Here is a 143589-nt window from a genome sequence, read left to right as displayed (position 1 = left end):
TGGTCTGAGCAGGGCCCAGCCTCCTTGCCTTAATTGCCCTGTTATTCTTGCCTTGGAGTTTCTGTCAATAGAGAATGAATCTCTGAATGCTTTACCTGGGGGTGGGAGGATGGGGGGTGGTGGTGGGAGAATATACCTCCTGCCTTAAGCCCAGATTGGCTCACAGTGAGCCCAAAGTGGCTCAGTTCTTGCAAGGCAGTGAGCCTGGATAGAATAGAGAGAAAATTTCAGCCTGCACAAACTGGAGCAAATCACCCCCAAGTGATGCAGAATATGGATTGTAGCTCAGGACGTTTCTTGGCTCCAAAAAGCCTCATGCTGGGGTGGCTGGGGCCTGTCAGGAAGAGTCCCTTTATTTTCCCCAGAGCAAAATGAGCTCCTGCAGCTGCTGCTGCTGCTAAGTCGCTTCAGTCATGTCTGACTCCGTGCGACCCCATAGACAGCAGCCCACCAGGCTCCCCGATCCCTGGGATTCTCCAGACAAGAACACTGGAGTGGGTTGCCATTTCCTTCTCCAATGCATGAAAGTGAAAAGTGAAAGTGAAGTTGCTCACTTGTGTCTGACTCTTAGCGACCCCATGGACTGCGGCCCACCAGGCTCCTCCGTCCATGGGATTTTCCAGGCAAGAGTGCTGGAGTGGGGTGCCATTGCCTTCTCCAACCTATATTCCGCTAAAGACAGAAGAAAGATTTTGGAAGTGGGGGAGTGAGTTATGGCAAGTTATTAGGAAAAGTGCATTAAAAGGTAAGATTGTTATTGTAGGTTTTAGTCTGTGCCTTCTGCAGAGATAATAATTTCTTATGATTTAGGGTGATTCTTCTCTTCCTTGTATGTATAGTGATATATCTGTACAAATGGGGATTTCCCTTCTAAATGTAACTTCCCCTTACACAGAGAAAATTCTGCTTAGTTTTCAGAGCTTTTCTAGTGCCTGCTGTTTCAAGCAGCTCAAGATAATCCTTATGACAGTGAGGCATATTTTGGGGTGATATATTCTGCTTCCCTTCTCAACCAGTAACAAAGAGACACTTAGGTGAGAGAGCTAATTCTTAGGTAGGTTGATAAGGAAACCAGGGCCCTCAAGGAGGAGGAAGGGACTTTTTCTTCTACATTCCTACATCTTAGTCACATAAGATGTTTTTTCTTAAGCTCTGAGTTGTTATGGCAACAACCTATTTTTGCCTTAAACTAACTTCCTTTAAGCCCAGAGCTAATGATTACACAACAAAACAACCCATCTTGCTCAAAGTATGTTTTTCCTTAAGCTCTGTACTAATGATTATGTAACAACAATGTATCTTGCTTGAGGACGTGTTTCTCCTTCCTCACAGAAATCTTCTGACTAATCCTATTATCTTAAGATGTATGTTGTGGGAGTGGGTCTGTTAAGACCTTTACAAACTTGAGACATTCTTTTGATCTATTGCTAGTAACCAATTGAAAAAGTATATAGATCCCTTGCTGAGTTTGCCCCCTTCTGATGTCTATGTCAGAAGCTTTCTCTGTCCCCTTTTCACCTTATAAATCTTTTGCTGCATGAAGCTCTGAGTGAGTGAAGCTGCATCTTTGGTCCTGAAGCTAAATTCTCTCCTTTTGAGATCATAAATCCAACCTTGTTCACCATAAGCTATCACTAGGCTTTTCTAAAATAATGCAAATACTTAAGCTATAGCCAATCAAATAATTTCCTTGCTTTGCTTCCATCTTTTATCTAAAGTAGTCTTTCTCCAAGTTCCTATTTGTGGACCACTCAATCACTTCTGTGGAGCCCTATACCAAAGTCATAGGTATGGAGCCCTGAACCAAGGTCACAGGACAAAAATCCCTGGAAGTGACCAAGCCCCATAGGAACTGTTGCCATGAGCCTTCGGGTCTAAGCCAGTCAGTTTCCTGACTCCATATTAGGTAAAATACCCACCCTATTCCCATCCTGTAGCATCCTCTGTGCATGCGTGCTCAGTCACTTCAGTTGTGTCTGACTCTTTGCAACCCTATGGACTGTAGCCTGAAAGGCTCCTCTGTTCATAGAATTCTCCAGAATGGAGACTACTGGAGTTGGTTGCTGTTCCCTCCTCCAGGGGCTCTTCCTGACCCAGAGGTCAAACCTAGGTCTGCATTGCAGGCAGATTCTTTTTACTACTGAGCCACTGGGGAAGCCCATATCACCCTAACCAGTTACCTAATGCCACCATTCCAGTAGGAATTTTCTCTGTCTTGAGGCTATAAAAATTGGCTACTAGCCTGTGAAAAGTTCAGATTTCCCTTGCAGCTCTAACAGTGTCTCCCACTGTAATAAACGTTATTCTCCTCTCATTCTGCCTTATGTTTGGAAATTCTTTTCCAACCCATGCACAGACCACGCTATTTTGGTGGCCTATACAGGGATTTGGGGTCTCTTCCATCACCTGTTCTTTCTCAGAGGAGCCCTCTGTGAGCAAGCAAGAGCCTGTGGCAGCAACTGAGGACCTCTGGCCAGGGTTACCATCTGGTGTATTCCAAAAGCCCTACAGCTGACTGTGCCCCAGTAGCTACCACCCAAATAGGTGAGGGTCTCACTTTTTGACTTCTTTCCAAATGATGACTAGGCCAATCAATATTGTGCAGGCATGGGTCAGACACTTAAGAGACCTTAGGGTGCCTGCCACTTGAAAGTTCCCTTGAAGGATAAGGGAGTTATGGGATGGACCAGACCACAGGGCATCCACCCTCAACAAGACAACTTGCATGCTCCATGTCAGGCACATATTACTTTGAGCAAAACAGAGCCCATCATCCCCTGGCCACTGCTTCCCCAACAGGATTGTAAGGTGGAATCCTCAGCCTGTCTTCCCTATCACTTTTACTTCTTTTCCTTTCCATCTGGGTTGATTTAAGGAGCCTAAGTGTTGCCTGTGAGCCATCCCAAGAGTGCCTTCCACATTTCAGGAAAGTGCCAAATGGTGAGTTACCCAGTTGCTTCCAGGAATCTCTGTCTTTCCCTGCCTGGGTCACATGGTTCTTTAGCTTGTAGGTTCTCAAGATGCAACTCTTAGGATGATTGGCCGTTTTGTGCCGTTAGTCGCATGGAGAGATCACTGGGACAAAGGTATGCCTTTCTGTAAGCTGGTGACTAAGTACTTGCAGTCTATGGCATGTAGGCTAAGAATGGTATATCCTAGGAGCCTCTCTCAGACACACCCCTTGGCTACATTCTGAGGAACTGAAAAAATTTGATCTTGAAAATCTCAGAAAGGACTGGCCCCAATATAAATTGGAGGACCAAAAAAAAAAAAAAAAAAAAAAAAAATGCCCTCCGAATGGCACACCAGATTGTAGCACAATCCTTCAACTTAATCTCTTTTGCCACAAGCAGGAAAGGACTCAGAGGTTCCTGATGTTCAGTCCTTCACAGCCCTTAGTCAGAATTCAGATTTGAGGGACTCATGCCACATGTATCTTTCTGTTGTTGCCTTTTCCCCCATCCCTCTCTGTCTCCTTCTCCATCAGATTGCCTAGATGACCTCTATTTGACCTTTCCTATCCATGTGCACATGTGCTAAGTCACTTCAGTCGTGTCCGACTCTTTGCAACCCTATGGACTGTAGCCTGCCAGGCTTCTCTGTCTATGGGATTCCCCAGGCAAGAATCCTGGAGTGGGTTGCCGTGCCCTCCTCCATTCGTATCCACATTTGATCTCTGTTGTCAGAGACAAGGGAAGGGTTCTGAAGTTCCCTTTGGTCTAGGACTTTCTCCTATAATCAAATGCCTGAGGGATCAAAAAACTCTCCTAACATTCTAAAGAAGCCCCTTCTAACTACTCCTATCTCTCAGGGTGGGAAGGGACCAAACTTCCCCCAACCCCTCCAGATTCTTCTGATCAAACGGAAGACCTCACCTCCCCAGAGGGTCAATCTCTGCTGGGACAACATCTTATCAGTCAGTCTGCCTGTGTTATCAGAGCCAATTTGAGTACTATCTAAATTTTAGCTCTGAGTCCATAACCACAGAAAGAAAAAGACAATATGGCTATGATATTAGACACTGGAGAAAACTGGTTAAAATGAAACCTTTTTGAAATTACAAAACTGTTCTTGCATATGCAACTAGAAAAAGTTAGCTTGTTAAACAAAAATATGCCTAGGAGAAAGCTTGAAGTTAACTTATCATGTCCTTTGCCTGAGACTTCAGCATTGAGAAAATTAGAACCTCAAGCCAAAAAAGTGGGAGAAGGTAAAGAGACAGTACATCTCAAGTGGAAAATTATGAGATCTCTCTCTGTATTTATTGTATGTCTCTGTGTGTGTCTTTGTCTTTGGGCAATATTGCTGAAGTTAATTTGTAAATGAGCTCTAATTTAACTGGCCTAAATAAAAGTAAGTGCTTACAAATAAAACAATTCTAAATACAAGAGAAATTAAGCTAAATGAATTCCAGGTTTGTGCAAACTGGGAGAAATTCAGTATTAAATTAATATCTGCTATTAATGCTTGTTTGTTAACCTAATCATTCATAATGATCTGGTATGTCCTGGTAAAATATCAGTCCTAATTCTAGTTATTATTTAAGTGTTGCATGTCACAGCACTAACCAAGTTACTTTTTTAACAACAAATTTTTTTATGGGGACCATTTTAAAGTCTTTATTGAATCTGTTACAATATTTCTTCTGTTTTATATTTCAGTTTTTTGGCCAGGAGGCATATGGAATCTTAGCTCCCTGAGCAGAGATCAAACCTGCACCCTCTACATTGGAAGGTGAAGTCTTAATCCCTTTACCACCAAGGAAGTCCCCAAGTTACTTTTTTTCAGTTGTATTGTAGTCAGATTTTAAATGTGTCTTCTTGTCATCATAGAAAACTATGGTTTCACTCTGATGCCTTTGCAAAAAAAAAAAAAAAAAAAAAATATATATATATATATATATATATATGTATAAAACCTCTTCAAGATTTATGGAAAAGACTTCCTAAGGTTACATTAATAGTAAGCTGGTTCAGTTCAGTTCAGTTGCTCAGTCGTGTCCGACTCTTCGCGACCCCATGAATTGCAGCACGCCAGGCCTCCCTGTCCATCACCAACTCCCAGAGTTCACTCAAACTCATGTCCATCAAGTCGGTGATGCCATCCAGCCATCTCATCCTCTGTCGTCCCCTTCTCCTCCTGCCCCCAATCCCTCCCAGCATCAGAGTCTTTTCCAATGAGTCAACTCTTCGCATGAGGTGGCCAAAGTATTGGAGTTTCAGCTTTAGTATCAGTCCTTCCAAAGAACACCCAGGGCTGATCTCCTGTAGAATGGACTGATTGGATCTCCTTGCAGTCCAAGGGACTCTCAAGAGTCTTCTCCAACACCACAGTTCAAAAGCATCAATTCTTTGGTGCTCAGCTTTCTTCACCATCCAACTCTCACATCCATACATGACCACTGGAAAAACCATAGCCTTGACTAGACGGACCTTTGTTGGCAAAGTAATGTCTCTGCTTTTGAATATGCTATCTAGGTTGGTCATAGTTTTCCTTCCAAGGAGTAAGCGTCTTTTAATTTCATGGCTGCAATCACCATCTGCAGTGATTTTCGAGCCCCCCAAAATAAAGTCTGACACTGTTTCCACTGTTTCCCCATCTATTTGTCATGAAGTGATGGGACCAGATGCCATGATCTTCGTTTTCTGAATGTTGAGCTTTAAGCCAACTTGTTCACTCTCCTCTTTCACTTTCATCAAGAGGCTTTTTAGTTCCTGTTCACTTTCTGCCATAAAGGTGGTGTCATCTGCATATCTAAGGTTATTGATATTTCTCCCAGCAATCTTGATTCCAGCTTGTGCTTCTTCCAGTCCAGTGTTTCTCATGATGTACTCTGCATATAAGTTAAATAAGCAGGGTGACAATATACAGCCTTGAGTCTGGTATCAGACTGGAATTTGGTTTTCTGTCTCTGTTAAGAGAACAAAGTTTACTTGGAATGTGGCTTTTGATAACAGACTATGTGAATTTTTTTGCCTTTAAATAATTTATATTTGTTTCTAAAACATTTTGTTACTTTGGTAAAGTAAATAAATATTATTTCACAATTATCTATGAAGATTATGGTACATGTAGATAAAACTCATTCTGCTTCTACAAAAAATTAACCCCTCACTGTCAGACTTTTGCTATCCTGATGTCCTTAAAACTTGACAAAAGTCTACTCCTAAATCAGGGAATTTAAAATGGGTAAATAATAGCTGTAAATCAAACGATCAGAGCTTTGGAAATCCAACAAGACCACTTGGCTTTTCCCAGCTCCCTGAAAAACTTCATTTTTATTTGTTGGGTTAAACCCTTTTCTGGCTGTAGTGTTAATGCCCTCACAATGAAAAAGAAATTATGTTTCACTGAATATTAAATTCTAGTTTTGTTAATTAAAGTCTGTGTTTACTATGACTCATTTCTGAGATAATTGTTATGTTATATTGCTAAAAGGTTTATTTAAACTATTAAAAAAGACACTCTAAATTTGTTTCTAAAGCATATCTCAATAATCAGTCTTTGGATGAAGACCAGATGCTCCATGATCTACAACCAGGAAATTAACACCAGGCTACAGTCATTTAACAAGCTGTCAGATGACCTGGGGATGTAATGGACTATGCTTAATGGAAGTTCTTGACTTAAATTCTTACTTTTGACATTACTAATAACAGCTAGCTATATTATTTTCTATTTCGCCTGTTTCAGAAGATTGTTTTTTACATTACCAAATGCATGACTGAGTGATAAAATGCTGATATATACTTTCATATGAGATCAGACTTGGGAAGAAGCAACAAGAGGGAATATTTTCCTGAACCAAGAGGCTAGTAACACAAGTGTGGTCCAGAGACTTTTGCTACTTGCAAGGCCTGGTCCAATAACAGCACATTGAGAGGCCTATCAACAAAAGCTTCAACAGAACTGGGAATGAGCTTTCCTAGCACCATGGGACACAATGGCCATGAAATGCCCCCAAACTAGGGCCAAATTTGGGACCCAAAGGGGTTCTGCCAACTGGAAATTGCACTTGCCATCTGCCTCTACAAAGATTAATTCATGACCCCTGCAAGCTGCTGACCTTCAGGGTCAGCTGAAAGGAGTTCAGGGTGGTGATCAGAGGCATGGGGAAAAACTGGAAGAACAGGCCTTCAGACAATCAGACGTTTTCAGGTAAAGAATTTTATGAGCCCAAATTCTTGCATCTTCTCATACTTAGATAGAAACACTAACCTCACAGACTGAGTTCTGGTCCTGGTTCTCCAGGCCAGCCCCTCTTCTATACCCTGGTGGCTTTTCTACTTCTATTAATCTTTGGCCCATGTATCTTTAACCTTCTTATTAAGTTTCTTTCTTCTAGAATACAACAAATAAATCACCAAGTGGTAGATAAGACAGGAATATCACTCTGCCAACACCCAGACAATGCTGGAACAAGCTGCCTTATCATTTCTTGGACTCTCATCTCCCTCCATAATTGCACCCTGACAGAAAGTGGGCATTGGGACCCAGGACCCTATGACACCACTGCCCAGTTTGAAGAAGTCAGAGGGGTCATCACCTCTCTGCCCAATAAGTCTGGGTCCCCAGACTGAGTCCCCATGGTCTATCCCATAGGTAGACAGTTACAGTCAAGAGCAGGCAGTTAAGGGGCCAAAGATTTGGCCCACAAGTAGAAAGAGGGGGTAATGTGGAACCCTATACCAAAGTCATAGGTGTGGAGCCCTGTACCAAGGTCACAGGATAAAAATCTCTGGGACTGACCAAGCCCCATAGCAACTATTGCCATTAGCCTCCGAATCTAAACCAGCCAGTTCCCTGACCCCATATTAGGTAAAATATCCACTCTATTACCCACCCTACAGCATCCTAACCAATCATCTATGGCCACCATTCCAGTAGGGATTTTCTCTATTTTGAGGCTATAAAAATTGGTGACTACCCTGTGAAAGGGTTCAGCTCTCCCTTGAGCTGTCCTGCTGTTTTAACAGTGGCTCTCACTCAAGCTTTATTCTCGTCTCATTCTGCCTATGTCTGGAAATTCTTTTCCAACCTGTGTATGGACCATGACCACTTCCAGTTTGGTGCTGTCCAGTTGGAACGAATAGGCACAAAAGGGCAGACTCAGAGAGAGAGAGCGTCATGGACCTGTGGTAGTTTGAATCACTTATATTGGGTGAATCTTCTGAGTTTCCTTTGACCAATCATCTTGCTTTGCCTGAGTCCCTATTTGGTTTATCTCAGGGTTCTCCTGTGTGTGTAGACATATCTCTTAGCCAAGATGAATTCTATTGAAGAGACCTATGGGTAGGTTGACATCACCTACTATGGGGTGGTGCCCCCTCCGTTTCTGACCTTCAAGGAGGCTATCTGCACGTGTGTAGTCCAGACCGTCTCCTTGACTTTGAGAATGAGGAAAATGTGGTCTCTGTCTTTTCATCTGAGCAGGGCTCAGCTTCCATTATAATCCTCCTGCTATTATCTTCATCTTAGAGTATCCATAGGTACTGAGAAGACTCCAGTTTCTCAGCCCCGGGCCCACTATCTCCTGTCTCACTCCTGGGTAAATAAGCTTTTCCATGTTCCTTGCGTTTTATTTGTAGGGAAAAGGCTTCAGCCACCTAGAACTTCTCTGGTTCTAAAGGGCAGATGCGAGCAGTTTCTAATTAGGGAAGAAGTGAGGGAATGCAGAAGCAAAGGAAAAGCTGTCAAGAAACAATAATATGGTGATATAACACAGAGTCTAGTTCCTCCTCAAGGGATATGCATAGCAATATGACACATATCTTTAAGTTCTGCAAAAACCAATGCTGAAAAATTGGCCTCTGTGCACCAGTGCTGAATCAAATCTCAAAGAGAATTTTGGGTGAAGTAGAAAAGATTAACTATCACTTTACTGGGCAAAGGGGAACACAGCAGGCTTGTGCCCTGAAAAACTGTGTTCCAATCCAGGAAGATTTGTTCAGGAGTTTTACAGGAATGGTTCAAAGGCAGGGTTGTTGATAAAATTAGGGTGTGCAGGGCCTTCAGTCCTTTAGTCTGGCCTGAAGTAGCTCTGGTTCTCAAGGATATCAAACCCTAACCTCTCTGGAATGAGTTTTGCTTCATTAGCAGTTCATATTCTGCATGTTAGAGGTTTTAGTTTTGTAGAAGAGCTTAGAAAGTTATGTATATCTCTTGAAGCAGAACCAGGACCCTGCTCCAAGGCCATACTCTTGTTTCTTGGCTGCTCCTCTCTTGACTTGTCTCTGTATCCCCTCACTTCCCTGATTATCAACTGTTTGAATCTGCCTTTTGGGACACAGGGAAGGTGCTGAATGCGGAGTCTACTCCCTGCAAACAAGGGGCAGAGGGCCCTGAAAAGCTTCTGTGCCCATGAGCCCCGCAGGGTCCTGCTTGGTTTCAAAACTAAGCCCCACTTCACCCCACGCCCTGCTCTAGGTGGAGGATGGTGACTTCATGCTGAGCACCGGATTCCTGGAAGACTGTCCTATTACCTCACCATCCACCAATCAGAAGAAAGTCATACACCATGCAGCTCTCACCCCAAATTTTCCTTATAAGAACTTTTTCTCCCAAACTGAAATCAGACATCCCAGTAGGTCCTATTCTTTGGGTAAGATATGCTAGCTAAAGCTGAGTTGGAGAATTGTGATTGGTGGGTGTTAGGTTGCCTGCACGTTGCTTTCTGTTAGTGCAGGCTGACTTAGATTTACATGTGAAGTCTTGTGGGCTGGGCCTACAGTCCGGAGGGCAGTCTCCTCATGAAGGATCCTGATATGTAGATTAATTTGATTGATTCCACTCCCCTTTGATCATACTTCCAGTTGTATTGAGAGTATTGATCAAAGTTAAAGTATTGGCACAACTCTGAGCTACCACAGAATCATATTGGCTCTCTGATTGGAATCTATAGGTTAGAATATTGAGGTCTCAGTCCCATAACTGGCAATTTTCTTCATCCTATCTTTGGCATTCTAGGTGAAGGTAGATCATTTGTCTGGTCTCCTGCAGCTGCACCCGTGCCTTTAAGAGAAAATGCACGTGCACCAGGGAGACTATCAAAAAGATTATAAGCAGAATGATTCCCAATGTTTGCAGAGCGCTCAAACACCACAGTCCCCTGGCCCCAAACAACTTAGATCAAATAGATCAAAGAAAGGCTACATCAAAGGAGACACTTTACTAAGCAAAGTGACTTTTTCAGTTATCTCAGGTAACTGAGTTTCAACTTCCCCAGAAGTGTTAATCCAAGTACAGCAAGTGGTGTTGGCAATGGCACAGACACTTCTTGCTCCTCTAAAAGATATCAAGGGCTATTCTATTTCAAGAACAACATTGGCCAGAGAATCCAGGGATTTTGGTGGGGCAGCTATTGTTTTAACAGTAGATTTCTATGATATCTTCAAGAGTTAAGGGTAGGTTCCTAATCACAGCCTCATTTACACTGACTCCTAGCCTAGGAAATAGGGATCTGCCAAAGGAAGAAATTTTTTTTAAATTAATTAATTTATTTTAATTGGAGGCTAATTATTTTGTAACATTGTAGTGGTTTTTGCCATACATTGACATGAATTAGCCATGGGTGCACATGTGTTCCCCATCCTGAACCGCCCTCCCACCTCCCTCTCCATCCCATCGCTCAGGGTCATCCCAGTGCACCAGCCCCGAGCACCCTGTCTCATGCATCGAACCTGGACTGGTGATCTATTTCACATATGGTAATACACATGTTTCAATGCTATTCTCTCAAATCATCCCACTCTTGCCTTCTCCCACAGAGTCCAAAAGTCTGTTCTTTACATCTGTGTCTCTTTTGCTATCTCTCATATAGGGTCATCGTTACCATCTTTCTAATTTCCATATATATGCATTAATATACTGTATTGGTGTTTTTCTTTCTGACTTACTTCACTCTGTATAATAGGCTCCAGTTTCATCCACCTCATTAGAACTGATTCAAATGCATTCTTTTTAATAGCTGAGTAATATTCCATTGTGTATATGTACCACAGCGTTCTTATCCATTCATCTACTGATGGACATCTAGGTTGCTTCCATGTCCTGGCTATTGTAAACAGTGCTGTGATGAGCATTGGGGTACATGTATCTCTTTCAATTCTGGTTTCCTCAGTGTGTATGCCCAGCAATGGGATTGCTGGGTCATATGGCAGTTCTGTTTCCAGTTTTTTAAGGAATCCAAAGGAAGAAATATTTGAATTGTGGATGCCTCCTGGTAATTCCCATTTGATCTGTAATGTAAATAGATAGGTGCAACCCAGTGTGAAGCCTTGGTTTGATTGTGGACAGTCAGAGACATAGTTAACTCAGACCACAGCTTCCCACCATTTCCCAATTATCTAAACATTGAGTTTCCCATGTGTGAAGGGCACTATCATCCATGCTGCTGCTGCTGCTGCTAAGTCGCTTCAGTTGTGTCTGACTCTGTGCGACCCCATAGACAGCAGCCCACCAGGCTCCCCCGTCCCTGGGATTCTCCGGGCAAGAACACTGGAGTGGGTTGCCATTTCCTTCTCCAATGCACAAAAGTGAAAAGTGGAAGTGAAGTCGTTCAGTCGTGTCCAACTCTTAGCGACCCCATGGACTGCAGCCTACCAGGCTCCTCCATCCATGGGATTCTCCAGGCAAGAGTACTGGAGTGGGGTGCCATTGCCTTCTCCGACTATCATCCATAGACAAAGATAAACCTGGGAACAGCACAGGTGTCCTACCAAAGGAAATATTCCCATGGTGGAGAATGCTGGAATAGGAGTGCAGACAGGTCAGATGATTTATGACTAAAGAGTTAAGGGTCTGTACATTGCACAGAGTATTGTTCTGATTTCTCTTTGTAGAGTTGTCAACTGGAAGCAGAGAAATTGACTTGCAGAGTCAGGGTTAAGAGTCGGGGCTTCATTTGGTCCAAAGAAACTGAGGCATTGGAAATCAGGGAGAAGTTTGTAACAGGCAGAACTACAGGATTACTGGTATCATAGTAATTGTTGCTTTGGTGGCAAATTTAATAATCAGGTAAGTCTCCTCTTTTGCAAGAGCCCCAGAAATACAGATGATAGCTTTATCTTTACAAGTGACAAGAAGGAAAGAAGAATGGTGAAGCAGGTTCAAAGGGGAGAAGGTGTTTCATGATGAGAGTCAAAGGGACTAGGATTCTTGCCCGTTACAGTGTCTTGGGTGCAAGCAGGCTACTTCATGATGTCAATAGCTTCTCATTCTAGTAAGCTTGATTGTAAGTTCTCCACCATTTGTACAGAACCAGATGCCAGGTGGACCCTTTTTCAGTTGTGAAATGTATATGCAAGGTTTTGATGTCAAAAGCTCAGCTTCTCTGTACACCTGTGCTGAATCAAATCTTGGAGACAGAGTTGTGGATGAAGCAGAAAAGACTAGCTTTTTTGCTTTGCCAGGAGAAGGGGGCCACAGCAGGCTAATGCTTTCAAAACCATGTGTCTCAACCTGGGGAAGATAGAAGTTTTATAGTAATTGTTCAAAGAGAGTGTGATTAGCTCGTGCACATTCTTCTGATGTGTTGATGGTGATGTAAGTAGGAGTTAATATCAACCTTCATGGTCTGGGGTCTACATGCTTGTGGGCAGCATGCCATCTTTAATCACTAACTTCTCCCACCTGGAGGGGGTTTCGGTATCTGCAAAATAGCTCAAAGATATTGTTGTGTGTATCCATTGATGGGAAATAGGACCTTGCCCCAGGGCCACTCTTGACCGTTTTTCCCTGGTTTCGCATCCCCTCTTTTCCCTAATTAACAATGGCTTGTATATGCCCATTGGAACTCGGGGAAGGTCCTGGAGTCTGAATGAAGGCTGTTTACTGTAACCAAAGAAACGGGGCCACAAAGGCCTCATGCCCAGGAGCCCCACAGGGCCCTGCACGGAATCAGTTTGCCACCGGTGATTTGGCAGCAGTGTGCTGCTGCTGCTGAGTCACTTCAGTCATGTCTGACTCTGTGCGACCCCATAGATGGCAGCCCACTAGGCTCCTCCATCCCTGCGATTCTCCAGGCAAGAACACTGGAGTGGGTTGCCATTGCCGTCTCCAATGCATGCATGCATGCTAAGTCGCTTCAGTAGTGTCTGACTCTATGTGACCCTATGGACAGCAGCCCACCAGGCTCCTCTGTCCACAAGATTCTCCAGGCAAGAATACCGGAGTGGGTTACCATTTCCTTCTCCAGGCAGCAGTGTGAGTGGTCAACAATTTTTCATAGGGCCTTTCCATGAATCTCATTTTGCAAAAGCATCAAAGTAAAATAATAACTGTCTGTCAATGACAGAAGACTTTAATGCCCATGGATACAAATCTGATGTGAGTTCATCTCATAAGGAAATATAGTTAATTCTATGCTGCAGCTGCTAAGTCACGTCAGTTGTGTCCAACTCTGTGCGGCCCCATAGTCGGCAGCCCACCAGGCTCCTGTCCCTGGGGTTCTCCAGGCAAGAATACTGGAGTAGGTTGCCATTGCCTTCTCCGGTTAATTCTATGACATAAAGTAATTTAGGATGATTGGACAATAAAAGTATTGAAAAATTTCTAGCACCATAAAACAATTTCTGGAATACCTATATTAGTAACATATACTTATACCCATTTACCTTAAAAAGGTTTACCAACACTTTTTATTTGACAGTGTTTTGCATATCATTTAATGTAACAAATAAACATAGTTTAACATCTCTCGTTTATAAGCTGAGAGACAAATTGCTTGAGCATTCCAGGGGATTTTTGGATTTGTTACTTTGAGGTTAATAAGAATCTATTTAGAACTTGGGAACTTGAAGATGGCAAAAAGGCTTGAACATTTGACTACATAGGGTCACAGATCATTATGAAATAATGCTTATCTGTTTAAGTAGAGTGACGCTAAAAGATTTTAAAGGCCAATGAGGAAGGTTATAGTTGTGAACAAATCTTTGCTTTTTAATATTGAGAAGACTGAGTTTTCTTAAGTAAGTAAAGATCTGATAAAGACAATATGAAACCCAGGAAATTGTTTTGGTAAGACTCAAAAGCTTTGCTTTCCAAGTAGATTACCCAAAGGGCTAAAAAAGAGAAGACTTTCCCAATTTCTTATCAATAGTGCAATAAAAGTTTGTTTTTTTTTTTTAACAGAAAACCAAATTCTAATTTTGTACCAGTATACTTGTGATATTAACATTAAAAAAACCTTAAGTAAATCCATCCCAATCTTAGCCACATTTTCCAACTTGACCACACTTAAAACTGCTTTCCCACAAGAATCCTTTCCCACAAACATTCTACAACGTTTTTTACATCCATTCAAGTTTTTTCCTATGTTTTTTTTTTGTCATTTTATTTATTTATTTAAATTTTATTTTATTTTTAAACTTTACAAAATTGCATTAGTTTTGCCAAATATCAAAATGATTCCGCCACAGGTATACATGTGTTCCCCATCCTGAACCCTCCTCCCTCCTCCCTCGCCATACCATTTTAGATTAAGACAAAATCATTTTAGATAAGGACAAAATTACTCTCTATTTCCCTTAAGAAAAACAGAGCTCCACATCTTGCATAGAGATATTTCCTGTATTAATTCTGTTAGTTTTAATTTCATGTATTAATTATAATTCTTACCCTTAGAATCCCTTAGTTCCTAGTGAAAACGGAAAAGTAAGTAATTGTGGACTGTCTGTTGCAGTAGCATTTTGTGAATTGGCAAATATACAAAACATCTCATACTTTTTAGAAGCATATTCTTCCTCATAGGAAAAGTTTTCAGTGTGCCAAAAACCATGCTTACTAAGTGACCCAAATATCTTTAGTTTCTCTGTAAAAGGAAGCCCAAAGCAGATAAGCCTATGTTCAGTAATTAATGTTTCAGAATTTTATCTTATTTGGAATGATCTTCAATGAATAGATATTCAATGACTATCCATTATTTAAGATAGTTTAGTATAACATTAAGCTTTTAAGTTACCAGAAATATTTTAGAAACTATTTTTAAGTAGATGTATCATGAAGTATAATTACTGCTGAAAACTTCATTTATAATCTTGTATCTTAGTTACATCTATTTATTTGCTCTTAACCATTTTGTTTAAATTGCTAACCATGATCTTAAGTTATCTTTCTTGCTGACAAATTCTGTAACAGATATAACACGAGCTAATTTGACTTTTAGTAAGCCTAGGTAGAATAAAAGTATTACTGAACTAAATGTGGGTCTGCTGGCTCAGGGACAGTAATGCCAATCTACTGACCCAGGTTGTGGTAAAGTGCAGTGTTTATTGCAGGGTGGCAGGCGAGCTCAGGACAGCTAGTGAACTTGCTAGTGAACAGAAAGCCCACACTTCTCAGTGGGTTTCTGCAAAACATTTTTAAAGGCAAGATGAGGGAGTAGAGTCCCAGGGTATGTGATCAGCTTGTGCATAATTTTCTGATTGGTGATGGTGAGGTAACAGGGCACTGCTGTAGGAGTTAACATCGACATTAGTCAGATACCAACTGGTCTGGAAGCTACTACTCATGATCAAGTAGTTAATTTCTTCCATTTGGTGGTGGTTTTAGCATCTATAAAACAATCCAGGAAATGTGCATCAGATAATATTATCTAGGTACTTCAGGAAGAAGATAAAAGCAGAGGATATGGGGGAGGGATCTGCACCAAGGTCCCATAGCATCTTGCTCAGTTACAAAAGTATTATATTTAATGCTGCTATTTCTAAAAGCATGCCTGTTTTAATCAAACTGTTTCAGGAAGGGGCTTCCCACATAGCTCAGTCCGTAAAGAATCTGCCTGCAATGCAGGCCACCCTGGTTCAATTCCCAGGTCGGGAAAATCCCCTGGAGAAGGAAATGGCAACTCACTCCAGTTTTCTTGCCTAGAGAATCCCATGGCCAGGGGAGCCTGGCAGGCTACAGTCCATGGGGTCTCAAGAGTTGGACACATGACTCTTAGTTTCAGGAAGGGGGACCCCTTCAAGGACAGAGAGTGGGCTCTTATCTAACACTCAGAAATGAGTTGTCTGAGGAGACACATGTGCTGACAAAGCACGAGACTTTATTAAAAAGGGGTGCCTGGGCAGAGAGCAGCAGCGTAAAGGAATCCAGGAGAACTGCTCTGCCCTGTGGCTCATAGGCTTGGGTTTTATGGTGATGCCATTAGTTTCCAGGTTGTCTCTGGCCAATCTTTCTGACTGAGGGTCCTTCCTGGTGGTGCGTGCATTACTCAGCCAAGATGAATTCCAGTAAGGAGATTCTGGGAGGTTGGTAGTGAGGCAGGAGATTGATGAGCTCCAGGCTGAACAGCTGGAGTTTGTCCCCTGTAGACAGGTACTCCAAGATGAAGATAATATTAATAGCAGAAAGGGAGAGGGGAGCTGAGTCCTGTCCAAATAAGAGACCCCATATTTCTTTCTTTTTAAAAACTATATTTATTTTGGCTGTGCCAGGCCTTAGTTGCAGCACGTGGGATCTTTAGTTGTGGCATAAGAATCTTACTTGCAGCAGGTAGGATCTAGTTCCCTGACCAGAGATCGAACCCAGGCCTCTGGCGTTCACTGGGAGTGAAAGAGTTTTAGCCACTGGATCACCAGGGAAACCCCAAGCCCACATATTTCTCATACTTGAGGTCAAGAGATCTTCCTGACGACATGTATGCAGAAAGGTTCCTCTGGCCAAAAGAAGGGGAAGTCACACATGGGGGAGGACCCTGAGATAAACCAAGTACACACTCAGAACTAGGCTAAGCAAGATGATTAACCAGAGGCAATACAGAAGAAATGCCTCGTAGAAGTAATTCAACTACCACAAGGGTGCTTGCCTGTGTGAGTCAATTCACATGTACCCTTTTCCCTCCTAATAAACACTTCACTTGTTTCATTACTTTCTCTTTGTGGGAATTCATTTCTACAAAGCCAATGGGCCAGAGCCTTGTCACAGGTGACATTGGCTACTGGCCCTCGTGGTCTAATGGCTAGGACTCAGCACTCTCACTGCCGGTCCTGACTTCAATCTCTGGCCAGGGAACCAAAATCCTGCTTCAAGCCACTGCAGGTCGAGATCACCTGAGATCAGTAGGGCATATGGACTGGAGTCTCCTCTCTCTTTTTGACCTTTCCTGAATTCTTCTGGCTGTTGGTAGCTTGTTAGTTCTGTATTCCTTACCAGGACCTCTGGTTGTAAGGTAACTCATTCAAGTGATTACTCTCGTGCCTGGCTAGGGTAGGCGGTTTCAATCAGTGGTTCCCCTAACAACACTGACAAGCTTAAAGTAGCTTTTATTCAGCAAACTTTATCCTAGATTATGTGAAATTGAAAAACATATTACATATTTCTGAGAGTACACTTGATGTATATAAATGCTTAATTTTCTTTAAGCCAATTAGAGCTCCTCACCAATTAATTTTGGCAATATCATCCAACGGTGTTAAAAAATTACACACTTATAAAACATACTCATAGACATACACAGACATATGTAGAGACCCAGAGATCTTATGCTTCTGTTTAAAGATTTTAGTCACAAGACTATTATGATAATGATAGCCCAAGTCCATGAGTCTGACGCAGTGAGGCCAAACTGAGATGTCAGAGTTTGGAGCCAAGAAAGGTTGACTGCAGGGCCAGGCAAGGAGGTGGGTGGTATGAGCTCTAAAACACCCCCTGCCCTCTGAAGTGTTTCAGCCAAACATTTTTAAAAGTCAGGTGAGGGAGGAGGGTTCCAAGCATCTGTGATCATCTTAGGCACAGTAGGTGCCACACAGCCACACAGGTGGCTGATAGGTAACAGGGCAGGGTCATAGAAGTTATTAATAACATCATATTGGGGGAATGTGTAACTTCCCTCGTTCCGTCTCGCCACAGCAAAAATTTGAAGTGAAGGACCAACCAGTGTTACAGCTCCATGTTACAGCTCAGTTTTATTTGGCAAGCAAAGGAAAATACATCCTTGAGGTGTGAGGGCGGGCCGACCCAAAAGATGCAAAGAGAAGAGAAACCCCCCGCTGAAATTTGGCTCCTCTTTTTGTATGATTTTTCTCCTCCCCCTGAGCCTGCCCTATGTAAACTGGACTAGCAAGGAGGGCTGTTTGTTTCACCTGAGGTTCTCACTCCGGTCCTCGGACCTTCCTTTGTTCTATTTTTATGGGTTTTTCTCTTTGTCTTTTAGCCACCACCATTTTGGACCCCTTTTTCCTATTCTAACTACCTAACATTCCCCCCTCAAGAGGTGGGTGGCCCAATTCTTTGGGAATAGGGCCTCGAGGTCTTTCTGGCTACTTCCTGCCGAGCTGGGACACCAAGGGGCATTGGGCCTCCCCCTCTTGCTTATCACAATCCTCAGAGTCCGTATAGCGGTGTCCATCTAAGGGTGAGTGAGATTTCCCATGGTCGGGTGTGGTTTTATACATCCTTGTTGAACGGACACCACATGTTGTAGCTTGTTGACCTGAGCACAGATAAAATGGGTTAGACAATTGATAATACATGGAGCAATCATAAGCAGCATCAAATGGTGATAACAGGGATTAGTAGGGATACTAGCCAACTCCAAATCCTCCCTCACCAGGAGAAGGATCCCCAAGGAGAGATTGTAGCCACCCCGAGAACTCTCCATTTCGTTCTTTGAGGTCCTGTAGGATCTGGAATGTTTTTTCTCGAAGACTGTTAGACTTTCTTTAATTTAGCTGGAGGTATTTACTAAAAAGCCTCTTGATGAAAGTGAAAGTGGAGAGTGAAAAAGTTGGCTAAAAGCTCAACATTCAGAAAATGAAGATCATGGCATCTGGTCCCATCACTTCATGGGAAATAGATGGGGAAACAGTGGAAACAGTGTCAGACTTTATTTTTCTGGGCTCCAAAGTCACTGCAGATGGTGACTGCAGCCACGAAATTAAAAGACGCTTACTCTTTGGAAGGAAAGTTATGACCAACCTAGATAGCATATTCAAAAGCAGAGACATTACTTTGCCAACAAAGGTTCGTCTAGTCAAGGCTATGGTTTTTCCAGTGGTCATGTATGGATGTGAGAATTAGACTGTGAAGAAGGCTGAGCGCCGAAGAATCGATGCTTTTGAACTGTGGTGTTGGAGAAGACTCTTGAGAGAGTCCCTTGGACTGCAAGGAGATCCAACCAGTCCATTCTGAAGGAGATCAGCCCTGGGATTTCTTTGGAAGGAATGATGCTAAAGCTGAAACTCCAGTACTCTGGCCACCTCATGAAAAGAGTTGACTCATTGGAAAAGACTCTGATGCTGGGAGGGATTGGGGGAAGGAGGGAAAGGGGACGACAGAGGATGAGATGGCTGGATGGCATCACCGACTCGATGGACGTGAGTTTGAGTGAACTCTGGGAGTTGGTGATGGACTGGGAGGACTGGCATGCTGCGATTCATGGGGTCACAAAGAGTCGGACACGACTGAGCGACTGGTCTGATCTGACTTACCCAGAAACAACATGTCTCATTCAAGATGGCTTAAGTCCCTCCTTGTTCAGGGGTCAAGAGATCTATCTCCTGTCTGTTTTGGAGTACAACCCCTGCCAAGCTTTGTTGGCTCTTTAGAGTGTCCTGAGAAACTTATCCCCAGAAACTTAATTTTGGGGGTGTTCATTACAATGGCACTCATTTGTGGTTCTGAACAATTTTCTGAGACCTCCCAGGGGCTCGAGGGGTATTGATTGTCCTCTTCTGTTTTCTTCCATGGCTTGACTCGTGAGTAGTGAATCCAGGAATCATGTACCTTGACTGCTGTGGGGGTAGAAAGTATTACAGGATAGGGGCCCTTCCATGTGGGCTAGAGTTGAGCCTTTGGGGACCCATCTTTCCAGACTTTAATTAGGACTTGAGTCCTTGGAGCATATAGTGGTGGCTCTTTAGAATCTTTTGGGTCCTGGTTGACACCCCACAAGCATATGTCTTGTTGGAATTGCCTAATGGCCGTGGTATAAGACTGGAGGGTTTGAGCCTCTGGATCTAGGAAGAGGTCATTGACATAAACAAAAGTTCTCCCACATAGCATCCCATAAGGACTAAGACCAAGCTGTTCCTTAGGGCCAATATGAGTGGAGAGCTATTGGTAAAGCCTCCTTCCATCCCAGAGAGGTCTACTGGGTTATTTTTTTTATCACTGATTTTGAGAACTGGTTGGCTTTTTCTACTTTTATTGAAGACTGAGGCCTCCAGGCACAATGGAGATAATAAGTAATGCCCAAAGCTTTAGAGACCCCTTGGGTGAACTTAGAAGTAAATGATATCCCATTGTCACTTTGTAATGATCTGGGCAGACCAAATCTCAGAATGATTGCATGGAGCAGTTTTTTTTTTTTTTACCACCTCCTCAGTCTTCTCAGTTCTGGTGGGAAAGCCTTCAATCCATCCTGTGAAGCTATCTATCATGACTAATAGATATTTATACCCTTGAGAAGCTGGCATCTGGGTGAAGTCCATCTGCTAGTCCTCTCCTGGGTAGGCCCCACATCATTGGACAGGCTGGGCCAGCTGGGATATTCAGGCTCCTGGGGGGATGTTTAATTGGCAAGTGGGACAAGAGGAGACCACTTGCCTTATAGTCATTTGGAGACCTGTTCCTCTGAAGGAACTTTCTAGTCATCTTTGGAGGGCCTTCTCCCCTAAATGAGTGGTGGCATGTAAGGAGTTAACCAACTTCCATTGGAGGTTCCCAGGCAGAAAAAGGAGTCCCTCCTTTTGGAACCACTCCATATGATCTTCCTGAAACGCCTCACTTTTAGCTTTAAGAGTCTCACCTTCAGCATACGAAAGAGTTTCTGGCAAATTAGTCTGTGGGCCTAAGGTGGCAACCCCTATTAGGTCATGGTTCTGTAATGCTGCTCTCTTAGCTGCCTGATCTGCTGCTCGGTTCCCTCGTGCCACTTCCGTGCTCCCTTTTTGGTGTCCTTTACAGTGGGAGACTGAAACCTCATCTGGCAGATGGACTGCCTCCAAGAGCCTAAGGATTTGATCACCATATTTGACTGGAGACCCTCGGGTGGTCAAGTGGCCTCTTTTCTTTCCAAACAGCAGCATGTGCATGTAGCACCAGAAAGGCATACTTGGAGTCAGTGTAAATGGCTACTCCCTTTTCTTTTTCCAGCTCTAACGCTCGAGTCAGGGCCATGAGCTCAGCTAATTGAGCTGAAGTGCCTAGTAGCAAAGGTTTAGCCTTTATGGTCTCAAAATTGGAGACTACTGCATATCTGGCTCTTTTTCCATCCAAGACAAAGCTGCTTCCATCAGTGTACCAGATTCCCTCAGGATTGGTCAGAGGATCTCTGACAATCCCTCTCAGGGTTTTGTCCAGTGGTCCAAGGTTTCTAGACAGAGTGAAAGGGGAGAGAGCCCTCAGGTGTAGGCAGGAGGGTGGCTGGGTTAAGAACCTCACAAGGGGATATAGTCAGGCCTGTATTTTCCATCGGCACTGCTTGATATCTGAGGATTTTTTGATCAGACATCCATAAATGGCCTCTCCCATTTAGGAGCTGGTTTACTTGGCAGCTGGTAAAAATAATTAGTTTGCCCCCAAAAGAGAGTTTTAAAGAATCTCCTATCAGGACTGCAATAGCAGCAAGATTTCAAAGGCAGGGAGGCCAGCCTCGGGCAGTTGGGTCGAGCCTCTTGGATAAGTAAGCTACAGGCTGGGGCTCAGATCCCAACCTTTGAGTTAACACTCCCAAGGCTATTTCCTCTCTTTCATGGACATAAAGTTGGAATGCTTTTTCTGAGTCTGGCAACCTCAAGGCAGGTGCTTGAGTTAAGGCTTGTTTTAGTGTAGGCTCTGCGTTCTTTTGAGGCATCCCACATCATCCCATCCCTTCAAGCTTTCATATAAGGGCTGGGCAATGAGACCATAGTGGGGTATAGATTCTACAATACCCAGTTAGCCCCAGGAAAGCTTGCAATTGTATTTGAGTCATGGGGGAGGGCAACTGGAGAATTCCTTGTACCAGATCAGAGGACAGCCTCCTAGACCCATGTGTAATCTGGACTCCCAGGTAAGTGACCTTTGTCTTGACCATCTGGGCCTTAGCACAGGAGATTTTATATCCCCTCTCTGCCAAAAAGTTTAGAACCTGAATTGCATGTTGTTGGGCATTTTTCTCATCTGGAGAGCAGATTAGTAGGTCATCTATGTATTGTAATATTTTCCCATTAGGTACCAGGTCCAGATCTAGGAGACCTTGGCTAAAGCCTGCTCAAACAGGTGGGGGCTATCTCTGAACCCCTGAGGTAATACTGTCCAAGTCATCTGTTGGTGTTTTTCTCCTGGAGCCTCCCACTTGAAGGCAAAAAGATATTGGGGTTCTTTAACCAGTGGTATGCAAAAGAATGCATCTTTGAGATCCAAGACTGTAAATCACTTGGCACTGGGTAGGATTTCTCCCAAGATTGCATAGGGATTGGGTACTGTGGGATGGAGGGGGACCACAGCTTCATTTATGATCTGGAGATCTTGAACCATTCACCAGGTCCCATCCTTTTTCTTTACAAGGAGGATTGGAGTGTTACATGGTGAATTGGTGAGGACCAACAGCCCACGGGCAAGGAATTTATTTATTAGAGGCTGTAGTCCTTCCTGAGCTTCTCTTCTGAGGGGGTATTGTTTCCGGTTTGGAAACCGAGTAGGATCTCAGAGGACAATGACAACTGGTGCAGCTTGGTGGGGTCATCCTGGAGTCTTCTGGTCCCACACCTGGGGGTTAATTTTGTCCTCCCATAGTTTTTGGCCCTTCCCTATTGGACAGGGTATAATGGGTTCCTCAGTAGTAACCAGAAGCGCTGGGCTCTAGGGACTGAAAAGCTTCCTATCACAAGGGTGGTCCCCTTCACTGAGTATATCTCTTTTACTCAGGGACCACCAGAAACTGGTGGGAAAATATTTGTCCATCCCAGCAACAAAGAGGTGCTCGGGTGGGTATTTTTGTAATTTTTTTTCCTGTAGCACCTAAAAGTAAAATCTTTTTCCTGTAGCACCTCCCAGGTTTGGGAGGAGAAGGCTCTGGAGTAGGAAGTCAGGACAGAGTAGGTAGCCCCTGTGTCAACCAAGGAATCCTTGGACCTACCTGCCACATCCAGTTGCACCCTTGGCTCCAGCAACAGGTGGGCTGGCTGGAGCGGGCCGCTTCAGTCCTGTTGAGCCATGGTGAGGGAAGGCTTGGTGCTTGACCTTGAGGCTCTTGGGTCCCCAAGGCAGAGTGCTGCCCAATGTCCCAATTGATGGCATTTGTAGCAAGCCGTTTTAGGAGACTTGTCATGGTTTTGATGCTCTTTGGCCCAATGTCCTGCTTGTCTACAGATTAGGCATTTGCCTCATGCCTTGTCCTTCAAGGACTTGGGGTTTGCCATAGGGCTTCCCTGGAGGGCGGCCAGCATTTGGGCATGGAGTGTCTCTTTCCTTTTATCCCTTTCATGGGCCTTGGCCTCCTTCTCCTGTTCTCTGTTATAAAAGGTATTGGTGGCTGTCTGGACCATCTCATCTAAAGAGGCAGCAGGGTCCTGCTGCTGTAGCTGTTGTAATTTTATCCTGATGTCTGATGCATAGTGGGACAAGAATTTGTCCTTTAAAATCACCTGTTCCTTATAAGAGTCTAAGTCCAGATTGGTAAACTTTTGGAGAGCCTCTTTTAGCCTTTCCAGAAAGGCAGTGGGGTTCTTGTTGGACTGCTGAGTTATTGCTGAGACCCAGGCATAGTTGATTACTTTTTGCTGGGCTGCTCTTAGTCCTGCTTTTACACAGATCAGAAAATGATCTCTTTCCCCATGTGCTCAGGGTCATTATAATTCCAATTAGGATCTAAGGAGGGGACCGCCGTTTCCCCTATTGGGTATTTATCGCTTGACATGTGAAACCCTGTAGCATACCTTCAGGTTTCCTTTATGACCCTAGCATACTCAGGGTCAGATGAAGTTTGACTAAATATGACCATGATGTCCTTCCATGTCAAGTCAAAGGCCAAGGTAATGTGTTGGAATGTGTCTATATATTTGCCTGGGTCATCTGGATAGCTTCCCAGGTCTTGTTTGATCTGTCTTGGAGAAGGGCTTATGGACCTGGGTTGGTCCAAATTCTCCAGTTTCAACTAAGGGACATACTTGAGTTGGCTTTTGTGGAGGGGGTGCTCCTGGATATGGGGGCATGTTTGGATACAAGGAAAGAGCACTAGGCAACTCGGGAGCCATGGGAGGTGAGGCTTCATGGGAGGCTTCCTTCTCTTGGTTGTCTATGCCTAACACCATTTGCCTAGGAGGCTCACTTTTAGGGTGTACAACAATCCCATACTTAAGACAGAGTTCCTTCATATCTCTTAGGTGGAAGAAAATTTGGACATAGGGGATCTCTGTCCATTTCCCTTGTCTTTTGCAGAATAAGTCTAGCTGCCAGATGGTATTGTAATTTAAACTCCCATCCTCAGGCCAGTGTTCCTTGTCCCCCAGAGGATAATGTGCCATGCAGTGGCACAAAAGAATTTTAAGTGACTTCCTCTTAGGGTTTGAGGACTGAACAGCTTCCAGCTCTCAAGGATGCATCTCAAGGGCATCTGTCAGGAAGTGGATTGGTTATTTCCCCTCTGAAAGATAGTGATGACAGGGAGGAAAAGGAAAAACAAAAATAAAACAAACAAACAAAAATAGGCCTCCTTCTATTTCCACGGGTGGACTTTCTTAGGGATGAGTCTTTTTGAAGCTTATCCTACCCAGTACTGTTGTAACCCGGGAGTCAGGCATCCCCGAGGCAGGGTGCAGATCCCCAGGCAGGCTGAGGCGTAACAGCCTCTTGGAGATCAAATGCCCAGGCAGGTCGAGGCAGGTCAGCCTCCCGAGAATTGGGTCCCTGGGCAGGTCTAGGCAACCCCAGTTGTCACACTGGAGACCTTGGGGGTGCCCAACTCCAGTCCGGGGGTCCCAGGAGGTCAACCTGCCTCAACCTGCCTAGGAATCTGGTCCTTGAAAGGTTAGGGTTTCAACCTCAGCCTGCTCGGGGGTCCACCTGTCCAGGGGTCCCAGGAGGTCAGCATGCCTAGACCTGCCCCGGGACCCAATTCTCGGGAGGCTGACCTGCCTCGACCTGCCTGGCGATTTGATCTCCAGGAGGCTGTCACACCTCAGCCTGCCTGGGGCTCTGCACCCTGACCCGGGGATGCCTGACTCTCAGGTTGCAACAGTACTGGGTAGGATAAGCTTCAAAAAGCCTCACCCTTAAGAAAGTCCACCCATGGAAATAGGAGGCCTATTAGTTTTTTGTTTTGTTTTGTTTTTTCTTTTTTCTAAGGGGTTGTAATCTTAACTCATTGCTGGTTTGTCCACCACAGATGGGAATAGATATTATGATGTAAAGCAGTCCAATTCTGTGCCCTGAGACTGGGAACCTGGAGAAATAGTCATAAGCCTTATCCTCTTATTACTCTGAGGGAATGTAAGTCACTGATTTCTTCCCTTAGTCCTCCACAAGAGCAGTTTAGGGTGTTTCCAATGGTAAACATCTCATTGTCATAGACTCACTTTAGGTAATAACAGAAGTAATGACAAAGGAACAGGTTATCTGGTCCTGTTAGGGGTGTTAGGAGTATTTTAATAATAATAAATGGGGTAGAGTAATGTTGCCTACAAAGAGGCAGGGTCCTGGTTGTAGGAGTTAGTAAGTGGCTTAAGAACAAATTGATGAAAGTGAAAGAGGAGAGTGAAAAAGTTGGCTTAAAGCTCAACATTCAGAAAACGAAGATCATGGCATCTGGTCCCATCACTTCATGGCAAATAGGTGGAGAAACAGTGGAAACAGAGGCAGACTTTATTTTTGGAGGGCTCCAAAATCACTGCAGATGGTGATTGCAGCCATGAAATTAAGAGACACTTACTCCTTGGAAGAAAAGTTATGACCAACCTAGACAGCACCAAGAAAGGTCCATCTTGTCAAGGCTATGATTTTTCCAGTAGTCATGGATGGATGTGAGCATTGGACTATAAAGAAAGCTGAGCGCCAAAGAATTTATGCTTTTGAAATGTGGTGTTGGAGAAGACTCTTGAGAGTCCCTTGGATTGCAAGGAGATCCAACCAGTCCATCCTAAAGGAAATCAGTCCTGGGTGTTCATTGGAAGGACTGATGCTGAAGCTGAAACTCAGTACTTTGGCCACCTGATGAGAAGAGCTGACTCATTGGAAAAGACCCTGATGCTGGGAAAGATTGAAGGCAGGAGGAAAAGGGGACGACAGAGGATGAGATGGTTGGATGACATCACCGACTCAATGGGCATGAGTTTGAGTAAACTCTGGGAGTTGGTGATGGTCAGGGAGGCCTGGTGTGTTGCAGTCCATGGGATTGCAAAGAGTTGGACACGACTGAATGACTGAACTGAACTGAACTAAGAGCAAATTGATTAAGAGGCAACAGACTGGATGTTCCATAAAAGTGGAGTGGAGATTTGATCCAGGGGTATATTTGTAACTTTAGGAGAAGGGTGGTAAGTGTTTGGGCCCAAATATTATCCCTGGATGCCCAATTGCCCTTGAAGGGATGCCACCAACAGATAAACCTCTAGTAGGCATTGAGTGCCTGTCACCCACCCTAGTGGGTTCACTGAGAGATGCTCTTGTTGCACATGTTGCAGGAAACATGGAAGATGAAGGCCTGAATATCTAGAGGGATTGGATATTATACAGCATTTCTCTCCCATAGGCCAGCTATTTTCTGGTTGTCCGACCAGAAGATTGTAGAGGCAACACTGTGGGCCCAGACAGGGCTCAAGAAAAGAGCATGAAACAGGAGGGAAGGGGGCAGGGCACAACTTTTGAAAAAATGACATAACCCAAGGGCCTAGTGTAAACCGATTAAAATCAAATGGGTCCAAGATGACAAGTTAAATTCAACTAAACCTTGATCCTCAATCTGCAAGCTAAATGACACACCCAGAGGTGCCAGGACAGTTCCAAGACACTGTCAAAAGACCGAGGAGTAGGTGGTTCCCCAGTTGTTGGAATGACCCTCCCACTCATTAGCATATGAAATCACCCAGCCCTCGAAAACTAACCACACCATATTCCATGGCTGCTTCCCTCTGTGATGGCCCACGCTCTTGGAGAGTGCTTCTCTCTGAATCCAAACAGATCTACCTATCTTACCTATCCCTGTGTCTCTCACTGAATTTTTTGCAATAAGACATCAAGAGCCTGAGCTTCATTAGGTCCTGAAGCCAGGCACCGTGGGTTTTGGCCAGGGTCAAATCCCGGGAGAGATGAGCTGAAGGACAGGAGGAAAAAGCAGTGGGAAAAACGTGCCGAGTAATCCCCTTCATAACCTGCTGGGAAATCTGCTAAATACCTGCCCTGTGCTCACAGTTTTCATTGGCCTAATCCTTGGCACAAAGATTAAGGACAGAAGAACCCCCACCAGCTTGGGCAACAGCTACTAAGTAGCCCCTGCCAGAGTCCCTCAATTGCACCCGCTGCCGCTCGCCTATTCGCGGAGTGTTCAAGGAAACAAGAACAAGAGATTGTAAAGGAATTAAAATTTTGTTAGCCATATGTTCTTCCATCCATAGGAGTGAGGGCATCCTACCTTAACCGGAGGTCTTCTGGACTCTGAGACCGAGCCCCATGAGCTTTCTGCTGTTTGTTTGTTTTTGCTGTCCCAGTTTTCAGCATGCTGGGCTTCTTGTCACTTCCTCTGCACTGGGTTTTCTTCTTGTTCAGCTTCCACTTGTGGGAGCTTCACCAAGTTGGGCTTCTGCTGAGCTTGGCTTCCACCTTGCAGGGGCTGAGCTGAGGTTGTTCCAGCCAGGTTAAATCTGAGTCATGGCACCATATATGTTGGGGGAGTGTGTAACTTCCCTGGTTCTGTCCCACCACAGCAAAATTTTTTTTTAATTTTTAATTGAAGGATAATTACTTTACAGAATTTTGTGGTTTTCTGTCATATATCAACAAGAAAGCCATAGGCATACCCATGTTCCCTCCCTCCCAAACCTCCCTCCCATCTCCCTTCCCACCCCACCCTTCAGCCTGTTGCAGAGCCCCTGTTTAAGTTCCCTGAGTCATACAGCAAATTCCCATTGACTATCTGTTTTACACATTGTATTGTAAATTTCTATGTTACTCTTTCCATACATCTCCCCTTCTCACCCCTCTCCTCCCACCTTGACAATAGGTCTGTTCTCTATATCTGTTTCTCCATTGCCACCCTGAAAATAAATTCATCAGTGCCATCTCTTCAGATTCCGTATTTATGTGTCAGTATATGAATATTTATATTTCTCTTTCTGACTTACTTCACTCTGTATAATGGGCTCTAGTTTCATCCATCTCATTATAACAGATTCAAATGCATTCCTTTTTATGGCTGAGTAGTATTCCATTTTATATATGTACCACAACTTCTTTATCCATTCATCTGTCAATGGACATCTAGGTTGCTTCCATGTTCTAGCTATTGTAAGTAGAGCTGCAGTGAACATTGGGGTACATGTGTCTTTTTCAGTTTTGATTTCCTCAGGATATATGCCTAGGAGTGGGGTTGCTGGGTCATATGGTGGTTTTATTCCTAGCTTTTTAAGGAGTCTCCATACCACCTTTCATAGTAACTATATCAGTTTACATTCCCACCAGCAATGCAAGAGTGTTCCCTTTTCTCCACACCCTCTCCAGCATTTATTGCTTGTAGACTTTTTGACGATGGCCATTCTGACTGGTGTGAGGTGGTATCTCATTGTAGTTTTGATTTGCATTTCTCTAACAATGAGTGATGGAGAAGGCAATGGTACCCCACTCCAGTACTCTTGCCTGGAAAATCCCATGGACGGAGGAGCCTGGTGGGATGTAGTTCATGGGGTCGTGAAGAGTTGGACGCGACTGAGCAACTTCCCTTTCACTTTCATGCATTGGAGAAGGAAATGGCAACCCACTCCAGTGTTCTTGCCTGGAGAATCCCAGGGACGGGGGAGCCTGGTGGGCTGCCGTCTATGGGGTCACACAGAGTCGGACACGACTGAAGTGACCTAGCAGCAGCAGCAGCAACAATGAGTGATGTTGAGCATCTTTTCATGTGCTTGTTAGTCATCTGTATGTCTTCTTTGGAGAAATATCTCTTCAGGTCTCTTTCCCATTTTTTGATTGGGTTCTTTGCTTTTTTGGTATTGAGTTGTATAAGCTGCTTGTATATTTTGGAAATTAATTATTTATCAGTTGTTTCCCTTGCTATTATTTTCTCCCATTCTGAGGGTTGTCTTTTTTATCTTGTTTGTAGTTTCCTTTGCTGTGCAAAAGCTTCAAAGTTTAATTAGGTCCCACATTTTTTTTGTTTGTTTGTTTTAAGGTGGGTCATAGAAGATCTTGTTTTGATTTATGTCATCGAGTATTCTGCCTATGTTCTCCTCTAAGAGTTTAATAGTTTCTTGTCTCACATTTAGGTCTTTAATCCATTTTGAGTTTATCTTTGTGTATGGCATTAGGTAGTGATCTAATTTCATTCTTTTGCATGTAGCTGTCCAGTTTTCTGAGCACCACTTATTGAAGAGGCTGTCTTTGCCCCATTGTATATTCTTGTCTCCTTTGTCAAAAATAAGGTACCCATAGGTGTGTGTATTAATCTCTAAGTTTGCTATCTTGTTCCATTGATCTATATTCATGTTTTTATGTCAGTACCATACTGTCTTGATGACTGTAGCTTTGTAGTATAGTCTGAAGTCAGGACGGTTGATTCCTCCAGCTCCATTCTTCTTTCTCAAGACTGCTTTGACTATTCAGGGTCTTTTGTGTTTCCATATAAATTGTGAAGTTTATTGTTCTAGTTCTGAGAAAAAAGCCATTGGTAATTTGATAGGGATCTCATTGAATCTGTAGATTGCATTTGGTAGTATAGTCATTTTCACAATATTGATTCTTCCCACCAAGTACATGGAATCTCTCTCCATCTGTTTATGTCGTCTTTGATTTCATTCGTCAGTGTCTTATAGTTTTCTGTATACAGGTCTTTTGTTTTGAATCTTCACTACTTGCCTGCTACAGGGAATGACCCAGGGTGTCCAAAAGGTCATTAATTATATTAAGATAAAAGAGGTTACACAGGGAAAGAATGAAAATCCAGCTCTTTTTTTTTGGGGGGGGGGGGGGGGAGACTCACAGAGGTCTTTAAGAACTTTACCCAGGCAGATCTAGAGAGTATGAAAGGAAGAGTCCTGTTGGCCCATTCCTGCATAACCCAGGCAGCCCTAGACATAAGGAGAAAATTGCAAAAACTAGCAAAAGGACCAGAAACCCCAATCTCTGATTTAGTGAAGGAGGCAATTAGGGTGTTTTTGAATAGGGACCAGGAGGAGGAAGCCAAAAGGGAGCAAAAGGAAGCCCAAAAGGATAGGAGGATAGAGAGGCAGACCCAAACCTTGGCCCAACAACAGGCTAAAATCTTGGCCTTGATTCATCCTGCCACTATGCAAGAGTCATGGAGCGAGTAAGGAAAAAGAAAGGATCTTAGAAATCCACCGCAGCTGAGACGCACCCAATGTGCCTACTGCAGAGAGGATGGGCATTGGAAAGGGGAGTGTCCATATCACCCAAAGGGAAGGTGAATGGAGAAGCCTACACCTGTTCCCTCTGTGTGAATCCTGGGCAACTGGGACTGGCAATGCCCAGCAGCTCAAGAAATTCCCCCGAATGGTGAGATCCAGATCACTCCTCTCGATCTTTGGGTGACTCTGCAAATAGAAGGTAAAGACGTGAACTTTCTTCTGGACATGGGGGCTGCCTTCTCTGTTCTCCCTTTCTGATTAGGACCTTTAAACTCCCTGAATAAAATGGTGATGGGGGTAGATGGAAAACCCCAAAGCTGAAATTTTACTAAGCCCCTCCATTGTAAGGTGGGCAATTGGCAAGGGACCCACCCTTTTTTATACATCCCTGGTTGCCCTGCTCCCCTACTGCGGGGAGACCCTCTTTGCTGCCTTCAGACCAGAATGACTTGGGGAAAGCTAGAAACCAATAATTTCCTTTGTCTTGTGTCTGAATATTTGCAGTCAGATGTAGAAAAGGAGGAGTCCTTCCCTTTCTTAGATGAGGTCAATCCCTAGGTGTGGGATGTCTCCAGTCCTGGGCTAGCCATAAATGTTTCATCAGTGAAGATTCTTCTGAGGCCAAATGCTCCTTACCCCTGAAAAAGACAATATCCCTTAAAACCAGAAGCTCTTGAGGGTCTTAGACCACTAGTTAACAAATATCAGGATATTGGAATTCTAATCTCCTGTGAGTCTCCCTGAAATACTCCAATCTTCCCTGTTAAGAAACCAGATGGATCTTATTGATTTTTCCAGGATCTAAGGGCAGTATAGTCCTGAACCCGAATACACTCCTATCCCAAGTCCCAGGAAATGCTAAGTACTTCTCAGTCTTGGACCTTAAGGATGCTTTCTTTTGCATTCCTCTCCATCCCAAATCCCAAAAGCTCTTTTTGCTTTTCAGTGGCAGGACCCAGGAACAAGGGAGGCCAGACAACTTTGTTGGACTCAACTACCACAAGGGTTTAGGGACAGCCCTCATATTTTTAGGACTTCCTTTGGGAAAGAACTAAGGGAATTAACCTTAACAAACAGTAATATAATACAGTATGTAGGTGACTTGCTCATAGCTAGCCTAGATTTTACCAGCTCTCAAATGAATACTATTAAGACTTTAAATTCCCTCTATGAAAAGGGTTATTGAGTATCTCCCCCCAACGCTCAGATTAGTTTAATCCAAGTAAAATACCATGGATTTATAATTACAGAGGGGAAAAGAATGCTTGACCCCTAGAGAAAATCCCTCATGTTAAGTACCTCCTACCCCCCAGTGAGAAAACAACTTAGGGTTTTTGTTTGTTTTTAGGAATGACTCGGTTTTTCAGGATCTGGATCCCTGGCTATGGGAATCTGGCCTGACCCCTGTATGAAAAATTAAGAGGGAAAGAGGAAGAGCCACTTGACTGGGATGAGACCTGAAAGGTTGCCTTTAATGCCCTGAAAGGCTATCATTACAGCCTCAGCTTTAAGCCTCCTGGACCTGGAAAAGCCTTTCAGGCTGTATGTCTCTGAAAGGGTAGGAACTGCTCTTGGGATGTTAGGGCAAATGATGGGACCTGTATTACAACCTGTAGCTTACTTCTCGAAACAACTAGATGAGGTAGCCAGATGACCCACTTGCCTCGGGGCAGTAGTGGCCACTGCTCTTATGGTTAAAGAGGCATCAAAGCTGATCCTGGGTCAGCCCACCACAGTGTATATGCCTCACCAGTGCTAACAGTCTTGGAAACTAAAGGGGATACATGGAATGACAGGGGGAAGGATCACCCAATAATAAGCCCTCCAAGACACCCCAGAAATAAAATTAAGAGTCTATCAGACTTTAAATCCAGTCCACCTTAATGCCAGATCCCCATACTTCCCCTTTGGATCACCAATGCATGCAAATCATAACGAGTTAAACTTTTCTCACCCTGACCTATCAGAGACACCTTTATCTGACCCAGAGGAAGAATGGTACACAGATGGGCAGTAGCTTTGTAGAAAAGGAGAGAAGAAGGCAGGATATGCCATAGTGAGCCTAGAAGAAACTAGGGAAAGTGCCTTCCCCTCGGCACCTTAGCCCAGAAAGCTGAACCTTTTGCCCTGACAAGAGCTTTGGAATTAGGGGAAGAAAAGAAGATTCATGTATATACAGACTCTGAGTATGCTTTCCTCATTCTGCACGCCCATGTAGCAATTTGGAAGGAAAAAGGGATGCTCAGTGCTCGAAGCTCTCCTATTAAACACAAAGAGCTCATTCTCAGGCTCCTGGAGGTGGTCAAACTTCCTGCTAAACTAGTTGTCATCCACTGCAAGAGTTACCAAAAGGGACAAGAAAAGGAGGCCCAGGGAAATAGGAAAGCTGATAAGGAGGCAAAACAAGCCTCGAGGGAAGCTACTCCTGTCACTGCTACCTGCCCCCTTTGCCCCAAGGAAATCCTGACTCCAAATTACACCCCAGAGGAACATTCCCAATATGCCTAGCAGGGCTGGGAGATTGGGTCACATGGGTAGTTCCAGACTGATCAGGCCCAAATAATACTCCCTGACTCTCAGGTTTGGAAAATTACTAACTCCTTATATAAAAGTACCCATTTTAGGACAGATAATCTGGAAACCTTGCTCAAGCCCATTCTCTACCACCCCAGTTGGCTATGGTCATGTTGTAGGTCACACAGAATTGTGATACCTAAGAAATAATCCCCAAACCAGACTCTTGCCACCTCCTCTAATTAAACCTGTCCAACATTGGGGATCATACCCAGGGGAGGACTAGCAAAGTGGATTTTACAGCCATGCCAAAGACCCAAATGTTCTCTTATTTGCTAGTCTTTGTTGACACATTCACAAGATGGATTGAAGCATTCCCTACTAGGACAAAGAGAACTACAGACGTCTGTAAAGCTCTGCTAAAGGAGATAGTGCCTCCACTCATGCTAGTGGCCTTAAGCCTCAGGAAAGGTGGAGAGAGCCAACCAGACTCTTTAAAGGGCTCTGGCCAAACTATGTCAAGAAACACATAATAAATTGATCCATATGCTACCCATAGCCCTCATAAGGGTACAGGCAGCCCCAAAATGACCACTATTATTAAGCCCTTATAAATGATGTATGGATGTCCATTCTTAACTTCTGACTTGTTTTTTGATGAAGACACCAAAGCACTCCTAAAACATGTTATTGAGCTGGGAAGGTTTCAACAAGAACTCCAATGAATGGAGAACAGGTCCTCCCTAGACCACAGGAGGACTTGAAAAATCCCCAAGTACAGCTGAGGGACCAAGTATTAGTAAAGACCTGGCAAGAGAAAGGGAGTCCAAACCCAATGTTTGAGAAATGAACAGGGCGATATCAAGTCCTAGTAACCTCAACCAGTGTGAAAGTGAAGGGTCTATCTGCCTGGATCCACAATTCTAGAATAAAACCCTATGGTCTGCAGGAGGGGGAGATGGGGACTGAGACTCTAAAGCCAGAGGACAACTACTCCTGTGAACCTGTTGAAGACCTCAGACCTTGTTCAGGAGGAACACCATCAAACCTCCCTCAGATAAGTAAATGCATCCTATGATATGTTCCTCCTCTTTCTGATCATGTCTCCCTGCACAGCTATTAATCTCTCCCTTAATGATGCATACACGCTTGCAAACCACACTGCTTCTCAACTCAACCTAACCACCCCTTACTGGATCTGCATTAATGACAGAAGTTGGGGATATGTCCAACTTATCCCAGGGTATCAATGGCCCACCCTTCCAGCCCAGCTACATGTCATCACCCAATGCACACCATCTGGTCATGGCACGGCCTTTTGGGTAAAAGGGGAGAAAAACTTCACACCTTGGCATCAGCAATAGCTGTCTATATTTACTCCCATGATAACATCTGCATCCCACCCAAGCCCTTATTTTCTCTCTTGACTAACGTTCCCCAAGTGATCCTCCTTAACTGTATTAAAAGCAACTCCCAAACAAGGGTGTCTGTAGGAAATCTGGACAACTCACGATGTGGGGTAACCTTCACTGTCAGAACTGATCTGACAAAACCGGTATCTAGAAATTGCCCTAGGGTATTATGATTTAGCCCAAAGCCTTGAAACTAGGAGTGCTGGCAGAAGTGACATACTATACCTATTCCTGAGCACGAGGCTCTCCTAGGATGTTATTAACCAAACTCAAAAATCCATGTTCTGTTCTGGACGACCAAAAAACCACACCAGATCATCCTGGTTTCTAAATCAGACAGGCAACTCTGACCCCTGTTATTCTCTATACAGTCAGCAAAAACAAGACTGGGAACTGACTGTGGCTCAGATCATGAACTTCTTATTGCAAAATTCAGACTTATATTGAAGAAAGTAGGGAAAACCACTAGACTATGCAGGTCCGACCTAAATCAAACCCCTTATGATGATACAGTGTATGTGAAAAATAGATTCAAGGGATTAGATCTGATAGACAGAGTGCCTGAAGAACTGTGGACAGAGGTTTGTGAAATTACACAGGAGGTGGTGATCAAAAACATCCCCAAGAAAAAGAAATGCAAAAAGGCAAAATGGTTGTCTGACGAAGCCTTACAAATAGCTGAGAAAAGAAGAGAAGTGAAAAACCAAGGAGAAAGGAAACATATATGTATTTGAATTCAGAGTCCCAAAGAACAGCAAGGAGATTAAAAAAGGCTTCCTAACTGATCAGTGCAAAGAAATAGAGGAAAATGATAGAATGGGAAAGACTAGATCTCTTCAAGAAAATTAGAGATACCAAGGGAATATTTCATGCAAAGATGGGCACAATGAAGGGCAGAAATAGTATGGCAACCCACTCCAGTGTTCTTGCCTGGAGAATCCCAGGGATGGGGGAGCCTGATGGGCTGCCGTCTCTGGGGTCGCACCGAGTCGAACACAACTGAAGTGACTTATCAGCAGTAGCAGCAACAGAAGCAGAGATATTAAGAAGAAGTGGCAAGAATACACAGAAGAACTATACAAATAAGATCAACATAACCCAGATAACCACAATGGTGTGATCACACACCTAGAGCCAGACATCCTGGAATGTGAGTCAAGTGGGCCTTAGGAAGCATCACTATAAACAAAGCTAGTGGAGGTGATGGCATTCCAGTTGAGCTATTTCAAATCCTAAAAGATGATGCTGTGAAAGTGCTTCACTCAATATGCCAACAAATTTGGAAAACTCAGCAGTGGCCACAGGACTGGAAAAGGTCAGTTTTCATTCCAATCCCAGAGAAAGGCAATGCCAATGAATGTTCAAACTGCCACACAATTGCCCTCATTTCACATGCTAGAAAAGTAATGCTCAAAATTCTCCAAGCCAGGCTTCAACAGTATGTGAACCGTGAACTTCCAGATGCTCAAGCTGGATTTAGAAAAGGCAGAGGAACAAGAGATCAAATTGCCAACATCCACTGGATCATCAAAAAAGCAAGAGAATTCCAGAAAAACATCTACTTCTGCTTTATTAACTATGCCAAAGCCTTTGACTGTGTGGATCACAATAAACTGTGGAAAATTCTTTGAGATGGGAATACCAGACCACCTGACCTGCCTCCTGAGAAATCTGTATGCAGGTCAAGAAGCAACAGTTAGAACTGGACACAGAACAACAGACTGGTTCCAAATCAGGAAAGGAATATGTCAAGGCTGTATCTTGTCACCCGGCTTAATTAACTTCTATGCAGAGTACATCATGTGAAATGCTGGACTGGATGAAGCACAAGCTGGAATCAAGATTACAGGGGGAAATATCAGTAACCTTAGATATGCAGATGACATCACCTTTATGGCAGAAAGCGAAGAGGAACAAAAAGAGCCTCTTGATGGAGGTAAAAGAGAAGAGTGAAAGCTCTTTAAAGCTGGCTTTAAACTCAACATTCAAAAAACTAAGATCATGGCATCTGGTCTCATCACTTCATGGCAAACAGATGGGGAAACAATGGAAATGGTGACAGACAGATTTCATCTGCCTTACCACCTGAACAAGGCATAATGGAACAGGGGCAGTTCCTTGGCAGCTGAGAGGAGACCTTCACTTAACTTGCTACGAAACTGGCAGCAGCGAGGGCCTTTAGGAAGGTATTCGAGTGCTGTGAGGCATCCTGGGATTTGTCCTCCAGGTAGAGAGCATTTTGTTTAGGTTCCTAATCTAGGGTTAGATTTTCATGGGTGGGGACCCCTCAGTTCAGTTCAGTTGAGTTGCTCAGTCATGTCTGACTCTTTGCGACCCCATGGACTGCAGCACACCAGGCTTCCCTGTCCATTACCAACTCTGAGAGCTTGCTCAAACTCATGTCCATCGAGTCGGTGATGCCATCCAACCATCTTCCCTTCTCCTCCTGCCTTCAATCTTTCTCAGCATCAGGGTCTTTTCTAATGAATCAGTTCTTTGCATCAGGTGGCCAAGGTATTGGAGGTTCAGCTTCAGCATCAGTACTTCCAATGAATATTCAGGACTGATTTCCTTTAGGATGGACTGGTTTGTTCTCCTTGCAATCCAAGGGACTCTCAAGAGTCTTTTTCAATACCACAGTTCAAAAGCATCAATTCTTCAGTGCTCAGCTTTCTTTTTAGTTTAACTCTCACATCCATAGATGACTACTGGAAAAATCATAGCTTTGACTAGACGGACCTTTGTTGGCAAAGTAGTGTCTCTGTTTTTTAATATGCTGTCTAGGTTAGTCATAGCTTTTCTTCCAAGCAGCAAGCGTCGTTTAATTTTATGGCTGCAGTCATCATCTGCAGTGATTTTGGAGCCCAAAAAACTGAAGTCTGTCACCATTTCCATTGTTTCCCCATCTATTTGCCATTAAGTGATGGGACCAGATGCCATGATCTTAGTTTTCTGAACATTGAGTTTTAAGCCAACTTTTTCATTCTCCTCTTTCACTTTCATCAAGAGGCTCTTTAGTTCCTCTTCACTTTCTGCCATAAGGGTGTTGTCATCTGCATATCTGAGGTTATTGATATTTCCCCCTGTAATCTTGATTCCAGCTTGTGCTTCATCCAGTCCGGCATTTCACATGATGTACTCTGCATAGAAGTTAATTAAGCCGGGTGACAATATACAGCCTTGACATACTCCTTTCCTGATTTGGAACCAGTCTGTTGTTCCGTGTCCAGTTCTAACTGTTGCTTCTTGACCTGCATACAGATTTCTCAGGAGGCAGGTCAGGTGGTCTGGTATTCCCGTCTCAAAGAATTTTCCACAGTTTATTGTGATCCACACAGTCAAAGGCTTTGGCATAGTTAATAAAGCAGAAGTAGATGTTTTTCTGGAATTCTCTTGCTTTTTTGATGATCCAGTGGATGTTGGCAATTTGATCTCTTGTTCCTCTGCCTTTTCTAAATCCAGCTTGAGCATCTGGAAGTTCACGGTTCACATACTGTTGAAGCCTGGCTTGGAGAATTTTGAGCATTACTTTTCTAGCATGTGAAATGAGGGCAATTGTGTGGTAGTTTGAGCAAACATTGGCATTGCCTTTCTCTGGGATTGGAATGAAAACTGACCTTTTCCAGTCCTGTGGCCACTGCTGAGTTTTCCAAATTTGTTGGCATATTGAGTGAAGCACTTTCACAGCATCATCTTTTAGGATTTGAAATAGCTCAACTGGAATGCTATCACCTCCACTAGCTTTGTTTATAGTGATGCTTCCTAAGGCCCACTTGACACGTTCCAGAATATCTGGCTCTAGGTGGTTATCTGAGTATGTTGATATTCTTTGTACAGTTCTTTGTATTCTTGCCAGCTCTTCTTAATATTTTCTGCTTCTGTTAGGTCCATACTATTTATGTCCTTTATTGTGCCCATCTTTGCATGAAATGCCATGTACGATGTCCGCGACAATGGTCCTAAAAAATTGTCAGACCCTAGATTTACTGATTGCAGGGCAGGGGGCACTTGCCTCTATCTAATGGAAGAATGCTCTTTTTATTATAACCAGTCTGGGCAGCTCCAAGAAGATATCAAAGGACTTTTGAAACAGGCCACAAAGATCTGGCATTTGAGTTCAAGAGGTGTTTGGAGTTCTCCTTTCCCTTCTTGGCTCCAGCCATTTCTGGGTCCAGTGATAATTATCTTATTAGGCCTCCTATTTGGCCCCTGTATACTCCAACTCCTTCCAAAGTTTATCTCCATCAGGCTCCAGCAGTTTCAAGCCAAATTGATGTTACTACAATGGTGGATGCTGGTTTCAGATACAGAACACCTCAACTTAGATCAGGTAGAGAAAGACTTCTGCTCTGCAAGGGAGGACTATACCCATGCACAGAAGGAAGAAGTTACAGAAGAAAGAGACCTCCACCCCAAATCCTAGGAAATATCTTGAGTATGAAGTCTGCAGAGGGGCGTTGTTAGGGGAAGCACGCTGACTGAAACCGCCCACCCTGGCCAGGCACCATAGTAACCATTTGCATGAGCTGTTTTACCACAGGAGGTCCTGGTAAGGAACACAGAACTAATAAACCACCACCAACCAGAAGAGGTCGGGAACGGTCAAAAGGAGATACCACGTGTCCAACCACCTCACAGAATCCTTCTCTCTGACATCCATCTTGGTTGAGTGATGTGTGTGCCACCAGGAAGAACTCTGAGTCAGTATGATTGGCTAAACACAACCCAGAAACAACCTGAAACTGCGAGTCACGTAGCAGAATAGTTCTTCTGGGTTCCCTTACCCTACTGCTCTCCAACTCCATGCCCTTGCCCGATAAAGTCTCTTGCTTTTGTCAGGCAAGTGTATTCTCCTCGGTTCTGTCTCATCACAACAAAGATTTGGAGTGGCAGACATTAAAGGCCTTGGCATTTTATAGCTCTCAGGTCTCGAACGGATCATGTTATAGCTCTTAGACAAATCAGTGTTACAGCTCCGTGTTACAGCTCTATTTTATTTAGATATTAGAAGGAAAATCCATCCTCAAGGCTTGAGGGCATATTGACCCAAAGACGTGAAGAGAAGAACGCCCCAGCGCGTGGGAGAGTGAGAGCGAGACAGAGCTTTGGCTCCTCTTTTTATATGTCCCCCTCACCCCCCGGGCCTGCCCTATGTAAACTGGGTTAGCCAGGAGTGCTGTTTGTTCTACCTGAGGTCCTCACTCAAGTCCTTGGACCTTCCTTTTTTCTATTTTCACGGGTTTTTCTCTTCCTTTTCTTTTAGCTACCGCCATTCTGGACTCCTTTTCCCTATTCTAAGTACCTAACACTTTGTCAGCATGTGTCTCCTTGGACAAATCTTTTCCAAGTGTGAGACAAAAGTCCACTCTTGCGGCTCTGGAGCGGGTCCCCCTTCCTGCAACAGCTTCAGAGAGAAGGATTTTAGAAGGTTGGTTGGAGCGGAGTATCCTCTCTCCTTTTGACCTTCCCCAAATTCTTCCAGTTGCTTGTAGCTTGTTAGTTCTGAGTTCCTTACCAGGACTTCCTGTTGTAAGATTATTCATGAAAGTGGTGTTGCTCACCAAAATCTAGGCTTTCTCTGCCCACTAAAGCTTAATAAAAAATACAGATGCAGAGTTTGGAGGAAATAGAAGGGGGCTTTATTTCACAGTGGACTCATGCCTCAAGAACTGTGTCCACCCCTCCACGAGGAATCTAGGGGCTTATATAAGATGGGGGCTTGCATTTAGGAGTCTGTAATGAGGATCAAAGGGGTTAGGATTTTGATTTCTTCCTTTTGCATTGTTTCAAAGACAATCATAGGCTGGTGTCAGCAATCCAGTTTGAGTCTGGCAGTTTGGTGGTTCTGGGGCCTTCTTTCTGATATGTAACTACAAGGGAAAGGGTGTTTGTTGTACGGGTAAACACCAGACACAGGATGTATTTAGCATAGAGTCAAAGGAAAATAGGTGTGACGTGTAGCTCCTGCAGAGTTAGGGGGGAGAAAAGCAAACTTCTCCTGCTTATTTAACTTATATGCAGAGTACATCATGAGAAACGCTGGGCTAGAAGAAGCACAAGCTGGAATCAAGATTGCCGGGAGAAATATCAATAACCTCAGATATGCAGATGACTTCACCCTTATGGCAGAAAGTGAAGAGGAACTAAAAAGCCTCTTGATGAAAGTGAAACAGGAGAGTGAAAAAGTTGGCTTGAAGCTCAACATTCAGAAAATGAAGATCATGGCATCTGGTCCCATCACTTCATGGGAAATAGATGGGGAAACAGTGCCAGACTTTATTTTTGGGGGGCTCCAAAATCACTGCAGATGGTGACTGCAGCCATGAAATTAAAAGACGCTTACTCCTTGGAAGGAAAGTTATGACCAACCTAGATAGCATATTCAAAAGCAGAGACATTACTTTGCCAACAAAGGTCCATCTAGTCAAGGCTATGGTTTTTCCAGTAGTCATGTAGGGATGTGAGAGTTGGACTCTGAAGAAAGCTGAGCGCCAAAGAATTGATGCTTTTGAATTGTGGTGTTGGAGAAGACTCTTGACAGCCCCTTGGACTGCAAGGAGATCCAACCAGTCCATTCTAAAGGAGATCAGTCCTGGGTGTTCATTGGAAGGACTGATGCTAAAGCTGAAACTCCAGTACTTTGGTTACCTCATGCAAAGAGTTGACTCACTGGAAAAGACTCTGGTGCTGGGAGGGATTGGGGGCAGGAGGAGAAGGGGACGACAGAGGATGAGATGGCTGGATGGCATCACTGACTCGATAGACGTGAGTCTGAGTGAACTCTGGGAGTTGGTGATGGACAGGGAGGCCTGGCGTGCTGCGATTCATGGGGTCGCAAAGAGTCAGACACAACTGAGCGACTGAACTGAACTGAAAGCAAACTTCTTAGTTATAGACATTCAGAGTTAGGAACAGTTAAAGTAAAAAAAAAAAAAAAAATTAAAAAAAAACTAGGAGTGTTCCCGCCTGCTCACTCTTTTATCTTCTTTGTTCTCAGGAAAGGAACGTTTAAAAACTCACTCCTTTTTTTTTTTTCCCCCTTTTCACTGCAACAGTGGCTACTATCTTGCCTAGCCAGAGCAGGCAGTTTTTTGGTCAGTGGTTCCCCTAACTAAACAATTCAGGAAATGTATATCAAATAGTGTTATCTAAGTACTTCAGGGAGGAGCTAAAGCAGAGGATATGGGGGAAGGCCTGTCCCAGGAATGCCCCATAGGGTCCTGCTCGGTTACGATAAGGCAAAACTCACTTTTAGTTGATAAAAACTCACTTTTTTAGTTTACTTTAAAAAAAAAAAAAAAGACAGTTGGATCAAAATTATGTTTCTGGTGGATGGAATAAGTTAAAGTTACCTGCTCAGATGGTATATCTTTTTCATAACATTTGTGATAACTCTAAAGATTTTTCATCTACCTAGTTTCCAAGTATCTTTTCCTTTTTTCTAATAAAAGTTACCTCACTGAGATTTGCATTTCAAAGATATGGGCTAGATAAGAGTTCCTGGAGAAGACCGGGTGTACATTTACATCTTAAAGACCAAGGAAAGAAAGCAAGTTCTCCAAGGAGGAATTTTATTTTCTAAATCCAGAATTCTATATATTTATGTATATATGTGAGCAAGTTTCATTCTAATTCTCTAAATATAGACTCTGAACCTAAATCCAGAATTCTACAAGACTTACAAGCTTTTGAGATGAAGGGAAATTGTTTCTTAAGCTGCATTCAATTCTTACAAGAACAGTTGTTTTTAATTCCTTAAAGAAATGCATTGCAACCTGAATACTCCAAAGGGCTGTCTGACCCACCCGTCTGACTATGTTATCCTCAATTTTTTTTTTTTTTTAAATCAGGAGAAAATCTTCAACTGAGATAGAAATGAAAAAAACCTTTAAATCGACTATACTTCAATAACAACAAATAAATAAAAGATGGAATTGCTCAACAACAACAACAAAAAGAATCCTATGTTCTGTACGTAGATCATAGCTGTTTCTCCTCGGAATGTTTTTCTTCTCTCTGGGTATATAGTGTCATTTGGCTTAGGGGAGAATGCCTTAAAAAACAGGATGCAGAACATAATAGCTCTCCCAAGATCTAGAGCCACTTACAAAAGTCGCCAAGATACTTAGCTAATTCCCCTGAGAGCTGCCAACAGTAGGCCCTCAGCTATAAATGGTGTGCAACCTTGTTTTGTGCTAGTCTCAAGCTACCAACAACTAATGTGGTTGTGTTAGGTAGGTAGAATAGGGGAAAGGAGTCCAAAATGGCGGTGGCTGAAAGACAAAGAAGGGAAAAGCCCGAGAAAATAGAACAAAAGAAGGTCTGAAGACCGGAGTGAGGACCTCAGGTAAAACAAACAACACTCCTGGCTGGCCCAATTTACATAGGACAGGCCCAGGGAGAGATAAACATAGAAAGACGGCCAAAGCTAGCTTTCTCTCTCTCTCTCTCTTTCCTGCGGGCTGGGGCGCTCTTCTCGTCGCGTCTTTGGATTGATGTGCCCTTACGCCTCAGAGATTGATTTTCCTGCTATCTTCTAAATAAAATAGAGCTGTAACACCAAGCTGTAACGCTGATCTGTGTAAGAGCTACATCACGGTCCTTTCGAGACCTGAGAGCTATAACTCGGTCTATCCAAGACCCGAGAGCCGTGACATGCCGAGGGGGCTTTAATGTCCGTCACTCCAAATCTCTGTTGTGATGAGACACAGAACCGAGGAACATACACTTGCGTGACAGTTAGACCAACTTTTTTAGTTCTTATAAATGTTGCAGGAAGGAGGAACCCCTTCCAGGGCCCAAAACTGGGCTCTTGTCTAACACTCAGAAATGAATTGTCCCAGGAGACACATGTGCTGACAAAGCAAGAGATTTTATTGGGAAAGGGCACCCGTGTGGAGAGCAGTAGGGTAAGGAAACCCAGGAGAACAGCTCTGCCATGTGGCTTGCAGTCTCAGGTTTTATGGTGATGGGATTAGTTTCCGGGTTGTCCTTAGCCAATCATTCTGACTCAGAGTCCTTCCTAGTGGTACACGCCTTGTTCAGCCAAGATGGATGCCAGAGAGGATTCTGGGAGGTGGTCGGACATCTGGTGTCTCCTTTTGACCTTTCCCAAACTCTTCTGGTTGGTGGTGGCTTATTAGTTCTGTGTTCCTTACCAGGACCTCCTGTCGTAAAACAACTCATGCAGACTATGGTGCCTGGCCAGGGTTGGGGGTTTCAATCAGTGTGCTTCCCCTAACATAACTGCAAGATGCCCTTTAGCAATAACTATCAGCAAACTGAAAAAATAGAGCCTTACTATTTACAAGACCTAGCAATTACCAGCACACCTGGGGCCACTCAACAAGTTCATAGCGAGACACGTACAGGCCTGGAGTACTGCTTTTGTCATAGAAAGGAAACTCCTTCTAGGGCCCCAAAGTGGGCTCTTGTGTAACACTCAGAAATGAACTGTCCGAGGAGACACACAAGCTAGCAAAGCAAGAGACTTTATTGGAAAGGGCACCTGGGAAGAGAGCAGTAGTGTAAGGGAACCCAGGAGAACAGCTCTGCCACCGGGCTCAAAGGTGGTCAGACATGCGGTGTCTCGTTTTGACCTTTCCTGAACTCTTCCGGTTGGCAGTGGCTTATTAGTTCCATTTCCTTACTGGGACCTCCTGTCATAAAGTAACTCACACAAATAGTTACTATGGTGCCTGGCCAGGGTGGGCGGTTTCAGTCAGTGTGCTTCCCCTAACACATTTATTGGGGCTGAGAGTGAGTGCCTAGGGGTTTGGGGCCTCACTTTTTATTTGTGAATTTACTATATAAGAGCAGGGATTTAAAGAACGGGATGAGAAAAAACAAAAACCATGTAGACCAATCGATTAGTTATTTAAACCCACCAGAATCTCTAAAATGAAGTGTTACCAAGTCCAAGCTCAGTCAGCACACCCCAAGACAGGCCAATAAATCAGAGAGACAAAGTGTTAAGGCAAGAAATGCAACTTTATTTGGAAAGCTGACTGACTAAGATGACAGACTAATGTCTCAAAATAGCCACCTTATGGAGTCTGGATGCCAGATTCTTTTCTAGAAAAGAGAAGTGGGGAGGTGAGGAAGTAGTTAAAAGGCAGTTAATCTTGCAGAGGGGCTTCCCTGGTGGCTCAGAAGTTAAGCATCTGCCTGCTATGCGGGAGACCGGGGTTCGACCCCTGGGTCAGGAAGATCCCCTGGAGAAGGAAATGGCAACCTACTTAAGTACTCTTGCCTGGAAAATTCCATGGATGGAGGAGCCTGGTGGGCTACAGTCCATGGGGTTGCAGAGTTGGACACGACTGAGCGACTTCACTTTCACTTTCAGTCTTGCAAATATTTCCTGGAATAGCCAGCCTCAGGGAAGGGATGTGTTAAATTTCTTCCTCCCTGTAGTCATCCACAGATGGACAAGACATTTGACAAAGACATTGAACATCCTGAACAAAGACATTTTGGTTTAAAATATTTCTCGCTCCAGAAGTCAGGAGATCCCCTCAACCACATATGTGCAGAAAAGCTCCTGGGAGGTTAAAGGGGAGTGATGGTAATTAATGCCAGGCCATCCATATGCTTTTTCAGTAAAACCCATCTAGGTTTAAAGATGCATGCACACACATAGGAGGATCCTGAGATATACCAAATATGGACTGTGAACCAGGCCAATCAAATGATTGGCCAAAGGAAACCCAGAAGAAATGCCCTATGAAAGTAATTCAAACCACTATGAGAGTGAGACTCAGGGACTCTCCTTCTGAGCCTGCCCGTGTATTTATCCACACATACTGTCCTTATTTTTTCCCTCTTAATAAATACTTTACTTGTTTCACTACTTTCCATCTTTGTGGGAATTCTTTTCTGCAAAGCTGAGGGGCCAGGGCTCTTGTCACTGACCACTGGTCTACTGGCTCTCACCACCACAACCTGGTCTCAATCTCTGGCTGGGAATGGAAGCCCCACTTCAAGCTGTTGCAGGCTGAGGGATCATTCTTGTGAAAGATCACAAGAGATCATTCATACATAACAGCCTGCCTCAGGCGACCCTGCCCTTCTGCCTGAATGTTAAACCTCTGCTACAAAGGTCCATTGTCACTCTGAAAGTGATGGGGCAATCAAATCCAGGAATAATTTCCTTTAGGATTATCTTAGTCACTTCAATTGCTCTCTCTGTTCTAGTGGAGAAGACTTCTATCCATCTATCCATCCAGTAAAGTTATCTATAAAGACAAATAAGTATATGAAGCCCTGGAAAGAGGGCATCTGAATGAAATCTATTTGCCAGTCCTGTCTTGGATAAGTCCCATGACGCTGGACTGGGCTAACAAAAGAGGGAGGCTTGACATTGCCTCCAGGGTTATGGGTGACACAAAGGGCACAGGCTTGAGTAACTCTTCATTTCCTCCAGGAGCCCTTTCCCTGTAAAAAGTCAGAAAACAATGATAGACATTGCAGCTCTCCCCAGAGGGAGAGAATCATGTAGCCCTTCTTTAACAGTTTTCCATTGTTCAGAGAGAAGTATGAGCCATTTCTGATCTATGTGCCACCAACTATCTGTTCTCTTAGTTCCCCCTCTATCTCATGTCCAGTTCTCTTTGGAAGTTGAGTAACTGGGTATAATGTTAGAAGGGGTAAGGGATGAGATTAAAGCCATTTCATTTATGGGCATCAGGGCTGCTTACTTTGCTTCCTGATCTGCTCTGTCGTTTCCTTGGGAAATTGGAGAATTTTCCTTTTGGTGCTCATGGCAGTGGATGACTGCTACCTGTTTTGGTTTCTGGACCACTTCTATGAGATGTAAAATCTCAGCCTCATTCTTTACAGGGAATTTCTTACATTTAGAAGTCTTTTCTCTTTCCAGATATCTGTGTGGGCATGTAAAACAAGGAAGGTATATTTTGAGACTAGCTATATATTTATAATCTTTCCTTCCCCTAGGATTAAGGCTTGGGTTAGAGCTATCAGTTCAGCCTTTTGGGCCAAGGTGTTAGGTGGCAAGGTTTTTGCTTCTATGACGCTATGAGTGCCCGCAAAAACATACCCTGCTCTCCCGACCGTCTCTAACAAAACTTCTGCCATCAGTAAACCATTTTTCTTTAGTACTTTCTATGGCCTGTGTCTGTTAGGTCAGACCTGTGGGCATAGACCTTGTCAAGGGTTTGGAGGCAAGAATGTGTTAGCTCTGGGCTTTCAACAGGCATTAAGGTAGCGGGGTTAAGAGTATGGCAGGTTTTGAGGATTAACTCTGAGAAGTCAAGGAGCAAAGCCTGGTACTTGATAAGGCAGCCTCCAGTTGGCCAGTGGTTCTGTATCTGGGCCTTTAGTGGCTTCATACAGGGGCTTAATCATTAGCCTGAATCCTGGAATCCAAACTGTACAAAATCCTGCCATCCCTCAAAAGCTATGGAGATGTTTCCTTAGTCTTTGAAGTGCTTAGGCATAATATAGCTTGTTTTTTTATCTGGAGATAACTGTCTATAACCAGAGTTTATAATATATCCCAGACACTTACCTTGTTGTTTTGCGATTTGTGCCTTTTTCTGAGAGACTCTGTAACCCCGGACCCCAAGGAAATTAATTAAATTAATACTTCAATGGTATTTTGATCTGAGGACTCCATGGAGGGATTACCTGTTAAAATATCATCTATGTACTGTAGAATAACACTTTCTTCTAGGTGTATTTCCCTTAGTTCCTTTCCCAGGGCCTGGGGAAACAGGTGTGGAGTGTCCTGAAACCCTGGAGGCAATACTGTTCAGGTGTATTACTGTGTTCAGCCTGAGTCAGGATTAGTCCACTCGAAGACAAACAGATATTGTGATAAAGAATGAAGTGGGATGTAGAAGAAGGCATCCTTGAGATGGTATACAATAAACCATTTAGCATCCTCAGGGATTTCAGTTAATATGTAATCAGGGTTGGCCACGACGGGATGTATAGGAACCACTGCATCGTTTACTGGTCTAAGGTCTTGTGCCCTGTTATATTCCCCATTTGGCTTAACAACTAGAAGAACAGGATTGTCACGTGGGGACTGGCAGGGCACCAAGAGGCTATGCCTTAGGATTTTATCCACGAGGGGTTGGAAACCCTTCTTTGCCTCCAACTTTATAGGATAGAGATCTGGAAGATCCTGACTCCGCGGTAAGAATTCCCACCCTTCAGTGTCTTCTGCCACTTCATTCAGGATCCCTTCTGGAGGCTCTGAAGCAAGAGGGGTTTAAAGTAGAGTGAAGCTCCAGTATCCATCAGAATTTGTAAGGTTGCCCATTAATTTTAATTTTAGTTTGCCTTGGCCGTTTAGGGGAATAACTAATAGCAGTTTATCAGAGTCTCCTCAACCATATAAGGGGCCCATTTGGCAGCCTCCCTTTAAGAGTAGATGCTAATGCTAAGTGCTAAGTCGCTTCAGTTGTGTCCGACACTGTGCGACCTCATGGACAGCAGCCCACCAGGCTCCTCTGTCCACGGGATTCTCCAGGCAAGAACACTGGAGTGAGTTGCCATTTCCTTCTCCAATGCATGTATGCATGCATGGTAAGTCACTTCAGTCATGTCCAACTCTGTGCAACCCCATGGACAGCAGCCCACCAGGCTCCTCTGTTCACAGGATCCTCTAAGCAAGAATACTGGAGTGGGTTGCCATTTCCTGCTCCTTTAAGGGTAGATAAGGGGTGTCAAAAAAGGTCAAACTTGGCAGACTTTTGTTTACAGTCTTACGATCTCTTCAGAATGAAAGGGCAATTCAGATACAGGATTTGATAGGAGAAACACTGACCAACACTGCCTGCCCTGGCCGGGCCCCAAAGTAGCCAACTTGCATGAATTCTCTTAACAACAGGAAGTCCTGGTAAGGAATAGAAAATTAACAAGCTACCACCAACCAGAAGAATTCTGGAAAGGTCAAAAGGAGAGAGGAGACACTAGTCCATATGTCTTACCAACATCCCAGAATCCTCCTTGCTGGAATTCATCTTGGTTGAGCCATGTGTGTGCCGCTGGGTTCCTTTACCCTGCTGCTCTCTGCCCAGCTGGGCGCCCCTTCCCAATAAAGTCTCTTGCTTTGTCAAAATGCGTGTCTCCTCAGACAATTCATTTTCAAGTGTTAGACAAGAGCCCACTCTTGGACCCTGGAAAGGGTGTCTCTCCCTGCAACAAATTGGTTTACTGAGCACTGGTAAAGGAGGAGAGAAGCAAGTAGTAGTGAAACTGTGCGCCTCAGACTGGGACCTGAACCCATGGTCTTTTAATCAAGATCATGTACCACCACATTCCCTGGTGGCTCAGATGGTAAGGAATCTGCCTGCAATGTGGGAGACCCAGGTTTGATCCCTGGGTCAGGAAGATCCCCTGGACTAGAAAATGCCAATCCACTCCAGTATCCTTGCCTGCAGAATTCCATGGACAGAGGAGTCCGGGCAGGCTACAGTCCATGGGGTCACAAAGAGTTGAACATGACTGAGAGACTAACAATACATTCCAATTTCTCCCAATGCAGTCCATTTCAAAATGTGAGAACAGCCTTGGGAGAAACACCCTTCACACACAGAGTATGGGCTATCTCAGAAGGCTAAAGGCCCCCATATATGGATGGTGGTTAGTTTTCATGGGCTGGGTAATTGCCTAAGCTAATGAGTGGGAAGCTAATGAGGGAGGATTGTTCCATCTGTTTCAGGGAAGGAGCAGAGATTTCCAAGAATTGGGCCACTGCCGACCTTTTGACCTTTTATGGTTGGCGACAGAACTCTCCTGGTACTTGAAGGTGTGTCATTAAGCATATGCTAATGCCAGCAAATTTGGAAAACTCAGCAGTGGCCACAGGACTGGAAAAGGTCAGTTTTCATTCCAATCCCAAAGAAAGTCAATGCCAAAGAATGCTCAAACTACCGCACAATTGCACTCATCTCACATGCTAGAAAAGTAATGCTCAAAATTCTCCAAGCCAGGCTTCAGCAGTATGTGAACCGTGAACTTCCTGATGTTCAAGCTGGTTTTAGAAAAGGCAGAGGAACCAGAGATCAAATTGCCAACATCTGCTGGATCATCGAAAAAGCAAGAGAGTTCCAGAAAAACATCTATTTCTGCTTTATTGCCTATGCCAAAGCCTTTGACTGTGTGGATCACAATAAACTGTGGAAAATTCTTCAAGAGATGGAAATACCAGACCACCTGACCTGCCTCTTGAGAAACCTATATGCAGGTCAGGAAGCAACAGTTAGAACTGGACATGGAACAACAGACTGATTCCAAACAGGAAAAGGAGTTCGTCAAGGCTGTGTATTGTCACCCTGCTTATTTAACTTCTATGCAGAGTACATCATGAGAAACGCTGGACTGGAAGAAACACAAGCTGGAATCAAGATTACAGGGAGAAATATCAATAACCTCAGATATGCAGACAACACCACCCTTATGGCAGAAAGTGAAGAGAAACTGAAAAGCCTCTTGATGAAAGTGAAAGAGGAGAGTGAAAAAGTTGGCTTAAAGCTCAACATTCAGAAAACGAAGATCATGACATCTGGTCCCATCACTTCATGGGAAATAGATGGGAAATAGTGGAAACAGTGTCACACTTTATTTTTGGGGGCTCCAAAATCACTGCAGATGGTGACTGCAGCCATGAAATTAAAAGACGCTTACTCCTTGGAAGGAAAGTTATGACCAAACTAGATAGCATATTCAAAAGCAGAGACATTACTTTGCCAACAAAGGTTCATCTAGTCAAGGCTATGGTTTTTCCAGTGGTCATGTATGGATGTGAGAGTTGGACTGTGAAGAAGGCTGAGCACTGAAGAATTGAGGCTTTTGAACTGTGGTCTTGGAGAAGACTCTTGAGAGTCCCTTGGACTGCAAGGAGATCCAACCAGTCCATTCTGAAGGAGATCAGCCCTGGGATTTCTTTGGAAGGAATGATGCTAAAGCTGAAACTCCAATACTTTGGCCACCTCCTGCGAAGAGTTGACTCATTGGAAAAGACCCTGATGCTGGGAGGGATTGGGGGCAGGAGGAGAAGGGGACGACAGAGGATGAGATGGCTGGATGGCATCACTGACTCGATGGACGTGAGTTTGAGTGAACTCCGGGAGTTGGTGATGGACAGGGAGGCCTGGCGTGCTGCGATTCATGGGGTTGCAAAGAGTTGGACACGACTGAGTGACTGAACTGAACTGAACTGATGTCTTTTTTTAACTTTTTATTTCATATTGGACTATAGATGATTAACAATGTTGTGCTAGCTCAGGTGCACAGCAAAGTGATTCAGCCACACACATACATGCATCCATTCTTTCTCAAACTTCCCTCCCATGTAGGTTGCCACAAAATATTGAGCCGAATTCCCTGTGGAACACAGCAGATCCCTGTTGGCCATTCATTCCAAAAATAGCAGTGAGTACACATCAGTCCCCAAACTCCACAGCTCTCCCTCCCATCCACCCTTTCCCCACTAACCCCATAACCATAAGTTCTCTAGTCTGTGAGTCTGTTTCTCTTTTGTAAATAAGTTCATTTTTTTTTTTTAGATTCTGCATATAAGTGATATATGATACGTGTCCTTATCTGACTTACTTCACTCAATATGACAATTTCTAGGATCATCCATGTTGCTACAAATGGCATTATTTCATCCCTTTTCATGGCTGAATACTACTCTAATGTATATATGCACCATTTCTTTGTCTATTCCTCTGATAATAGACATTTAGTTTCTTTTCCTGTTCTGTCAACAGTGCTGCAGTCAACACTGGGGTGCATATATCTTTTGGAATTATGGTTTTCTCTGGATATATATAAGCCTAGGAATGGGGTTGCAGGATCATATGATAACTCTATTTTTAGTTTCTTTCCTTTTTTGTTTGACTGCTCTGGGTCTTCCTCGTTGTGCATGGGCTTTCTCTGGTTACTGCGAGTGGGGGCTACTCTCTAACTGCAGTGCATGGGCCTCTCACCGCAGTGCCTTCTCCACGTGCAAAGCATGGGCACGAGGGCACGTGGGCTTCAGCAGCTGTGGTCCACAGGCTTAGTTGCGCCACAGAATGTGGAATCTTCCCGAACCAGGAATCAAACCCGTGTTTACTCCATTAGCAGGCGGATCCTTAAGCCCTGGACCACCAAGTTGTTCCTAAATTAGCTTTTAAAGTGTTGATGTCAGCTCACTGGAGCCTTGTCACTGGTTAAGGAAACTTATTCACCTAAGAATCAGATAAGGGCTGGAGGTAGATTGGGAGTGGGAGGTGGGGTGGAGTGGGGCCAGTAGTAAAGCCTTAGCCAATGGGGCCAAGGGGTAGTTGAGGTTTCTGAAGACCACAGAGTGTAAAAACAGGTTTTACAGTATCATGTTCTTGAATATTACAGCTTGTTTCCTGAGAAAGCATTTGGGAGAGAGGCCCCAGCAGAGGGCCCCGAGAGAGGTCCCAGAGCATCTTCTGTTCTGGGGATGCTGAGGGTGAGCAAACGGTGACAAGGATGACGACAGAAAGCAAAAAAGGGGAACTGGTGTTGACTGGATACCCACAATGCACCAAGGATGGTGCTAGCACACAAATTATCTTTTAATTTTCAAAAACCTTGAGTGCAGTGGTTCTCAGCCAGGGGCAATGTTGCCCCCAAAAGCAGATTTGTCAAAGTCTAGAGACATTTCTATTTTCACAATTAGGGGATGCCACTTGGCATCTAGTGGGTAGAGGTCAGGGATGTTGCTGCTGCTGCTGCTAAGTCACTTCAGTCGTGTCCGACTCTGTGTGACCCCATAGATGGCAGCCCACCAGGCTCCCCCGTCCCTGGGATTCTCCAGGAAAGAACACTGGAGTGGGTTGCCATTTCCTTCTCCAATGCATGAGTGAAAAGTGAAAGGGAAGTCACTCAGTCATGTCCGACTCTACTAAACACCCTATAATGTATGGGACAGGTCCTAACATGGAGAATTATTTGGCCCCAAATGTCAATAGTACTGAGGCTGAGAAATCCTGTTTGAAGGATAGATACATTAATCTTCATTTATACAGATGAGGAATCTGTAGTTCTGAGAAGCTACCTGTCATTCAAAATTAGACTAATACAGCTCCAAAGCCCTGCTCTTTCACCATGCCATGATGATAGGAACAGTGATGGGAATGAGGGTGAGAAAGATAAAGAACCAGGGCACTAGTTGCTGCTCAGAAGATATTTGTTGGAGGGATAAGTACAAGAAAGACAAAGGGTGATAAAAAATGGGAATGATCATTCTATTGCCACCCTGACACACTTCTCTGTCCTTGTTCCACAATCCAAAACAGAGTCTGGATTATGATAATAAAGGCAATCAAATGATGGGGAAAGGTGGTCTCAAGCCCCTCTGCTCAGTCTCAGGAGGAGTCTGCACCTCTAAATGGATCTAGAAGATGGGGAGTCCCCTGGCACACTCTCCTCCATCGCCTTTTCCAAACAGACAGAGATAGACAGGGAGTTCTGAGCTGAGTAGGAGTGACCATTCCCCTCCTCCTCCCTGGGGCTGAGCCCAGCTGTGGCCCCAGAGGACGAGGAGAATTTGTTTCCCAGTTTCTATATTTTCTGTGAATTTGGAGTGGGACTGAGCCAGATTCATTCTGGGAAGCCCTGAATCTTCTGGGAGGGAACTCCCTAGATGAAAGAGGGTGGAAGGGGAGGAGACAATGATAAAGCAACACTTCTTTTCACTTCCTCATTTGGACTCCAGAATTTGCCCTCTGGGTGGAATCTATCAGGCCTCAAGAGAAGCCCCTGCCTGCCGTGCTGGGCTATCAGAGCAACCTGCTCACTCCAGGAGGTGATGGGGATCCCCTCATTCCTAGCCTTCCCTGCTGCCTGGAGGAACCGAGCTCACTGCACGCCCTGGCATCCTTGGGGCCACATGCTACTGTGGACAGCTCTGCTCTTCCTGGGTGAGTCGGGGGCGCAGCAGGGACAGTGGACCAGGACCATGGGCAGGTGGGCTTCTCTAAGTCAGCTGCTGCCTCCTGGGTTGTTGCAGAAATAGGAGGTGGTAGCACAGGTTGCAGCTGGGTGGGGTGAACACTGCTGGGCACCGCTTTCTCTGCACCACTAACCTCTCTACCGCCAGGGGCAAGGAGGAGGGCTGCAGTGGGCAGCACATCAGGAAAGTCAGGAGGGTGAAGGCAGGCTGATGAAAATCACATTCTGACGACCTTGCTGGCCTTGGGAAATGATGAAATTGGCTGAAGTAGGGCTTTTTAAACATTTTGCCCAATGACACTGGGCACTAAGGTCCCTGGTAATCTGCCACCTCCCACAGCTGAGCCAGCCCTGAGGACTGTCCAGTGAACTAGACTTGAAGGACTGATGATGGCCAAGGTGTTCACCTTCCTTAGAAATGTATGTTTCACTGGGACTAAATCTTAGGCCAGAGGGCCGATGCTGTCGTAAGCAATAAGAGGTGTGAGGGAGCGATAAAAACTGCCTTGGGGAGCAGAGGCCATCCTCTGTGCCTGCCACTTTAGGCAGCAGGGCCTATTCTCTTTCTGTGAAAGGAGAGTCCCCCGGGGGGAAGCGCTCGAGCGTCTGGGTTATTCAGGGATGGAGATCAGAAAATATGTTAGCCAGGCAACTCCAGCAGCATCAGTTGTGGGGACCAGAGACATCAGGAATGCCTCCTTGCACTGCAAGCATGAAGAGAGGAAAAGATCAGTATCACTACCCAGAGCATCAGAGCAAATGGACTCAGGTGTCAGAACTGCAGTTTAGTGTCTTTCTGAATACGGTGACAGTAAATTTATGAAGATATCAGTCTGGCCCCTGTGTGGTAATTTTGTTAACGCAGCTGAACAAGTTAAGGCATGAACAACACAGGTGAACAAAATGCAGACATGATGTTAAAGGACCTCAAGAGACTCACGAGAGAGGGAAGGGGATTTGCAAGGGAGAGGGTAACAGGCAGGAAGGCTAGGGGCCCCCACATGAAGGACTAGCTGCAAGTATCAGACACTTTTTTATTCTCTCTTAAACGGCAGGAGGAAACTACAAGTGTCAGATTTTATTCCCCTTCTCTATACAAAATTAAAAGGAGGTGTCCCTTAAAATTCTGTGTTGCCATGACGACACTGGGTTCCACCTAAACTTAACTTTTCTCAAACCTTGAGCTAACCAATGCGTTTTTCTCAGGGAAATGTTTTTCTTAAGCTATGTTAATGAACTATGTATTTACCTTGGACTCTGTCTTTCTTCAAGTCGGTTTAGCCTAACACTCAGAGCCCATAAGAGCTCAACAGACCAGTGTTTTCCCAATGGAAATGTTCTCTTAAGCTATGTTAATGAGATTATGTATTTGTTTGGAAATCTCCCTTTCTTCAAGATTCATGTCAATCATTTTATGGCCTGGGATGACTCACCTTGTGCCAATGTTACCTCAAAATGTACGTTCTGAATAAGGGGCCTGGTACCACTCTCTGAGTTTTGAGACATTTCCTTCCTCTAATTAGCAGCCTGCTGATAGGAATATAACTTCTTGTTAAAAACTAGCAAGGCAGCACTCTTTCTGCCCCTTTCTGATGTCTATGTCAGAAGACCAGTCTAAGGAGTGGCCTTCTCTATCTCTTTTATACTTTAATAAAACTTTATTACACAAAAGCTCTGAGCAATCATGCCTTGTCACTGGCCTGGATTGAATTCCCTCCTCCAGAGGCCAAGAGTCCTGGCGTCTTTCACATCTCGTCAACAACCTTTCACAATGTGATTATTTGTAATGATGAATCATCATATCCAAACACCAGGCTGATCTTTGCTTTCTCTCTTGCAGCTCCTGTTCCTGGGAAACCTGGTAAGTGCTCCACCACATCCCCTCTCTCCCCCAGCCACCCGCTCTCTCTGCTCCCTGCACCCTGTCTGGAGGAACTCTGGAGGCACCAGCAACCCAAGATTGAGGTAGAGCCAGGAAAGAGGAATTGTGCCCACAAGAAGCCCTGCACCCCCTTCTCCTTCCTGCTTCCCTTCCACTGAAGCCAGGGGTGGGCAGCCAAGGGACACAGATGCCTCAGCTCTCGTGCTTCTGTTATGATGAGACCTCACAGATTCTGTCATAGAAAATAACTGTCCTCTGTCTCAATTGCTTCCTCTTTCCAAATGAAACCACGAGCCCAAGCCATGCAGAATCACATGATCTGCTTAGATTATCCCCATGGGTTGATAAATTGTCCATTTTTCATGTATCTGAAGGCTTCAGGGCCTGTTCCCTTGGACAGAAAGAGGAGGCCATATTACTGGCTGCAGCTGGGTGGGGTGAACACTGCTAGGCACTGCTTTCTCAGCACCACTAACCTCTCCACCACCCAGGACTGGTAGGGGGTGGGGCTCTCCTGGGTCACTGAATCCAGGGCTCCTAGACTGGCCTTCTGGCCTTTCTCACTCTTTCTTATTCTCCTGAGGCCATAGAGATTCATCTGTGCTTTGGTGTCAGGACAGGTCTATTCTAAAGCATAAGGAATGAAACAGGTCAGAAGAGAAATGTGACCTCTGATTCTCAGCCTGGCACCTCCACCAGGTGGCCCCACTTTGTCTTCATCCAGCTGGGAAGACAGTTTATCCACTAGTGTCCAAATGCCTCAGTTTATGAGGGTGGGGGAAGTGATTCCCCAAAGGGTGTATGTGTAGTGTGTGTGTGTGTCTGTGAGTGTGAGTTCGAGAGAGAAAGAAATAGAGACAGAGAGAAGGAACTGGGCAGAGCTCCTTGGGTGAGTGTACTTGTGCTTCCCGACTGTTTGCTTGCCCCCTCCCATTTCCCTGCCCCTCATCCTCTCCTCCCTGAGAGAACCTGGGTTCCTGGGGGCCCCTGTGTGGCTACATGAGTTGGAGGAATTGCCTTCAGGTGCAGACCTGTTCTGGGTTGGGTTCTTCTATTGATCTCCACAGCATGGCCACAGTTTTCCATCATCTGAGATTTGGGGTCTGCTTAGGTCCTTGGGGTCCCTTTTCCTTATGCTGCCTCCTCTCTCTGCCCCTCAGCAGATCTCCCAAAAGCTGTGGTGAGCATCCAGCCTGCGTGGATCAATGTGCTCAGGGAGGATCATGTGACGCTGATGTGCCAGGGGACCAGCTTCTATGCAGGCAACCTCACCACGTGGTTCCACAACGGGAGCTCCATCCACACCCAGAAGCAGCCCAGCTACAGCTTTAGGGCCGGCAGCAATGACAGCGGATCCTACAGATGCCAGAGGGAGCAGACCAGCCTCAGCGACCCTGTGCATCTGGACGTGATTTCTGGTCAGTGGTGGAGGCCCTGGAGAGTCTGGGAGAACAAGGGGAGATGAAATCTGCTTCCATGGCAGAGGTTTTTAGGAAAGGGCAGTTGCCTACTTCCTGGAAAGCACGGCTGTGAGTTATTTGAAGTGGTTTCGGTCCACTCATTTCCCTTTTCAACCCACCTCCTCGGATTAGTATGAGTGGTGAGGTGGAAGTTCCTAAGAGATTTCTCAGAATATGTTGGGCTCTTTTGTCTTGGTGCTGATTGAGCAAGAAGGTGACCAGGTCACCAACAGGCATCTGGGTGTGAGAGAAGCAGAAGAAAATCTCTAATTCATAGAAAGCTTCCCATTTTTATGGCAGAGTCAAATGCACAGACACAGCACAACTGAATCCTGCTGCTGCTGCTGCTAAGTCGCTTCAGTCGTGTCCAACTCTGTGCAACCCCATAGACGGCAGCCTACCAGGCTCCGCCATCCCTGGGATTCTCCAGGCAAGAACACTGGAGTGGGTTGCCATTTCCTTAGCCCTGGGAATTACTAGCCATCTAAACATGATGATTTCATTCACCTTTGAGCCTCAGTTTCCTCACTTGCTAGTGGAGATACCACTGCCTCCCACATGAGGTCCTGGTGAGAATCAGCATTTCCCTAATCCCTGTCCGCTGTCTGTGCAACTGAGGTGAAACTCGTGTCTTTTAAATTTCTATTTATTTATTCATCTACGGCTGCTCTGTCTTCGTTGCTCTGTGTGGGCTAGTGTCTAGTTGAGGTGCCTGGGCTTCTTAGTGAGGTGGCTTCCATAAATACAACTTGGTTGGTGTCATGATTTGCTGAGGGGTCTAAGTGTGGTTGACTGGCACACGTGTGACTGTTGTCATTTTTTCTTATCTCCCTGCTCCCTTCCAAGGTATCTGCTGTTTCCTACCCTTTCTTTCCAATTTCAACTCTGCTCTGTCCTATAACTTCAGGAAAAAAGTCGGTGTGGGCTGAGATCAGGATTAGAAATAGCTACCTAAGCCTCTATTCCCTACGGAGCAAAGAAATTAAATATTTTTCCGCAGTAAAAAAATGAAATTTTGGGGAAAAAATACACAGCCGGCTAATGGACCACCCATGTCACTGCTGCCTTGAGACAAAGTCCCCACTGAATTCCACGTTTACTAACATGCACCAAGTAAACCAGTATTTGTTGGATGCCCATGACTCTCCCCAAGGACACAGGTCTCTGCTTGTCCCCCTCACATGCTGTCTCTTCTCTCAGACTGGCTTCTCCCCCACCTCCCTCTTCCTCGGGGAAGGGACTGCACTCCGGGTCCCCTGTATCCTCCTGCAGAGGCCTCTTGGGCCAGACAGGGCTGTAGCTGAGTCTCCCAGGACGGGAACGAGAAGACAAGCATATCTGAACACCTACTGTGTGCCAGCAACTACTGTAGACAGCGCAGCTAATGGTACTATTGTGACTAGTTCCGCATAGAAGAAACTGAGGCCCAGAAGAAGTATTTACCCAGGATCACAGGGTGCATACACGAAGGAGCCAGAATTAGAGACCAGGGGTGTGTGATTCTATATTTAAACTACTCCCCACACATACTGGCCCCTGGAGGGATGGTCTGGGTCTCAGATCTGAGTCAAGACCTTCTGGGTCCTGCGGTCCCTTTGTGTCTTTCAGACTGGCTGCTGCTCCAGACCCCCAGCCTCGTGTTCCAGGAAGGGGAGCCCATCGTGTTGAGGTGCCACAGCTGGAGAAACCAGCCTCTGAATAAGATCACATTCTACCAGGATGGGAAATCCAAGACATTTTCCTATCTGCGCTCCAACTTCTCTATCCCACGCGCCAACCTCAGTCATAGCGGCCAGTACCACTGCACAGCATTTCTCGGGAAGACGGGACACTCATCACAGCCAGTGAACATCACTGTCCAAGATGGGAATGAAGGTTGTTCAAGGAGATGTACACCTTGGAAAGATGGGTAGTGAGGGGATTACTAATCTTCTGGACTCCAGAATGTTTGTTTTCCTGGGAGCGCCTGTTTAACATAAACAGGAACCCTGAAAGTCCTAGCTTGGCCTGATGGTTGTGTGAATGTGAAGCCGTGTTCCAGGTCATTTCTCAGGGATTATAGAAATGGGTGTCATTCATTTAGTGTTTTAACTCTCAGGGGACAAAATCCACCTTTTCATCCTCCATATCCAACTCCCAGACCTTGCCACTTTCCCTCTTTTGCATCTCATTCAAACCACTCTATCACATGTCTCTCCCGGCGTCTAACGCTTGCTGTGTTTCCCTACTGAGCCTCTCACCCTAGGATTGACTCTTAGCTTTCTGCAGCCATGTTGGCATGAGAACCTCTCTCTACACACAAAGAACTAGACTTCTGCCTGTTCTTGAGAAACTGTACATTGTGGAATCCATATTATGTCCTTTCAGACGGTATCACAGATTATTTATGCCAGCCTGATGTTCATTAGTGAGTACCCAGCCCTAGGTTCAGAGGAGGTGGTGAGTGAAGATGTGTTGATGTCATCTGTGTATTCCCGAGTTCAATGTTGCCCAAAGGCTGTTCCCCAATCACATAACTCTTTGAGAGCCCTTTCAGAATGAAGGGTTCTGTGGTCAAATTAATGCAGAACACACTACGTATTCTTTTCCTCTCTTATATTCATAATGCACCCCAAAGGCTTCAAGAAGCCCTGTCTCAAAGAAAACTTTTAAAGTAAGTCTGGTAAGGCATTTGCTAAACTCAGGTAACCACAGAACCCTTCTTCTTCTATAACTTTTCTTAATGTTCTGCAGAACAGATGTGTTTGAGGTCATCCTTTGGGAAATGCCGATCCAGCACTTTATTTGGGAAGGCAGACAGATGAAGCGATCCACTGAAGACTTCCTGGGGTAGCTGTCTGCTCCTGGCCTTGGCTTGGGTTGCTTTGCAAAGACTCCTCACTAGGGACATGACTGTTTGTTCCAAATTTCTGTCTTAACAACTGTCATTTTTCCTATTCCTCTGCCTCTCCGATTAGGTCCAGCAGTTCCACTCATCTTTTCACCTTGGTATCAAATCACTTTCTGCCTGGTGATGGGACTCCTTTTGGCAGTGGATACAGGCCTGTATTTTTCAGTGCAGAGAGACCTTCAAAGCTCCATGGGAGACGGGAAGAATAACAAAGTCAGATGGAGCCAAGACCCTCAGGACAAATGACCCTTTATTTCATGGTGTAACAGCAGTAGTGGCAGCAGCTCTTCAGTCCCTAACTTTCCTCTTCCCTGGCCTCACTTTGACAATAACCTGGGCTAAGGAGCCTCCAGGGAAAGAAAAGACCTGTGATCTCCAGATCAAGTAGAAGGTAACAGGCCCTGCCGCTGCTGCCGCCGAGTCACTTCAGTTGTGTCCGACTCTGTGTGACCCCATAGACGGCAGCCCACCAGGCTCCCCCGTCCCTGGGATACTCCAGGAAAGAACACTGGAGTGGGTTGCCATTTCCTTCTCCAATGCATGAAAGTGAAAAGTGAAAGTGAAGTCGCTCAGTCGTGTCCGACCCTCAGCGACCCCATGGACTGCAGCCCACCAGGCTCCTCCATCCCTCCCTTCACTGATTTCCCAAAGGCTAAGGCACAGTCCCCACCCATCCAGCTCTACATGGACTCACAGCAAATGTGTTCTCCCAGCTCCTCGCTAGAGGCTCCTCAAATATATGAAGCCTCAGTAAATCCTGGTGCTTCTTTCAAAGTAAATCCAACAATCTTCCCACTTCTCACAGGCTGCAGATGGGCTCGCGGGGGCCGGGGCTACCTGGAGGGATGGCACAGCCCCAGGAGGGAGGTGGACATGGCAGCATCTTGATCCAAGCCACCATCCTCTCTTACTTGGATTACTGCAACAGCCTCCTGCCTGGTCTTCCTGCACACAACCATGTCACCCAACAGTCTATTCTCACAACAGCCAATGTGTTGTATCTGTCACTTCTTTTCTGAAAGCTATGTAATAGCTTCCCCCTTGCATTTAGAGTAATAGCTAAAGCCTTTGCAATGTTCTACGAGGTACTACATGATCTTGCTCCTCAATGCCTCTCTGACCTCATTTATTGCTCTGTTTTGCTTCCTTGGACACTTCAATTATACTTCTGCTACAGGTTTATGTTATTTCCCCTTTCTGAAATGTTCTTACAGATATCCACATCATGCTTCTTCATGGTCTTTACTCAAATATCACCTCATTAGTGAGGTCTCCTTGGTCATTCAACCTAACCTCACTCCTCCACCACCTCCTAATCCTGCTCTCCTGCTTTATTTTCCCCCATTGTTCTCATCTCCATCTGAATATGTTCAGTTGTTTATTGCTGTATTTTTTCCCCCATGTATGTATCACCAACTGACTACTCCCTCTCTCATTAAAACATGCTCCAGGAGATCTGGGCCTTTCTTTTGTTCACTACTATATACTTAAGAGTCAAGGTCAGGGTCTGGCACATGATAAGACCCTCAATACATATTTATGGAATCAGTAAGTTCTTCAGCATTCAAAATCAGACACTTTTTAAAAAAGTACATCTACTCCATCTTACCAGATGCAGAAGTCCAATTCAGTACTACTGAACACCCTATTAGATACTACCCAAAATATCCCACTAGTACATGCATTTCAGCTTTGAATGTTATCTGTCTAAACTCATTTTTTACTTTCACCCATCACATCTTGTAAAGTAGTGTATTAGTTGGACCTACTGCCCTCTAATTGAATTGACTTTCTAATCCTGTACAGTAGCCGTGGAAAGCATACTAAAAAGAGAGTTGAACAACTTGGATTTGTGTTTCATTTCTACCATTTGCTAGGTGCTTTGTCTTGAAGAATTCATTTAACTACTCTATGAATTAGATTCTTCTTCTGTGAAATAGTGATATCTTTATCTCCCTCCCCAGGGATATCATGTGAGGTTAAAGTGTAACAACATACATGGAAGCATAATGTCTTTGGAACATAGTAGATGTTTAATAAATGCTTATGGAATCTGATGTCTTCAGAGCACACTATTTGGCTGGCACTTTCCCTTTAAATAGATAATATTGCTTTTACTATAGTAACTGGGGGAAAAAAAAAGCATAAGAAGGTCTAAGTTGGAGTAGGGACGAAATCAAAGGTAGAACTGTGGGTGAGTTATATTTCTGGGGCTAGTCACATTGGAAAAAAAAATGGGGATAACCCTGTTTGACTAGCTCTAGCCAGTATATTAAGCTCATATGCTGTAAAAATACAATCTTAGTGGCATAAATCATCAAAGTTTTATTTCTCACTCATTTTCTGCTATATACGTGGAAGACTTCCTAAGGAAGCTCTCTCTCATGGGATGGCTCAGGTTTATACTATACTTTGATTTTAACACCAACTACCACACATTGCCAAGGAAGGCAAAGAGAACAGTAACAATTAGGACAGTAATTAAATGCACTCTGTCCAAAAGTAACATACGCATACTTAAATTTCATTAATCGAAACAAGTTGTACGACCTGACCTCAAGAGGCATGCAATTGCAATCCTTTTTTGAGGCTGAAAAGAGGAGACTCATACATATTTTTAAGCATCATCGATATCTAGCACACTAAGGCTCCTTACTGGACTGTTGTTAAGGGTTAAAATGAATGAAGTATATGTGGCACCCTAGGATAGACACAGCAGATCACTCCTCTTTTTCTTATCAACAGAAGCTTGATTTTTTCAGATATAGAGCAGGTACATAGTTTAGGGGAAACAGGAATCCTCTTTTGCTCCTGGATGAAACCAGAGACTTCTACAGCTATAGAACGTCTTAGAAAAGATGAAGTTCAATCTCCTCATTTTAAAGCTGAGAAAGCAATGAACCAGATGGTTGAAATGATTTGTTCAAGGATGTACAAGTAGTTGGTGTCACAGATCTGTACATACCGTAACTGGACTGCACTGTATAATTTGTTCTATAGCTTGTTTTAGAAGCTGTAAGACTCTTGGAACTTGTAACTCTTGGGGGTAGATGTGCAGGGCTTTTGAGGCTGCTGAGGGCTGGGAGAGAAAGTTGGAGCAGCTTGGACAAGGTAGTCCCTGGACTACAGGGCACAGACCCCAGGCCAGGCCACATCTTTCTTTCTGAAGTGAGCACCCTTTTTTGCAGAGCCTTGCCTAAAATATCCTGACTTTTGACACACAGGCCTGGCCAGCCTAAACACTGAGAGAGAATGAATTTAAAGCTGACAGCTTCTCTCCCTCTTGGGTTATAAAAATAGGTTCTTTCTTTTTGAGGATGTATAGTTACTCTAGAACAACCTTTATGGAAAAAGAATCTAAAAAAAAGAATGGATATATGTAAATGTAAAAGTGATTCACTTTGTTGTACAGCAGCAGAAACATTTAAAAACAACTACACTCAAATAGAATTTTTTTTTTTTTAATGAAGATCCACTTTAGAAGTTGAATTAAAGAAAAAAACAGAAAAAAATGTTAAAATGCGGGTACCCTGAAAGAAAAGAGCAGGCTGCATTGGCCGGGAATCGAACCCGGGCCTCCCGCGTGGCAGGCGAGAATTCTACCACTGAACCACCAATGCTACTTCCGTAACAAAGGCTCGCAACACTGTCTCTTACCATCATCTCTGACCCTAGGTCCACCCCATAACAGAAATCTGACCACTCCTCTCAGCACAATTTTGAAAACACAGCCTTCATGTTTCAAGACTAAAATAATAAAATTTTAAACCTCTGTCCTTGAAGCCATGGCTCTAATGCTTTCAGTTTTTCTAGAGCCGCTGGACTCAAAACCGCCCTCTTCAACCAACCAGAGGGAGAACAAGTTTTCACCTTACCATTCTTCTGCCCCAACCGCTCGCCCTCAGAATAAGCCGGGAGAAGCTGGAACTTTCTCTGTAACTCTGAGTCAGACGCTGGTGGGGCCGCCGCTCCCTGCACGGCCCGATCCGCTCGAACCTTCTCCCAGAGTCAGCGCAGCGCCTCCTGGGCTGAGTCAGCCGGAGCGGGCGGGCCGGGCGGCTCTGGGCTCGCCGCGAAGGCGCTAGAAGTTTCGCGGGGGCGGCGGCAGCGGGAGGAGGCGGGTCTCCCGCAACTGAATAAAAAGCTCGTGGAGCCGGAGCCGAGCAGATCCTAGCTGGGCAGGCAGGAGAGCGGCGCCGCTGCGCACACCTACACGGCTGAGCAGCACCAACTTTCGCAGGTTCGTGCATCCATCCGACTCTGTATCACACTCGTCGCAGGGAGCGGGAGAAACCACAACCATGTCCGCCGCGAGGGAGCTGGCCATAGGCATCGACCTGGGCACCACGTACTCGTGCGTGGGCGTGTTCCAGCACGGCCGGGTGGAGATCCTCGCCAACGACCAGGGCAACCGCACCACCCCCAGCTACGTGGCCTTCTCAGACACCGAGCGGCTGGTGGGCGACGCGGCCAAGAGCCAGGCGGCCCTGAACCCGCACAACACCGTGTTCGACGTCAAGCGACTGATCGGGCGCAGGTTCACAGACCCCACTGTGCAGTCGGACATGAAGCACTGGCCCTTCCAGGTGGTGAGCGAGGGCGGCAAGCCGAAGGTGCGCGTGTCCTACCGCGGGGAGGACAAGGCGTTCTACCCCGAGGAGATCTCGTCCATGGTGCTGAGCAAGATGAAGGAGACGGCGGAGGCGTACCTGGGCCAGCCCGTGAAGCACGCTGTAATCACGGTGCCTGCCTACTTCAACGACTCGCAGCGTCAGGCCACTAAGGACGCGGGTGCCATCGCGGGGCTCAACGTCCTGAGGATCATCAACGAGCCCACGGCAGCTGCCATCGCCTACGGCCTGGACCGGCTGGGCGCCGGAGAGCGCAACGTGCTCATTTTCGACCTGGGTGGGGGCACCTTCGACGTGTCGGTCCTCACCATCGACGCTGGTGTCTTTGAGGTGAAGGCCACGGCTGGAGACACTCACCTGGGTGGAGAGGACTTCGACAACCGGCTGGTGAACCACTTCATGGAGGAGTTCCGGCGGAAGCATGGGAAGGATTTGAGCAGGAACAAGCGGGCCCTGCGCAGGCTCCGCACGGCCTGCGAGCGCGCCAAGCGCACCCTGTCGTCCAGTACCCAGGCCACTCTGGAGATCGATTCCCTGTTTGAGGGTGTAGACTTCTACACTTCTATCACTCGAGCCCGCTTTGAAGAACTGTGCTCGGACCTCTTCCGCAGCACCCTGGAGCCGGTGGAGAAGGCCTTGCGGGATGCCAAGCTGGGCAAGGCCCAGATCCATGACATTGTCCTGGTGGGTGGCTCTACCCGAATCCCCAAGGTACAGAAGCTCCTGCAGGACTTCTTCAATGGCAGGGAGCTGAACAAAAGCATCAACCCGGATGAAGCTGTGGCTTATGGGGCTGCTGTGCAGGCAGCCGTGTTGATGGGGGACACGTGTGAGAAGGTGCAAGATCTGCTGCTGCTGGATGTGGCTCCCCTGTCCCTAGGGCTGGAGACAGCTGGTGGGGTGATGACTACACTGATCCAGAGGAATGCCACTATCCCAACCAAGCAGACCCAGACTTTCACCACCTATTCAGACAACCAGCCTGGGGTCCTGATTCAGGTGTACGAGGGTGAGAGGGCCATGACCAGGGACAACAACCTGCTAGGGCGCTTTGAGCTCAGCGGCATCCCTCCTGCCCCACGTGGAGTCCCCCAGATCGAGGTGACCTTCGACATTGACGCCAATGGCATCCTGAGTGTGACAGCCACTGACAGGAGCACAGGCAAAGCTAACAAGATCACCATCACCAATGACAAGGGCCGGCTGAGCAAGGAGGAGGTGGAGAGGATGGTTCGTGAGGCTGAGCAGTACAAGGCTGAGGATGAGGCCCAGAGAGACAGGGTGGCTGCCAAAAACTCTCTGGAGGCCTATGTCTTCCATGTGAAGAGCTCCTTGCAAGAGGAGAGGCTTAGAGATAAGATTCCTGAAGAGGACAGGCACAAAGTACAAGACAAGTGTCAGGAAGTCCTTGCTTGGCTGGAGCACAACCAGTTAGCAGACAAAGAGGAATATGAGCATCAAAAGAGGGAGCTGGAGCAGATCTGTTGCCCCATCTTCTCCAGGCTCTATGGGGGGCCTGGTGTCCCTGTGGGCAGCAGTTGTGGAGCTCAAGCCCGACATGGAGCCCCTAGTACTGGCCCTGTCATTGAGGAGGTCGATTAAATGGCCCCTGTGGACGGGTCAGCTGAGATTGTAAGGGCTGGGTTTGTGGACTTTCTAGACTTTCTACTGTGATCCTGCCTAACTTCAGGGGTAGGAATGGAGGAGAATCTTACCCTCTACAGAGAACTTTTTTTTTTCTTTTGGTCAGTATGTTTTATTACTGAGGTATTTGTCATTTGACTTATAAAAAATCTTCTACATCAAAAAAGCAGAAGTAATCATTATGAACATTTGTGTGACACTTTAATATTGCTTTTACCTACATTTAATGTATTTTGTTACTTGCATGTATGGATTTGTTATATGAAATAATAAAGCTAAATAAACTTTTAGAATTTCTTAGTTTTCTTTCTATCCAATTAAGTAGACGAAGGGGCAGGGCTTTCAGAAGCAGAAATATTGGGGTGGGTTTTGAAGGAGGGATGGGAAGAAAATTCATGAGGCTATGTGCATAATTTCTATAAGGGAAAGCAAGAGGACAAGTTTGAGGAAGGCACACTGAAATAGTATTGAAGTGTGAGGAGAGAGAGGAGAGAATTGTGATATTGTGTTGAAAGAGGGAGGGAGGTGGAGTTGGTAAAGCAGAGAATGAAGAGAAACAAGTTTTGGCAAGACCCTAAAATAAAAATTCTGTATTGGGAGCTTAGTTCAGTTTGTCAGTCTGTGTGCCCTGATACACGGACAAAAAGTTTATATGCTGATTATTTGCCTCTCATAATGTGACCTTATTGTTCTTTTAGCAAACAGACTCCAAGTCCTGGATTCTGGGGAATAGTATTTGTTAGATTAAGAGAGTAAGTCTAGTGGTATAATTAAAGTTATTATTGATCTTATCTGTGTGAGAGAAATTGCATGGTCTCATCTGCTTTGTGCTGATGGGCCCTAGGATGATGACGACGATGATGATAACAATGGCAACTGTGTAGTAAAACGGCTGTACTGGAACCAGACAGGTGTTCCTTTATCTACTCTGCAAGTTAAACTCCGAGCTTCAGTTTTCCCTTCTGTTTAATGGGGATGATGATCAAATAGTATCTCAGATGTGTTATTGAGGGTACAATTAAGTAAGTATGTGAGGAGTGAAGAATGTTAGGCTAGGCATCTAGTATTGAGCAACAAATATTCACTATTACTAATTATTACTAATTGATTGTCAACTATGTACAATCTAATCATCACAGCAACATAACAGTGTATTATCTCTTTTGAAAGTGAGGATCCAGAGGCTAAAAGAGGTTAAACAATTTACTCAATGTCCACATCTATTAAGTCAGGGAAAGTGGGTAGTGGGGAGAGTTGGAATTAAGAACTATGTCCTGCCTGCTTCTACATTCTGTGCACTGTTAACTCGCAAACAGACCATTAAAAAAAAGAAAGATTTCCCCCAGATGTTGTGAAATTGTACATATTATTCCTTTAGAACACAGTTGGACACGGAGCCCTGAGAGAAAAAGTATATTTTATTGTATCTTTGCATTATTCATTAAGTGAATATGTGCTTTTTATAGCAAGTGACTGAACCAGGGGAGTATCCTCAGGCTCAACTTTGCTGCCAGTTAAATGACATAAGAGAAGGATAAGTTTGTGTAAGTTAGTTCCCAATCAGCCCAAAGACTAATTTTTATCTCAGAAATGAAGGTGGCCTTGGTTAGAGGAATGCTACATTATATTTAGCTAAGGGTGATCTCTTGCAGGTTGAGAGGAGATTGCAGTAACAACCCACCTGTAGTCTGGTTGTCAGCTCACATTTTAAACTGCTTTTTCCTGCACCTGGCCCAAGTCTTTTGTGACTTGTTTTACATTGAAAGAACCTGCAAAAAAGAGATGATATCACACACATATTCTGTATTACACTTCCCCTTTCCTGAACGTCCTTCCCACTTCCAACATTGACCACCGCAACCTGTTTGTAACTTCTCAAGCAGAATGATGGCACCTACGTTTGGGTAGTTTCCTCACATTTCAACAATCTCTCTCTAAACAGACACAGGTTATAAGAAGGAGAATTCCATCATGCTTAGTTGTGAAAACACTTCAGATCTCATTTGGATGGTATCTATTTTTCTACAGAGAGATTTAAACAAACTAACCACTTCATTACCAAAGAACGGCAATGCCAAAGAATGCTCAAACTACCGCACAATTGCATTCATCTCACACGCTAGTAAAGTAATGCTCAAAATTCTCCAAGCCAGGCTTCAGCAATATGTGAACCATGAACTTCCAGATGTTCAAGCTGGTTTTAGAGAAGGCAGAGGAACCAGAGATCAAATCGCCAACATCACTGGATCATCAAAAAAACAAGAGAGTTCCAGAAAAACATCTATTTCTCCTTTATTGACTATGCCAAAGCCTTTGACTGTGTGGATCACAATAAACTGTTGGAAAGAGATGGGAATACCAGACCATCTGACCTGTCTCTTGAGAAACCTGTATGCAGGTCAGGAAGAAACAGTTAGAACTGGACATGGAACAACAGACTGGTTCCAAATAGGAAAAGGAGTACATCAAGGCTGTATATTGTCACCCTGCTTATTTAACTTCTATGCAGAGTACATCATGAGAAACGCTGGACTGGAAGAAGCACAAGCTGGAATCAAGATTGCCGGGAGAAATATCAATAACCTCAGATATGCAGACGACACCACCCTTATGGCAGAAAGTGAAGAGGAACTAAAAAGCCTCTTGATGAAAGTGAAAGAGAAGAGTGAAAAAGTTGGCTTAAAGCTCAACATTCAGAAAATGAAGATCATGGCATCTGGTCCCATCACTTCATGGGAAATAGATGGGGAAACAGTGGAAACAGTGTCAGACTTTATTTTTGGGGGCTCCAAAATCACTGCAGATGGTGATTGCAGCCATGAAATTAAAAGACGCTTACTCCTTAGAAGGAGAGTTATGACCAACCTAGATAGCATATTGAAAGGCAGAGATATTACTTTGCCAACAAAGGTCAGTCTAGTCAAGGCTATGGTTTTTCCTGTGGTCATGTATGGATGTGAGAGTTGGACTGTGAAGAAGGCTGAGCGCCGAAGAATTGATACTTCTGAACTGTGGTGTTGGAGAAGACTCTTGAGCGTCCCTTGGCCTGCAAGGAGATCCAACCAGTCCATCCTAAAGAAGATCAGTCCTGGGTGTTCATTGGAAGGACTGATGTTGAAGCTGAAACTCCAATACTTTGGCCACCTCATGCGAAGAGTTGACTCATTGGAAAAGACCCTGATGCTGGGAGGGATTGGGGGCAGAAGGAGAAGGGGACGACAGAGGATGAGATGACTGGATGATATCACCAACTCGATGGACATGAGTTTGGGTAAACTCCGGGAGTTGGTGATGGACAGGGAGGCCTGGTGTGCTGGGATTCATGGGGTCGCAGAGTCGGACACGACTGAGCGACTGAACTGAACTGAACTGAACTACTTCATCTACTTCTGAATGACTGTTGCTGGTGCTTTAGATACTTTGGGGATTATTTCCTGTTAATGGGCTTCCCTGGTGGCTCAGAGTTAAAGAATCCCCCTGCAATGCAGGAGATGCAGTTTGATCCCTGGGTTGGAGGACAGCATGGTATTTAAATGTCATTGTATTGTGTATATATAGTCTTAGTTTGATTACTGTAATCACAACTTTTGTGATTACAATATTAATTTGTTTCCCAAAATATTGAAACAAAATACATTGCATTATCAAAAGAATCAAAATTTCCTTCAACCCTTCCAATGAAAAATCAGCAGTTTGGGGAACTCCCTGGTGGTCCAGTAGTTAGGACTCTATACTTCCACTGCCTTGCCTGGGTTTCTGTCCGTGGTAGGGGGAGTTAAGATCCCACAAGCCTCGTGGTGGTGGTGGGGGCAGAACAAGAATAATAGCAGTTCCTTGCCCCCACTCCCAACTGCTACTATTCCTAACAGGTAACCACTGTTAAGTTTTTTGTTGTTGTTGTTAAGACCTTTTTATTTTGCAACAATTTAGACTGACAGAGAGTTGTAAAGATACTATAGAAAGTCACTGTATATCCTTCATCCACCTTCTCTTAATGGTAAGGTCTTACATGGAGCCTTGGAGCAATTAAGCCCAAGCTCTGCAACTACTGAGCCCACGTGCCACGACTACCCACGCCTGCATGCTCTAGGGCCCTTGAGCCACAACTAATGAGTCCCCGTGCTGCAACTATTGAAGCTGGAGCACATAGATCCTCTGCTCTGCAGGGAGAAGCCCAGCTAGAGAATAGTCTGCCACTCTGCAACGACAGAAAGCCCACGTTCAGCAATGCAGTCTCAGCATGGCCAAAAATGAATGAATGAATAAATAAAGAAATAAATAAAGCAGTGTCCCCCCAAATTTCACATTTTGATAAGTACTGGTTAGGTATTTGGCAGAAAGTACATGCAAGTCGCTCAGTCGTGTCTGACTCTTTGTGACCCCATGGACTGACTGACTATACAGTCCATCAAATTCTCCAGGCCAGAATACTGGAGTGGGTAGCCTTTCCCTTCTCCAGGGGATCTTCCCAACTCAGGGATCCAACCCAGGTGGATTCTTTACCAGCTGAGCTACCAAGGGAAGCAGATTGTCGCCCAATTTGGGTTTGTCAGACTTCTCATGATTAGAGTGGGGGTTTGGGGGCAGTATATCACAGGGTGAAGTGCCCATCTTATTGCATTATATCAGGAGGTATGTGATACCAATGTGACTAAACTCTGGTGATCTTAATCTTGATCATGTGGTTAAGGCTCAGCTTTGTTATTTTTTCCCTGTCTCTCTTATGGATGTGTGTCTCTCTTATGAATACACTCTTACCTTGTTTAGTTTAGACACAGTATCTAATTTAGCTTTTTGTCTCTGTTTTAAGCAGACTGGCATACTGCAAGTACTCAAATGATACAGAGTAAAAGGTGGAAAGGGAAAGGATATTCCAAGTTAAAGATCTAAATTAGATAGACCAGTGCTTTCAAACTTTAATATGCCTGAGAATCATTTGAGAATCTTATAAAATGTGGATTCAATAAATCAGAGGTGCAGCCTGAGATTTGTATTTCTAATAAGCTCCTACGTCATCTCACTCAATCCTCACAACAATTCTGTCTCCATTTTACAACAAGCAAACTAATGCTCAGAGAAGTCAAATACATTTCCCAAGGTTATAGTCTAGTAAATAACAAGGAATGTAAACTTTCACTAACCAACCTAAAGATCCTTCCATCTTCATGCTTATGAACCTCACACATTCAGCCTCTTCGGATTGACAGTTCTCTCTTCTGCAAAGGACAACATTTTTCTATAACCAGTTCCTCTCAAATGAGAAAGTGGCTTTTCTAGGTCTTGAAGAAAAAGTTCTTGAAACAACTCCATGCGTTTATTTTCCCTTTCTATTACTTTTCCCTGGGTTTGGTATGTTGATTTCTTTCCCTGGTTTTTGGTGGTACAGCAAGCCTTTTGGATAAAAATTGGTGGTGGGAGCAGTTTGGCAAGATGGTGGGGAATCAGAGTCTCACCAAAGCTTGACACTACAATCTTGAGCACAAAAAGACTCGGGTCAATTGCAATTTAAGAGATCTGGATTGAGGGCTTTTCTCCATGAGGTGAATAAGCACTGAGAAACTGGAGTCTAAAGGAAAAAAAAAAAAAAAATTGTAACTAGGGATAGATCTAAATTGGAGAAGGAGTTGGCAACCCACTCCAGTATTCTTGCCTGGAGAATTTCGTGGACACAGGAGCCTGGTGGGCTACAGTCTATGGGGTCGCAAAGAGGCAGACACGACTGAACGACTTAACACACAGCACATACATAGAACCAAATAGATTCAGTTTTATATTTAAAGCGAAGCACATTCTTCATATGTAGATACGGAGCATTAAAAAGTGTTGATAAAAAAAGCGTTGATTAAAGAATAAAGTATTGATTAATCAATAGTCGTTTCTCCACGAATTCAATCCTACTTGTTCATTGGAAACAAATAAGAAAGGCCCGAAGAAAATAATCCGCTGTTGTCAGAAGTGGGATTCGAACCCACGCCTCCAGGGGAGACTGCGACCTGAACGCAGCGCCTTAGACCGCTCGGCCATCCTGACACACGGAAATAAGCTTTCTTATTTTCTTCTAAGACTGTCAAAAAGTGCTGTAGCACGGTTAGTTTCTCATTTTAAATTAAACCACAACTCCTCCCTGGACTTCTTCGCAAAATAGGGAAAATAAAACTGTTTCTGACTCTTATTTCTTACGTTATTACCATCCTAAATTGCAAAGATCCATTTCTCCAGTGTCCCTCTCGCTCCTTCTCTCCGGAGACCTAGCCACACCAGAGTGGACTCCCTTGTTGGCTGCTCTCCCTCGGCCCTTTCGCTTCAAATCGCCCTTAATGAATGCAACACCCTGTGGATCTAGTCCTGGGGCGGCGCCAAGCGGCGGAGCAGGGAGTTCGGATGACAGAAGGCGGGGACGTGGGTAAGAAAATACTCTGCCAAGCGAGGCATTGGCTTTCCCTCCTGGCTTCTCGCTGTTCCGTCCTTCCAGCTCCAGGCCCCTGGTGGTCTCTGCGTTTCAGGCCCTAGTCCTTAGTTGGGGGGGCCGATTAAGAGGAGTAAGAACGGGGTTCATCCTCGCTTAGAAAAGATTCTGTGTATTTTGGGGTTTCAGACACAGAACAGTACTAAAAAACATTTGCAGATTCATAGTCTCTATTACTCTTATACATGTAATTCGAAGAGTTTGTTAAGCAGGCGTTGGTGGTATAGTGGTGAGCATAGCTGCCTTCCAAGCAGTTGACCCGGGTTCGATTCCCGGCCAACGCAGGGAATCTTTTCCCTCTTTCACGCTAACTAAATTAAGAGAGAGAAGCAGAGCGTGGGATGTATTTTGCAGTTTAAAGCCTGAGCGAAACTGAGAACTGAAACTAGAACTGCAGCCGTACCTCACTTTCTCCCTCGACCTCATTCTCTGCCCAGCTACATTTTGGAGGGATTCGAATCTGAAGAGTTTCTTTTCTCTCTTACCTTCCCTCCTGCCTTCCATTTTAAACTTTCAACTCTTGAGAAATCTTTGGGATCTTCCGGATGTCCTGTCTGAAACTGAGCTTCAGAAAGGGGTCATGATTTTATATTTCCAACACTGATACGGTAGCTACAAAGCTGTTGGCCACTTGAAACTGGCGAATGTGTCTGAGGAACTGCATGTCAAAGTCTAGTTAATTGTAATTAATTAATTGAAATAAATTGATGTAAAAAGTTAAACAGATACTCCATTTACCTATTGCAGAACGTTAAAGTACGTTACGAACAACTTGGTACGTTATGAATCCACTTGAATTTCAGTTGTGAATGTCATGAGATCTAAATATTAGTCATTTTTTTCCAATGAAAATTTAACGTCTGAGTTTAAATGTGGTATCTGTAAATGAAAAATACTTACCAGCTTGAAAATTATGTAAAAAAATCTAGTTCTTATTTCGAAATTTTGGGTTAAATCACATCTATTATTAAAAATATCACCTGTTTCTTGCTTTTTAAGTTGGCTATTAGAAAGTTTAAATTACACGTAGAGCTCCCATTATGTTTCAATTGCAATGTGACAGACTAGACACAGTAAAGAGACAAGTTGAATAACAGCCGTTTTTCAAGGAATGACGATGGCAGTTTAGAAGTAACTTCCTAGTGAGCAATTTTATATACGTAATCGTCGTTTTCCTCGTTAGTATAGTGGTGAGTATCCCCGCCTGTCACGCGGGAGACCGGGGTTCGATTCCCCGACGGGGAGGCGAAAAAGTCAGTTTTGTTTTGTCCTCCCACTGCCAAAACAAAGACAAAACAACTTTCGGAGAAGGCAATGGCACCCTACTCCAGTACTCTTGCCTGGAAAATCCCATGGATAGAGGAGCCTGGTAGGCTGCAGTCCATGAGGTCTCGAAGAGTCGGACACGACTGAGTGACTTCACTTTCACTTTTCACTTTCACGCACTGGAGAAGGAAATGGCAACCCACTCCAGTGTTCTTGCCTGGAGAATTCCAGGGACAGAGGAGCCTGGTAGGAGGCCGTCTATGGGGTCGCAGAGTCGGACACGACTGAAGCGACTTAGCAGCAGCAGCAGCAGCAAGCAATTTTAGGCTCTTTCCAAGAGTACTTCTCTTTCATGCAAATTTCTTGGATCCTGGGCAAGAGTACCAGTTGCTGCGGTTACTTGGACCCCCGGTTCTGCGTTAAATGCATCGAATCATTAATCCTGCAATCAAGTTTCCACCTCCTCTGCAGTTAAGTGGGCCATCCCTATTGTTTTCCTGCCGTACACTTGAATCCCATCCCAGGATTCAGGCTCCGCCTTAAACCCTGTACTCCAGATTTCCACCTTTTTTCCTTCTTCTTTTCTCCTGCGTCGACGATTCACTAAGCTCTCATTTGCCCCCTTCCTTCGTATTGCTATTCAGTAGGGGCCAACCTACGTTCTCAAGCCCACATTCTTTGCACTGCCATACTACACGAAAGAATGCAATTTATGAAACAAACCTCTCCTCTACAACGGATGATGAGGAATAAACCAAGATTTTATGTCTAAACTGGTTTACAAAGAAATGAGTCACTGGTTTGACAGTCAGAAGGCCTATTGTTTGCTTACTTATCACCAAAAACGGTTGACTTGTTTGCAAGTCATTTAACTTTTCTGGGCTGCAGTTTCTTTATAAGGGAGAGGAACAAAAGTACAGTTTTTGAGACGCTTTGCAAGGCTAGAGTCCTTTGAAGTAGTGCCTTGTGTGAGCACCTGGTAGATAGTATATGCTCGTTTTTTCCCAAAGGATAGTATTTTTCCTGAATATAAGGGTAATATAGAGTCCTCACAGAAAATATGGAGAATAAGCCACTCACAAAGAAATAAAAGGCACGCATATTTCCATCATCCAGAAAATCTCTATTAATATTTTGCTGTATGCTTTATCTCTTTGGCATTTTTAATTGCAAGGTTAGAATCATTACTGTACACATTTTTAAAGCTACTTGAATGTTTACTTAAACATGTGAATATTTCTATATTCATTAAGTACTAGTCTAAAACATTGGTTTAATGACTTCATTGTTATACTATATGGCTACATCATAATTTCTTTAGAAAGTCTCCTATTTTTGAGTATTTATGTCATTTCCAGTGTTTTTTCCTCCTCTGGTGGGGCGGCTCTTAAAATCTCTGCTCAGTATTCTTTTAGACTTCCAGCTGTTATTTTCCCCCGGCCTCCCTCGAATCAGTACATAGCAGGTACTCCTGCTGCTGCTGCTGCTGCTGCTGCTAAGTCGCTTCAGTCGTGTCCGACTCTGTGCGACCCCAGAGACGGAAGCCCACCAGGCTGCCCCCTCCCTGGGATTTTCCAGGCAGGAACACTGGAGTGGGTTGCCATTTCCTTCTCCAATGCGTGAAAGTGAAAAGTGAAAGTGAAGACGCTCAGTCGTGTCCGACTCTTAGTGACCCCATGGTCTGCAGCCCACCAGGCTCCTCCGTCCATGGGATTTTCCAGGCAAGAGTGCTGGAGTGGGGTGCCATTGCCTTCTTCAATAGCAGGTACTAGGGTGAACCAAAGATATGAAATGTGATTCATTTGCAGATTGTTTTTCCCTGATGATGCTCCCTGCTTTCTGAAATTTATTCCTTCAATTTCCAGTCAGTCTGGGAGCTCTAAACTGTACCTTGATGCATGAGGTATAAGGTTGGTTTTCAGCACGTTCATATGCCTGACTATGTCTGATTGGTGAGTGCTCTCAAAATCAAGATATGAAGAATGAAGAATGCTCACCCATTGTGGTTCCTTCTTCCAAGGCTTGAATCCTCTTTATTTTCTATCTAATTTAATTGCTCTTCAGATATTTGATAATATACACACAAATAATGACCCTGGAGGAGGGCATGGCAACCCAGGTACTCCAGAATTCTTGTCTGGAGAATCCCGTGGACAGAGGAGCTGGGTGGGCTACAGTCCATAAGGTCACAAAGAATTGCATAAAGTTTGCAAAGAAATGACAGAAATGACTCAGCACACATGCATGCACACAAGTAGTGAAGCTTATAAAAACCAAAGGAATAATAAATATAAAATCCAAAATAAGACTCCTTATTGGGAAGAAGAAAAATAGAGGAACATTGGAGGCTTCTTCTGTTTCATTCTTTTTTTTTAATTTAAATTTATTTATTTTAATTAGAGGCTAATTATTTTACAATATTATATTGGTTTTTCTGTTTCATTCTTAAGCAGGGTATTGATATACAAGGATTTAAAATTTACATAACTGGCATCAGGTGGCACGTATTCTTTTGCAACTAGTATTTTTTCCATTAAATATTAGTTTTATGGGATTCATTTATGTTGAAACACAGAGCTAGGAATGTGTTTAGCTAGGAATATTCTGAAGATTTAAAACATTTATAAGAATATGTATTTCAAAAATTCTCTATTATTTTTTATGTATGTAGATAAACGTGTTTTTGTATCTTATAAAACTGATCTCTGGGTAATGTCAGGGCAAATACTATGTTAAATCTTTCTATTCATCTCCAAATTAGCTGATTTTTAATAATTGTTGGCTCTATTTTATACAGCTGTCACTAGCCAAATGGTGCTTCTACCTGAACCCTGGTTTCAGATCATTTCAGTTGCTGAGTCATGTCCAACTCTTTGGGACCCCATGAATCGCAGCATACCAGGCCTCCCTGTCCATCACCAGCTCCTGGAGTCTACCCAAACCCATGTCCATCGAGTCGGTGATGCCATCCAGCCATCTCATCCTCTGTCGTCCCCTTCTCCTCCTGCCCCCAATCCTTCCCAGCATTAGGGTCTTTTCCAATGAGTCAACTCTTCGCATGAGGTGGCCAAAGTATTGGAGTTTCAGCTTCAACATCAATCCTTCCAATGAACACCCAGGACTGATCTCCTTTAGGATGGACTGGTTGGATCTCCTTGCAGGCCAAGGGACGCTCAAGAGTCTTCTCCAACACCACAGTTCAAAAGCATCAATTCTTCAGCACTCAGCTTTCTTTATAGTCCAACTCTCATATCCATACATGACCACAGGAAAAACCATAGCCTTGACTAGACAGACCTTTGTTGGTAAAGTAATGTCTCTGCTTTTCAATATGCTATGTAGGTTGGTCATAACTTTCCTTCCAAGGAGTAAGCGTCTTTTAATTTCGCGGCTGCAGTCACCATCTGCAGTGATTTTGGAGCCCAGAAAAATAAAGTCTGACGCTGTCTCCACTGTTTCCCCATCTATTTCCCATGAAGTGATGGGACCAGATGCCATGATCTTCATTTTCTGAATGTTGAGCTTTAAGCCAACTTGTTCACTCTCCTCCTTCACTTTCATCAAGAGGCTTTTGAGTTCCTCTTCACTTTCTGCCATAAGGGTGGTGTCATCTGCATATCTGAGGTTATTGATATTTCTCCCGGCAATCTTGATTCCAGCTTGTGCTTCTTCCAGTCCAGTGTTTCTCATGATGTACTCTGCATAGAAGTTAAATAAGCAGGGTGACAATATACAGCCTTGATGTACTCCTTATCCTATTTGGAACCAGTCTGTTGTTCCATGTCTAGTTCTAACTGTCGCTTCCTGACCTGCATGCAGGTTTCTCAAGAGACAGGTCAGATGGTCTGGTATTCCCATCTCTTTCAGAATTTTCCACAGTTTATTGGGATCCACACAGTCAAAGGCTTTGGTATAGTCAATAAAGCAGAAATAGATGGTTTTCTGGAACTCGCTTTTTCAATGATCCAGCGGAAGTTGGCAATTTGATCTCTGGTTCCTCTGCCTTTTCGCAAACCAGCTTGAACATCTGGAAATTCACAGTTCACGTATTGCTGAAGCCTGGCTTGGAGAATTTTGAGCATCACTTTACTAGAGTGTGAGATGAGTGCAATTGTGTGGTAGTTCAAGCATTCTTTGGCATTGCCTTTCTTTGGGATTGGAATGAAAACTGACCTTTTCCAGTCCTGTGGCCACTGCTGAGTTTTCCAAATTTGCTGGCATATTGAATGCAGCACCTTCACAGCATCATCTTTCAGGATTTGAAACAGCTCAACTGGAATTCCATCACCTCCACTAGCTTTGTTCATAATGATGCTTTCTAAGGCCCACTTGACTCACCTCCAGTTGTGGATGTGACTGGTGATAGAAGCAAGGTCCAATGCCGTAAAGAGCAATATTGCATAGGACCCTGAAATGTTAGGTCCATGAATCAAGGCAAATTGGAAGTGGTCAAACAGGAGATGGCAAGAGTGAACGTCGACATTCTAGGAATCACCGAACTAAGATGGACTGGAATGGGTGAATTCAACTCAGATGACCATTATATCTACTACTGTGGACAGGAATCTCTCAGAAGAAATGGAGTAGCCATCATGGTCAACAAAAGAGTCCGAAGTGCAGTACTTGGATGCAATCTCAAAAACAACAGAATGATCTCTGTTCGTTTCCAAGGCAAACCATTCAATATCACAGTAATCCAAGTCTATGCCCCAATCAATAACGCTGAAGAAGCTGAAGTTGAATGATTCTATGAAGACCTACAAGACATTTTAGAACTAATACCCCAAAAAGATGTCCTTTTCATTATAGGGGACTGGAATGCAAAAGTAGGAAGTCAAGAAACACCTGGGGTAACAGGCAAATTTGGCCTTGGAATACAGAGTGAAGAAGGGCAAAGGCTAATAAAGTTTTGCCAAGAGAATGCACTGGTCATAGCAAACACCCTTTTCCAACAACACAAGAGAAGACTCTACACATGGACATCACCAGATGGTCAACACCGAAATCAGATTGATTATATTCTTTGCAGCCAAAGATGGAGAAGCTCTATACAGTCAGCAAAAAGAAGACTGGGAGCTGACTGTGGCTCAGACCATGAACTCCTTATTGCCAAATTCAGACTTAAATTGAAGAAAGTAGGGAAAACCACTAGACCATTGGGGTATGACCTAAATCAAATTCCTTATGATTATACAGTGGAAGTGAGAAGTAGATTTAAGGGACTAGATCTGATAGATAGAGTGCCTGATGAACTATGGATGGAGGTTCGTGACATTGTACAGGAGACAGGGATCAAGACCATCCCCAAGGAAAAGAAATGCAAAAAAGCAAAATGGCTGTCTGGGGAGGCCTTACAAATAGCTGTGAAAAGAAGACAAACGAAAAGCAAAGGAGAAAAGGAAAGATATTCCCATCTGAATGCAGAGTTCCAAAGAATAGCAAGGAGAGATAAAAAAAAGCCTTCCTCTGCGATCAGTGCAAAGAAATAGAGGAAAACAACAGAATGGGAAAGACTAGCGATCTCTTCAAGAAAATTAGAGATACCAAGGGAACATTTCATGCAAAGATGGGCACAAAAAAGGACAGAAATGGTATGGACCTAACAGAAGCAGAAGATATTAAGAAGAGGTGGCAAGAATACACAGAAGAACTGTACAAAAAAGATCTTCACAACCCAGATAATCACGATGGTGTGATCACTCACCTAGAGCCAGACATCCTGGAATGTGAACCCTGGTTTAGCATAGGGGAAGTGCATCAAATTCTCCCAATTCCTTTCTCCCAAAATGGATAGTCATTAGGTAACTTATCTCAATAAGTAGAAAACCTTTTCCTAAAATTAGGAAAGGATAGATGTTGATACTGAATTCCCTGTCATCTTCTGCAGAACTAGCAGCAATTATATTAACATTTTTTCTAGGCTTTAAAAATTGTCCAAGGGTTTTATGTATGTGTTATCTCTATCATACAAAAATCACTTATTGGAATGAGATATGCAATTAGGCTGACCTCAGCCATTTAGGCTGGATGAGGTGACGTAATGTGGTGGTTAAGCACATGGGTCTCTTGTGCTCCTTGGGTTGCAGTTTCGGCTGTCTCAGTTCCCTCATTTGTCAGAGGGGATAAAGATCGTAATTACAACTTTCAAATGAGTTAGTTAATGTTTAGAATGGTGCCTGGCAACACGCAAACATTAATTATTCATTTTATCACTAAAACAAATTTTAATGCCCATGGTCAGAAGATGTTTGGGTTTAAAAAAAGAAAAAAAAAAACAAAAAAACCCCACCTCATCCCAAGAAAAGAAGGTAAAATATTAGTAGAACATGGATAGAAAAAGAGAACAAGTGCATCTCAGTCATCCCTTAGTCCCCGAGTTTTCTTACACTCCAGTGCCAGAGTGCCAGCAGAGGCCACAAGACCAGGCTGATGCCTTCACCATGACCTACTGCTGCCTGCCTGCTCTCTCTGCTATTCCGGCTCTCTTGGTGCCAAGATTGGGTGGAGGCTGCAGTTCCCGCAGATGGCTACAAGCAAGGGTGACTACAGAAGTGCGCTGAGTAGTGGTCAGACTGACGCTGAGCGCTTGTTAATTGGACTGTGGTTCAGGTAGCCCTGTCCTGGGAGACATTTAGGGACAGGGACCTATATCCAGGACCTGCAGTAGGCTGGCTTAAATGAGACCTGCACACTGGGAGGCACTGAGTGGGCTCCTTGGAAGTGACTACCTAGAGTTTCTTAGAGTTGGCTAGCAGTGGTATGGGGAAGTTTTCTGGAGTGTATAGGGCGAGCCAAAGCAGAACCCAGAGGACGATTCTACCTGAGGAGTTCATTGGTATGGCACTGACCAATCAGAATAGTTACTGGCTATTTATTCCTCTCACTGTAATAGGGTGAAATTGTATTTCATTTTTTAAAAACAGATTTATTTAACAGAAAATACTGTTTAACATATAGTCTAAACATTGACAGTTAGTATAGTATTCCTTTACCCAAGAGCACATGTAAAACATTGAGCATTTGCTAATTCTGGTATGCTCTAGTTTTAGTTACTCAATCTGAGTATTTTTCAATTTTCATTCAGTTTATCTTTATTATGAGTTATTTAAAAGCAAATTTAAAAAATTTTCCAAATACACAAGGTTTTTAAAAGTTATATTTTGTAATTGCTTTCTGAGTGAAACTTCATTCAGTTCAAAGATACGTATGTAGTAGTGCCAATTTCCTGAGTATATTAAGACTTGTTTTATGGCCTCATACAAAGTCAATTGAGAAGAATGTATAAACTGTAATTATTGGTCGCAGAGTTTTATATACATATATAACTGGTTGCAGAGTTTTATATATAGATAGATAGATATAGATAGATAGATAGATAGATATAGATATGGATATAAGGCTTTCCTGGTGGCTCAGACAGTAAAGAATCTCTCTGTAATGCAGGAGACTCGGGTTCCAGCTCTGGGTTGGGAAGATCCCCTGGAGAAGGGAATAGCAACCCACTCCACTATTCTTTCCTGGAGAATTTCATAGACGGAGGAGCATGGTGGGACAGGACTTAGCAACTAAACCACCATATACATACAAAACGTTAACATGTTAGTCACTCAGCTGTGTCCGATTCTTTGCGACTCCAATATATATATATAGTCAAACTCTTTCATTTTTTTATATGTAAGATGATGCTGTGAAGGTGCTGGACTCAATATGCCAGCAAATTTGGAAAACTCAGCAGTGGCCACAGGACTGGAAAAGGTCAGTTTTCATTCCAATCCCAAAGAAAGGCAATGCCAAAGAATGCTCAAACTACCGCACAATTGCACTCATCTCACACTCTAGTAAAGTGATGCTCAAAATTCTCCAAGCCAGGCTTCAGCAATATGTGAACTGTGAATTTCCAGATGTTCAAGCTGGTTTGCGAAAAGGCAGAGGAACCAGAGATCAAATTGCCAACATCCGCTGGATCATCAAAAAAGCAAGAGAGTTCCAGAAAACCATCTATTTCTGCTTTATTGACTATGCCAAAGCCTTTGACTGTGTGGATCCCAATAAACTGTGGAAAATTCTGAAAGAGATGGGAATACCAGACCATCTGACCTGTCTCTTGAGAAACCTGCATGCAGGTCAGGAAGTGACAGTTAGAACTGGACATGGAACAACAGACTGGTTCCAAATAGGAAAAGGAGTACATCAAGGCTGTATATTGTCACCCTGCTTATTTAACTTCTATGCAGAGTACATCATGAGAAACACTGGACTGGAAGAAGCACGAGCTGGAATCAAGATTGCCGGGAGAAATATCAGTAACCTCAGATATGCAGATGACACCACCCTTATGGCAGAAAGTGAAGAGGAACTCAAAAGCCTCTTGATGAAAGTGAAGGAGGAGAGTGAACAAGTTGGCTTAAAGCTCAACATTCAGAAAACGAAGATCATGGCATCTGGTCCCATCACTTCATGGGAAATAGATGGGGAAACAGTGGAGACAGCGTCAGACTTTATTTTTCTGGGCTCCAAATCACTGCAGATGGTGACTGCAGCCGTGAAATTAAAAGACGCTTACTCCTTGGAAAGAAAGTTATGACCAACCTACATAGCATATTGAAAAGCAGAGACATTACTTTACCAACAAAGGTCGGTCTAGTCAAGGCTATGGTTTTTCCAGTAGTCATGTATGGACAGTGAAGAAAGCTGAGCGCCGAAGAATTGATGCTTTTGAACTGTGGTGTTGGAGAAGACTCTTGAGAGTTCCTTGGACTGCAAGGAGATCCAACCAGTCCATCCTAAAGGAGATCAGTCCTGGGTGTTCATTGGAAGGATTGATGTTGAAGCTGAAACTCCAATACTTTGGCCACCTCATGTGAAGAGTTGACTCATTGGAAAAGGTGGGAAGGATTGGGGGCAGGAAGAGAAGGGGATGACAGAGAATGAGATGGCTGGATGGCATCACCGACTCTATGGACATGGATTTGGGTAGACTCTAGAAGTTGGTGATTGACAGGGAGGCCTGGCGTGCTGTGATTTACGGGGTCGCAAATAGTCAGATATGACTGAGAGACTGAACTAACTGATCTGCACTATTAGATCTATGAAATACTGAGAGAAGTATGTTGAATTCTCCCACTATGGTGATAGATTTGTTAATTTCCCTTTTGGTCTAATAATTCTTGCTTTTATATTTTAATACTATTTTAATAGATACATATGTGTTTAGAGTATAATGTGTTTATCATGTGTTTAATCTTTTATTAGCATATAGTGAGCATCCTCTTCTAGTGACGATTTATTTCTTAAACTTCACTTTGTCCACCATATAGCTATTAATATATACCAACTACAAACTTCTTTTCCTTAGAATATTTCTGACATTAGTTCAGTTCAGTTCAGTTGTTCAGTTGGGTCTGACTCTTTGTGACCCCATGGACTGCAGCACTCCAGGCCTCCCTGTCCATCACCAACTCATATCCCATGAGTTGATGACGCCATCCAGCCATCTCATCCTCTGTCGTCCCCTTCTCCTCCTGTCTTCAATCTTTCCCAGCATCAGGGTCTTTTCAAAATGAGTCAGTCCTTCACATCAGGCGGCCAAAGTATTGGAGTTTCAGCTTCAACGTCAGTCCTTCCAATGAATATTCAGGACTGATTTCCTTTAGGATGGACTGGTTGGATCTCCTTGCAGTTCAAGGGACTCTCAAGAGTAACAATTCTTTTACATTCAGTCTTTCTGTTTATGTTTAATGTCATTCTTCTAGACAAAATAAAAATAAAATATATTTTAAAAATCCACTTTTGTTTTTAACTGGCACATTTTCTCCAGTTATATTTGTTGTGCTTACTGATATATTTTGGATTTATTTCACTATCCCATTTTGTACTTTCTTTTGGCCTCAGTTTTTCTTTTCTTCTTTTCCCACCTTCTTTTGGATTGTTATCATGTGTACATGCAAAGTGAAGTACAGGAAATGTATATGTATTTAGAATAAACTTGAAAGTTATTTTTACTTTTTGTGGCCAAGATGAAAATAGTAATTCCCAAACTAGGACTTCATAGAGAAGTAAAACTTTCCCCCAAATGTTGGTGACCAACATAGGGTTGCTAACTTTTTGTTTTGCTAAGTTAGGAAATTAATAAAACAATCACAGCCACATCAACTGTCATCTGTCCTCATCTTAATGTTATAAAAGAAGGGACATTTAAAAACAAAAATTTAAAGTGTGAAAAAACAATGTTGGCTTGGAGGTCATTTGGCAAACTTAACTGAGATACACACATACAGACACACACACACACACACACACACACACACATATATATATATATATATATATATATATATATATATATATATATATATAGTGTGTATTCTCATTTCACTGGAAATCAGTGAAAACTTGGACCTGCACCTAATCTGGAACCATTATTAAAAGGATGCTGGTGCAGAAGGAAGACAGAGATTCTATGTGTTGGTTTCAGAGGTGCCCTGGGACTTGTGCAACAGAGAAAATCGCTTCTTGTGAGTGCCTGGGTTCAGAGAAGAACTGGTGTTGTAACCTGGTTGGGTATGCCTGTGGCAGAGAAGATGCAGCTCAGGAAGCCTGGGGTTTTTAAATGGCCCAAGAACAAAGAGAGGAGCTTCTCTCCAAAGTGGAGAGAAGAGATGAACTTAATCAGGCCCAGCTCTGGCCAGAATCTCTAGGTTGATTTCGTTGGATAAGGGCCCGTGAATATTTGAATCTGGATTATGTCAGAGTGAAAGTCCATAAATTACAGGCACTTATAAACTCTATGTTCTGTCTGGGAGCCTAATAAGCTAGTAGAAATCCTTCTAAACAGCTGGAATTGAAGATCAGTTTTGTTTCACTATGCTCCTTTACTTAGATATAATATTTTTCCAGACATGATTAGATATGTGATGCAGTATTTAAAATTTTCACAGTAATAATGTTATTATAAGTTAACACTCACGCATGAATGCATGAATTGCCTAAATCGGCAAAAAAGTATGGTGATATACTTCTCTGAGGAAAACCAAATGAACTCCTGAACCCACAGCATTCATTTTGGATTCCCCCAAGACCCCCATCTGTGTAGATCACAACAAACTGTAGAAAATTCTTAAAGAGATGGGAATACCAGACCACCTGACCTGCCTCCTGCAAAACCTGTATGCAGGTCAAGAAGCAACAGTTAGAACTGGACATGGTACAACAGACTGTTTCAGAATTGGGAAAGGAGTAGTTAAGGCTGTATATTGTCACCCTGCTTATTTGGCTTATATGCAGAGTACGTCATTCCAAACTTCGGACTGGAGGAAGCACAAGCTGGAATCAAAATTGCCGGGAGAAATATCAATAACCTCAGATATGCAGATGACATCACCTTTATGGCAGAAAGCGAGGAAGAACTAAAGAGCCTCTTGAAGAGGGTGAAAGAGAAGAGTGAAAAAGCTGGTTTTAAACTCAACATTCAAAAAACTAAGATTATGACATCCAGTCCCATCGCTTCATGGCGAAATAGATGGAGAAACAATGAAAACAACCACAGACTTTCGCCGCCAAATCACCACGAACGGTGACAGCAGGAATGAAATTAAAAGACGCTTGCTCCTTGGAAGAAAAGCTGTGTCAAACCTAGACAGTGTATTAAAAAGCACAGACATTACTTTGCCGACAGTGGTCCGTATAGTCAAAGTTATGGTTTTTCCAGTAGTCATGTACCGATGTGAGAGCTGGACAAGAAAAAAACTGAGCGCCTTCGAACTGTGCTGCTGGAGAAGACTCTCGAGAGTCCCTTGGACTGCAAGGATCCAACAGTCCATCCTAAAGAAAAATCAACCCTGAATATTCATTGAAAGGACTGATGCTGAAGCTGAATGAAGCTCCAATACTTTGGCCACCTAATGCGAAGAGCTGACTCATTCGAGAAGACCCTGATTCTGGGAAAGACTGAAGGCAGGAGGAGAAGGGGACGACAGAGGATGAGATGGTTGGATGGCATCACCGACTCAATGGCCATGAGTTTGAGCAAGCTCTGGGAGTTGGTGATGGACAGGGAGGCCTGGCGTGCTGCAGTCCATGGAGTCGCAAAGAGTCGGACACGACTGAGCGACCGAACGACGACGAAGAGTCCAGTTCATTCACCTTCGGCTGCTCTCGTTTTCTTAGCATCTTCCGGGTAGAAACTGAGTCCTGTCTCAGATCTAAGCAGGTGCTAGTGCGGGAAAAGGACCCACTTCTCTCTGGGCTACTTACTTCCCTGGTGCTCTGGAGGGGGATGTCTCTACCAGTTCCTACACCGGCCTCAACCACATTGGAGACACAGAACACTTCGAGTTTATTTTCAGTGACCCGAGTTGGAAATATATCCTCTCACCCTCTGTCTCTGTGGCGCAATCGGTTAGCGCGTTCGGCTGTTAACCGAAAGGTTGGTGGTTCGAGTCCACTCAGGGACGCAGATGTAGCAATTTTGACCCTTGAAATAGACCTGTCAGTTTCTCACCGGAAACCAATAGCGTTAACATTATGAAAGTTTGCAAATCTCCACCCAGCCTGCGTCCAACCTACTACTTTTTTTTTTGTTTGTTTGTTTTAGAAATTGAAGTATAGTTGATTTGGGACTTTCCCTGTGGCCCAGCTGGTAAAGAATACGCCTGCAGAGGGAGACCTTGGTTTGATCCTTGGGTTGGGAAGATCCCCTGGAGGCGGGAAAGGCTACCCACTCCAGTATTCTGGCCTGGAGAATTCCACCACCTGTAAAGTCCACCGGGTCGCAAAGAGTTTGCCACGACTGAGCGACTTTCACTTTCATAGTTGATCTGGGCTCCCCTGGGGGCTCAGCGATAAAGCATCCGCCTGCCAGTGCAGGAGAAGCAGGCTGGATCCTTGGGTCAAGAAGGAAATGGCAACTCACTCCAGTATTCTTGGCTGGGAAATCCCATGGACAGAGGAGTCTGGCTGGCTACACTGCGTGGTGTCACAAAGGAGTCGGACACGACTTAGCGACTCAACAACAATAGTTGATTACAGCTCTCTTTGGCATCACACTATATAGCAGTGTTGTGGCGGTTTGTGGCACTGCAGGGCATTTTTCTGTATTGCAAAGTCACTCAGTTATGCACATAATTATAGGTTAATCCCAAGAAACCGGATATAGTTTCCTGTGCTGAACAGGACTTTGTTGTTTATCCATCCTCAATGTAATTGTTTCCTTTACCAACCCCAAACTCCCAGTCCTTCCCTCTCCCTTCCCTCCTCCCCCTTGACAACCACAAGTCTCATCTCTTTCCGTTCTCTATGTATTTTGCTAGCAGTTTCTAAACAAAGGGTGTATGAGATCAGGGTTGCAACTAGTAGAACAATTTTTACTTGCTTGAGTAAGGTTCTACTAAAATTGCATCACGAAATTGATGCTTTAAAAATATTTACCAACCAAAATCCAAAACTGGATTCTTTACACTACATCTGCCTGTCTTGCCCGTTGTACTTGTATTCTTAACTTATGAAACTGTGTTTCCAGACCCTGGGCCCTCAGTCATGCTACGTCCTGCTGGTTAGCAATTTTTGGAGAACCTTCCTTCTAAACACTTGAATAGCCATCTCCCTCTTCTGCCTGCTGATAGTTACTTTCTGATTACTTGCCCCCTGAGTTACTGCAATAACCACCTTGCTGCCTAAGCAGTGTCCTGTCTTCAACTGTCCTCTTCTTTCTAGCCTCCAAGTAGCTGCCAGAGAAGCTTTCTTTAGAAAAGACCTGTTCTGCTTAAAATCCTTCAATGACTTGCAGGGTAAACGACAACCTCCTTATCTTGGAAGGCAGTGCCTTTCAAGATCTGGCCCCTGAACTCTCTGCTGTCCTTCACTGACTCTTTAGACTGCAACAGAACCAAACCACTTTCTTGACCCCCTTCTCCGGCTTTTGAATCACTGCCCATGAGCCTTCAGCACTTCTCTTTTTTGCCTGGCAAACTTTTAGTCATCCATTACCACAATACCAAATATTAAGCCTCTTTTCGGCAGCCCTTTCTTCATCCTCTATTTATGCTTTTTATTTTTCTCACTAGAATGAAAATTGCTCCAGGGAATGACCCTGGGTTGTTCATCTTGATATCTTCAGCAGCTAAATGTTAGCTTGGGGACTTCCTTGGTAGGTCCAGTGGTTAAGAATTTGCCTTCCAATTTAGGGGATATGGGTTTGATACCTGCCTTGGGAACTAAGATCCCACAAGCCCCAGGGCAACTAAACCCCCATGCCTGCAATTAGGGCCAGGCCTCAGCCACACATTAAAAAAAACAAAACTTTTTTTTTAATTGGCACTTAAGTACTAAGTAGATGTGAGTTGAATGTTTAACGTTTCCAAATGCCCTTGTCTCATGTCCAAATCTAATATCCCTATACTTCTAATATTCTTATACCAAACCTGAATTGTTGGCTTGGCATAAAGCTCATAGTTGACCTACTTCTTTCCTAGCTCTGCCTTTTCTTGCCTGCCCCATGCTCTAAAACTACCTCTAATTCCCATCCATCCTCCTATCCCAGACCACGTATAAGAGTTCCCCTTTGCCCAGTTGTTTCAACAAGATCTGGTGAATTAGCAAGTTGACTAATTCATATGAGTTGTGGTGAGATGGTTGCTGAGAGGAGAGGGGTTTCTCATTAACTAATCTCTGATAAGACTTTAGGCAATGGAGGACAAAAGGATTCTATCATTCATGTTTTATTATCGTGATTTTTCCATCTTCTATCTAACAATAACATGCAGAATCTTGTAAAAATGCCTTACCGGAATCAAGAAATGTTTAGTTTAAAGCTTCTAAAACACAAAGAGAGATAGCTAAAGCTTTCTTCCAGAAAAAATGATTGATTTCACCTCTACTCCATTATTATTGACATGCTGAAGGATTTCAAAGTTTCATGATTTAATTCAGTAGAGTTTAGTACATTTAATAGTGGTTATCCAACATTTGTTTAAGGGTGATGTGAATAAAGCTGAATTAGATATTGAAGTGAAAATTCTGGTTTTATATGCCCCTTCTCTCTAATTCTCAGTCTAAAAGCATCCTCATCTCCTGCCAGCTCCTTCCTGTGCAGTTGTGGTTGACTTTTTCTTGTAATGCTTTCTCGGTTTAGACACTGATATATCTTTGTTCAGTGGGCTTAATTTGGGACAGCAATGTTCGTTCCAATGAGTTTATTCTGTGCTTTCTTTTGCAAATCCTCCAACCCCAACCCCCTTCCTGGATCATTTTCTACTCATGACGTTGAGAGGGTTTATCATTGTATACTCACAGACTCACACTGTATACTTTTGACAGGGGCTCCCCTGGAAAACTCAATCCTGTTTCACGTCTGTGATTTTCTTTTACCTCCACCATGGTTCATGTTCTAGGAAGACAGGCCAGGTGGCAGTCTTGTCTGGTCTATTCTGGACTACCCTGCTCTTTCTCAGCCACCCTCGTCATTGGTTGTGCTCTCTTCCCTAGACCCCCACACGTACCCACAGACTATCTAGAAGGAGTTTCAGGGTGCCTTGAAGGCAGTCAGCGTGCAGCAACAGATGTAGACCACCATCCAGCTGCCTCTCCACCACGAATTCTCTAATTTACATATCCATTTATTTTAGCATACATCATTTATTTTATTCATACATCAGGGGTGATCTTTGAGAGTCTGTATTGTTGTTCTTTTGGGACAGAATGGTTGGAATAGAGAAAGCAGCCATGTAGCTCTGTGACTTCTATTTCTGGTGATGCAGATATTTACTGGTCCTTCACTGTTGGCACTTTCTTTCCATAGGAGACTAGAAGAAACAGAGTTGGGTGAAGGATCCTCAGATCCCTAGAGTCTGAAGTGTAATTTTCCTGCTGCTCCCACAGATGCCTGTTGGGAGATGATAAGGCTGTGAAATTAGGAAGAGGTTCATAGATGCTGCTTTTATCACCCCCATGGGATGGGGATGCTGCTTTCATTACCTCCATTTGTCCTAAGGGCCCTTGCTCCATGTGACTTTGCCATCCCTCCATTCCTCTGAGCTTCGAAGGTGTCTCCGTACAGAAAAATACAGTCCCGTGTCCACTGCAAACAGGATTCCCATCACCACACAGAAAGTGATTTGGTGCCAAGGTAGAAAGAATGACGAGACGGTTTGTAAAGTTTCTAGATCTGAGCAGAGAGATGAGAAAAAATGACATTTGTTAAGGCAGAAAATTGGCATAAGCAGTGAGGTCATCAATGTGAAGTCTTTCTGACACCTGCTAAGAAACAGATTCTATTGAATGTGGGGGAGTCTGGAAGAAAGCCACAGCTTCCTCCTACCAGTTTTGGATTCTAGTGCTTCTTGAGCAATAGTGTTTTCATGTTTGATGGAGGTACTTGTAGCTGGGTTTTGCGTGAGATCATCAACCCTGAATATTCATTGGAAGGACTGATGCTGAAGCTGAAGCTCCAATACTTTGGCTACCTGATGCGAAGAGCTGACTCATTAGAAAAGACCCTGATGCTGGGAAAGATTGAGGGCAGGAGGAGAAGGAGGTGACAGAGGATGAGATGTCTAACTCAATAGACATGAGTTTGAGCAAACTTGGGAGTTAGGTAAGGACAGGGAAGCCTGGCATGCTGTGTATGGGGCTGCAAAAAGTCGGACATGACTTAGCGACTGTACAACAGCAATAAGAGATATCAAACTTTAAGTTGTTGTGAGAACACTGTTTTTTAATTCAGTAACTTTCTCTTGTGTCTCCAAACTATACTCATTGTATTCACCCGACTCAAGAAAATGAAAAAAAAAAAAAACCCAACACACACACACACACACACACACACACACACACAAAGTAAGCCATTGAAATCTACTACTTATCCTACTTATCGTCAGAAAATATTTCTTTATCAAGGCTCAGTAACTAAGAACCCAAAATGGAAAGGGGTAGAATTTGTTGGTTCTCAACCTCTTAGTCATTAAGATTGTTTTAAAGTCATTCCTTGCTGTTGCCTATAAGGTAGTAAGATTAGAGTGGATTTTTAGTCTCAATTTAAAAAATCTTAATTTTGATATAATTTTGAACTTAAAAAATGGATGTCAGTAAAGTACAAATAACTCTCAGATATTCTTTACCTAGATTTACTAATTGTTTGCAATTTGTCCCCATTTTCCTTATTATTTGCTCTCTCTTTTCCTAACTATTTGAGAGTATTTACTTTCAATTTAAATTGTGATAAAGTTATTTTTTATACAAACTATGGCATTGTTTTGTTAGAATCTCAGATGTGTGTCTATATTGCTGTATTATTACATGTAAATTGCTTATAGTGTATTGTTGTTCAGTCACTCAGTTGTGTCGAATCTTGGTGACCCCATGGACTGCAGCATGCCAGGCTTAACTGTCCTCCACTATCTCTCAGAGTTTGCTCAAGCTTATGTCCGTTTAGTCAATGATACTATCCAACCATCTCATCCTCTGTCGCCCCCTTCTCTTCCTGCCCTCAATCTTTCCCAGTATCAGGGTTTTTATCTCAGTCTGATTCCAGGTGGAAGTTTTGGGAGATTAGGAAGTCCAGGAGCACCATGGCAGGGCATCTCTGACCCTGGAGGATGGTGTTACAGAAACTGGAGATGTTTTCCAAATTATTTGGAAAGTGGAATTCAATATCAGTTCAATTCAGTCGCTCAGTCATGTCTGACTCTTTGCGACCCCATGGACTACAACACGCCAGGCTTCCCTGTCCATCACCAACTCCCAGAGCTTGCTCAAACTCATGTGCCTTGAGTCGGTGATGCCATCCAATCATCTCATCCTCTGTCGTCCCTTCTTCTTCTGCTTCAATCTTTGCCAGCATCAGGGTCTTTTCCAATGAGTCAGTTCTTCGCATCAGGTGGCCAAAGGATTGGAGTTTCAGCTTCAGCATTACTCCTTTCAATGAATATTCAGGACTGATTTCCTTTAGGATTGACTGTCCTTGCTGTCCAAGGGGCTCTCAAGAGTCTTTTCCAACACCTCAGCTGAAAAGCATTAATTCTTAGGTGTTCAGATTAAGTGCATGTAATGAAGCATTCAGCACAGTGTCCAGCACACTGAAAAATGCCCAATAAATGTCAGCTTGTCTTTGTTACAAAAGTGGAAATTGAGTTCAAGAGACTAACTGGCCACAGTCATATGGTTAATCAGCAGCAGAGCCAGAACACAGGTTCTGGGTCTTTCTGTGAGAAAGTGAGGGGTTACTGCCAGCTTGACTCTTGGCTAAGACTTGAGACTTGGAAGAGAAAGGGGAGCAGGAGCAGGCAAAAAAAGGGCCAGCACGATAGAGACACACAAGAGTGTGGATATGGTTTGAATGAGGTAAGTTAGGACAGGCATATTTATGAGGGAGGAAATGTGGCCTTTGCACCTGCTGTCATGTTGCAGAGTGAATGACACTCGTAAAGAAGTCTGTGGAATTGTCAGCAATTTCCTCCCAACTCATCTCCCCAGTGTGAATGCAAGATTCCCAGCACAGGGGTCTCTGGACCCTTTAGTGCCGCACATGTCTTACCTTGAACAGTGATCTGCACAGACTCTGAAGACTCGTTTTTAGACCCGATAATGCCCCTGCAGAAGTAGGAACCACTGTGTTCAAGTTTTGCTTCTGGAATGTAGAAGTCAGAATTCTCATGAGAATACTTCTTGCCTCTGCCATTCTGGAAATACTGGACCTTTGCTACAGGAGTTTTCTTCCAGCTGTGGCACTTCAGCTTAATGGGCTCTCCCAGTTTTACCACCCATCGAGAGGCCTGGAGCAAGAGCCAGCCTGCAGAACACAAAGAGAACACAGGCCCAGGAGGCCTCAGCATCCCGCACAAGGCTCTTCTGAAGAGAATGCTCACCACCCAGGTCCTGGGGGACAATGGAACTCCAGACAGGGCGGCGCCGTCCTTATATAACTTTCTTTGGGAAAAAGACAACTGGACTCTGGATGAGAACTCAAGTCACTCCAAGAACTTTTGTCTAATGGGAGAGAGGGACAGACACATACATGATCAAAGCATAAAGTGAGAGCAGAGGGACTAAGTGATGAGGCAGGTGAGAAGCAAGCTGCAGCATCCTTAAAGTCCACACTTGGATTTGCTATGGAAGGTGATAAGGGGCCATTGTAAATTCTAGATCAAAGAGTAAGAATCATATTAGAATATAAGGAAAGGCAGACTTCAGAAGGAATAGATGGTTTTAGGAATGTTGGAAGACTGTTGCAATCAGTCAGGAAGAAGGTTACTGAGTATCCGTAGGAGTGGCTACAGAAATTGTGAAGGAGAACTCCTTGTAAAAGTCAGGGAGAGGAAAGAAAAGCATGCTTGGTAGTGCTGATGGTAACTGCTAATTTCAGGGGCCACAGTGTCTTAGCAAGACCATTTCATTACAGAGCACAGCCTTCAAGACGGAAACAGTTAATCATCAAAACAACTCTTTCACAACCGCCTTGCCAAGTAACCGGACTTCACACACACAGAGAACTTGAAGTTGGTGAGGAAGTTGGCCTGAATAATTTAAAATGATACTGCAGAGAAATTTTAAAATGACATGAGAAAACATTTATCAGAGAATGTTAAGTTAAAAAGAATATAAAACATATGTATGCTCATAAAAAAAGAAAGAACATGTGCTAAAATATTAACAGTGGTTACATATGTAATCATATATATATATACATACACACATATATATACATAACTTATGTTGTACATACACGCACGCGCACACACACACACGTATAGTTTGGTTTCTTTGAGGGGAGAATGTTCTTATTCCATTCAGGGTGTCATGGACTCAGTGAATGTTCATATAGACATTAGTTAAACAAATATCTTATTGAGAACTTACTATGTCATGTCATGCAGATTGGGGACACCCAGATGACTGAGACACATCAAAGAACCTGTGGTCTAGGCGTAGAAACACATATACTCAGAAATAATTATAATACCAGGTGATAAGTGCTACAACAGGCTAAGAACAAAGGACTGCATGACCAAAGAGAATGGAGCAAAGAAATTCGGCCCGAAGAAAGTAAGCAAAGCTTCTCAGAGAAGAAGATAAGTGAAGTGGGTCCAAAAGAATGATCAGGAGTTTGCCTGGTGAACTTAATGCTCTTGTTCAGAGTTTAAAACTGTTCACACTAATTAGACTTCTAAAGTCAGTTTCTAGAGCCAAGTTTAAGACAAACTAACAACTCCCAGACCTGAGGTTTCTCTTGCTTCCTGTTGGTAATTCCCCATTTTTTTGGTCACAGGTGGCCATCTCTTGGGCTTCCCAGGTGGTGCTAGTGGTAAAGAACCTGCCTGCCAAAGCAGGAGACGTAAGAGATGTGGCTTAGATCCCTGGGTTGGGAAGATCCCCTGGAGGAGGACATGGCCATCCACTCCAGTATTCTTGCCTGGAGAATCCCATGGACAGAGGAGCGTGGCAGGCTACAGTCCATAGGGTCACAAAGAGTCGGATATGACTGAAGCAACTTGGCACACAGGCATGGCCATCTCTCACCTAGCTAGATTGAGAACTAAGTCAACTAAGTAACACAGCCAGGTGTAGGAGCCCAGAAAATCAGCTTCAGAGACCCAGGTCCGTGGAATTTTGTTGCAGGTCCTCCTTCATTAAACCCGCCTTTCCCTCCAGGCTTGTTCCACTCACATACATTATGCAGATGGGGCAGTCATGCAAATAGAGTGAAGCTTACAAGACACAGCAGGTACCAGGCTATGTGGTGTGATTTCAGGGACACCAGGAGAGATCTCTGCCTCAACATACTTCTCCTTGCATCCAATGCCTGGATTTTGTTAAGACACAAAGACTTTCGTTCCATGATGAATGTGCAGGCTGAACGTGTATCTATCTCTATTAGGAGAGATTTCACATTGCCAAATTTAGGCTGAAGTGTATATTTGAGTGTAGCGTTGATGGGAAGAGGAGATAGATATGATGCTAGATTAGGGGTGGCTTGTGGGGTAGCTTAGAGAATATGGAGATTGTGTCTGAGAATGAGGAGATTGAGGTCCTAAAGTGGATTCATTAATTTATTCAATAACTGTTATAGAACATTGATGTCATGCCCTGACCTTCAGATGACACCATTCATGCTGTATATTTTCATATTTTATGTGAATGTAGATTCTTGGAATTGTGCAGTCCAGCAGCCCTGTCCCTAGTGTATGCCAGGCTTTGACATTTTATCTAAGGCCTACTTGTAGCTAGGACTACAATACTGATGTAATTCAATAGACTACAGATCATCTCATCCTAGTTTTAACCCCCAGGAACATTATTTTTTTTCAGGGCCTCTTTTTTTTATCCTTTATTCGTCAGTTCCCTTTTCCCCTTCTCCTACTCACCTACGTGGACTTCTAGCTTCACCGGGTCACTGAGTGCGGAGAGGCCTGTCTGACACTTGTACTCGCCACTGTCCTTAACCTTGACATCTGCGATGAAGTAGCTGGGGGTCTGGCTTGAGATGAGAGTCCCATTGTGCCACCACTTTGTGGAATTGTCTTCAACAGGGTAGTCTCCCTGGCACTTCAGAGTCACACGGTCATTCGTGAGCACCTGGTTCCACCGAGGGTCTAGGAGTACCACAGCCTTTGAGAGATCTGCTGAAGTGTTAAGAGAATGTAGATAAGGGCAGAGAAGTGAGCAGGCTCTATACTGGTATTTCCAAGGAGGCTCAAAACCCATTGCAAACTGAGAGTTGGCATTTCAGCCTTAGTATTGCACTCAGTCCATAGAAGGCAATGGCAACCCACTCCAGTACTCTTGCCTGGAAAATCCCATGGATGGAGGAGCCTGGTGGGCTGCAGTCCATGGGGTCGCTAAGAGTTGGACGCAACTGAGCAACTTTACTTTCACTTTTCACTTTCATGCATTGGAGAAGGAAATGGCAACCCACTCCAGTGTTCTTGCCTGGAGAATCCCAGGGACGGGGGAGCCTGGTGGGCTGCTGTCTATGGGGTCGCACAGAGTCGCACACGACTGAAGTGACTTAGCAGCAGCAGCAGCAGCATTGCACTCAGTCTGAGCATATTGACTTGGAGAGACTTAGCCTCTTCCTTGGTAGGGCCAAGCCCACTGTATTGGGGGAATTGCCCCTGCCAAGAATCTGCCCGCAATGCAAGAGGCCTGGTTTCAATCCCTGGGTCGGGAAGATCCTCTGGAGAAGGAAATGGCAATCCACTCCAATATTTTGCCTGGAGAATCCCATGGACAGAGGAGCCTGGAAGGCTATAGTCCATGGGGTTGTGAGTCAGACAAAACTTAGTGACTAAACCACCACCACCACCACCATCAACTCCATGTCAACAGTTTCTTGTGCAAAGAACACTTCAGTGTTCTAACAGTGCCCTGCAGCTATTACATATTTACACGCCTCACTTGATCAGTCCAAGACCATGAAGCAAACTCACCAGTTTGTGTGTCAGCTGAAACTGTAAGAAAAAAAGAATAAAACAAATATTGATCAGCAGCAGAGAACAGGGTGACTGGAGTGTGGTATTTAAACTCCCCTGCCCACCTCTGCCCTCAGAGGCCAGTGTTCCCAAGAATCAGGATAAAGATAGTGGGGACTTCCCTGGTGGTAAGAATCCGCCTGCCAGTAAAGGGGACGCGGGTTCAATCCCTGGCGCCAGAAGTAAGATCCCACACACTGCAGAGCAACCAGAGCTCATGTTCTAGAGCCCATGAGCCACAACTACTGAAGCCCGAACCCCCTAGACCCTGTGCTCCACAACAAGAGAGACCACCGCGACAAGAGAGACCACCGCGACAAGAGAGACCACCGCGACAAGAGAGACCACCGCGACAAGAGGCTTGTGCTCCGCCACTAGAGACAGCCCGCGCAAAGCAATGAAGAGCCTGAGCGCCACAGTGAAGGCCCAGTACAGCCGTTAAATAAACAAACAAGTAAAGACATCTTAAACAAAGATGAATAGGGTGGGTATCTCCCCCATTGCCTGCCTTCTGGTTTCCAGCATCTGTACCTCCTAATCTGTTGTCTGCCCAAATCCCTGTTTTCAATACCCTTCCTCCTTTGTCCCTGTTCAAACCCCAAAGTTAAGGGCACAGGTTGAATATCTCTGAATCAAGCCATGGAAACTATCTCCACCCAAGTCCTCTGGAAAGGCTAGAAATGAAAAGCCTGAGAGAGGAGCATTGGAAAGTGAGAATGGGAGACAGGCCTTAGGGGCTACCCAGTGCATGCTTGTCAGTTTATAGCCAGAGAAGCTGAGACCTAGAGGAGTGAAGTGACGGAGACCTCATGTCCTCTCCTTTCACCTCCTGATTATGCCCATTTCCCGTATCTCTAACCCCTGAAGCTGTGTCCTAGGAGCTAAACCAAGGTCTATAGACATAGGAAGGGGTCTGTCCTTGGTTAAGGGTCTCATTCCTTGCCTGAGGAGAGATTCCTTCTCATTCCTTGCCTGCTGTGCCCAGGGCATCTTGTCCTCTGCTCCCAGGCCCAGTGAGTCTGACTTACCTAGAAGCAGCAGAGCTGCCGGTGGTAGCAGTTGCCACATGCTGTGTGTTAGAGTGTGCAAGTCACCACAGATAGGAACCCTCAAGAGACCTAGCTGACTCGGAGAGAGGAAGTAAACAGCCTTTCTCCCCACCCCTAATCTATTACGCACCAGTTTCTATTTCTGGGAACTTCATGTAATTCCTGAATATAAATGGCAGACGAATGAGCCCACTTCTTGCATTAAGACCCACCAATGCCACGTTCGAGACAATAGGAGCCTGGAAATGAGACTCAAGAAAGAGAACACTTCCTTAGGGGGGGTCTCTTGTTCTATTTCAAAATGTCTCACTCTCCTGCTTGGCCCAGACCCATCCCCAAGCAGCCAGGGCCTGCCTACAGAAATAAAAAGAGAAAGTCAAGTCACTCAGTTGCGTCCGACTCTTTGCAACCCCATGGACGGTAGCCTACCAGGTTTCTTCGTCCATGGGATTCTCCAGGCAAGAATACTGGAGTGGGTTGCCATTTCCTTCTCCAGGGGATCTTTCTGACCCAGGGATTGAAGCTGGGTCTCCTGCATTGCAGGCAGATGCTTTACTGTCTGAGCGACCAGAAGGTACCCACAGGAAGCAGTCATTTAAATCTTCAGATCATTACAAGTGTCCTTCACCCCGATATTATCTACAGTAATATTTTCTTTTAAAATTGGAGATGTGTATACCTCTGGGATCTGTAAACTGCAGGAGCTACTAACTTAGTGGGAATTTGATCATGAGATTTGAATCCTCTATTAAAAGAAATAAGCAGTGGGAGAAATGGGCTCTGGGAGGAGGAGATACCTCCAAAAAGTTGGAAGGAATGAAGAGAAGGTGGAAAGGCAGGAAAGGAAGCGGGTGAGGTGAGAACTAGGGTGATACTTCTCCCAGTGTTCCTAGGGCTGTGATGGGCCACAGTAGCTCAGATTAGCTCAGGCCCCTCAGGGCCCTGTGAAGTTCCTTACCGGAAAAGGTGGAGGTGCAGTGGTTAGGAAGTGGTAAAGTTGTTAACCTCTTCTCCTCCTTTCTTGACATCACTCTGCCAAAATACACACACCCACACACCCCCCACCCTCACCCCTGCACTGTTTGCTCTCACATCAGTCTAGTTCCTAGACAGAAAATCAATGGCTCTGCTTGGCCATTTCAGGCCCCCAGCAGGCTTCTGGACATCTAGGACAGGCCTTGCTTGGAAAAGCCCAGGAAGTGAGCAGCAGACAGAAGTGGGCTGGTGATGTTTGGCAGGAGTAGCATAGAATCCGGAGAAGGCAATGGCACCCCACTCCAGTACTCTTGCCTGGAAAATCCCATGGATGGAGGAGCCTGGTGGGCTGCAGTCCATGGGGTCGCTAAGAGTCGGACATGACTGAGCGACTTCACTTTCACTTTTCACTTTCATGCATTGGAGAAGGAAATAGCAACCCACTCCAGTGTTTTTGCCTGGAGAATCCCAGGGACGGGGGAGCCTGGTGGGCTTGCCGTCTATGGGGTCGCACAGAGTTGGACACGACTGAAGCGACTTAGCAGCAGCAGCAGCAGCATGGAATCAGAGGCTGGCACAAGTGACCACTGCTTTGGACACTTCCTTTCCACTCCGGAGTGATATAAAAACTGCTCTACACGTTTTCATTTCTCTGGAGTAGAGTTAATCTGTCCTCTCCTATTATCGTCTTCCCTGCTCCCAACATGCTCCTACAGCAGCCCCTCCCCCACAGGCCCTTGGATTAAGTGTCTGATTAGGATGAATGGCGGAAAGGAATGAAGCAGCCATTCTAGTGCTCCTCTCGGGTGATTTATTTGTATCTTCCAAAATCCAGACTTGTATTTGAAATCTTCAGGCTCCATGCTGTAGCACTGTGGTGGCTTATCTGGGAAGCCTAAAATCGAGTGTCTTCTGGGTTTTCTGTGGCTTCAGGGTGAAAGGTGGGTACCTCTCAATGCTCTCTGTTGTCCTTTGTTCCCTGAAGCAGCTTTCTGCCACATACGTGATGCCAGGTGTTCACTTTATTTTCCTCCTTTGAGGTTTAATTTTCTTCTTGCCTCATGTTCTGTCTGTGGCCTTCAGTTGGAGGGAGGAACTGTCAGCTGTCAAGAGCATGGGCTAGACTGGAAGGAGAGGAGGGGAACACAGGAGGACCGCAAAAGAGTGGGAGCCATTCTGCAGGTTTTCTTGAACAGCCCTCTAACCGACTGTGGTTGGGCTGGTAAGGACTGACCTTACAGTAAATGCAAATTTTTAAAAAGAAGAACAGATGGTCTTGGCATTATCTTATACTGGAGTGTTTGTGCTTGCTTTTTCTTTTCTCCCTCATCTTTTTCTTTACTCCTTCCCTTCTTCTCTTCCTTCATGTTGAAATGGCAGCCACAGCACAAGGTTCTGAGATTACAGAGGTCCTCGATTATCACCCCTGGGATTTATAGTTTCTTCTGGCTTGGAACAGAGAAGGCAATGGCGCCCCACTCCAGTACTCTTGGCCTGGAAAAATCCCATGGACAGAGGAGCCTGGTGGGCCTCAGTCCATGGGGTTGCTAAGAGTCGGACACGACTGAGTGACTTCCCTTTCACTTTTCACTTTCATGCATTGGAGAAGGAAATGGCAACCCACTCCAGTGTTCTTGCCTGGAGAATCCCAGGGACGGGGGAGCCTGGTGGGCTGCTGTCTATGGGGTCGCACAGAGTCGCACACGACTGAAGTGACTTAGTAGCAGCAGCAGCAGCTGGCTTGGAAAACTCCATGGACAGAGGAGCCTGGCAGGCTGTAGACAATGGGGTTGCAAAAGAGTCAGACACGACTGAGTGAATGATCATGGCAGCGGAAGACTACCCACATAAGCATCTGAAGTGCTTCAGGAACTTAGAAAAGGTTTGTGAAATTCTGTGTATCCACAGAGAAGGCAGTGGCTAATTCTAGGGGAGGAGTCCACATGGAAGAGAGAACACCTTTACTGGATCACAGAAGATGATCTCGTGTTCAGCAGGAAGGCTTTTGAGGGAAACGGGCGTTTCAGGCAACAGCAGCATCATGAGCCAAGACCGTAAGAGAAATAGGTGGGCATGTTTACAGAGCTGAGGATAGCTCCAGAGGATTCGTGAATACGACAAAAGAGAAGCACAAGCTTTTAAAGGTCTAAGAGGGCTGCGTTTCAGATGAGTGTGGGATGGAATTCCAATTCTACTACTTTAACTTGCTAGGCCTCAGTTTCCATATCTCTTAAATGGGGCTAGCAAAAATGGCACCAACCCTAAGGAGTTGTTGTGAAGTTTAAATGAAATAATGCATTCAAAGTTGTTGGTTCCATATCTAGATACACACCTATTGATGACAACTGGAAGTGGAACACAAGAGGCTGAGGCCGGCTCTCGTTTCCTGACTTAAGTTGTGACGCTCACATCCCCTGCAATCCTGCAGTGGCCTGTGCTCCTCCTTTGTAGTACTCATCACATTTGTGGACTGTAAGGTCTTTGAGGGCAGGGAATCTGTTCCTCTTGTTCATCGTTGTATTCCCAGCATACAATACAGTGCCTTGAGTAGACTCCTGCTTGGTTGCGCAGTCATGTCCAGCTCTTTGCAACCCATTTGCTGTAACCCCCCAGGCTCCTCTGTCCCATGGGGTTTCCCAGGCAAGAATACTGGAGTGGGTTTCCATTTCCTTCACCAGGGGATCTTCCTGACCCAGGGATTGAACTCACATCTCTTGAGTCTCTTGCATTGCAGGCAGCTTCTTTACTGTCTGAGCCACTAGGGAAGCCCCCAAATAAGCCATGTGTGTGTGTGAGTGCTTGGTTGTGTCCGACTTTTTGTGCCCCATGGACTGTAGCCTTCCAGGCTCCTCTGTCCATGAGATTTCCCAGGGAAGAACACTGGAGTGGCTTGCCATTTCCTTCTCCAGGGGATCTTCCTGACTCAGGGATTGAACCCACATCTCTTGACTCTCCAGGCTCTTTACTAGTTGAGTCACCAGGGAAACCCTCGAGGAAGCACTCAATTAATGTTTATTAGGTGATCATAAAAGACTTTGTGTACCATGGTGAAAATTTTGGATTTTCTTGAACTGTTATCATGGTAGTTTTTACAAAACATAAAACTGATCTTCAAAGTTTTAAGCTGGGGAATAACATAGTCCACGGAATAGGTTGGAGGGGAAAGAGATTGAAAATGGAGGAAAAACTTGGGAAGTTATTTTAACAGCTGAGTTGAGGGAGATTCTCTGTTAAAGAAGTGAAAATGCAATGGAAGCTTTTAGGAGAGATGTTAAGAAGGTGGAATGGACAGCATTTGGATGAATGAACGGCAATGAAGAGTGGTTTCGAAGGAGGGGCTAGGTGATGCTCAGCTTTCTGATTTGGGTTATCAGGAGGATGGCAACACATTTCTTGGGCATAAGAAATAGAGGAAGGAGAGCAGGCTTTGAGAGAGAGAGAGAAAATGATCTCAGCTTTTGACACTGAGTTGGAGATTGGTGGTGATTTTAGGTGAAGATGTCAAGTAGGCAGTTGGATATATGACTCTGGAACTCAGAAGGGTCTGGACAAGAGATTTAGGAGGCATCAACATGGTTGATGTTTTAAACTTTTGATAAAAGCTCTAGGCCCTCTCCTAAGAAAAAGTGCACATATATATACCATTTTCCCTATAATTTAAGAACCTCCATGTGAAGCCCATCTAGAGAGCATAGGTTAAGATAAAGTATAAAAATCTCTTTGTTTATAAGAGTATTGATTGAGAAAGAAAGGGGAACAGTGAGGAAAAGGGGAAGCAAGGGGAGAGGTGGGAAGGGGCTAAAGAGAGGGCCAGTGACGGAAACTTGACACTCAGCAACTTTGACAGGGTGTGAAAAGGAAGAATAGCTGACAAAGGAAATTGGGTAGGAGGGGCTAACGGAGAGAGCGCAGCAAGACAGCCCAGGGAGAATGGATCTTGTAGGAGAGAGAATTCAACAGTATAAAATGCTGTAGAAAAGTTTAAGAGAAAGTTCTTTCAGTGTGGCAATCCAAGAACTATTTACAACCTTTGCCTGAGCAATTTCAGGGGCTGGGGTTGGGTGATAGGAGCTTGATAACTTTTGGCTGAAGATTGGGTAGAAATGAAAAAGTGTTTCAATTTTTAAAATTTTATTTAGTATTTATTTATTTATCTATTTCTGGCTGTGCTGGGTCTCTGTCGCTGTGCACGCTCTTCTCTAGTTGCGGCGAGTGGGCTTCTCTTGGCAGTGGCTTCTTCTGCTGTGGAGCGCAGGCTCTGGGGCGTCTGAGCTTCAGTGGCTGTGGCCTGTGGGCTCAGCTGTTGCTGCTCCCGGGCTCTAGAGCACTGGTCCAGTAGTTGTCACGTATGTGCTTAGTTGCTCCGCAGCATGTAGGATCTTCCCAAATCAGGGATCAAATCTGTTTCTCCTGCATTGGCAGGCAGATTCTTTACCACTGAGCCATCAAGGAAGGCCACGAGTTACTACTCCTTTTAAGTGCTGTGTTATGAAAACATGACTGGATCCACTCCTCTTCCCCTTCTCACCAGCACCTCAGTATTCCTTGGGGAAGCCCCCACTGTGAGTAGTAATAGAAAGTGGTGATTGCTTTTTATTGCAGAAGCCAAAGGAGATAGATCTCCCCTCCGCCCCTCTCCCCATCTTGGGCTTGTGTCTCCCTTAAATTTATATGTTGAAGTCCTAACTCCCAGTAACTCTATAGACTGTGACCGTATTTTGAGATAGGGTATTTAAAGGGTCATTACCTTAAAATGAAGTCATTATGGGGGACCATAACCCAGGATGACTGGTATGGTTATAAGAAGAGGAGATAGGACACAGCCATGCACAGAGGGAAGACCATGTGAACACGCAAGAAAATGGCTATCTACACACCAAAGAAAGAGATCACAGAAAAAAAAGAAACAACCCTTAAAACACGCGATCTCTGACTTCTAGCCCTAGAGCTGTGAGAAAACGAATTTCTGAGGTTTAAGCTCCCCAGTTTGTGATACTTTGCTATGGCAGCCTGATTTGACTAATGCAGAAAGCCAAAGAGCAGGCATGTGAGCTAGGCCTGGCAAGTTTGTCTTTCCTGGAATGCTAAATCTCGAATAAGTAAGACTTGGTCACGTGTAAGGTAGACACCTTTAGAAGAGAGGGATGCAGTTGGGTCCCGGGCACCAGAACAGTAGGACTGGCTGACCTGCCTCCAGTTACCCGCCAATAGGTTCCTTTCTTGACACTGAATATATCCAGATTCTGATATTGTGGCTTACTATCGAGAGCCCTGAGTGACATAGTAAGAAAGGACAATTAGAAGATGATAAGTAGAAGGGGGACAAGGAAAGAAAGGGACATTTTGTTTTAAGTAAAAGACTTGGACTTGCTTACAGGTCTTTGGGAAGAAGTCAGTAGAGTGGGAGAAGTTGGGTGCATGACAAAGAGGGAATATATGATGAAGCAAGCGCAGATCCTGAAGACATGAGAATAGAGCATGGGTGGAGAGTCGGTTCTGAGGTAGGTATGGAACACCTCTCCCTCTGAGCTAAGAGCAGGAGGTGAGGAAGAGTCATCAGTTCCATTCAGTTCAGTCACTCAGTCATGTCCGACTCTGTGACTCCATGGAGTGCAAAACGTCAGGCCTCCCTGTCCATCACCAATTCCCGGAGTTCACTCAAATTCATGTCCGTTGAGTTGGTGATGCCATCTGACCACCTCATCCTCCGTCGTCCCCTTCTCCTCCTGCCTTCCATCTTTCCCAGCATCAGGGTCTTTTCAAATGAGTCAGTTCTTCACATCAGGTGTCCAAAGGATTGGAGTTTCAGCTTCAGCATCAGTCCTTCCAATGAACACCCAGGACTGATCTCCTTTAGGATGGACTGGTTGGATCTCCTTGCAGTCCAAGGGGCTGTCAAGAGTCTTCTCCAACACCACAGTTCAAAAGCATCAATTCTTCGGTGCTCAAGACAAGTCATATGCAAATCTATTTTCAGACTATGAGTAAGAAAGGTGAAGTACTTTATGCCTGATTGCCTTGATTTTCTTGGGTAAGGAGGCAGTCAGCTGTTGAGAAAGAGGGGGCGAAGGTGATAGTAGGAGGGCTTAAGGGTGCCAGAGAAAGTTTAGTGAAGTGAAGTGAAGTTGCTCAGTTGTGTCCAACTCTTTGCGACCCCATAGACTGTAGCCTACCAGGCTCCTCTGTCCATGGGATTTTCTAGGCAATAGTACTGGAGTGGATTGGATCGAACCTGGGTCTCCCACATTGTAGACAGACGCTTTACCGTCTGAGCCACCAGGGTGGTCCTTATGGTGAACAGAAGGAGCTGAACAGGAGTTTACATGTAAAAGGATTGCCAAGCAATGCGAAGGGCCCAGCAGAGGTCGAGGGGTATGGGTTTGTAGCTAGGCCAGTCCTGGTCTCGGTAACTTCTCTCCAGTAGTGTTCAGGTCAAGTACTCTCTGACTAGCTTGCTGACAGTCCTGAGCAGGAGTCCAGGTAGATTATGTCACCTGTAGCACCTCTAAAGCAGCGCAATTGGATTCTGGAAATCCTAGAATGAAGACGGGCAGAAATTCAGTGAAGTCATCCAAGATACAGTTGTGAGAGGGAGTGTGAGCGGTAGGCTGGCCTGGTTGTCTTTGATGTAGCCCAGAAACTCCGGTTATCGATTGCTATGTAACAAACCATACTCAAATTTAAAACAATAATCATGGAGTAAAACAACAGACATTTGATTGTTCTCATGGGTTATATGGGTCAGGAATTCAAATAGAGCATGGTAGGGATGGCTTATATCTGCTCCATAATATCTGAGGGGTGCTCTGGGAAGAATCAAACAGCTAAGGGCTAGAGTCATCTGGAGGCTTTTTCATTAAAAAGAAAAAATGGGGGAAAACTGAGAAAGACAAAGATGCTCAGAAAGTAAAAAAATACTCATGATGATACCCCACTTCACAGATACTAAATCTCAAACACAGATGGAAAATGCACACAGAATAAGACACAGACACAGAGGTCTGAAAACAGATATGCTTATAGAAACACACAAAGGAAGTTAAGGTGAGAAAACTACTCCCAAAATAGGAAGAGATAGACACAAGGGAAGAAAACTACAGGGAACTAAACTATATTTGTGGTGTAACCTTAAACCACAGCCTGAACTTCAGCTATTGCTATTAAAATAACAGCCTATTGACATGTAAGAACTTACCAGAAAATAGATGCTATCTGCTAGAGTGACTTATACATACCCTACCTCGTTATCTCACATCAGAATATACTTAGACTCCCCCCAGGCCTGCAGAATTTTAAGTTGATGATATGGTATGGGAAAGATAATGGTGGAAGAGGAAGGAAATCCAACTTTTGGTTTCGGTTTGACAGAGGCTAGCTGTCAAGCCACTTCTCTTTCCTAAGCTCATCTGTAAATGATGTAATTGAGCTAGATTATATCTAGTTCTTTCCCTTTTAACATTCCACCATTTTGAATATGTGTTAGTCACTCAGTCTTGTCTGACTCTGTGAGACCCCATGATCTGTATCCCTCCAGGATCCTCTGACCATGAAACTCTCCAGGCAAGAATACTGGAGTACCCACTTCCCTTCTCCAGGGGATCTTCCAAACCAGGACTCCAACCCAGGTCTTCTGCATTGCAGGCAGATTCTATACTGTGTGAGCCACCAGGGAAGCCCTATCATTTTGAATGCTGGCTTCCAGGTGTAATTTTCTAAGCCTTGCAGAAAATGAGGCAAGAAATACAGGGCCAAACCTAAGGATAACCTTCTTGTGTGTGGGCATTAAGGAGACAACAAAGACATTTCCTCGTTTTGCACTTAAGAGGTCATGACACAGGGAGGAATGACATTTAAAACAGAAACTTGGTAACATCTGAGGAAGAAACTCTCACCATGGAAACTGAGGAGCATGGGCAATCAAAGCACACGGGTTGCTGATGACCTTGTATGAGCATCCACGTGTGGTGGCCCTGGACCAATACAGAAGATTTAAGGGAAGACAACCCTGAATATTCATTGGAAGGACTGATGCTGAAGCTGAAGCTCTAATACTTTGGCCACCTGATGCAAAGAACCGATTTATTGGAAAAGACACTGATGTTGGGAGAGGTTAGGGCAGGAGAAGAAGCGGGCAACAGAGGATGAGATGGTTGGATGGTATTGCTAACTCAATGATTTGAGCAAACTCCAGGAGGCAGTGAAGGACAGGGAAGCTTGGCATGCTGCAGTCCACGGAATAGCAAAGAGTCGGACATGACCTAGCGGCTGACCAACAAACTCTTAGAGTGTGTTTGTGGTAGCTTCTGGAGATACGTGCTCAGGATCAGGACTGAAGAAACCTGGTGCAATCCAGACCATGCTTCAGCCTTCCCCTCAATGAATAGTCCATCCTTAATCAAAAAGACCCCCACCCATTCAAAGGGCTAAAAACAGCATAAAAGTGGGATCAAAAACTCTGCGGGCATCCCTCACTTGGGAGGCCACCCACCCTATTCTCTGAAGGGGTAACTTTGGCTTCTGCCCTAAATAAACTGCTTCTTGGTTCTCTTTGTTCCTCAACCTCAGTATTTGTTTTTCCTTTGAGTTTTGTGTCCCTTGCTGGATTTTTTTGGATGAGTTGGACAAGAGCTTGCGCTTTTGATAAAGCTTTTCTGGTATCCAAAGTGATTAACTTTGTCTTTTAAAAATTCTGATGAAGGCCATAAGGCTATTTTTTGGGAGTCCAGGGAATTTTCTAGCGGAGCTATCAAATTAATAGCACTAAGATTTAACAGTTAATTTTAAAAGCTGAACTTATGCTTTCTCTTCCATGCAAGCCAGTCAAGCGACACCAAAAAAAACCAAAACCAAAACAAAAATGCTTAGTTTTGAAACGGTTTTTCTTTACTGCCATCTTTTCATCCTTGGAAATGTGAGCAGAGCTCAGAATCATTCCTAGAACTTCAGTCCTTTCTTCTCTTGCCTATATTGTGTGTTGACATTTTAAACAATTACTTGTTTGAAACTACACACGTGATCTAGAATATATTCTTTCTATAAGTAAGTGAAACAATTCAGAAATGTCGAGGCAGTCCGCATGAGGCTTGGAAAAGAACTTCCAGACACGGAATATGGCAGAGAGGAGTGAGGTTTTAAGAACAAAGAGCAGAGATAACGTGGGCACTGGGAGCACAGGAAACAGATGCCTCCTAACAGGTCAGGGAGAGCCAACGCTTTCTGTGGGTTAGTAGCCGATTTTTACGGAGAAGGCAATGGCACCCCACTCCAGTACTCTTGCCTGGAAAATCCCATGGATGGAAGGGCCTGGTGGGCTGCAGTCCATGGGGTCACTAGGAGTCGGACACGACTGAGTGACTTCACTGTATTTTTTCACTTTCATGCATTGGAGAAGGAAATGGCAACCCACTCCAGTGTTCTCGCCTGAAGAATCCCAGGGACGGCGGAGCCTGGTGGGCTGCCGTCTATGCGGTCGCACAGAGTCGGACACGACTGAAGCGACTTAGCAGCAGCAGCCGATTTTTATAGCCTGAAGACAAAGAAAATTCCTGCGTGAAGGCTAGCATTATGTGGTTGGTTATGGCGCTATTGGGTAACTACCAGGGTGGAAATTTTTGCCTAATTTGGGGTGAGAAGCTGGCTGCTGATGATTGGGGGGCTTTTAGCAACGGTGAGTTACACAGGGGCTCAGTGAGTTTCGGAGATGACCTGGTTTTGGGCTCTGCTTCTGTGGCCTTAGTACAAGGCCCTTACACCTGCGGCCTTGGGGCAGGACTCCGCAAGAAGTAAATAAAGTAAAAGTGACAGTGATACGTTTCTCCTCCAGTTTCATTCCCCTCCTTAGGAATAACCACTGTGAATTTTGTAGTCCTTCCAGAACTTTCCCTATACATCCATATTCATGTAAACACACATCTACCCTTAGGTATTTATATTTTGCTTATTTTGTTCCTATTGTTTATGTATTACATTACGTAATTATTTTGCAACAATTACTTACAACACTTTCACATATGCATAGGCTGCAAATGCACATATCACTCAGTATTTTCCCCTTTTCTTTTTTTGGCCATGCCATGAAACTTGTGGGATTTTAGTTCCCTGACCAGGGATCAAAGGTGGGCCCCGGCAGTGAAAGTGTAGAGTCCTAATCAATGGACCACCAGGGAATTCCCTCACATTTTTTAACTGAAGAAAACATACTAAAAAATATTTATTTTTGAGGAATGTGGAAAGGAAGAGACCGTGTCACTCCTTGTATCCTTAGAAGACTCATCATCATTAGAACATGATTATCTCTAGCTCAAAGTTTCTTCTCCCTTTCTTCCTTGCTGGTAGAACATGATTTGGTTCAGATATATGGTGGTAAGACTCTGCCTAAAATGCAGGAGATCTGGGTTTGATCCCTGGATTGGAAAGATCCCCTGGAGAAGAGAATGGCTACCCACTCCAGTATTCCTGCCTGGAAAATCCCATGGACAGAGGAGCCTGGCAGGCTACATACAGTCCATGGGGTGGCAGAGTTGGACATGACTAAGCAACTTTCACATGGTGTCCATGAACTTGAGAAAAGACTAGACATTTTCCTAGCCCCGGGAGGTGGTTTCTCTTTAGTCTAAGTCAGTGGACCTCATATTTGAGCTCTATCAGAGTCATCTGGAGATCTAGTTAAAACACAAATTAGTGAGCCCCACTCTCAGATTTTCTGATTCTCATAGGGCTCCAGAATTTGCATTTCTAACAGATTATGATGCTAATCCTCAGATTAGGAAATGGCAACCCACTCCAGTATTGGTGCCTGGAAAATTCCATGGACAGAGGAACCTGGCAGGCTACAGTCCATGGGGCTGCAGAATCAGACACAGAGTGACTAACCACATGATGCTAATACTGCTATTCACACTTTGAGAACCAATTTCCTCGCTAGTGATTTATTTCGGAGAAGGCAATGGCACCCCACTCCAGTACTCTTGCCTGGAAAATCCCATGGACGGAGGAGCCCAGTGGGCTGCAGTTCATGGGGTCGCTAGGAGTCGGACACGACTGAGAGACTTCACTTTCACTTTTCACTTTCATGCATTGGAGAAGGAAATGGCAACCCACTCCAGTGTTCTTGCCTGGAGAATCCCAGGGACGGGGGAACCTGGTGGGCTGCCGTCTATGGGGTCGCACAGAGTCGGACATGACTGAAGTGACTTAGCAGCAGCAGCAGCAGCAGCAGTGATTTATTTAGAACTGAATGTGTAATACAGCTCTGGACAATGAATCCTCAAGGGCAATCTGATTGTGGGGTTAGGGGGGCAATTCTGGAGCACAAGAAGCAATAAAATCTCTGTGAGGCTTTGAACATGGTGATGTTTAGGGTGTGGTTCTGTGAGCTGCGGCAGCTGTCTTGCCTCCATAAGGGAAGTGGCTAAACTGCTAATGATAGTAAAGAGAAACATTTAGGGGACTGGTGACATTATTGAGCCATTGTTTAACTAATCCTGGAACTACCCTATCTTCAGACAACTTGATATATGACATAGCAAAATATTACTTGTTGTTTAAGCCATCTGAGGGTTTTCTGGTACTTGCTCTGGAAAGTCACCTAACTGATACATACACTTCTCTCAGAGCGATTTACCTAGTCAGATTCCAAAACATTCAACATTTTTAGATTGCTTCATATTTAAAAAAAATTTTCAGCTTTATTGACATAGGTAATACAAAAAAAAAGATATTTAAAGTGCACATTGTGATGACTTGTTTTATATATACATATAGTGAAAGGATTTTCTCATTCTAGTTAATTAACACATTCATCATCTCACAGACTTTCTGATTTTAATTATTTTCAATAGTGCTACAAAGAATGGCAGTTTAAAAAATATTTTGGCATTTTTCCAAAGGCCATTTTCCCAGAAGTGAAATTATGATGGCATAGACATACATATTTCTCAACTTTTAATAGTAGTTCCACATTTTTTTCAGAGCAATTGTTTTAGTTTACACTTCATTCACAAATCTATGAGAATCCATTTAATCACATTCTTTTTTTTAATCTTAGGCAATTAATAGACAAGAAATGGGGTCTTATTATTTTAATTTGCATTTCTTTGATTTTCAGTGTGTCTGAACATTACTCTGGTTGTGGCTTATAAATAGGTTGGAAGGAGTAAGACTGGGAGCAAAAAGATGAGTTAGGCTCTTGCAGTAGTCATGATGGCAGATGAAGATGACTCGGGACCAAGGTAAGTGTTAATGGTAGTGAGGTTTGGATATTTAGCAAAGAGAACTGGAAAAATTAGATGTGGATTATGAAAGAGAGTAAGGAAACACAATGATATCTAGATATCTGGCTTGGGAGGTGCTATTTCTTGAGGTAGAAAATAAGAAGAATTTTAGCTGGAATAGAGTAGGGAGATATAAGTTTGGGTGTGGATATTTTGAGTTTGAGGTGCCTGTGGGACACAGTGATGGAGTGGTCAGAATCCGTTGGATACCTGGAAGGAGAGGTATGGGTTAGAACTAGAGACATGGCCTCAAGCTGAACTGTGCTTTAGGAAATTAACTGGAAGCCATAGAAGTGTTTCCTTTATTTACTGAGGCCTTGGGGCCTCATCTCGATGAGATGAAAATTATCATTTTGTCACTGGCCTATTTCCAGTGACAAGATGATAATTTTGAATCACTCAGAACCTCATTTAGAACCTCCTCTGTCCACGGGATTTTCCAGGAAAGAATACTGGGGTAGTTGCCATTTCCTTATCTAGGGGATCTTCCCAACCCAGGGATTGAACCCATGTCTCCTGTGTCTCCTGCATTGCAGGTGAATTCTTTACCTACTAAGTCATCAGGGAAGCCCTAGAACCTCATTTATACTTCTTCAAATGTCCTTATCTAATTTTGATTTGCTACTGAGCAGGGCAGCTTCAGCCCTCCCCAGGAGCAGTTTCCAGCAATTCTTAGCATGTTTGGCTTAAGACAGTGTTGCTACCATCCTGAATCTTTACCCTTGCTGGGGACCATGCACTTGATAGAGCTAAAGGACAAAGCAGGCCTGAGGGGGAGGTTCTAAGCCATTTGAGTAGCAGTGATAGCCACTAGGGTTCTTGGCCTTCCCCAATCAATAGAAATTGACTAGAGGCCAGACAATGGCACCCCACTCCAGTACTCTTGCCTGGAAAATCCCATGGATGGAGGAGCCTGGTAGGCTGCCATCTATAGGGTCGCACAGAGTCGGACACAACTGAAGTGACTTAGCAGTAGCAGCAGCAGAGGGCAGACAAGAAATTCAGGCAAGGCTTTATTGGGTCTCCTGCAGCAGATGGGGGAAGCAGGAACAAACAACAGATTCCCTTGGTTGCTCGCCCTGGGGCGGAGGTGGGTGGGATGGGGTGGGGGGGGGGGGTAGGGGTGGAGGTGGGTGGGGGGGTAGGGGTGGAAGTGGGTGGGGTGGGGGGGTTGGGTGGAGGGGGTGGGGTCGGGGTGGTTGTTCGTTACATGGGGTGAGGTTAGGCGTGTTTCCAGGGGGTCAGCAGGAGGCGTAGCCTTAGGTGGGTGCTGTGTGCAGGGGGCATGCTCTGTACTCTGCTTTTGCTCTCGATCCCCTGCTTGTGCTCCTGGCTCTTCAAACGTGGCTGCTGGGTTTTTGGGTCTCTTTTTGTAACTTATGTCCAGAACTTGCCCCGTACAGTTTCTTTGTATTTTGTTGCTCTAACTGCAAGCATTGCGGCACTCTAGCAAAGGGTCTCCGGTCCCAGCCAGTCTCGGCAGATCCTAGATGTTGGGATCTAATTTCTAGTTTTCTACTGCCACTTCAAATTGTGCCCTCACTCTAAGGGTCTAAAGCCAGAGTGAGAGTGAATGAAAGCAAGATTTTGACGTCACTGTCTGAAGTTAAGGGTCACTCAAGCAGAAGAGCGGAGCAAGTGGCTTAGAAAACGACACCCCCAGGTTCTTCTTGCTCCTGAACCTGACTCTCACTACTCTAGCCCATTAACTGGCTGCTTCTTATATTAAATTGCTTAGATCGTAGTTTTTTTGAAAACTGGGCTTTTTGTCCTGCAGAGGAAACTCACATTGTCTCCTTTGTTTCAACAGAGGGCAGTAGAGAGCAGCAAACGGCCTTCTTTTGTTAGCCAAGAAAAAAATGTAACAAGAACATGATTTCAAAGTCAAGGGACCCAAAATATGGCACATGGAATTTAAGAATGAGAGAGATTTTTGTGGAGGCAGGGCCACCTCTGGAGTCAGCAACATTTAGGTGACTCTTGCAAACTAGAGTTTAGCTATGTGCAACTTTTGGAAGTCTTTATGGAGAAGGAGTTTGGTCTTAAGCAATAAGTGTGAGCTGGGAAAATGGCTCTGTTGACAGAAAACAGCATAGGTGAAAACATGGCAAATTTGGGGACCAGCAAGAAATGTGGTAGTGGTGGAGCATAGGACTGGAGTGGGAATTACAGTAATGGCAAAACCATGTACAAGCCCCTATGTCCTTGCTTTTGAAGTAAAATGCTGACTTAAGAGTTCATGATTAGGAAATGTGAAGATGTAAAAACAAAGGCTAGTTCTTGGGGTAAGGAACGGGTAACAATTTTGACTATAACTGCCATACAGCTGAATTACCAAGCTCACAGTTCCCTGAAAGATATAGATAAAGCCCTGATGAACATTCCTAAGTTGTTTTTACAGGAAGCAGATCCCCTCCAGATGAAAACTGCAGACCCCAGAACCGGTTGAAATCAGAAGGTTCATGATGCTTGAAACATCACCTCGATGCCAATCCGAGAATTGTCTACAAGTTGAGCACGCCCTGCTCCTTGAACACTATAAAACACCTTACTACCTTCTCCAGGGTGGGTCACAGTCTTAAGGGCAGTAGCCCCTGTGGCCTCCTTTGCCTGGCTAGGCAATAAAATCCATTCTTTTTACTTCACCCAAAACTCCGTCTCCCTGTTTCTATTCGGCACAGGTGAACAGAAGCTGAATATTGGCAGCAGAATCTTAGGGGCTCCTCCAGGACCGACTAGTGGGCAGGCAGCCCCATGGGGCCCCTCAGTTTGAGTGGATGCTCTGAAGTTTCTCTCCAGACAGCCTTCTTTGGGATAGAGGTTTGGAATACTCCTCTGGAGGCAGGATCGCCAGGGATCCCGCACCACAGGGCTATGCCACAATCATACCTGGACTGCTGTCGCGGTAATTGGAGCTCCTGGAAGGGGATGGAAGGCAGGAGAGAGGCTGCTAAAGCTGAATTTAGAACAAAGATTAATTATATGGGATTAAATGAGCTACTACTCTTTGTTTTTCAGATATAGAAAACCCTTATTCTCATGCTACTTGTGATTTACAACAATTTGGTAATTTGTACTTGTGGGTAAAATTATAATATTTTTCTTTTCTTTCTGTCTGGGTTCCTCTAGACTCTTGGGTTCTGAGCACACTTATCAGGTGAAGGGAAAAGACTAACTTGGTATGTGCAGGAATCTAGGTAGTCCGGGGAACTGGAAAAGACATAAATTGACCCAATCTACAGATATCACAGGCAGAATCTGAAGACAAGCCATGGGCATGGCTCTCCCAGCCTTGAGAGGCCTTTTAAAGGTTCTATCTGAGATTCCTAATAAAAAGTTCCAGTGAAACAAATTTAAAAGAGCCTATATAAGCAATTACATTTATATGAATAATTGAGCCATATTTATCGAAACAAGACTTACTTTGAACAAGTCAACTTTAATTTGGCTGGGTTTATGGCACCCCACTCCAGTGCTCTTGCTTGGGAAATCCCATGGATGGAGGAGCCCGGTAGGCTGCAGTCCTTGGGGTCGCTAAGAGTCGGACACGACTGAGTGACTTCACTTTCACTTTCCACTTTCATGCATTGGAGAAGGAAATGGCAACCCACTCCAGTGTTCTTGCCTGGAGAATCCCAGGGACGGCAGAGCCTGGTGGGCTGCCGTCTCTGGGGTCGCACAGAGTCAGACACAACTGACACGACTTAGCAGCAGCAGCAGCAGTAAAAATGAAGAGAATCTAGAGAGAAAAATTGTGTTTCAATAGTATACCTTGGTGATGAACTTTCCTGGTGGTCTACTAGTTAGGAATCTGCCTGTCAATGCAGGGGACATGGGTTCAATTCCTAGTCTAGGAAGTTTCTACATACCACAGGGCAGCAAAGCCTGAGTGCCACTATTGAACCCATGTGCTGCAGTGACTGAAGCCCTCATGACCTAGAGCCTGAGCTATCCAACAAGGGAAGCTACTACAGTGAGAAATCTGTGTACTACAGCCAGAGAGTAATCCCCGCTTGTTGCAACTAGACTAAGCCCACATACAGCAGAGTAAGCCTACACTCAGTAATGAAGACCCAGAGCAGTCAAAAATAAAGAAAATAAATAAATCAGTAAATTAAGTTAAAACTTTTAAAATACTATACCTTTTTGGATATTGAAATTTTTGCATTTACTGAGGCTTTGTATTTGTAATCTATGTCCAAGATGGCTCCTTGTTGCTATGCTACATTATTACAAAGAGGCGGAGTTGGTAACAATAGGTATATTTTCAGAAGTTTTGTGCTGTCCTTACGGTTTTAGATGTCATCTTGAAGGGTTGAACATCATCCTGAAGGCAATGAGAAGTCACTGAAGGATTTTGAGCAGAGCAGTGACTCGATCTGTTAGACAATTTTGGTTTTCACTTTTTTGGTTTTAATTGAGTTTATTTTGGTATTTTCAATCTTTTTAATTTTAGCCAATCAGGTAGATGTTGTAGGCGAAGAAGAACTTCCTCTTTTTCCCCTCGAAGTTCTTTAGCTAATGTAATTATTAAATTGACATAAGACACATTAACAGGGGAAAAATAAATTTAACTTTGTACATTCATATATGTGAATAGGAGCCCCACTAAGAGATGAGACTAAAAAAAGTAAACAGAGCAGGAAACTTTTATGCCTTTCAGACAATGAAACAATGATTTTGTGAAACATGGACAAGGCAGGGAGTTTGAACTATCTATGGGTAGTAAATGGTAAAGAATAAACAAGGTTGTTTGTACGGTCTTCTTGGGCCTAAATTCCGCATCTCTGTTGATAAATGTTTCCCTTCCTCCTGGTCCAGGGAGGGTACCTTTTACTTGGGATATTTATCTCCTGTTTTCAGGGAAGAAGAGGGTGAGGTGAGGATGCCAGAGCAACCTTCTGGTTTCTGCCATTAAAAAAAAAATTTCCTTCAGCTTAAAATACTCAATACGCCAAGCTACCATATTTTGGGACAGTGGATCATGAACCTCATCAGCATATAGTGATCACTTATGGTGTTTTTAATTTGCCTTTCCCTGATAAACAATGATGCTGAGTGTCTTTTCATGTGCTTATTTGGTCATTTAGATATCCTCTTTCATGATGTGCCTATTTTTTTTTTTTTTTATTAAAAAATTTTTTTTGGCCATGCAGCTTGCATGATTTTAGTTCTCTGAACCCAGGGCCCATGGCAGTGAAGGCACAGGGTCCTAAGCACTGGACCACCAGGGAATTCCTGTGCAGTGCCTGTTTAAATCTTTTCTTCACATTTTACTCAGTCTTCTTAGAGATCTGTAGAAGTTCTTCATGTATTCTTGATACGAATCCTTTGTTAGATATGCCTATTACAAATATCTTCTCCTAGTCTGTGATCACTCACTTCTTAAATAATGTCTTTTGATGAACAATAGCTTGATATGTCTTTTTGAAAACAGTTACAGAAAGTGGATTTGAATGGGGCAAGACTGAGGAAGGAAGACTAGTTAAGATTCTATTTCAATATTTTAGGCAAGGAATAATTAGGCCATGAAATAAGTAATAATAACAGCAAGCACTTACATAGAACTTACTATGTGCAGGCACCATTGCAAGCTTTCTAAGCAATAATTAACTTATTTAATCCTCGTATCAATCATGTGAGATAGTTGAACTATTATTGTCCTTACTTTACAAATCAGAAAACCAAGGCACAAGGAGATTAGGTGACTTACTCAAAACTTTATCCTGCTAATAATTGGCAGTAGGGAAAGAAGTTTAAGAAAATTTAATTATTGATTGGATAGGAATGATAGATAGTAGTGGCCTAAGGCATCTTGAAGGGTTTTGACTTCATAGAAGTCAAATCATAGAGTGCAAGTGTGGAAGGAATAGATGAGTCTCACTTTGGAAGAAAAAATTTTTGAAGTGAAAATGCCTAATAATTAGCTGATTATTCTATACTTTTCTAGAATTCAGAAGAAAAGTGTTGGCTGGAGATAAAGACTTGGGAGTCATTAGCATATAGGGAGTAGAACAGAGTTTTTTAAACCTTAGCACTATTGACACAGGATCAGAAAATTCTTTGTCATGGGAGGCTGTTCTGTCCATTGGAGGATACTCAGCAGCATTCTTGGCTTCTTCCCAGTAAATGTAAGGAGGAATTCTCCCCAGTTTTAACAACCCAAAATATCTTCAGACATTGGCAAATATCCCCAGAGGTGGGGATGGAGGAATCACTTTGAGTATTAGTCTAGTAGAAATTATGGGTGTGGGTAAAATCATTTAGAAGTGACAAAGGTGCAAAATCATGTTTCCCAACTTTTTGAAGTCTATTCTCCACTCCTTTCAATGTAAATATAAAAATTTTCATCTTCCTTTAATTTTATCTCAAATTTCAAAATTTATCTGTCAAATTGCAAGTATAAAATTGTATTACAATGCTGAATAATCTTTTCAAATTACTTCTTCCTCTCTTTCCCCTTCCCATTCTGATACTCACCCTGGGGCACTCTCTCCCCATTTAGAAAATCACTGGAAAAGAGAAAAGTATGCTGAGGATAGAGAGATGAACAAGCACCAATGTTTAATGAGTGGGTGAAGACAGGAGCCTTCACAGAAAGTAGTAAGAGTCATCAGAGGGGCAGAAGGAGACACCCAAGTGTTGATGAAAGAGATACTGAACAACATCAAAGTATTTTGGCCCTGCAAGCTGTGATGATACATTCTGCCCATGGAGTTCACAGGTTATTTCTTAGAGAAGTGAGAGGATTTCGAGTATTCCTTGGGCTTGGAATGAAGGGAAACTTTCATGTGGCAGGACCCAAAGCAACATCTAGGACAACTGAGGGGAGGAATATTTGAGATTCAAAAAGAAAATGGACTTCCTCTTCAAGACAAGTAATAAGGAAGACTGCAGGGCAGCCATCTGGAGTCTGAGATGACCTAAAATTTTCATCTTGCAGGGAAGACTAGAAAACAAGGTCTAGACACCGCTGGGTTTTCCATCTGCTCCAAAAGGACATTGTTATGTGGCAAGCTTTAGAAATGGAGTTCTCACATTCTTTTTCTCATTTCCATTTCTTAAAAAAATTTCTTTTTTAAACCTTCTAGACAATTGTGAGTTGGCCAAGAGACAGATTTAAATGTCTTTACATTTCTGCTAAAATATTCTCTGGAGTGATTATACCTTTTTTGGTCTGGCTATGGTGGTGTCACTGATATCCTAAGTCTCTAAGATTTTTAAAAATTAAGATCTATTGGTGTTTTGATGATTTTTCCCTTTATCTTTGGTTTTCAAGAGTTTGAGTATGAAGTGTTTCTTCTCTCTGAAAATCAGCTCTTTGTGACCCCATGGACTGTAGCTTGCCATGGCTCCTCTGTCCCTGGAATTCTCCAGGTAAGAATACTGAAGTGGGTAGTTGTTTCTTTCTCCAGGGGATCTTCCCAACCCAGGGATAGAATCCAGGTCTCCCACATTATAGGCACATTCTTTACCATCTGAGCCACCAAGGAAGCCCTAGAATAATGGAATGGGTGGCCTATCCCTTCTCCAGGGGATCTTCCTGACCAAGGAATCAAGCCAGGGTCTCCTGCACTGCCGGCCTATTCTTTACCAGCTGAGCTACCAGGGAAGCCCCATGTGTTTATGTGTGTGTATGCGCATGCGTGCATGCATAGATTTAGTCTGTGTACTCTTCTCTCAGTTTCTTGGGTCTGTGGTTTGACAGCTTCTATTATTTTTGAAAAATTCTTGGCCATTATCTCTTCAAATGTTTCTTTTGCTCCATTCTTTCTCTCCTGTTTGATATATCTATTACACATACATTGAAATATTTTATTATAATTATTTATCACTCAGATATTCTGTTCTATTTTCTTTCTTTTTTCACATTTTTCCTTTGAATTTTCAGTTCAGTTCAGTTGCTCAGTCCTGTCTGACTCTTTGTAACCTCATGGACTACAGACTGCCAGGCTTCTCTGTCCATCACCAACTCCCAAAGCTTGCTCAAACTCATGTCCATCATGTCAGTGATGCCATCTAACCACCTTATCCTCTGTTGTCCCCTTCTCCTCCTTCCTTCAGTCTTTCCCAGCATCAGGGTCTTTTCCAAAGAGTCAGTTCTTTGCATCAGGTGGTCAAAGTATTGGAGCTTCAGCTTTAGCATCAGTCCTTCCAGTGAATATTCAGGAATAATTTCCTTTAGGGCTGACTGTTGGATCTCCTTGCAGTCCAAGGGACTCTCAAGAGTATTCTCAAACACTGGAGTTCAAAAGCATCAATTATTCAGTGCTCAACTTTGTTTATAGTCCAACTCTCACATCCATACATGACTACTGAAAAAACCATAGCTTTGACTAGACGGACCTTTGTTGGCAAAGTAATGTCTCTGCTTTTAAATATGCTATCTAGGTTTGTCATAGCGTTTCTTCCAAAGAGCAAGTGTCTTTTAATATCATGGCTGCCGTCACCATCTGCAGTGATTTTGGAGCCCAGAAAATAAAGTCTGTCACTGTTTCCATTGTTTCCCCATCTATTTGCCATGAAGTAATGGGACCAGATGCCATGATCTTAGTTTTTTGAATGTTGAGTTTTAAGCCAACTTTTTCACTCTCCTCTTTCACTTTCATCAAGAAGCTCTTTAGTTTAGTTCTGCCATAAGGCTGGTGTCATCTGTATATCTGAGGTTATTGCTATTTCTCCTGGCAACCTTGATTCCAGCTTGTGCTTCATCCAGCCTGGCATTTTGCGTGATATACTCTGCATTTAAGTTAAAGGAGCAGGGTGACAATATACAACCTTGATGGACTCCTTTCCCAATTTGGATGGAACCAGTCTGTTGTTCTATGTCCAGTTCTAACTGTTGCTTCTTGACCTGCATACAGATTTCTCAGGAGGCAGGTCAGATGGGTATTCCCATCTCTTGAAAAATTTTCCACAGTTTGTGGTGGTCCACACTGTCAAAGGCTTTGGAGTAGTCCAGATATAGAAATAGATATTTTTCCGAAACTCTTGCTTTTTTGATGATCCAATGGGTATTGACAATTTGATCTCTGGTTCCTCTGTCTTTTCTAAATCCAGCTTGAACATCTGGAAGTTCTTGGTTCACATACTGTTCAAGCCTGGCTTGGAGAATTTGGAGCATTACTTTGCTAGAGTGTGAGATGAGTGCAATTGTGTGGTAGTTTGAACATTCTTTGGCATTACCTTTTTTTGGGGATTGGAATGAAAACTGACCTTTTCCAGTCCTGTGGCCACTGCTGAGTTTTCCAAATTTGCTGGTATATTGAGTGCCGCACTTTCAAAACATCATCTTTTAGGATTTGAAATAGCTCAAGTGGAATTCCATCACCTCCACTAGCTTTGTTCGTGGTGATGCTTCGTAAGTCCCACTTTACTTCACATTCCAGGATGTCTGGCTCTAAGTGAGTGATCAAACATTGTGGTTATCTGGGTCGTGAAGATCTTTTTTGTCTAGTTCTTCTGTTTATTCTTGCCACCTCTTCTTAATAGTTTCTGCTTCTGTTAGGTCCATACCATTTCTGTTCTTTATTGTGCCCATCTTTGCATGAAATATTCCCTTGGTATCACTAGTTTTCTTGAAGAGCTCTCTAGTCTTTCCCATTCTATTGTTTTCCTCTATTTCTTTGCATTGATCACCGAGGAAGCCTTTCTTATCTCTCTGTGCTATTCTTTGGAACTCTGCATTCAAATGGGTATATCTTTCCATTTCTCCTTTGCTTCTCTTCTTTTCACAGCTATTTGTAAGGCCTCCTCAGACAACCATTTTACCTTTTTGCATTTCTTTTTCTTGGGGATGGTCTTGATCACTGCTCCCTGTACCATGTCAGGAACCTCTGTCCATAGTTGTTCAGGCACTCTATCTATCAGATCTAATCCCTTGAATCTATTTGTAACTTCCACTGTATAATCATAAGGGATTTGATTTAGATCATACCTGAATGGTCTAGTGGTTTTCCCCACTTTCTTCAATTTAAGTCTGAATTTGGCAGTAAGGAGTTCATGGTCTGAGCCACAGTCAGCTCCTCCTTGTTTTGCTGACTGTATAGAGCTCTCTGTCTGTATAGAGCTTCTCCAAAATGGGCAAGTCAAGTCCAAAGTAAAAAATCACCAGAAATCATGTCAGGATAAGTTTAGGCACAAGAATCAGGTTTCTCACATGACTTGATAATCTAAAACCTGAAGATATCTCACATCTTCTTCATCCATCCATGCGTTGATAGGCACCAAGGTTGTTTCCATATCTCGGCTTTTGTGAATAATGCTGTAGCGAACATGGGACTGCATTTATCTCCTCAAAATCCTGTCTTCATTTCCTTTGGGAATGTACCCAGAAGTGGGATTTCTGTTCATAAGGTAGTACTGTTTTTAATTTTTTGAGGAAAATTCTATGATGTTTTCCATAGTGGTTGAACCAATTTACTTTCCCCCCAACACATTTGCATTCCCTTTTCTCCACATTGTCAATAGCACTGAGAAGATATTTTGTCTTCTTGATAGTAGCTATTCTAACATGTGTGATGCAATGTCTCATTATAGGTTTGGTTTGCATTTCCTTGATGATTATTAGTGCTAACCATTATTTTCCGTGTACCTGTTGGCCATTTTTCATGTACCTGTTTTTACCATGTCTTCTTTAGAAAAGCATCTATTTAGTTAGTCTACCCAGGTTTTAATCAGACTGTTTTTTGCAATTGAATTCTGAATTGTTTGCATATTTTGTATATTAACTCCTTATCTGATACATGGTTTGTGATACATGGTTTAAAAACTTTATTTTCCATTCTGTAAGTTGTCTTTTCATTTCCCTCATTGTTTCTTTTGCTGTGCAAAGGCTTTTAAATTTGATGTAGTCCCATTTGTCAATTTTTGCCTCTGTTGTTTGTGATTCTGTTGTCATATCCAAAAAAACATCATTGCCAAGACCAATGTCGACAAGCTTCCACTCTACATTTTCTCCTAGGAGTTTTACAGTATCAAGTCTCATGTATAAATCTTTTATCCATTTTGAGTGATTTTTCATGGGTTTTGTAAGATAGGGATCCAATTTCATTGCTCTACATGTGTTTGCTCAGTTTTCCCAATACCATTTGTTGAAGTGCCTATCCTTTCTCCACTGGGTACTCTAGACTCCCTTGTTAAATACTAATTTACTGTATAAGCAAGAGTTTACTATCTGGGCTCTCTATTCTATTTCATTGTTCTATGAATCTGCTTTTGTGCCAATACCATACTCTTTCTATTATTGTATCTTTGTAGTATAGTTTGAGCAGGAAATGTGATACCTCTGACTTTGTTCTTTTTTCCTAGGAGTTGTTTTGGCTACTGGGGATCTTTTTTTATCATATACAAATTTTAGGATTTTTCTTTCTATTTCTATGAAGAATACCACTGTAAGTTGATGGAGATTGAATCTATAGATGATTCAATAGTATATAGGCATTTTTAACAACATTAATTGTTCTGATCCATGAACATAGAATGTCCTTCAATTTGTTTATATCATCTTCAATTTCTTTCAGCAAAGTCGTGTAGTTTCAGTTTCTTGGTTAAATTTATACCTAAGTATTTTACTGTTTTTGAAGCTATGTGAATGGAACAGTTTTTTAAAATTTCTTTTTCAGATGTTCCATCATTATTATGTAGAAAAGCAACTGATTTCTGTATGTTGATTTTGTAGCCTACAACTTTACTCAAATTGTTAATTAGTTCCAAAAGTTTTTTAGTTGAGTCTTTGGGATTTTCTCTATACTAAATTATATCATCTGCAGGTAGTGAAAATTTTACTTCTTCCTTCCTGATCTGGATACCATTTACTTGTCTCGACTAATTGTCCTAGCTAGGATTTCTGGTATTATATTGAATAACAATGGTGGGAATGGTCATCCTTTTCATGTTCCTGATTTTCAACTTTTCTCCACTGAGTATAATGTTAGCTGTGAACTTGTTATATATGACCTTCATTATGTTGAGCTGTAATCCTTCTATACCCAATTTTCTGAGTTTTTTTCTTTTTTTAATCATGAAAGAATGTTTTGTCTGGTGCTTTTCCTGCATCTATTGAGTCGTCAGGCGATTTTTATTTTATTAATAAATAATAATAATTTATAATAAATTATTATATATAATTAATAATTATATATAATAATTAATAAATAAATAATAAAATTTTAAATTTTATTTTATTAATAAATCATATTGCATTTATTGATTTACATATGCTGAACCACCCTTGCATCTCATGGATAAATCCTAAATGGCTGTGGTGTATAAGGTAATCCTGGCCTTGTAGAATGAGTTTGAAAGTATTCCCTCCCCCTCAATTTTTGGGAAGATCTTGAGAAGGATTGGTATTACTTGTTCTTTGGATGTTTGGTGACGTTTTTCAGTGAACTCATGTTTCTGGGTTTTCTATGTGGGGAGGTTTTTGATTATTGATTAAACCTCTTGTTGTTGGTTTATTCAGCTTTTCTATTACTTCATGATTCAGTCTTGGTAGGTTGTGTGCTTCTAGAAATTTATCCACTTCTTAGGTTATCTAATTTTTTGGCATATCTTTGTTCATAATAGTCTTTTATGATTCTGTGTGTTCCTGTAGTTAGTTGTAATGTCTCCTTTTTCATTTCTAATTTTATATACTTGAATCTTTTCTCCTTTTTTCTAAGAAAAATGCTAAACACTTGTCAACTTTAACTTTTTGAAGAACCAGATCTTGGTTTTGTCAATCCTTTCTATTATTTTTCTGTTGTCCATTTTATTTACTTCCATTCTGATCTTTATTATTTCCTTCCCTCTGCAAACTTTGAGTTTAATTTTGTTTAGTTGCCAAGATGTGTCTGATTCTTTTGTGACCCCATGGACTGTAGCCTGCCAGGCTCCTCTGTCAGTGTGATTTTTCCCAGGCAAGAATACTGGAATAGGTTGCCAGTTTCCTTCTCTGGGGGATCTCCCTAACCCAGGGATAAAACTCATATCTCCTCCTTGGCATGAACTCTTTACCACTGAACCAGCAGGGAAGTAAGCCCTAGTTCTTTTTCTAGTTCCCTGAAGTGTAAATTTAGGTTATTTTAGATCTTTATAATTTCTTAATAAATGAACTTATTGCTATTCATTTTCTTCTCAGAACTGCTTTTGCTGCATCCCATAAGTGTTGATATGGTGTGTTTCAATTTTCATTTGTTTAGAGATCATTTTTCCCCCCTTTGACTTCTTCTTAGACCAATTGGTTATTTAGAAATGCGTTTAGTTTCCATAAATTTGTAAATTTTCCAGCTTTCCTCAGCTGTTGACTTCTATTTTCATACCACTGTAGTCAGAAAAGATAGTTGGATTGAGTTAAATCTTTTTCATCCCTGCACTTTGAACCCATGTGTGTCTTTAGAGCTGAAACAAATCTCTTGTAGGCAGTACATAAGTGGGTCTTGTTCTTTTTCTTTATTTTTAAAATCCATTCAGCCACTTTATATTTTGTGATTGGTGAATTAAATCCATTTGTCTTTAGCATGACTATCGATATATAGTGATTTACTATTGCCATCTTATCGTTTCCACTTCAATAGTCTTGCCTGGAGAATTCCATGGACGCAAGAGCCTTGCAGACTATACTGCATGGAGTCGTGGAGTTGGACATGACTGAGTGACTGACACTACTGCACCTATCTTATCATTTGCCTTCTGGTATTTTTTGTCTCATTTTTTTCCTTTCTCTTTCTATCTCAGAATGGTTGTTTTAAAGCTCCTCATCAAAAATGACTAAGAGTTAGACCCTAACTATGACTAAGGTTTTACACAAGCCAGAACCATGCCACGATGGCATGATTTCCACATGTTCTTCTCATCACTAGTTCAATTTGTAGTCTTTCTTTGTGCTAAATTTTCACCACAGGTGATATTGGTATTTGCTTTTCCTGAGGATATACTGTTTGCAACACAAACATGATTTCAGTTTTACGACTATCCTATCCATTTATGGTACAAACCTGGCATGTTCTTCAGTGTTTTCTCACTTTTATGTTATTACATAAATGTAGGTCTGCTTTCTATTCAGACATACCTTGCAGCTAATCTTCAGATGTGTTTGAAACCAAAACTTCTTTTGATTAAATGCTTTGGCTCGACAATTAATAATTTTAACTATACTAACACTCTAACACTCATACTTTTTCTCAATTTTTAATTCCAGTCACAACCTCAAAGCTCTTTTTCTATTAGGTTGGCCAAAAAGTTTAAAACCCAAACAAATTTTTAGCCAACTCAATACTATGCTCATACGAGTGAAAGACAGAATGTGTTTGTGCTGTTTTTATACTGTCTTTTGCATGTAGCCTGTGTGGTAACCCAAGGTTGATAAAGCAGATAAAACCAAGAAGGGTCTTGGAATGCAGGAATGGAAAACCAGACTCTTGTTGACCTTCCCTCCTATCGCCAGTGATGTAACTGTTAATGAATTTCAGGTCCTCCTGACCAGTATAACCTGTCTCCTCTCCTTCCTCATATAGGGAGAAGGTATTTGCCTTACTCTTCCCCCCCAGCCAATATACCTACCTCACCCAATCAACAAATGACCCGTAGGACCCCTATCCCACTCCTTACACCCAGGGTATAAAAATGAATCAAGAACCCCTGCTCACTGTCGGCTCTCCCTGACTATCAGGAAGTCGGCCCTCTGTGCTGAAAGCCACTCTCCCCTCCCTACTCTCATAAACTTTATTCTTCTTTCATCCTGCCTTGTGTCTGGAAATTCTTTTCCAACCTGCGCCCAGACCACAACATTTTTGGTGGCCCATACGGGGACCTTGGGGTCTCTTCCCCCACCTCCTTACTTCTCCTTTCTCATAGGGACCCTCTGCAAATAGGCAAGGGCTGTGGAAGCAACTGAGGAACTCGGGCCAGGGTTACCTTCTGTTATGTTCCAAAGGCCCCACTGCTCACTGTGCCCCAGTAGCTGCTGCCTGAATGGGTGAGGGTCTCTCCTTTTTCTTCTTTCCAACTGAGGACTAGGCCAACCAATACTGCGTGGGCATGGGTCATGCACTTAAAAGCCATTAGGGCACCTGCCACACGAAGACTCCCGTGTGAGGATGAGGGGGACACGGAATGGATCGGGCCACAAGGGCATCCTCGCCCAGCAAGACAACTCCTGTGCACCGTGTCAGACACAGTGGTTGAAGCAAAACAGAGATCATTGTCCCCTGGCCACAGCCTCCCCGATAGGATTTTAAGGGGGAATCCTCAGTTCTCTTTCTGCCTACTCTCGCCTCCTCTTCCTTGGCCCGGATTGGCTCCAAAGGACCTCACAGACCCCAAGTCATCCTGGAAACTGCCTCCACGTCCCTGAGGATCTTCTAACGGTGAGTCAATTAGCTGGTGGCCAGGATCTCCCCGTCTGCCCCTGGTGCCTTAGTCGCACGGTCTTACAGTTTACATTGGCCACCTCTCAGTCGGATGCAACTGTCGGGATGGTTGACATTTTGCCTCAGTCTCAGGGAAGCCTTTTGCCTGTTGGTGATTCTCAGTACCCCCATTCTACGGCATATAAGCTAAGGATGGGTTCTGGTACATCTTGGGCGCCTTCCTCAGACGCGCCCCTTGGCTGTATCCTCAGGAATTGGAAGACGTTTGACCCAGACAATCTCATGAAAAAGAGACTTGTCTATTTCTGTAGCTCGTCCTGACCACAATACAAATTAGGAAATCAAGAACAATGGCCTTTTAATGGGACATTAAACTGTTAATACAATCCACCAACTTGACCTCTATTGTTGGAGACATGGAAAAGATTCTGAGGTTCCTTATATTCAGGACTTCATGGCCCTTCAAGCCAGAATCTGGGCTTGAGGAAGACATGTTGTGTGTGCCTGTCCACTACAGCTCTATTGCCTTGCGTCTCCCCTCCACCTCCTCTTACACCAGATATTCTAGATGACCCTTCCTATCCCTGATTTCATCCTTCTTCTCAACCTTTTGCCCCACAATCCCTGCCTCCCTATCCAGTGGCAGATCTTCTTTCTCCTCCCCGTACTCGATCTTGGACAGCCCAATGCTTGGAGCCAAGTCCTAATATGCTCCCCCAAGGGAAGTTGCTAATGGAGACTCAGGCACTATCAGAGTCCATGTCCCCTTCCCTATGTCTGACCTCTCTCATATACAGGGCAAATAGGTTCTTTTAGTCAGGACCCTATCACCTTTACCAGAGAATTTCAGGCCCTCACCATAGCCTTTGAACTAACTTGGCAAGATATTCACATAATTCTAACTACTTGTTGCACCCATAAAGAAAAGAGCAGGATCTGGGCTTTAGTTCAGACTTGGGCAGATGAGGCACAGGCCCGAAACCCTAATGAAAAAAGGGCAGGGACAGAGGCAGTCCCTCAGGCAGACCCAGGATGCAAATACCAAGCAAATGAAAGTGGGCCAGCAGGTGGATTTACTAGGAGAAATTACATGATTACTTGTCTACTAGAAGGCATGAAAATAGGCAATTATCAAGCCTGTTAATTATAATAAACTTAGGGAAGTTATGCAGGAACCTTCTGAGAACCCAGCCCTTTTCCAGGCCCAATTAGTAGAAGCTATGAGAAAATACACCAATCTAGACCCAGAGACCCTCAAAGGACAGGCCATTCTTGCAGTCCCCTTTATAAGTCAGGCATCCCTGGACAGTAGACAAAAGTTACAAAAACCCCACAAATCCCATTCTCTGTTTTGCTTGATATGGCCTTTAAGTTATTTAACAACAGGGAGGAATCTTCTAGGAATAAGCAGGAACAGAAGGAGGAAGAAAAATTAAAGTGACATGCTCAGCACATGGCTCTTGCCATTAGTCAGTCCTCCCACGGCAGGGATCAAAGGGTGCTCCTCCCCCTTCTCAGAAATCTCTGATGACTTGCTTCCAGTGCGGTCAGTCAGGGCACGCTGTCAGGAACTGCCATGCTCCATCACCCATACCTCTTGCCCTTACTGTCACCAGAAGGGCCACTGGAAGAGGAGTCGTCCCTCATGCCAACACCACTGCCAACCAAAACCAGGGGTACTTTGGAACTTGGCAATCAGAGCCAAAGTTGAAGTCAGCTTCCACTGTCGGTGGTAGTCGACTATCAAGAACAGGAGCCAGACTTCATTTTGGGTCTTGACTTCCTGGAGGCAGATGGCTGAAGGTGCCCGGGGCTTAGTCTACAGGCTCCCAAGTTCCGTACAAAACCAGAGGAGCCCCGGGTGACCCTGAATGTGGTGGGGGCCACTGTAACCTTTCTGATTGACACCAGGGCTACTTCTTCAGCCCTAACTTCCTTCTCTGGGCCCACTTACTATTCCTCAACCCTCCTAACAGGGACAGATGGACAGCCTTCCTATGCCTGTTTCTCTCCCCTTGTTCCTGTGAAAACACTCTGTTCACCCACTCCTTCTTAGTCGTCCCAACCTGCCCCCCACCCCTGCTATGCCGAGATCTATTAGCTAAACTTAAAGCCATCTTATCATTTACATGGCTTTAACAACCACCATGGAACCAGTCCTATATAAAATTCCACCCAATATCCTCAGGCAAGTTCCTCCAGAGGTATGGGATACTTCTACTCCTGGCGGGTCTGTTACAGCCACCCCAGTAGTTATCCATCTAAAGGATCCTAGCTCTTTCCCTAGAGTACCTACCTCAATATCCTCTTAAGGGAGGAAGTATTAATAGGATCAATGCCTCTAATCTCCAAATTCTTCCAAACTGGACTTCTAATCCCATGTAATTTTCCCGGCAATACCCAGATCCTGGCAATAAAGAAACCTGACAGCTCTTAGTCCAAGAGCTGAGGGCTGTTAATCAAGCAGTGATCCCTACTCACCCAATAGTACCAAAGCCATATAACCTTTTAAGTCAAATTCCTTCACAAACCCAATATTACTCTGTCCTTGACCTCAAAGATGCCTTCTTCTGCATTTCAGCCCACCCTGACTCCCAATTTTTATTTGCCTTTGCATGGAAAGACCCAATTACTAAATTTACCCTACAACTCACCTGGACAGTTCTGCCTCAGAGATAGTCCTCATTTGTTCAGCTAAGCATTAGCAAAGGACCTTTCATCTCTAACATTGGAGGGCGAAAGCTGCTTACTCCAATATGTTGAGGATCTTTTAATCTGTAGCCCAGATATACTAACCTCAGATAAGAACACTATTTTCGTTCTTAAACATTTAGCAGAACGAGGGTACTGGGTATCCTCAGCCAAGGCACAGATTACCTCATAACAAGTCACTTTCTTGGGGCTGATATTAACCCCAGGAAAAAGAAGTATCGCCCCTGATCGAAGGAAGTTAATCTCAGACATGGCCATGCCAGCCACTAAACAACAGCTTAGAATCTTTTTAGGAATGACGAACTTTTGCCAAATCTAGATCCCCATTTATGCCTTATTAGCTAAACCCCTTCACGATGCCCTTAAAAGACAAGAGGAGCTGCCCTTTGAATGGACTGAAGAAATGGAGACAGCTTTTAAACAAAAAAAGAAGGCCCTAACCACAGCACCAGCCTTAGGCCTACCTGATTTAGCAAAGCCCTTCTCTCTCTTTGCTCATGAGAGAAAAGGTATGGCTCTGGGTGTACTAACCCAGTCCCTGGGGCCGTCACAACGCCCAGTAGCATATCTATCTAAAACGCTGGACGTAATGTCTTGGGGATGGCCTCCTTGTCTAAAGGCATTAGCTGCTACTGCACGTCTAACAGAAGAAGCTTCCAAACTCACTTACAGTCTACACTCCTCACCAGGTCTTAGATGTTCCCAATTCCAACGCATTCCGTTGGATTTCAGATAGCAGAATTCACATGTATCAGGCTTTTAGAGGGGCCAGAGATATCCATCAAACGTTGTACCACTCTAAATCCTGCCACCTTTTTGCTTGATCCAAATCCTAAAGCTTCTCCACTTCTACATTCTTGTTTAGGAATAAATGACCAAGCCTACAATGCTAGGCCAGACCTGCGAGATACCGCTTTACCCAACCCAGATGTAGAATGGTTTACCGTCGGCAGCAGTTCCATTCAGGAGGGCCGAAGGGTCTCGGGGCATGCAATAGTTAGCCTAACAGAAGTAACAGAGTCAGGCCCACTCCATGGGGCAACACTTCAGCCCAAAAGGCAGAACTCATAGCTCTAACTAGGGTACTCAAACTAGGAGAGGAACTACACGTCAATATTTACACAGATTCAGCACACACCTTCCATGTACTACATGACCATGTAGCCATTTGGAAGGAAAGAGGCCATTAACCACTCATAATACCCCAATTAAGCGTGGGCCAGAGATTCTAGACTTATTAGAAGCTATAAAACCTAAGGAAGTGGCCATCATGCACTGCAGGGCACATCAAAAGGATTCATTGGACATAAGTTAAGGAAATAATAAAGCAGATAAAGAAGTCTAGAGGGCTGCCCTAAGCACTCTACAGGCTCCTCCCATCCCAAGTCTAGATCTCTCTCTGCCTCATTACTCATCCTCTGAACTCAAAGAAGGATAGAACTGTGGGTTTACTTTAATCCCTGAAAGAAGGCTACTGAGCCCAGACAACAAACTTCTCCTACCAGAAGCTTCCCAATGGAAGATATTAAACCACCTACATCAGGCCACCCACTTAGGGGCCATATCCTTTTTAAACTAATGGGGACAATATTCACTGGAAAAGGAATCCTCTCAACCCTGCAATCTATATCCCAAGCCTGTCCTATTTCTCCTCAGTTTAACCCAGAGTGGGCCGTAAAACCTCCTCCATTGCTCCACCCGATCCAGAGGAAAGGAGACCAACCAGAAGATTGGCAAGTAGATTCTACTCACATGTCACCTTGCAAAGGCTATAAATATCTCCTGGTAATGGTAGACACCTTTATGGGATGGGGTGAAGCCTACCCCACTAAGACTGAGAGGGCATCTGAGGTCACTATGGCCCTTGTGGATATATTATACCTAGGTTTGAACTCCCACGCTCTTTACAATCAGATAATGGCCCTGCATTTATTTCCAGTTTGACCCAAGGAGTCCGTGAAGCCCTACAAATTAATTACTATCTTCACTCGGCTTGGCATCCCCAAGCATGCGGAAAGATAGGAAGAGCCAGTCAAACCCTCAAAAGTATTTAACCAAGCTAGCAACCGAAACTCACCAAATACGGGTCACTCTTCTGTAGGGAATATGCTATTCACAGGCCTGTGCTATAATTACCAGGGCCTCTTTGAAAAATAAGAATGACTTTCTCATCACACCCAGGCGAAGGGCTGGGAGCAGTCAAAAGTACATAGTGGAAAGATATCTTGAAAACAAGATGTTGAAGTACTGCTGTGACTGATGGAAAACTATTAGTGACTGTTCCCGTAATCAGAACCTTGAGGGAGTTGCTGAGAAAGGGCATCACTAGCTGAAGGGCTAAACAAAGTCATGAAAGGCCTGAAGGTTGAGGACTGTGCATTGTATATCTTTATCCCCGATCTGGGATTGTAAAGAACAGATATCTCCAGAGCAGGTACAAGGAAGTAGATGTTAACAATAAAAGGCATGCTAGGATTAGGATCTGGGCTTTTGCTTGTGAATGGCATCATCCCCCTGATCCCCACCTTATTTCTGAGTCTTATTTTTCCTTATTCTTCTGCGGCACTGCTTCCTCAGGTTGGTTTGTTGTTGGGCTTGTCCCGACACTCTTCTTCCTATTGCTCTTTTAAGAGTTCGGATCACCCCAAAATCCCAGTCTCATCTAAGCCCTTATGAAGTCCTTTATGGGAGACCATTCTTAAGTATAGACCACCTGGCTGATCCAGAAACCCATTACTTAGCGCAGTATCTTCAAACTGTGGGACTAACTCTTAAAAACATCTGGGAATACTAGGATCAAAACAGCCCCAAGCCAGATCCTAACTTTTCAGAAACTTCTCCCCACCTGAACCCTGATGATTGGGTATATGTTAAGACACTTCCACAGGATTGAAAACCACTCAAAGCAGTGTGGACAGGACCACACCAAGTCCTACTGGTCACTCCCACAGCTGCCAAGGTCCAAGGCTTCACCCCCTGGATCCGTGCATCAAGACTGAAGACAGCTCCTCCTGCAGAAGAAGATCCCCAGCCAGCAGAAGATTCCACAGACATCTCTTATGACTGAAAACCTCTGGATGGCCTTTGCTTTCTTTTCGAAAGGAAATCAGGTGGTGACCCCTCCTTGAGTTCTGAGCCTTGAGATATCTTGATCACTACTCCTTACAACTGACCCCAATAATCTTAGTTCTTCTTAATACTAATGTACACTTTATGGCAATTACTAAGTCTGCTCTTACACCAGCTTTCCATCTCCCCTTTTGAATTTGACTTCTACTGGGCACTACTGGAAGATATAAATTTCCAAGAGCCTCAGCTATCCTTACGGCCTTCAAATTACCAAAGACAGTACATATTACAGTTAGCGGTTTTCCTTCTTGGAAGCCTAGTTAGTATATGGCGGAAAATGTCAGGGGAATGGACAACCAATTCTTTAGTAAATATCTCCACTATTACAGCACAAGGGGAGAACCTTAGGGACTGCTGGATATATCACCAACACCGGGAAAGAGGCCTACAGTTTCTCCCCTACCACCCTCTTTCACAGGAGATCCAAGATTACAATCTAAGTTTTTCATCTGGCCTGTCCCCAGATACTCCCATGTCTACAATTACCTCCCCACCCTAACCTGACGGGAAACAAAAGCCAGGCCCATCGCACTGCATCCAGCGGGGGCGCTGTAGTCAGTGCTGTGCTCAGGGCCCAGAGGAGGCCCCTGCAACTGTTAGGGGAAGCGCACTGATTGAAACCACTCACCCTGGCCAGGCACCATAGTAACCATTTGCATGAGTTGTTTTATGACAGGAGATCCTGATAAGGAATACGGAACTAATAAGCCACCCCCAACCGGAAGAGTTCGGGAAAGGTCTAAAGGAGACACCACGTGTCCGTCCACTTCCCAGAATCCCTCTTGCCAGCATCCATCTTGGCTGAGCGATGCGTGCGCCACCAGGAAAGACTCTGAATTAGAATGATTGGCCAAAGACCACCTGGAAACTAATCCCATCACCATAAAACCCGAGACTGCAAGCCACGCGGCAGAGCAGTTCTCCTGGGTTCCCTTACCCTACTGCTCTCCACCCGGCTGGCCTTTCCCAATAAAATCTCTTTGTCAGCACATGTGTCTCCTCAGACAATTCATTTCCGAGGGTTAGACAAGAGCCCAGTTTCGGGCCCTGGAAGGGGTCCGCTTTCCTGCAACACAACCGCTCCCTAATATCTGGGGATTTGATGCCTCCCAGATTTCACCTCTGACTTTTAACCATCCAAGATGCAAAAATGGTTTAGGCTATGGTAACCTTCCACATTGGTGCCCAATATCTATGACCTCCACACCACTGTCCTCCACCGCTTACAATCAATGTGCTTATGGGGGAGGGGCACTCGGGGTCACCTGGTGCCTAGTATATAGTGCTCCTAAGGCATATGTGCAGAGAAGGCAATGGCACCCCACTCCAGTACCTCTTGCTTGGAAAATCCCATGGACGGAGGAGCCTGTTAGGCTGCAATCCATGGGGTCGCTAAGAGTCGGACACGACTGAGCGACTTCACTTTCACTTTTCACTTTCATGCACTGGAGAAGGAAATGGCAGCCCACTCCAGTGTTCTTGCCTGGAGAATCCCAGGGACGGGGGAGCCTGGTGGGCTGCCGTCTATGGGGTCGCACAGAGTCGGAAATGACTGAAGTGACTTAGCACAAGGCATATGGGAAAGATCCAAATCCCCATGCCCCTTTTTCCTTTGGTCATCTATCTTACCATTGTAATGATACCCCTGCTTGGGGAAACCAGATAATACACCGGTTTAACTCCTCCCAGGTGAGACACATTTGTGCCCCAGCTGGACAGGTCTTCATTTGTGGTCTCCCTACTAATCCACTGCCATATGATGGGCACATACAACCCTCATCACCTTATCCAGGTAAAGCAATTGCACTCAAATGTCTTAATAATGCATGGTGTGAAGGACAATACACCTTGGGGATTATGCAAAACAGCTCTGTAGGAGTGACTGCTTACCAAGCCACTCAGCCCAGATCTAAAAGAGCTACAGGACTCATCTTAGCAGGCATTGGAGCTGCCATTGGATTAGCTGCTCCCTGGGGAGGCTTCATCTACCATGAAGCAACTGTAAGTAATTTATCAGACACTTTATATGACCTCAGTCAAGTCACGGGAAGATAAATGGAAAGACTTTCCCAGTCTTTAAATTCTTTAGCAGAGGTGGTAATGGACCTCAGGAGGGCCTTAGATTATTTCCTAGCCGAGCAAGAGGGAGTTTGTGCAGTCATCAACAAAACTTGTTGCACATATATTAACAGTAGTGGTCTAGTAGAAGAGAATATTAAGAAAATATATGAACAAGCTAAATGGCCACATTACTTTGGAAAAAGTGGCCCCAGATGCAAACACCATTTGGCAAACTATCAAAGGGGCCTACCTAATATAACATGGTTTTTACCTCTCCTTGGACCTGCCATCACCTTCCTCCTGATATTACTGTTTGGCCCATGTATTATTAACACCTAAGTTCATCTCCTGACAGGTTCAGAAGCTCCAATTCCAAATGGTCTTACAAAAAGGATACCAGCCAGTGGATACTCGGACAACCTTAGAACAAGCTGCCATACTGTTCCATGGAACCCCACCTTCCTCCCTAAGTATACCCTGCAGGCAAAGGGAACCCAGAGCCCCATGACACCCCTTTACAGCCTGAAGAAGCCAGAGCAATCATTGCCCCTTTTCCCTTGAGACTGAGTTCCCAAATGCCTGAGAAGGGAAATAGGTAGATAGACATTAGCAGGGTATGAAAAGTGGCCAAAGAATTGGCCCTAAAAATAAAGAGAGGGTGGAATGTGGTGACCCAAGGACAAAAGAGCAGATGAAACCAAGGAGGGTCTTGGAATGCAGGAATGGAAAAACCAGACACTTATTGACCTTCCCTCCCATCCCCATTGTAAGGAATTTCAGGTCCTCCTGACCAGTATATCCTGTCTCCCCTCCTTCCTCATATAGGGAGAAGGTATTTGCCTTACTTGCCCCCCCCAACTCCCCACCAATATACCTTCCTCACCCAATCAGCAAATGACCCGTAAGACCCGTATCCCACTCCTTACAACCAGGGTATAAAAATGAATCAAGAACCCCTGCTCACTGTCGGCTCTCCCTGACTATCAGGAAGCCGGCCCGCTGTGTTGGCAGTCTCTCCCCTCCCCACTCACATAAACTTTATTCTTCTTTCATCCTGCCTCGTGTTTGGAAATTCTTTTCCAACCTGCGCCCGGACCATGACAGCCTGTATTCCCCATTATAGTGAATGTTTCTCAGGACACAGCTTCTTGCCTCTATTTATTTCTTCATCCTCCCACTATCACTCTATTTTATTTTCTAATTGAAGTATAGTTAATTTACAATGTTGTGTTAATTTTTGCTGTATAGCAAAGATTATATACATATTATGATATATGATAGGATATTTATTGCAGTAGGACCTTGCTGTTTAATCACCCCATTTTATGAGTATAGAGTGAATATAGGGTTAAAGCACTGGATGTTGACTGAGTCACTGAGTCACTCAGTCTCTAGGTAATCACTTCCCCTTGGGCAAGCTCTCCCTTGCTCAGCCTTTGGTACTATTGCCAGCCTCAGCGTCATTGCCCTCTAGGTGTCCCAGAAGACGTTAACTGCACTTCTGCAATTCTGCCAGGGTTCAAGCTTACTCCAGCTTGCCCACCTTCTCTGTACCTTTGCCAGAGGAAACTCTTCTGGGGTCCTCTACTGAGACTAGGGACCACAGGAAAGAACAGATGCTAAACTGGGAACTCCCACTGTCTTCTTGTACAAAACAACTTTTCCCAGTTTCTAGAATGATAAAGTGACCTCCCAGCACCCCTCCCTCCCCCACCATGGAGGGGCTTTTCCATAAGCCTCCTCAGCCATCAACCATCTCCATAGTTTTATGGAGATCTCCTTTATTTATATTCTTATCCTTTTACAACCTGTCTTCTCTTAGCAATCTGCCAATGTAGAAAAGGAATGAATGGAACTTGATTTTGACAAGCTTTGTTCCAAACTGAATCTGGACCCATCACATTTTCATCTGTTTTGACTTCTCATCCCCCAGCACGTCCTCTCTGAATACTTGGTTAATGGACCTCTCTGGCTCCTCACTCTTCCGTTTTTCTCCCTAGGTGATGGCATACCTCCTTCCTCATGGCACAGCATCTGCTGAGGATAGGAGTCATGATAAGCTATCTCTATGTCCCACCCTCCTGTGTGTGGCTCCTTAGAGCAGCCTACCTGGGTGTGACCTAAGATTCCAACACTGAAGAGAAAGCAGAGTATGGAGCCTGAACTGGATAAAATTAGAAATGAATCAATGTCTATCTTCATTAACATAGGTTAATGACCAGGAAGAAGTGAGTAGATCAGGAAGAGTTCTCAAAGAACATCCTGTTATTGGCAGAAGAATAGACAAATAAATCACTGGAACACAATAGAGAGCCCAGAAACTGACCTTCATAAATACAGTCAACTGATCTTCAACAAAGAAGCAAAGGTAATACAACAGAGAAAAGACAGTCTTTTCAACAAATGGTACTGGAACAACTGGGCAATTACAAGCCAAAAAAAATCTAGACACAAACCTTACACACTTCACAAAAATTAACTCAAAATGGATCATAGACTTAAATGTAAAATGCAAAACTATAAGACTCCTAGAAGATAAAAAGGAGAAAAATCTAGATGACCTCAGGTACGACAATGACTTTTTAGATACAACATCAAAAGTATGATTCATGAAAAGAAATAATTGATACTTGACTTTATTAAAATGTAGAACTTCTGTTCTGCAAAAGGTACTGTCAGGAAAATAAGAAAAGCCAGAAACTGGGAGAAAATATTTACAAAAGTCATTTTGGATAAAGAGCATCCTGTCCATTCCCCTCACTTCATTGAGGTCTGCAAAATGGCAAAGCTCTCTCTGAAATCTGATCTCATCTCTCCCTTTCTAATCTAGGTCCCCAGAGAAAAATAGCCCTCTGTTGTCTAAGACCCTCACTTTGTCATGGATCTTTGCTTCCTGAGAAATAGCCTTTCCTTGTCTTATACTACTTTTCTATCCTCTCGTGATAATTCTTCAGCACTCTGTTGTTCTGAAAATGAGTGCTGCTGCTGCTAAGTCACTTCAGTCGTGTCCAACTCCATGCAACCCCATAGATGGCAGCCCACCAGGCTCCCCCATCCTTGGGATTCTCCAGGCAAGAACACTGGAGTGGGTTGCCATTTCCTTCTCCAATGCATGAAAGTGAAGTCACTCAGTCGTGTCCGACTCTGTGCGGCCCCACAGACGGCAGCCCACCAGGCTCCTCCATCCATGGGATTTTCCAGGCAAGAGGACTGGAGTGGGGTGCCATTGCCTTCTCCATGAAAATGAGTGACTGGTGAGCAAAGCCACACTTGTAGTTAATGATCCACACAGCTTAGAGTATTTGCATTTCTAAAAGGTTGTTAAAGGTGACAATGTTTTATTTTTTAAATTCAATTTTATTTAACTTTACAATATTGTATTGGTTTTGCCATATATCAAAATGAATCTGCCATAGGTATACATGTGTTCCCCATCCTGAACCCTCCTCCCTCCTCCCTCCCCATCCCTCTGAGGTGACAATGTTTTAATGCAAAGACATAAGTTTGAAAGTTTTCAGGCTGGGCTGTTGATACTCATATATGGAGCTGGCTGAGCCCCTTCAAGCCAGAGCTTCTGTAACTCCATCATTCTTTATCCTTTCTTCTCCTTCTGTGGTTGCCTTTCCTTCCAGACTTCCTCCTCCTTTGGGGTCAGTAGTTCCTCAGCTCTTGAGGAAGTCACTGTAACAAGGAAACCATAGAAAGGTCTAATAAAGGGATTACAGGGATCCACTGAAAGGGTGGTCATTGTATTAACAGGAAGAGAAACAAAACCCAACCAAGCAGAGGAAGAAAAGAAAAAAACATCTTCTGAATCAAGTGGCTGGAATCCAAGCGTGTCTAGAGCTGGAGTCATTTATCTGTCCTTTCCTATGTGGGTCCATAAACACCATCCCTCACTGGAAGCAGTGGACTAGACTCTCCTAGTCTTTTTTTTTTTTTTTTACTGACTGTGTTTCCCCCTCTGTATATTTCATCTCCATGACTCATTTATTATTCTTTAATGACACTGGTCTCTTTCACTTTACTCATTCATTAGGCTGCGTCAGGTCTTAGTTGCGGGATGCCAGATCCTTGTTGTGGCAGCTGTATCTTTTATTGTGGTGTGTGGGCTGTTCCCTGCCGTTCATGGCCTTCTCTCTCTAGCTTTGTGTGGGCTTACTAGGTGCGGCCCACGGTTAGTTTCCCTGTGACATGTGGGATCTTAGTTCCCCAACTAGAGATCAAATCCATGTCCACTGCATTGGAAGGTGGATTCTTAACCACTGGACCACCAGGGAAGTCCTCATGCCTCATTTATTTCACAACTGAAAGTTCCTACCTCTTATTCTCCTTCACTTATTTCTCTCTGGCAACCCCTTTCCCTTGGCAAACACCGGTTTGTTCTCTGTGTCTATGACTCTATTATGTTTGCTCATTTTATAATTTTTAAAAAATATATTTATATTTATATTTATTTATCTTGGGCTGCACTGAGTCCTTTCTGCTGTGCGAGGGCTTCTCTAGTTGCAGCAAGTGAGGGCTATTCTTTAGTTACAGTACATGGGCTTCTCATCGGCTTCTCTGGTTGCGGAGCATGGGCTTTAAAAGTATGTATCAGCTTTAGCAGTTGCAGCATGTGGGCTTAGCTGCCGTGTGGTATGTGGAACCTTTCCAAACCAAGGATTGAACCTGTGTTCCCTGCATTGGCAGGTAGATTCTTAACCACTGGGCCACCAGGAAAGTCTTGTCTTGTTTTTTAGATTCTACACATATGTGAAATTATACAGTATTTGTCTTCCTCTAACTCATTTCACTTAGCATAATACTCTCAAGGTCTATTTATGGTGTCACAAATGCAAGATTTCTTTTTCTATGACTGAACAATATCTCATAGTGTGTATACACCACCGGCCTTCTTTATCCATTCATTTATAGATGGACACTAATGTTGCTTTCATATTTGGGGTTTGTAAATAATGCTGCAGTTAATGTAGGGGTGCATATAACTTCTCCAATTAGTGTTTTCATTTTCTTCAGACAAATACCCAGGAGTGGAATTGCTGGATCATATGGTAGCTCTATTTTTAATTTTTTGAGCAATCTCCTCAAATACTGTTTTCCATAATGGCTAACCAATTTACATCCTCACCAAGCATGAGTGAGGGTTTCCTTTTCTCCACATTCTTAGCAACTCTTATTATTTTTTGTCTTTTGATAATAACCATTCTGATAGATGTGTGGCGACATTTCATTGTGGTTTTGATTTGCTTTTCCCTGGTGATTAGTGATGTTGAGCATCTTTTCATGTGCCTGCTGACCATCTGTAAGTCTTCTTGGCAAAAATGTCTATTCAGGTCTTCTGCCATTTTAATTGATTTACCTTTTGATTTTGGTTTTTGTTGTGTGGTTGTATGAGTTATTTACATACTTTGGATATTAACCCCTTGTCAGTTATATTGTTTGCAAAATCTGCCCCCATTCCGTAGACAGCCATTTCATTTTGGTGATAGCTCCCTTTGCTGTGCAAAAGCTTTTTAGTTTGATGTAATCCCATTTGTTTATTTTTCCTTTTGTTTTTCTTGACTGAGGAAACAAATCCAAAAAATATATTGTAAAAACCAATGTTAAAAAGCATACTGCCTATGTTTTATTCTAGAATGTTTATGGTTCATGTCTTGCAATAATTCTTTAACCCATCTTGTATTCATTTTTGTAGATGGTGTGAAAAGTAGTCCAGTTTGATTCTTTTGCATGTTGATGTCCAGTTTTCTCGACACTGTTTATTGAAGAGACTTTTTCCTATAGTATATCCTTGCATGCTTTGTCATAGATTAATTGCCTATAGAAGTATAAGTTCATTTCCGGGCTCTCTACTCTGTTTCATTGATTTATGTCTTTGTTTTTGTGCCAGTACCATACTGTTTTGACAATAGATTTGTAGTAAAGTTTTAAATCAGGGAATCTGATACCTCCTGTTTTGTTCTTCTTTCTAGATAGTTTTGGCTGTTCAGGATCTTTTGTGTTTCCATTCAAGTTTTAGAATTATTTGCTCTGGTTTTGTGAAAAATACCATCATTATATTGATAGGGATGGCATTGAAATTATAGATTGTCTTGGGTAGTATGAACTATTGAAGCATATTGAATCTTCCAATCCCTGAGAATGGTATATCTTTCCGTTGGTTTGTGTAATCTTCAATTTCTTTCATCTTCTAGTCTTTTAATAACAATAATAATGGTAAAGACTAAGTTTGTGTGCCAGGTTCCGTATTAAACATTGTTAAAACAAAGAGCCCAAAATGGAGTCACTTGTGCTAAACACCACATTATGAAATTGAGATTTATTGCAGTTTAGGCTCTCCCAGAAATGCAATCTTAAACTGATCAGTCAGTAATTGTCTAATAAGTACCAGTTAGATAATCTGCCTAGATAGCAGACCCCTCAGTTCAGTTCAGTTCAGTCGCACAATCATGTCTGACTCTTCGACCCCATGAATCGCAGCACGTCAGGCCTCCCTGTCCCTCACCAACTCCCAGAGTTCACTCAGACTCACGTCCATTGAGTCAGTGATGCCATCCAGCCATCTCATCCTCTGTCGTCCCCTTCTCCTCCTGCCCTCAATCCCTCCCAGCATCAGAGTCTTTTCCAATGACTCAACTCTTCGCATAAGGTGGCCAAAGTACTGGAGTTTCAGCTTCAGCATCATTCCTTCCAAAGAAATCCCAGGGCTGATCTCCTTCAGAATGGACTGGTTGGATCTCCTTGCAGTCCAAGGGACTCTCAAGAGTCTCCTCCAACACCACACTTCAAAAGCATCAATTCTTTGGCGCTCAGCCTTCTTCACAGTCCAACTCTCACATCCATACATGACCACAGGAAAAACCATAGCCTTGACCAGACCGACCTTTGTTGGCAAAGTAATGTCTCTGCTTTTGAATATGCTATCTAGGTTGGTCATAACTTTCCTTCCAAGGAGTAAGCGTCTTTTAATTTCATGGCTGCAATCACCATCTGCAGTGTTTTTGGAGCCCAAAAAATAAAGTCTGACACTGTTTCCACTGTTTCCTCATATATTTCCCATGAAGTGATGGGACCAGATGCCATGATCTTCATTTTCTGAATGTTGAGCTTTAAGCCAACTTTTTCACTCTCCTCCTTCACTTTCATCAAGAGGCTTTTGAGTTCCTCTTCACTTTCTGCCATAAGGGTGGTGTCATCTGCATATCTGAGGTTATTGATATTTCTCCCTGTAATCTTGATTCCAGCTTGTGTTTCTTCCAATCCAGGATTTCTCATGATGTACTCTGCATATAAGTTAAATAAGCAGGGTGACAATATACAGCCTTGAAGTACTCCTTTCCCAATTTGGAACCAGTCTGTTGTTCCATGTCCAGTTCTAACTGTTGCTTCCTGACCTGCATATAGGTTTCTCAAGAGTCAGGTCAGGTGGTCTGATATTCCCATCTCTTGAAGAATTTTCCACAGTTTATTGTGATCCACACAGTCAAAGGCTTTGGCATAGAAATAAAGCAGAAATAGATGTTTTTCTGGAACTCTCTTGCTTTTTCCATGATCCAGCGGATGTTGGCTATTTGATCTCTGGTTCCTCTGCCTTTTCTAAAACCAGCTTGAACATCAGGAAGTTCACGGTTCACATATTGCTGAAGCCTGGCTTGGAGAATTTTGAGCATTACTTTACTAGCATGTGAGATGAGTGCAGTTGTGTGGTAGTTTGAGCATTCTTTGGCATTGCCTTTCTTTGGGATTGGAATGAAAACTGACATTTTCCAGTCCTGTGGCCACTACTGAGTTTTCCAAATTTGCTGGCATACTCAGTGCAGCGCTTTCACAGCATCATCTTTCAGGATTTGAAATAGCTCAACTGGAATTCCATCACCTCCACTAGCTTTGTTCGTAGTGATGCTTTCTAAGGCCCACTTGATTTCACATTCCAGGATGTCTGGCTCTAGGTCAGTGATCACACCATCGTGATTATCTGGGTCGTGAAGATTTTTTTTGTACAGTTCTTCTGTACTATCTACTAAAGGAAAGTAACCCTGCCATAGCCAATCTGTTCCCCCACCCCCCGCCCCCAATACAACTTCCTATTCCTGCTCTGGTCAGCCTATAAGAGTCTTTCATTTTGTACAGCATCTCAGAACCCTTTCTTATCTGCTAGATTACATGCTACCTGATTCATGAATTATTGAATAAAGCCAATAAGATATTTAAAATTTAGTCAGTTGAATTTTATTTATTAACAGCATGATTTATGGATATTCTCATTTAATCTTTACAACAGCCTAAGGTAAGTAGTAATCTGCATTTTACAGATGAGGCAATGGAGTTTAGAAAGGAAGATTAACATATCTAAGATTACACAGTTGATAAGGGATAAGCTTTTGATCTGTGTCTGCCTGTCTACAAAGTCCATGCTTTTGATCACTGGGCTTTTCTGGTTTTTCAATTATTCATACCTTTCCTATTTCAAGATATATACATTTTAAATGAAGCTATCCCTTTTATTTTTAAAATTTAAAAAAATATTTATTTGGCCACATCAAGTCTTAGTTGCAGCTCATGGGATCTAGTTCCCTGACCAGGGATTGACCTGGGTCTCCTGCACTGGAAGCAGGGAATCTTAGCTACTCCCAGAATTTGAGGACCAGTCTGGGGAGATTATCAAGAAAAGTACAGTAAAGAATAAGATTGTTATGTAGATTTAAGTCTGTGCCTTCTCCATTGATAAGTTTCTTGTGCTTCAGGGTCATCTTCTGTTCCTGGTATATCAGATTAGATCAGATCAGTCGCTCAGTCATGTCCGACTCTGCGACCCCATGAATCGCAGCATGCCAGGCCTCCCTGTCCATCACCAACTCCCGGAGTTCACTCAGACTCACATCCATCGAGTCAGTGATGCCATCCAGCCATCTCATCCTCTGTCGTCCCCTTCTCTTCCTGCCCCCAGTCCCTCCCAGCATCAGAGTCTTTTCCAATGAGTCAACTCTTCACATGAGGTGGCCAAAGTACTGGAGTTTCAGCTTCAGCATCATTCCTTCCAAAGAAATCCCAGGGCTGATCTCCTTCAGAATGGACTGGTTGGGTCTCCCTGCAGTCCAAGGGACTCTCAAGAGTCTTCTCCAACACCACACTTCAAAAGCATCAATTCTTTGGCGCTCAGCCTTCTTCACAGTCCAACTCTCACATCCATACATGACCACAGGAAAAACCATAGCCTTGACTAGACGGACCTTTGTTGGCAAAGTAATGTCTCTGCTTTTGAACATACTATCTAGGTTGGTCATAACTTTCCTTCCAAGGAGTAAGCGTCTTTTAATTTCATGGCTGCAATCACCATCTGCAGTGATTTTGGAGCCCAAAAAATAAAGTCTGACACTGTTTCCACTGTTACCCCATCTATTTCCCATGAAGTGGTGGGACCAGATGCCATGATCTTCGTCTTCTGAATGTTGAGCTTTAAGCCAACTTGTTCACTCTCCACTTTCACTTTCATCAAGAGGCTTTTCAGTTCCTCTTCATTTTCTGCCATAAGGGTGGTGTCATCTGCATATCTGAGGTTATTGATATCTCTCCCGGCAATCTTGATTCCAGTTTGTGTTTCTTCCAGTCCAGCATTTCTCATGATGTACTCTGCATATAAGTTAAATAAGCAGGGTGACAATATACAGCCTTGACGAACTCCTTTTCCTATTTGGAACCAGTCTGTTGTTCCATGTCTAGTTCTAACTGTTGCTTCCTGACCTGCATACAAATTTCTCAAGAGGCAGATCGGGTGGTCTGGTATTCCCATCTCTTGAAGAATTTTCCACAGTTTATTGTGATCCACACAGTCAAAGCCTTTGGCATAGTCAATAAAGCAGAAATAGATGTTTTCCTGGAACTCTCTTGCTTTTTCTATGATCCAGTGGATGTTGGCAATTTGATCTCTGGTTCCTCTGCCTTTTCTATAACCAGCTTGAACATCAGAAGTTCACAGT

At 43.8% G+C, this 143589-nt stretch overlaps 3 protein-coding genes and 5 non-coding genes across 13 annotated transcripts; 5 read left to right on the top strand and 3 right to left on the bottom strand.

The window, feature by feature from the left end:
* The first annotated feature begins 53101 nt into the window (after positions 1–53101).
* On the top strand, positions 53102–61648 carry LOC102411087 (low affinity immunoglobulin gamma Fc region receptor II). 2 transcript variants are annotated; one of them, XM_006041133.4, is made up of 5 exons: positions 53102–53328; positions 55200–55220; positions 56405–56659; positions 58310–58576; positions 59659–61648. In XM_006041133.4, exons 1-5 carry the CDS (start codon positions 53217–53219, stop codon positions 59835–59837), a joined length of 834 nt encoding a protein of 277 aa, XP_006041195.3. In that variant the 5' UTR covers positions 53102–53216; the 3' UTR covers positions 59838–61648. The 2 variants fall into 2 exon arrangements, with proteins under 2 accessions (XP_006041195.3, XP_006041194.3); XM_006041132.4 differs by having other exon boundaries at positions 53103–53328; positions 56402–56659.
* Positions 61649–63140: 1492 nt separating this feature from the next.
* On the bottom strand, positions 63141–63211 carry TRNAG-GCC. Its single transcript has one exon. It is a non-coding gene; the product is annotated as a tRNA-Gly (tRNA).
* A 544-nt stretch (positions 63212–63755) lies between these two features.
* On the top strand, positions 63756–66156 carry HSPA6 (heat shock protein family A (Hsp70) member 6). The gene has a single exon (XM_006041134.4). The coding sequence runs from the start codon at positions 63893–63895 to the stop codon at positions 65822–65824; it is 1932 nt and encodes a 643-aa protein (XP_006041196.4). The 5' UTR covers positions 63756–63892; the 3' UTR covers positions 65825–66156.
* A 5657-nt stretch (positions 66157–71813) lies between these two features.
* On the bottom strand, positions 71814–71896 carry TRNAL-CAG. The gene has a single exon. It is a non-coding gene; the product is annotated as a tRNA-Leu (tRNA).
* A 648-nt stretch (positions 71897–72544) lies between these two features.
* Positions 72545–72616, top strand: TRNAG-UCC. The gene has a single exon. It is a non-coding gene; the product is annotated as a tRNA-Gly (tRNA).
* Positions 72617–73505: 889 nt separating this feature from the next.
* TRNAD-GUC lies at positions 73506–73577 on the top strand. Its single transcript has one exon. It is a non-coding gene; the product is annotated as a tRNA-Asp (tRNA).
* A 12399-nt stretch (positions 73578–85976) lies between these two features.
* On the top strand, positions 85977–86050 carry TRNAN-GUU. Its single transcript has one exon. It is a non-coding gene; the product is annotated as a tRNA-Asn (tRNA).
* A 2246-nt stretch (positions 86051–88296) lies between these two features.
* LOC102410092 (low affinity immunoglobulin gamma Fc region receptor III) lies at positions 88297–97223 on the bottom strand. 5 transcript variants are annotated; one of them, XM_006041128.4, is made up of 6 exons: positions 97087–97222; positions 96017–96037; positions 94952–95209; positions 92125–92379; positions 89568–89757; positions 88297–89475 (listed from the first exon to the last, which is right to left on the bottom strand). In XM_006041128.4, the coding sequence occupies exons 1-5, from the start codon at positions 97124–97126 to the stop codon at positions 89579–89581; spliced, it is 753 nt and encodes a 250-aa protein (XP_006041190.2). In that variant the 5' UTR covers positions 97127–97222; the 3' UTR covers positions 88297–89475; positions 89568–89578. The 5 variants fall into 5 exon arrangements, with proteins under 5 accessions (XP_006041190.2, XP_006041191.2, XP_006041192.3 ...); XM_006041129.4 differs by having other exon boundaries at positions 94952–95206; positions 97087–97221; XM_006041130.4 differs by lacking the exon at positions 97087–97222 and adding an exon at positions 97002–97058.
* Positions 97224–143589: the final 46366 nt, after the last annotated feature.

Source organism: Bubalus bubalis, chromosome 6 (genome assembly GCF_019923935.1).
Source record: "Bubalus bubalis isolate 160015118507 breed Murrah chromosome 6, NDDB_SH_1, whole genome shotgun sequence".
In the NCBI taxonomy this organism is placed as follows: Eukaryota; Metazoa; Chordata; class Mammalia; order Artiodactyla; family Bovidae; genus Bubalus; species Bubalus bubalis.
This window is presented reverse-complemented; position numbering and strand designations above follow the sequence as displayed.

What these genes read in the sequence shown, in the direction of transcription:
- LOC102411087 (XM_006041132.4), top strand. Translation starts at nt 53,217, where the DNA reads ATGGGGATCCCCTCATTCCTAGCCTTCCCTGCTGCCTGGAGGAACCGA. An exon ending in GACAGCTCTGCTCTTCCTGG is followed by an intron (nt 53,329 to 55,199) that starts GTGAGTCGGGGG and finishes TCTCTCTTGCAG; the next exon opens with CTCCTGTTCCTGGGAAACCT. An exon ending in TCCTGTTCCTGGGAAACCTG is followed by an intron (nt 55,221 to 56,401) that starts GTAAGTGCTCCA and finishes TCTGCCCCTCAG; the next exon opens with CAGATCTCCCAAAAGCTGTG.
- HSPA6 (XM_006041134.4), top strand. Translation starts at nt 63,893, where the DNA reads ATGTCCGCCGCGAGGGAGCTGGCCATAGGCATCGACCTGGGCACCACG.
- LOC102410092 (XM_006041128.4), bottom strand. Translation starts at nt 97,126, where the DNA reads ATGTGGCAACTGCTACCACCGGCAGCTCTGCTGCTTCTAG. An exon ending in GAAGCTAGAAGTCCACGTAG is followed by an intron (nt 92,380 to 94,951) that starts GTGAGTAGGAGA and finishes TGTGTTCTGCAG; the next exon opens with GCTGGCTCTTGCTCCAGGCC. An exon ending in TGTGCAGATCACTGTTCAAG is followed by an intron (nt 89,758 to 92,124) that starts GTAAGACATGTG and finishes CTCTCTGCTCAG; the next exon opens with ATCTAGAAACTTTACAAACC.